The 144,179-nt window shown below is 42.2% G+C and overlaps 3 protein-coding genes across 8 annotated transcripts in view; all 3 read right to left on the bottom strand.

The window, feature by feature from the left end:
* The window catches only part of mbd3a (methyl-CpG binding domain protein 3a), a 22,863-nt gene extending 2,845 nt beyond the window's left edge, over positions 1-20,018 (bottom strand). Inside the window, exons 1-6 of one of the 4 annotated variants that reach the window (XM_060906284.1) lie at positions 19,748-20,018; positions 18,609-18,768; positions 5,626-5,763; positions 5,365-5,455; positions 4,563-4,755; positions 3,222-3,374 (exon numbers count right to left, since the gene is read on the bottom strand). In XM_060906284.1, the coding sequence (XP_060762267.1) occupies positions 3,227-3,374; positions 4,563-4,755; positions 5,365-5,455; positions 5,626-5,763; positions 18,609-18,768; positions 19,748-19,857 (840 nt within the window). In that variant the 5' untranslated portion in view covers positions 19,858-20,018 and the 3' untranslated portion in view covers positions 3,222-3,226. The remainder of the gene's footprint in view (positions 1-3,221; positions 3,375-4,562; positions 4,756-5,364; positions 5,456-5,625; positions 5,764-18,608; positions 18,769-19,747) is intronic. The other 3 variants (XM_060906286.1, XM_060906287.1, XM_060906288.1) reach the window with 3 other exon arrangements.
* Positions 20,019-39,477: 19,459 nt separating this feature from the next.
* LOC132871782 (cytochrome b-c1 complex subunit 10) lies at positions 39,478-49,062 on the bottom strand. The gene is made up of 3 exons (XM_060906282.1): positions 48,945-49,062; positions 44,456-44,591; positions 39,478-39,714 (listed from the first exon to the last, which is right to left on the bottom strand). The coding sequence occupies exons 1-2, from the start codon at positions 48,992-48,994 to the stop codon at positions 44,474-44,476; spliced, it is 168 nt and encodes a 55-aa protein (XP_060762265.1). The 5' UTR covers positions 48,995-49,062; the 3' UTR covers positions 39,478-39,714; positions 44,456-44,473.
* Positions 49,063-57,814: 8,752 nt separating this feature from the next.
* On the bottom strand, positions 57,815-125,886 carry tcf3a (transcription factor 3a). 3 transcript variants are annotated; one of them, XM_060906279.1, is made up of 19 exons: positions 125,338-125,886; positions 114,246-114,360; positions 114,085-114,139; positions 104,866-104,936; positions 102,781-102,856; positions 84,924-84,961; positions 84,687-84,810; positions 84,475-84,524; positions 81,113-81,212; positions 78,862-78,959; positions 78,544-78,658; positions 78,347-78,405; positions 78,116-78,194; positions 76,587-76,663; positions 76,164-76,446; positions 72,360-72,495; positions 71,628-71,866; positions 64,360-64,503; positions 57,815-60,600 (listed from the first exon to the last, which is right to left on the bottom strand). In XM_060906279.1, exons 2-18 carry the CDS (start codon positions 114,318-114,320, stop codon positions 64,367-64,369), a joined length of 1,812 nt encoding a protein of 603 aa, XP_060762262.1. In that variant the 5' UTR covers positions 114,321-114,360; positions 125,338-125,886; the 3' UTR covers positions 57,815-60,600; positions 64,360-64,366. The 3 variants fall into 3 exon arrangements, with proteins under 3 accessions (XP_060762262.1, XP_060762264.1, XP_060762263.1); XM_060906281.1 differs by lacking the exon at positions 71,628-71,866 and adding an exon at positions 64,877-65,106; XM_060906280.1 differs by having other exon boundaries at positions 76,164-76,443.
* Positions 125,887-144,179: the final 18,293 nt, after the last annotated feature.

The following is a 144,179-nucleotide window of genomic DNA, read 5'->3' as shown; positions in this document are numbered from 1 at the left end:
TCATCTATTAAACATTGATCCATACGACTTGACCGCACAAAGTTGGACTGCTGAACTCATACTTGGATATTACCAACTATCTTTTTTACAGTACAAGTCCATATACCTGTGAACAGTTCCAAAATTATAAATCCCTTGAAGTCCACAGATACTTCAATTAATACAATCCTGGATGCAGGATTTGTCTACGGTGGTGTTTACATTAGACCGTATCCGTCTCGTTTTCGTCGCGGATGCACTGTCCGTTCGCATTAAAACGCTGGGAAACGACTCCACAGGCGGAACAACTTGAATCCGCCAGGGCCCACGTATTCAACCCAGTTTGTATCTGATCCGGTGCTGTGTAAACATTGAGGAACGCGGAAACGCTGTGCTGAGCTCTAGCTGACGTCGTCATTGGACAACGTCACTGTGACATCCACCTTCCTGATTCGCTGGCGTTGGGATCACACACACAGCGGCTCAGTCCCGAATCACTGCTCGTGCGCTTCACTCGTGCGCTCTGTGAGCTGCGCAGGGCCGGAGTGCGCACCCTCCAGAGGGCACTCGCTGTTCAGGGCGGAGTGATTTGGAGCGTAGGAGGAAGCGCTGAGCCGCACTGAGGTTTATTTACACATTTCAACTTATTTACCTCCTTCAGGCGCTTAAACTCAGTGAGAACATGAACATCACAGCCAGGTGTGTTTATCTGCTGGAGAAGGTGTTCGCTTGCCATCCTTCCACTTGCAAGTGGCGAGTGACTTGCGCATGCCCGATATGCACTGGGAATCATGTGACGTGCCGTCTAATTAGTCATGTGATTAGCGTATCCGTGTATTGGCGTTGCTGTGTGCACGCGAATCGTTTTAAAAACGTTAATCTGATGATCCGCTGATACGGTCTAATGTAAACACCACCTACATTTTGACCGAAGGAGTGCAACAACAGTCCTTACAGCCAGCTTCCCTTTGCTGTTATCAAGGAAACTCGTGCTTAACTACAGAACAGAGGATGATTACACAATATTTTACAGTTTTAACAAGGCCAGATTAACCCATTACTGCTCCCCTGCCTGGGTCTTGTTTACTAGCATGGCTAATACAAAACAACGTATGGCTATAACGTTAACTGCATGAAATTGGATGTGCAAATCATTTTGAACTCCGAAACAGAAATATTACAACAAACAGGACAGATTCAAATGATTTCCTCCCTTTTGAGACCCACTTCCCAGTTTTTGGAGGACTTGAGCCCCAACAAACCAGTACTGGAGGGCAATGTCTTTTTAATCACTGTCCAATTATTTGTATTGTACGATTTAAACTTTGGTTATTAAATAGTGCCATTTTTGTTGAACTCAAAACATTCTCCATTCACCTTAACAGAAAGTGAGGTCACCTCATCAGTGCATCTTTTAATCACGGCGGGCAGCTAAAGCATTACTACTGTAGGATGGGAAAGGGGGTGGGGCTTCCAGAGCGTTCGTTAATATTGGAATATTCAAAACACCTGAGCAAATGTCAACTGGCTCTTTTTATAATGGGGGGGGAGGGGGGGGGGGGGACAGCTCCCTTTGCATACTTTAGCATACCCTGAATGTACTCCAGTGTTAAAATACAGAGCTCCTACACAAAACATGATCAGAACTGCCAGTTTTTACATCTCTTAAAAAAAATATACATTTTTTGGTATTTCCTATGTAAAAACACTCTGGTTTTATGCGAATGCCCTTATCTAGTTGTGGAGAATCCAAGCTGTTATGTACGGCTGTAATCCTAACTTAATTAACATCATAACATACTGCTGCTAACGTCAAAAAGAAATTATTACTTGGTTTGGCTACGAACACCAGTGTAACGTTGTCATTCAGACCATACAAGTACCAACAGCAGAATGAAACTGCGTCTCTCTAAAATATATGAGTGTGTTAAAGTGCATATCACGGGTAAATCCAGGAGTAAGATCAATGTAATTCTCCTATTTTAGTTTAAACTTTGGTCAAATATCTGTCACATGTTGCGCAATTTTTTTTTTATCTTGAGCAATACCAGAAAAATTCAGTTGAAATCAAGCCATTTGAGGCGAATTGGTCCGCCTCTGAAAAAACTTGGCATTTGGATTTCCCGGGAAACATTGATTTTCGTGACGTCGCGTGCGGGACGCCTCCTTCTGAATCCTACGTCAGCGCTGGTTTGTTTATGAGAAAACGACCTGGTGGTTTTCTGCAAATTTCTTCAACGTTATCACGTAATTATTAAAATGGTTAACAGATGTATCATAGGAGGGTGTAGCAACACCAATCTTGATGGGATTAGTACTCATCGTTTCCCAAAAGACCGGACAATGAGAGAGAAACGGGAGCGCTTGGTCTACCGAGACTGTGCAAAGCTCGCGCAGCCTGCTGGCGCTTCCACAGGTGACGTCACGAATCTGGCTCCAGACTCCCTTGGGATTTTTCCAGACGTGTTTTATTATTTTATTTTTTTCTGCTGTAGACAGATGGCCTTGTGCAAAATTACCCTTCTGGATGAGTGTGTAAAGGGACATTCTTTCATATAAAAAACCCCGAAATTGGTCCAGAATATGCATTTTAAATAATTGTGGGATTTAAGATACAAAACACTTCCTGCATGCTTTTTAGATGACGATATTAGTTCCAGTTGCACGGTTACATACTTTTCAAAGTCAAAGCATTTTCAGAGTATCCACGGCTTCAATCGTGTCTGAAAATAATACAGCATCCGCAGACAGTCAGTGCTCCCCATATCCCCCATGTGACTCCAGCGGAAACGACTGAGTCCTGGCTGTTTGTCTGAAGCAGTGAAAAGACGGCACTTGTATAAATCCACAAACTACTGACGTTAAGCAATAAGGCACTGCAATCAGAGAACTGGCCCATGTAGAGGCTGACATTTTTCTAGTTGGTTATGGGATTCCTATGAGATTCCCGCACGATGCGATTTAAGTCTACTATTCATTATCTGACTGGGATACGACAGGGGAAAAAAAAGTCAACAGGACAGAGTGGGATGGGAATCATAATAATTGGTCAGTTTTTATGTGTTATATTATATTACACTTCTAATATTAATAAATGGCAATTTATTTTGAATCTGGGATGGCATTTTTTTTTTTTTTAATTCTGTCATGGGATTGGCCAGGAAGTTTTTTTTTGTGGGACTGGGATGCAACAGGAGTGAAAAATCGACTCCTGTGTCACCCTCTCGGTCTATCGTTTTTACCGTGGCTACAGTGTCTCCATTTCATCGCTGCCGTTGGTCTCCTCCTTCACTGATTTTGTGTCGCTGGCGGTCTCTTCTACTTGAGCCAGCATGTCAGCCATGAGAGCATCCTCCAGCCTCTTCCTCACGTTGTACACGAGGTCCTCCTGCTTCCTGGAACAGAAACAGGGTGTTCCAACAGCTCAGATCACAACAGCAGGACACGAACAGCAGAAAATACCAATACTCTAGTGCACAATTCCTCTATCTGTGCCCGACATGGGCTAATCCAATGCAAATTCATACATAGGATCTACTACACTAATCATAGATTGTCAAAAATCTATCCCAATGTTGCAGACACTTGTAATAGATGCAACCAGTCCCCTGCTGATCTCATGCACATGTTTTGGTCATGTCCAAAACTGATAGACTTTTGGTCTAAAATATTTGATACCCTTCACACGGCCTACAATGTTGCGGCCGACCCCCATCCCCTCCCTGCCCTGCCCTTTTTGGTATTCCACACACCGATACTTTATCAGCTGAAGCACAACACAGTATGGCTTTCTGTACTCTACTGGCCAGGCGTTTAATTTTGCTTAACTGGAAACACACCTTACCCCTATCCTGTAGCTGACGGGTCACGGAAGTCCTGTTCAGCTTAAAAGTTGGAGAGGCTAAGGTTTTCTCTCAAAGGCTCTCTGAGGAACTTTGATAGAATCTGGAACCCTTGCTGTCCATTATATGCCTCGGTCACAACCGGCCGTACGTGCTCCTACGGCCAGTCTATGTGCAAAAAACGCGAGAAACGCACGGAGGGCGCGCGTGTGACGTGCTGATTTTCGAGCCGTAGACTGGCCACAGAGGTTCTTTGTCATGTCAAACAAACTCTACGGGCGCTTACGGTTTTTTTTCAGGTTGCAAGACAAACTTACGGCCAACGTGCGTCTTTCTCCATGAACAAAAAAAACGCAGTGATTTGGGAAACGCCAAAAATCGCACGGCTAAAAAAAAAAAAAAAAAAAATCGTACGTCCGGTTGTGACCTAGGCTATAGACTCACTAAATATTACACCTGAGGAGCCAGATATCGGAGTCCTTGAGCATTGCAACTTTTTTTTTTTTTAAATTTCCCGTTTGTGTGTTCTTGTTCTGTTTTTTTTTTTTTTGGGGGGGGGGGGGGGGGTCTGAAAAATGCAAAACTGACAATATGAGCATTCTGTGTTTCATGTGGGGATTTTTTCCCCGTTTTCAATCCGTATTGTTGATGCTCAATAAACATACTAGAAAAAAAAATACCAATACTCGTTCATGTACACGACTAATTCACATAACCAGAATAGTTTCTGTATTTGTGTACCTGATGTCCTCATCAGTCACCATGAAAGCTTTGCAGAGGGGTTGCGTGCTGTTGAGCCAGACTCCGGGGTTTTTTTCCACAGCAGCAGATAGCTGGCCCGTGATGGGGGCGCTGCTGGTGTGCAGGGCGCTGGCGATGGCAGAGAGGAGCGTTTTATCCGAGTAGCCTGGGCCGACCCCTACAGTGGAGGACACTTTCAGACATTACACAATTTAAAACCCGAAATACGCCACTTCTTTGCGGTCATTAAAATCCATTTAAATTACATTACACAGATGCTGTTTACTATTTTCCCATCTGGTATTTTTTTCCCCCTATTCAGATGAAATGAGTGTGTGGGTCGACATTTGGAGATCTGTTAAAAACTAGGATAAATAGCAATAGCATAACATAACTTTCAGAATGTATACAGGTCAGTGAGAGAGATTGGCCACAGCGAAAGAGATTGCGCATGCATGCAAATTCTATTTGCGTTGGATTTGTTTTAACTGGGGCGGATCTATAATTTAAGTGATTCGCAGCGAAGTCTGATTGTAATTTAAAATAAAGTGCCAGTCTGTGAGGTTTTGACACTCTGTCTTTTGCCAAACACAGACCTCCATCAGCAATAGTTTAAATTAGCTCAGTGATGTAATCGTAAAACCTGGTAACTGCCATGTTATTGCAGACTCCGGTGGTGTGTTTTAGTGATTGGGGCAAATTACACCCAAACTTTATCTGGCTCAAATTGACCCTGAGGACTGATATTTATTATTAAACCTCTGGTAGAACTAATCCGGACATTTTCCATGCAGTTCCTTACCTTGAAGGCCTTTGGGAAGATCCATAGTCTTCATCAACTCCTCGGCGATGTCATACACATTCAGTCCACTCAGCTTCTTCTCCCAGAAAAGCTGTACAGAGGCACAAACGTGTCCAAATCTTATGTAAATAAGGCTAAGCCAAAACCTGGCACAACGATGTGAGCTTATATTAGCATCATTCAGACACTGCTGCTTCTTTTTTCCCCCCCGTACTGAAGCAACTTCTGATATACAGCAAGTACTAATAGTTGTACGGTTACCTGTCTTGGCTGATCAACAGCTTTTTGTGGATCTGTCTTCACTTTGTTGTTTGGGTGGTTTGTGACTTTTGTAACAGGCTGCTTGAAGATGGATGCCGTCTGTCGCACCGGTAGAGAAGTGTTTAAATCAGGTTTACCCTAAAAAGAAGAAACATGAAAGAAAAAAATGATGATTTTTTTTGGCAAGTTTCAAAACTATCATGTAAAAATGGGTTGAGCTTATTTCCCGTATTCCTAACATAACCTAACTGCCATTCACTAATATCTCGGAAGCAGTTCTAGTACTACAAGCGAGACCGCGAGCTTTCACTGACAGCATTATATAACTCAGTGGTGGACAAACCAGCAGCCTGGACATCTGAGACGAGAAGATTTTTATTCATAGTTTCACTATGTACTAACAGACAGAGTAGGCTAGAGGTCACAAGCATTTTTCCCCCTTCCCTTAGGCAGCTGGGCCATAGAAGGTGCACGCTGCATGCTGCACGCTGCATGCTGCACGCGTGTAAAGAAAAGTGGACAAACGTAGCATGACTTGCTCTGGGCCATAGAACGGCGTTCACGTTGCATGCTGCATGCTGCACGCGTGAAGCGAGAAATGAACATGCACACTTTTTTCTAGGCGTGAAGATGGAAATTCCAGTCAATGCATGCACGACCCCAAGGTCACCGCCGCGCCAGCCAATCAGAACGGGTCTAGGGAGATAAAATGGACGACTACCGAGAAAAGTTGAAGTTTAATGGCCCAGGGTCCGGTTCTTCACGTGAACGTGTAGCGTGCAGCATGCAGCGTGAACCTTCTATGGCCCAGCTGCCTTATTCAACAACCAATACAATGCTCTCCACTTTTCAAAAATAAAAGGTGGTGGTGGGGGTTTGGCAGCCGCCTAGGCCCCCAACGGGGTCCAGGGGCGGAGCCCTGGTAGGGGGTCAGGGCGACGAATTCCCCCTGAAGCTGACGGACTTTGGGCTTTTTCTGACAGTGAAACTGGCCAATAAATGGATAGGAAATGCTAAATCATTTAAAGTGCTGATGACACGTTTTTGACATCTTTGGCGATGTTTTATAACATAAAAAGTAATTCCCGATGATCCATATATTAATTCACGAAGGCGCCTATTTTACAAGTTATGATGATAAACGCGGCTATTTGGGCAAATTTGATGGGGCTGCAGCACCCAGGAGACGAAAGAGGAGGAGGAGCTATATGACGTCAGCGAAAGAACCTTCCTCCTTACTTACCAGTTTGTTGTTGATGCGACAGGTGTTCAGTTTATCATTATTAGTATTTTTATTATACATTATTATACATATAGTTATTATGCCTTCGCGTTGTGTTGCCGGCTTTTGCTCCAAAACCCACAAGGATGGGGTAAGTTTATTCAAGTTTCCCAGAGATCCCAAGCTGCATGCGAAGTGGGTGAAGCAAGTCAGGCGCACTCGTGACAAGTGGGAGCCCTCACCAACATCCGTCCTGTGCTCTGAACACTTTGATTCGGATTGTTTTGACACCCTTCCCAGCTTAAAAGAATCTCTTGGGTGTTCAGTTCAGCACAAACGTGTGTTACTACCATCAGCAGTGCCTACACAGTGTTGCCAGATTGGGAGGTATCCCACCCAGTTGGGCGGTTTCAAGTGCATTTTGGTGGGTTTTGAACATATTCTGGGCTGGAAAACGTCAGCAGTATCTGTTGCCAGATACCGCTGAAGTTTTCCAGCCCAAAATATGTTCAAAACCCACAAAATGCACTTGAAACCGCCCAACTGGGCGGGAAACCTCCCAATCTGGCAACACTGCCAGTATTCCAGAGGGGGTCTACTAGTAGCTATGCCGGATCCAAAGACAGTCCTCCTGTCAGAACATGTGTTGTGAAACGACATAAGATAAAAGGTACGTAGAGCTATAGATTCTACATGATAATCATAAAGTCGGCGTGATATCAGTCATGTATTTGCTTGTGAAAGCTTGCGGCTTTCATGTAACTGCCGCCTAGCAACGAGAGGCAAAGGGTAGAGGGTAGGCTATCATAGATTCTATTCGGAGATCAACACAATTCTAGACTCCCAGAAGAGGAAGAGCTAGCACTAGAGAGTTCACCGGCGTTTTCATGCGCCATTTCCATTGAGTAGAACCAGAGTAGAACAGCCAGTGAACCGCAGCGTGTTCTTCCGCTGACGTCACAGCATGGCCGCGAGCCACGGACCCAGTTTTCTTGCACTGTGCAATTAAAAGTTGGATATTCGCGTAACAACAGCTTCTTTTCACGTAATTATAACAGAAATCTAACATGTTTGCCATGTTGTATAGTTTATTTAAGAAATTGCATAGAGTCATGTTCGTGTCATCAGCCCTTTCAATTAACACATTATCACATCTTTATTGCCAATGTGAGACTCATTTGACATTTCAGTTGAGACTGATATGCATCTCTGAATTAATTATATTTTTTTCTGTGTGTGAAAAATAAATGAACTTCCATGCATAAACAAAATACCCGATTACAATAAATGCATACTTTTTTTTTTTTTTTTACAATACACATAATTAAATCTTAACTGGGTGAAACCACTCCAATCAATGCACGAGCTGGTGCGAGTGCCCGAGACTGGCGCTACAAAGCCACCCCGGCCTCCGTAGTTTGGGTCCTTTGACCCAGGAACCCGGAAGTCCTACAGTAAACAACCACAGGGAAGCAACGGGAAAATGCAGCTCTCACCTACATAATCACAGATATGTAGGTGGTGTAGTGGTTAGCATGGTCGCCTCACAGCAAGAAGGTTCCGGGTTCGAACCCAGCGACCAGGGAGGGGCTTTCTGTGTGGAGTTTGCATGTTCTCCCCATGTCCGCGTGGGTTTCCTCCGGGTGCTCCATTTTTCTAGTCTGGCTAACGCGACTGCAAAGCTCTACGAGCTATTGGTCTGGCCAAGATATTAAGCCCAACTGTTTCGCAGAGCCCGTGGTTGACCCGCCTCCCTGAAATACCTCAGTTTGCTACTGGTCGAAGCCAGAAAAGGCTGTGACGAAGCTTAAACCAATCACATCACTCTTTCCTCTGACGTATGTGACGCGACGGGGCTAACTGGTAGATTAAACTCTTACCGAAGCCGGTCGGGAGCAAGGCGAAAACGTCCTTCCTTTCAATAAATACCTCCAGGGCTGCTCTTTGCTCCGTTTTCAATGAGAACTTGCTCCATGTTCGTAATGTTTCTAGTGAATGAAGCGCTTCCGGCATAGATTCTGTAAACAATCTACGGCTTCCGGTCGCAGTTCTACTACATCACTGCCTTGAACACGCCTCTACCCAGGGTCGTTGGAGATGCTCAAAGTTGATTGGTTCCCGATTTTTCGGGAGCTTGGAAGAGCTGTAGATAGCTTGCCTGGCCAGACTAAGCTCGCAACAGGCCCTCATGTTGCGTCACGCTTAGGATGGGCGGGCCCAGGCTACCGTTTTTCCCCCACAGTCCAAAGACATGCAGTTAAGTTAACATGGGGCGGCCTTGGGCTGAAGTGCCCTTGAGCAAGGTACCTGACCCCTGAGTAGTGTGGCTGCCCACTGCTCTGCGTGTGCGTTTTCACTGCTTCAAATGGGTTAAATGCAGAGGATGAATTTCACTGTGCTTAAAGTGTGCATGTGACAAAGGTTTCTTCTTAAAAGACCTGAACTTAACTAATGTGTGTGCGCGTACGCATACAATTACTGTAACTGTGTATGGTCAGAAAAGACGATAGATAAGCGTAACCGTTGCACAATAACACTATAAACACCCGCAAAGTTATTTAGCTGCTGGCTAGCTGCAGCTTGTAGCTTCCAGCGTTACTACGTGTCCGTATAGTGTAATGTGGTGCGGTGTAGCGTAACGCAGGGATAGACCTCAATCTGCACAGCTCTGTCTCACAATCTGTATGCAGCAAGCTGGATGGTTTTCTACTGCAATCGTGTGGCCACTTTAGGTAGCCCCGTATGCATTCGTTTAATGGCCTTCTGCGTGTTAAATAGTTACAAAATTATAATAAAGCGAATACTTTACGATTTATTTGGTGTATACTGATGAAGTTACGTTTTTGGGTTGTTGTTTTTTTTTTGGCCAAGGAAAGGGCGGCAGGCCAGAATTATAAAGTGGCGCACTGCTACGTTAAAGTGCGTATTACGGGTAAATTCAGGAGCAAGATCAATGTAATTCTCCTATTTTATATTAAACTTTGGTCAAATATCTGTAACATTCTGCATTCTCTACAATTTTTTTACCTTGCGCAATACCAGAAAAATTCAGTTGAAATCAAGCCATTTGAGGCGAATTGGTCCGCCTCTGAAAAAACTTGGCATTTGGATTTCCCGGCAAACGGTGATTTTCGTGACGTCGCGTGCGGGACGCCTCCTTCTGAATCCTACGTCAGCGCTGGTTTGTTTATGAGAAAACGACCTGGTGGTTTTCTGCAAATTTCTTCAACGTTATCGCGTAATTATTAAAATGGTTAACAGATGTATCGTAGGAGGGTGTAGCAACACCAATCTTGATGGGATTAGTGCTCATCGTTTCCCAAAAGACCGGACAATGAGAGAGAAATGGGAGCGCTTGGTCTACACAGGCTGTGCACCGAGACTGCGCAAAGCTCGCGCAGCCTGCTGGCGCTTCCGCAGGTTATGTCACGAATCTGGCTCCAGACTCCCTTGGGATTTTTCCAGACACAATTTGTTATTTTATTTTTTTCTGCTGTAGACAGATGGCCTTGTGCAAAATTACCCTTCTGGATGAGTGTGTAAAGGGACATACTTTCATATAACCCCCCCCCGAAATTGGTCCGGAATATGCACTTTAAAAGCGCCCGTGGAGAACACTGCAACAACACCTTCTTGCTATTGACTTCGCTGCTCCAGTTACAGGTATAAAATGACACTTGAAATGGTACTGCATCATTATTTCACAAATTTTGGTAGTTAACATTACCGAACAAGTGGTGAAATGAGGTATACTTTGAAATGCGCCTTTAAGAGTTCGCTCTTTCGCCTGGCCTTTAAGACAAAGCAGGCAGCTCACAGGTGTGACACAAGTCTAACAGTGAAGCGCGTGCTCTCTGATCAGTGCCCTGCCAAACTGCTTCCAGTTATCTAGCCAAGTTTGGGAAGACGCTCTGAATTCAGCAACTGCTCAACATACTAGTGACATGAGATTGCTAAAACTTGCTGAGAAATAAAACTCAGAGTGAGATATGGCAATATTTTGCTTTTTGGGCAAGTGATAGCGAAGAGGTGGAGTTCTCTTCTACACTTTTGTGCAAATGGTGCCTCAGGTCATGTGTGGCCGGAAGACACAATACATCTAACCTGATTAAATATTTGATGCACATACATCCTAATTTATACAAAGAACGCCAGGTACAGAAGAGGCGCATGACGATCACATAAATAAGACTGTCCAAATGATAGGTGCCAAACTTTGTCCATGGTTAGCGTTTTCACAATATTTCCCATCCTGAATCTAGCTAACAGACAATCCCACTTGTATCACAAGGTTAGCCGACCCAACGTTACACGCGACTAACTGGCTATAATGATCGCGCCAAGACTGCTGTTTATCTTCTTCGGCTACGTCCACGTTAATATGTTTTAGTTTTAAACCGCATCACTTTTGCTACATTCAGGGATGTGATTTGGGGCTGGTGAAACTATCTGAAAATTTTAGCCGGGGGTCTGGGGGCTGCAGGCCCCCAGCTGGTCCAGGGCAGCGCCCTGGTGGGGGGACAAGGGGGGGCGAAGCCCCCCGAAGCTCCTGGGTTCTGGGGTTTTCTAACTTAAAAATTGTACTAAAATGGCAAGCAAACACACAAGAAAAAACTTGTCATGATTAACAAATTCAAGCCAATTTAATGGTCAACATGCAACTCTGAGCCCCTGTAGTAAATTCAATGATTCTGAACTGACAAAAAGCCAAAACATGAAACCTAAAAATGTCATTCTAAATTAAATCATCTGCATTAGAATAAATAGAAAATTGTATAAGGAAAAACAAAATTTATATACTTTCAATTACTGTCGAAGTTGAACATACCTAAATGTGCCTTTTCAAACAAACATTATGCAACATAAGAATTCATCCACAAGTCTTCAGGAACTCTCAAAGAAAAAAGATGCTAGCATCCATGTCCAGTTCCAGCATATCAGTCACTTTTTTTCTGCAGTTTCTACTCTAGCAATGTCAACTTCATATACATAACTCTATAGTGTTCACTCACCAAAGGATAATCATAACTCCACAGTGTTCACTCACTTAAGGATATTCAAAACTACTCTGTTCACTCACTTAGGTTTCGTTTCTATCCCGGGCTCCAGCCCGACTTTGCACGCTCGTAGCTCGGGCAGGGGAGGTCCCAGAATCCCCAAACTTGACAGCCAGAGTCCTCTGCCCTCCCCCCAAAGAACCAGCGTGGGCAGGGCGCGCTAGCCCCGCGTCTCGGGACGTAATTCGCCCCGAGGCGAGCCGCAGCGCTCCGCTTAGGTTTCGTTTCTATCCCGGGCTCCAGCCCGACTTTGCACGCTCGTAGCTCGGGCAGGGGAGGTCCCAGCATCCCCAAACTTGACAGCCAGAGACCTCTGCCCTCTCCCCAAAGAACGAAATCGCTGAACAAATGTCTCACAGTCTTATGTCCAACATCTGTAGCAACCTCCTTCTCCAACCATTCCCAGCGGAACTTGTTTTTCACTATTCTGTCGATTTCTTTAACTCAATTTGCATCTTTACGCTCGATCACGGAGGCTGCCATCTTTCAACTCTTTGTTTGAAGCGAGCTTACGTACAGCTATCTAACAAGCACGTTCATTGGTTGTTACAGAGCGATGGGCCAATCACGTACCTTGTTTCATCTCAATGACGGAATTACTGAAAGTCGGAAGGAATAGGATATGAATGCAGATTTTTGAGCGAAAAATCGGAAAACATTTTTTTTTCAAATTTTGAGGTGAAAAAAGCGGAATTCCGTGAATTCGCGGAAAAATCACATCCCTGTACATTTAGGCCTGGCGTCCACACTACTCCAGAGTTTTCAAGTCCCTGTTGGAAATGCTGATGGTCTCGTTTTAGTTTGAAAACTCCAGGATAGTGTTTTAGACGTGACGGGTGAAAACAGACATTTGGAACCGATGACACGGACACCCATGTTCGCTTCCTGATTGGGTCTCAGTCACGAAGCATCTTTCCCTGACTTGTCACGCTCCAATCAAGTGACCCTTTCCTGGAAGAAAAGAAATGGCATCAGCTGTTTATACTGGCACACGCATGCCCAGTGTACGTGAATAGTCACGTGACGAGCGTTTTCAGGCGTGTTAGTATGGACAGAGGTAATTTCTGATACAGAGCTAAAATGCTCGTCTGAACGGAGATTGTTTTCGTTTTAAAACAAAAATGTTTTAGCCTTAGTTGACTTAGCAGTCTACTCCTTAATAAATTAACGAATGAAAGAATAACGAGGCGACAGAAATAACTTTAGATTAGATGTTTGTAAAATTAACCTACTTATAAATCCTTCTTTCTACACCAGTCACCCACAGACAGAGAGAAGCAGGAAGTTATGATTTGCACTCACTTAATGCAGTGTTTAAACAATACAACTTTTGATGTTTATTACTTGTCAGTTTGCATGAATATTTATTGACCGCATTGGTACCAAACTAGTACTGTTACCGCTCTACCATGACAGGTACCATACCGAACCAACCCTATTGTACAGAACCCTGAGCTAATGATTCGTCCAGCCCAATAACGTGAAGGCTGAGCACGTCAGAAAACTAGACACATCAAAGCAATGCTCTTTAGGAAGAGTGTTAAAGGAAAGGAAAGCTACGGTATAATACAGCATAAGTTCACAGTTCAAACTGTGACATTCTTCAGGAATCCTGTGGGATTCCCATGGGATGGGAGTCGATTTCACTTTATCAGGTTACTGGGACAGGACTAGCCTGGGAAATCCCATGCTGCTTTGCACAATCGTTCCGATCTGAAAAGACAGCATGGAAACTATGGTCTAAAGGCTCGCCTGAGTTAGGGAGCCAATCAGAGAGTGGGGAGGGGTGGAAAGACGGTGACGCGTACTACTCGACAAACGGAAGCTTGTAGTTTATTTGGGACTGTTTACGGATCACATTTAACATGGCGGCGAGCGATACGAACCAAACTTTCGATCAAGCTTTAGACACTGTTCTGAATAGTTTAGAGCGAAAGTTTGTTTTAAAAAAAGAACAGCGTTTGGCGTTACAGTCTATTTTTGTTTTGCCTTCTCTTTGGCCGAATCCCATTTCACCCCTTGGACCAACCCCTTAGCCCTTCCCCTCCATTTTGCGCGTTCACGTGAAGGGGTAGGGGTATCCCAATCCCAGTTAATGCGGAGGGGTAGGGGAAGGGGTAGGGCTTCTGTACCCCTCCAAACGGAGATTTTCCTGGAGCTGACTCCGAACGAAGGGGTTTGAGTGATTTCCCACAATGCCATGCGGATTTCAGCAAGATTTCATGCAGATTTCAGAAAGATGGCGGTTCCCGCGGCGAAAGATTGTCATAAATGTATTTTCTCCATTATTTACGTGTTTTAAGTTGTTATCCAGAGGAAACACGCCGCTTGATTCGCTTTCGAGTTGAGAATGAGCAGCGATTTCTGAAATCCAAGCTGCTGCTAAAAAGCTTTGGGAGTGAGTATTGTTTTCGGTTGCTTGACTGCGTACGTTTTGTTCTGTTATTCTCGCTTTTATTGTTTACATGAGTGTTCTGACACCTCATTCTGTCGGATGTGGTGCACGAAGCGCCAAAGATATCCCATTCAGTGGTGTTAGATCACACCCTGCCAGCAGAGATTTCTGGTTCTGGCTCTGACTGTAGCGGCTGGTCGCAGCCAATGACGCATTTGGTCGCGTTTTGCTAACGTAAACGCTGACGGAGGTACGCGATGACGTATGCGATCGTTGAAGGGCTATCCCAATACGTAAGGGTTGAATTTCAAGCCCTATCCCTTGTAGCTCAGTTTCAAGGGGAAGGGCCAAGGGGAAGGGGAAGAAATTAGAATTGGGATTGGGCCTTTCTCTTTCCTTCTCTTCTTCGCCTCTTCGTCGCTCTAACTACGTCACCGGGTACAACTGCCATGATTGGCCATGGGCTACGTATACGCCAAATGATAGACATTCGCAACGTCCAATAAACGGCCGTTGACAATCGTAAACCACACCCCCCCCCTACGAGAAATTCAAACCACACCTCCCCTACGAGAAATTCAATAGGCGGATTCCAGACCATATTTCACTTGTGATATGGTCTGGTGTTAACCAGACTAGGACAGGAAAAAAAAAATAATAATTTCAAGAGAGCGGGCAGGACAGGAATCATTACAATAGATCAGTGATTATATATAAACATACAGTTCCAATCAGAATAAGAGCTATTTTAAATATATGAATAAATGCCCCTAAAAAAAAAAAAAAAAAGCACAACACAGGAACAGGATGGGACACGAGTCATTCTTCCGGGATTGGGACAGAACAGGAATTATTATTATTTTAGCTCCATCATGGGATTGGGACGGGACAGGAGTGAAAATCCACTCCTGTGTCACCCTCTAGTTCAAACAGTATCGTCTCAAAGTATCAACTCCTTATTAGAAAGGTAAAATTTGTTTGCTTTGATTCTTAAAATGGCTCTCCATTAAAGGGGAACTGAAGTCATTTTTAAACTTGCTTTATTTCTTAATTAACGTGTTATTTAATTACGTTTCCGGTTTTATTAACCTTATATCGTGACTCGTATTGGCATATTATATTACACTTATCGGCCTTTTCGGTTTTTAGCCGTGTTGAATGTAGTTCGTTTGTCTGCAGCAGGCGTCGCTTATCCGCACGATCTTTACGAGACTTGTGCGAGACTTCAAACGTGAAGCGTCAGCGCCGCCATTTTGAAAACTGTTTACACAGAGGCAAGACCGCAATATCATTCCAATTTAGATTAATTTCGAGATTTGCCAGCTTCATCAGTGATGGAGTGTCAGTCCTGCGCGCTGTGGCACGTGCACTTGAAGACGCGCCTCGGGCTGCGCACGCACCGAGTGGACTCCAGCACACGCGCCGTGAACAAGGCACACCTGAGATCAATTAAGGAACTGTGTGTTTGCCTATTTAAGGATTGTGCTGATGCATTTGCATCGCAAAGCATTACGATACGCATGTACGCATTACCGAGCCTTTCTACCCGTTGTCTTGATTTCCTGTTTCACGATCCTTGTGCCTGTTTCTCGTTCGTCCTCGCTTAGCCTTTGATGTACTGTTTGCGCCTCGACCGACCCTTTTGCCTATATTCTCATTTTTGATCTAGCCTGCTGTTCTGGATTGTTTGCCTGTGTATATATATATTGTCTCACTGCATGTATATATTTTGCACTTTATTAAACTGTATACTTCTGCACATACATCCGTCTCCCTCACGTACGTGACATGGAGATTATTCCATACGACTTTGAACCAACGTGGAGCAGAAAAAAGTTGGAAAGACGACAGGATAAGGACGAGTCCGTCACGCTGGTATTTACGTCATTACTGTCGCACAATTCAAACGTGCCCGATCAGGCGGCTGGTAGGTTTTCAAAATAATACATACACGCATGTATTTTTGTGATAAATACATATTATACTGAACACATTTCCCACATAATCCTCACTAAGGTTTCAGACAGCACTAAAAAATGGTGTCTCCGCTATATCGTGAGTAGGGAGCGATTCCGGACACAGGGAAACTTCCGGCTCGATTACGTCAGCATTCGAAGGAGGGCGTGAGTGTCTTTTGACAACGTTAGCAGATGTTGGTCACTGATTTCCACTGTACGTTTTACTTCCGTCCTACGATGTCTCGCACAGGTCTCAACGAATCTCGTTTATGGCCATTGCTTTGACACATGGACTGATACATTACATAGCATATTTCAAAAACTCATAACTTGCTTAGCAGTGACAAAATAGCTATCAAAAATGCATTCCTACATTTTATAAAATGAGATAAAAATTTGCCTTCAGTCCCCTTTAATGTAAATACAACCAGTTCAAACTGACACTTTGACCCAGTTTGACACTGCTGTATTATCATCTTAAAGGAGCAGTCCACCGTACTTCCATAATGAAATATGCTCTTATCTGAATTGAGACAAGCTGCTCCGTACCTCTCCGAGCTTTGTGCGACCTCCCAGTCAGTCAGACGCGCTGTCACTCCTGTTAGCAATGTAGCTAGGCTCAGCATGGCCAATGGTATTTTTTGGGGCTGTAGTTAGATGCGACCAAACTCTTCCGCGTTTTTCCTGTTTACATAGGTTTATATGACCAGTGACATGAAACAAGTTCAGTTACACAAATTGAAACGTAGCGATTTTCTATGCTATGGAAAGTCCGCACTATAATGACAGGCGTACTAACACCTTCTGCGCGCTTTGGCAGTGCATTGATACGGAGCTCAGATATCAATGCGCTGCCGAAGCACGCAGAAGGTGTTAGTACGCCTGTCATTATAGTGCGGACTTTCCATAGCATAGAAAATCGCCACGTTTAAATTTTTTTTAACTGAACTTGTTTCATATCACTGGTCATATAAACCTATGTAAACAGGAAAAACGTGGAAGAGTTTGGTCGCATCTAACTACAGCCCCAAAAAATACCATTGGCCATGCTGAGCCTAGCTACATTGCTAACAGGAGTGACAGCGCGTCTGACTGACTGGGAGGTCGCGCAAAGCTCGGAGAGGTACGGAGCAGCTCGTCTCAATTCAGATAAGAGCATATTTCATTATGGAAGTACGGTGGACTGCTCCTTTAAATGTTTGAATTTGGGGCATTTCTTCAATGTGTAAGATTCTGCCTTGTGTTCAAACAAACAAACAAACAAACATTCTTCAAATAGCCAAATATCTCAGCGCCTATATTTTGAAATGCGTCATGCTGGGATCAGAATAAGCATAATTTTTTCTTTCATGATGGTCACCATGTTCAATTAAGCAACCATAGTGCCACAAATTCTTGCCGTGTCTTGGTTGGGAGACTGGACTGGCAACACCACAAATCTGACCCCACCCAATAACCATTTACATCCTTGCGCATCGTCAGAGAGGAGGGTCAAGAAATTGTCAAAATCATAGGTACAGAAAGAGCACATTGTAGGAATGGTCAAACTAGGCGAGAAAATACAAAACGATACGAACACTAAGCTCATGTTTACATTAGACCGAATCAGCGGATCATCAGATTAACGTTTTTAAAACAATTAGTGTGCACACAGCAACACCAATACACGATTTGCGTGCACACAGCAACACCAATACACGGATACACTCGGCTCCGCAGGCATCCTGCGCTCCAAATCACTCCGCCCTGAACAGCGAGTGCCCTCTGGAGGGTGCGCACTCCGGCCTTGCGCAGCTCACAGAGCACGCGAGTGAAGTGCACAAGCTGTGATTCGGGACTGAGCCGCTGTGTGTGTGATCCCAGCGCATATCACTTACCACTTGCAAGTGGAAGGATGGCAAGCCTAAAGACAATCATAACTACACAATGGGCAGTATTTGCATCAGTATTTGCAGTATTTTCATACTTTTATACTCTTTAATGAAAGGTGATACAAGGCGGAAGTCCGCGCCGTTTTTCAGCAGTCGCGTCACATGACCAACGCCAGCGAATCAGGAAGGTGGATGTCACAGTGACGTTGTCCAATGACGACGCCAGCTAGAGCTCAGCACAGCGTATCCGCGTATTCTCAATGTTTACACAGCACCGGAGCTGATACGATCTGGATTGAATACGTGGGCGCTGGCGGATTCCCGTTTCCCGGCGTTTTAATGTAAAAGGACAGTGCATCCGCGAAGAAAACGAGACAGATACGGTCTAATGTAAACTTGGCCTAACACTGCTAGACTTTTATTCAGGCTGTCGTTGTGCGTTGTTACATACAGAATAACCGGTGAGTCTCTGTGACCTACCTTGTTCTGGCTGCTGTGCTCATAGCGTAGGCGTTGTCTGTTCTTGTTCAGTTTACTCATGATCATTTTGCCAGTACGGAAGTCGAAAGAGCTCAGGTCCATGGAATTACCAAGATAACGGGCCAGTTGGGGCTTACTCCGAAATTTCTTTCCTGTGGGACTGTGCGTAGACAGAAAGACAGCAGGGTCAAAGAAATGCCATCGCTCCATAGTGTATGTGCCAGAACTAGAAGATGTAAGCTTTTTTTTGCTTTCTTTCTTAAGATAGAAAAGGAATGTAGTGATATTTGATAGAAATTTAAGAAGATAACAGCAAGCAAATTAGCTTTAAATGGACCTGAGGTAATTATCTAGACTAAAAAAAAAATGGAAAACTAAGCAGAGATTAAACTTTCTGTCCTTTCAAGGTCCTTTATTCTTTTACACTCGGTTTAGACCATTTTTTTAATAATCCAGTGCAATATATTATATTACATTATATATTATATATAATGCGCTGGAGTAAAAAAAAAACCTACAAATATTAGTAAACTTTTAAAGCCGAGTTTAATGCAGTGGGAAATTAATTCTACAATTTCTACTTTCGCATCTTCTTCCCATTTTGTTGACAGTGTGATGCTGCGACACTAGCCAGGTTATTCAGGTCAACTCAAAAACTTTAAAACTAGCTAAACCGATAGCAAATGTTTACAACTAGCCGGCTAAGTCGCTAAATTAAATCAGTAAAGTTGACTGAGAACTCGATTTAAATAGAACACGAACCAGTAAAGTTTTTAAAACAGCCGGTTTAAGGATAGCTAAAGGTTAGCTCGTGTTAAACACTGGGTAGTGCACCAGTTAGCCAAGTTAGCTTTAAAAAAAACAAACAAAAAAACCCCAAACAAACAAAAAACCCCACACAAGCTCGTGCATAGTAATAATAATAATAGTATAAGATAACACAAATTGAACAAAAGAGCATTATGTAACGTAGTTTTACTCTCTGGAATTATCTGTATAAATATAACTGTGAGGTATATCTTATTATTTTTCTTTTTCGAAATGCTGCCATCCCCATAGCTAGCAACGTTGTCCAGCTAAGCTAACTATGCTATGCTAAGCTAAGCTTTTATCTCCACTGGCTAATCCAGTAACAGTACCTAAAATAATAGACATCGCTTTTCCCCGCGGACAAGCCCGACTTTCTGGTCACTTCTTCCCTTTTCCAACCATTTGGGAGAGCCGAGCACTCCCACCTTTTCCTCTCCATGCTTCCCAGCGGAGTTGGGCTTGTGGAACTGGACCGAAAATAAATTTGGGATATGATGTTGGTTGAATTATCCCTTCTTTAGATCACACGCGCCGCTCTTCTCACCTTCTGACCCCCCACCCGCTCTTCACACTAAGCTCCGAACGCCCGGAGTCGACTCCGAGTTCACTGATTCGATACCTGAGAATGGAACAGCCACGAGTGAGTCGGCTCATGGGAGTCGACTCTATGAACACTGTCTGCTTCTTGTTTTGAAACAACACAGTAGATAGAATAGAATAGAATAGAATAGAATAGAATAGAATGCCTTTATTGTCACTATACACATGTACAATGAGATTAAAACATCTCCAATAACAGTGCAAACAGCATGTAGAGAGAGAGAGAGGAAGAGGAAGGGGAAAAAAAAGGGGGGGGGTGTAAGGTGCACAGTCTGAGGTGTATGTGTTGTGTTACACATTATGGAGTGAGGTACTGCACATATAAAGTATTTCACAGAGACAGTCACATTAGAAGATAAAATATTACACATTATGAAGTATTGCAAGGTAAGGTAAGGTGCACAGACTTGAGGTGTATGTGCTGTGTGTAAGGTGCACAGTCCTGAGGTGTATGTGCTGTGTGTAAGGTGCACAGTCCTGAGGTGTATGTGTTGTGTGTAAGGTGCACAGTCCTGAGGTGTATGTGCTGTGTGTAAGGTGCACAGTCCTGAGGTGTATGTGTTGTGTGTAAGGTGCACAGTCCTGAGGTGTATGTGCTGTGTGTAAGGTGCACAGTCCTGAGGTGTATGTGTTGTGTGTAAGGTGCACAGTCCTGAGGTGTGTGTGCTGTGTGTAAGGTGCACAGTCCTGAGGTGTGTGTGTTGTGTGTAAGGTGCACAGTCCTGAGGTGTGTGTGTTGTGTGTAAGGTGCACAGTCCTGAGGTGTGTGTGTTGTGTGTAAGGTGCACAGTCCTGAGCTGTGTGTGTTGTGTGTAAGGTGCACAGTCCTGAGGTGTGTGTGTTGTGTGTAAGGTGCACAGTCCTGAGGTGTGTGTGCTGTGTGTAAGGTGCACAGTCCTGAGGTGTATTTGCTGTATGTAAGGTGCATAGTCCTGAGGTGTGTGTGTTGTGCGTAAGGTGCACAGTCCTGAGGTGTGTGTGTAAGGTGCACAGTCTTGAGGTGTCTGTGTTGTGTGTAAGGTGCACAGTCCTGAGGTGTGTGTGTAAGGTGCACAGTCCTGAGGTGTATGTGTTGTGTGTAAGGTGCACAGTCCCGAGGTGTGTGTGTTGTGTGTAAGGTGCACAGTCCTGAGGTGTGTGTGCTGTGTGTAAGGTGCACAGTCCTGAGGTGTATGTGCTGTGTGTAAGGTGCACAGTCCCGAGGTGTGTGTGTTGTGTGTAAGGTGCACAGTCCCGAGGTGTGTGTGTTGTGTGTAAGGTGCACAGTCCTGAGGTGTGTGTGTTGTGTGTAAGGTGCACAGTCCTGAGGTGAATATGTTGCGTTTCACATTATGGAGTGTGGTATTGCACATTATAAAAGTATTGCATAGAGAGTCACCTTATAAAGTACTGCACATTATAAAATAGTAAAATAGTAAAATAAATAGACTATAAAGTCAGAGCATATCCGAGTTCAGGGCGGTTATGGCTTTTGGAAGGAAGCTGTTTTTTAATCGATTTGTCTTTGTCCTGATGCACCTGTAGCGCCTCCACTACCGTTCAAAAGTTTGGGGTTACCCAGACAATTTTGTGTTTTCCATGAAAAGTCACACTTTTATTTACCACCATAAGTTGTAAAATGAATAGAAAATATAGTCGAGACATTTTTCTGGCCATTTTGAGCATTTAATCGACCCCACAAATGTGATGCTCCAGAAACTCAATCTGCTCAAAGGAAGGTCAGTTTTATAGCTTCTCTAAAGAGCTCAACTGTTTTCAGCTGTGCTAACATGATTGTACAAGGGTTTTCTAATCATCCATTAGCCTTCTGAGGCAATGAGCAAACACATTGTACCATTAGAACACTGGAGTGAGAGTTGCTGGAAATGGGCCTCTATACACCTATGGAGATATTGCACCAAAAACCAGACATTTAGTAGAATTTAGCTAGAATAGTCATTTACCACATTAGCAATGTATAGAGTGGATTTCTGATTAGTTTAAAGTGATCTTCATTGAAAAGAAGATATATAAATAAGGAATAAGAAAATTTCAAAGTGACCCCAAACTTTTGAACGGTAGTGTAGATAGATAGATGAAGTTATGGGAAAGGGTATTGGAGGTGAGATTGAGAACAGAGGTAGCAATCTGTGAACAGCAGTAGGGGTTTATGCCAAGGAAGAGCACGTCAGATGCAATTTTTACTTGAAGAATGTTAATGGGAAGGCCAGAGAAAGCTACATTGTGTGTTTGTAGACCTGGAGAAGGCATACGATAGAGTGCCGAGAGAGGAGTTATGGTATTGTATGGGAACAGTGAAACAGCAGTGAGGTGTGCGGTTGGAACGACTAAATGGTTCAAGGTGAAGGTGGGACTCCATCAAGGATCTGCTTTGAGTCTTTTTTTGCTTGCCATAGTGATGGATAGGGGCGTCATGGTGGTGTAGTGGTTAGTGCTGTCACCTCACAGCAAGAAGATCCGGGTTCGAGCCCCGTGGCCGGCGAGGGCCTTTCTGTGCGGAGTTTGCATGTTCTCCCCGTGTCCGCGTGGGTTTCCTCCGGGTGCTCCGGTTTCCCCCACAGTCCAAAGGCATGTAGGTTAGGTTAACTGGTGACTCTAAATTGACCGTAGGTGTGAATGTGAGTGTGAATGGTTGTCTGTGTCTATGTGTCAGCCCTGTGATGACCTGGCGACTTGTCCAGGGTGTACCCCGCCTTTCGCCCGTAGTCAGCTGGGATAGGCTCCAGCTTGCCTGCGACCCTGTAGAACAGGATAAAGCGGCTAGAGATGATGAGATGAGATAGTAATGGATAGCTTGACGGATGAAGTGAGGCAAGAGTCGCCATGGAACATGATGTTTGCGGATGATATTGTGATATGTGGTGAAAGTAGAAAAGAGGTTGAGTTGGGTTTGGAGAGATGGAGGTATGCATTGGAACGAAGAGGAATGAAGGTGAGCAGGAGCAAAACAGAATACATGTGCATCAATGAGAACGGGGATGAGAGTGTAGTGAAGATGCAAGGAGTAGACGTAAAGAAAGTTGGTGAATTCAAGTACCCGGGGTCAACTGTGCAGGAAAATGGGGGCTGCGATAGTGAGCAGTTGGAGAAGGATTTCGGGAGTCAGTTGTGATCGGAAAGTCCCAGCAAAAGTGAAAGGTAAGATGTATAAGACAGTAGGGAGACCAGCTGTGATGTATGGATTGGAGACCGTACCCTTAACGAAGAGACAGGAGGCAAAGTTGGAGGTGGCGGAGTTGAGGATGTTAAGGTTTGTGATGGGAGTGACGAGGTTGGACAGGATAAGGAATGAGCACGTCAGAGGGACAGCACATGTGGAGAGCTTGGGAATTAAGCTAAGAGAGATGAGACTGAGATGGTCTGGGCGCATCCTGAGAAGAGATGCAGAGCATGTTGGAAGGAGAATGTTGAGGATGGAGCTGCAAGGCACACAAAAACAAGGAAGGCCAAAGAGGAGATACATGGATGTGGTGAGAGAGGACATGAATGTGGCAGGTGTGGTAGAGAAGGATGCGGAAGACAGGGAGCAATGGAGACGAAAGATCCGCTGTGGCGACCCCTAATCAGGAGCAGCCAAAAGAAGACGACGACAGTAGATAGATAGATGCAGTGCCTTTAGCGTAAATGAGTGCACCCCCTTTGAAAAGTAACATTTTAAACAATATCTCAATGAACACAAACAATTTCCAAAATGTTGACAAGACAAAGTTTAATATAACATCTGTTTAACTTATAACGTGAAAGTAAGGTTAATAATATAACTTAGATTACACATTTTTTCAGTTTTACTCAAATTAGGGTGGTGCAAAAATGAGTACACCCCACAACAAAAACTACTTCATCTAGTACTTTGTATGGCCTCCATGATTTTTAATGACAGCACCAAGTCTTCTAGGCATGGAATGAACAAGTTGGCGACATTTTGCAACATCAATCTTTTTCTATTCTTCAACAATGACCTCTTTTAGTGACTGGATGCTGGATGGAGAGTGATGCTCAACTTGTCTCTTCAGAATTTCCCAAAGAAAATAATTTCTTTACACCACAAAGGTGAAGGCTACAAGAAGATCAGCAAAGCTTTACTTATCAGTCAGAATACTGTAGCAAAAGTGGGACAAAAATTTAAGAAAGATGGAACTGCAACCATCTCACAGAGACGTCCAGGTTGTCCACGGAAGTTAACACCTCGACAGGAGCGCCTTCTGATGAGAAGCGTTGAAGAAAATCGGCATGCAAGTTCACTGCAGTTATCTAAAGAAGTAGAAAGCCAAACCGGGGTGACTATTTCCTGTGACACAATACGGCGTACACTGCAGAGGAATGGCATGCATGGACGCCGTCCACGAAAGAAGCCTCTCCTAAAGCCCAGGCACAAAAAAGCCCGCCTAGAGTTTGTCAGGGCCCATGCTGACAAAGATGAAGACTACTGGGACTCTATACTCTGGAGTGATGAGACCAAGATAAATGTTTTTGGAACTGATGTCAAAAAATGATCTGGAAAAACTGATACATGCCTTCATCTCTAGTAGGGTTGATTACTGCAATGGCCTTTTCACAGGCCTGCCAAAAAAGACCATCAAACGACTTCAGCTGGTGCAAAATGCAGCGGCTAGGGTTCTCACACGAACAAAAAGAACAGAGCACATTACTCCAATTCTAAGGTCCCTTCACTAGCTTCCAGTAAGCTACAGAATTGACTTTAAAGCATTGCTGCTGGTGTACAAATCTCTAAATGGTACAGGGCCCAATTACCTCTCTGATATGTTGCAGCGGCCTAACCCAATCAGATCTACCAGATCGCAGCAGAAAAATTTACTATTAAAACCTGTTGTTAAAACAAAGTGTGGTGAAGCAGCTTTTAGCTACTATGCAGTCCAGCTATGGAACCAACTGCCAGAGGACATTAAAAATGCTCCTGCTGTTGGCAGCTTCAAATCTAGGTTAAAGACCAAGCTGTTTTCAGATGCTTTCTGTTAAATAATTAATATTGTCTTCTTTACATATTTTATAATCTGTACTTTTACAGTTTCTGCATGTTTCAAATTTTACTTAACTTTTATTCTATTTTATTCTGCTGTTTTTTTTCTCCCCCTATTTGAACTTCTACTTCATTTTATTATTTTATTTCTACTATTGTTTAATTCTTATATTTTTTCCCATTTATTTTATGTAATTTTATTCTCTATTGTTTACTGTTTTGCTTTTACTTCTGTAAAGCACATTGAACTGCCACTGTGTATGAAATGTGCTATATAAATAAACTTGCCTTGCCTTGCTGGCTTCAAAACTGTATGGCGTCGCAAAGGTGAGGAATACAAAGAAAAATGCATGGTGCCTACAGTGAAACATGGTGGTGGCAGTGTCCTTATGTGGGGCTGCATGAGTGCTGCTGGTGTCGGGGAGCTGCATTTCATTGATGGCGTCATGAATTCACAGATGTATTGCTCTATACTGAAAGAGAAGATGCTACCATCACTCCGTGCCCTTGGTCGTCGTGCACTTTTCCAACATGATAGTGATCCTAAACACACATCGAAGGCCACTGTTGGATTTCTGAAGAAGAACAGGGTGAAAGTGATTCAGTGGTCAAGTACGTCTCCTGATCTGAACCCAATCGAACACCTATGGGGAATTCTGAAGAGACAAGTTGAGCATCGCTCTCCATCCAGTCACTAAAAGAGGTCATTGTTGAAGAATGGAAAAAGATTGATGTTGCAAAATGTCGCCAACTTGTTCATTCCATGCCTAGAAGACTTGGTGCCGTCATTAAAAATCATGGAGGCCATACAAAGTACTAGATGTAGTAGTTTTTGTTGTGGGGTGTACTCATTTTTGCACCACCCTAATTTGAGTAAAAGTGACAAAAATGTGTAATCGAAGTTAAAATGCTAACCGTTAGCACCCAACTAGCTGCTATTTTAGAACATCGAGTGATCAAATGGTAATGTGTAACCCATGTGTGTGTTATATGAGTTCGTGGTGCATCCATCCATCCGTGGTAGCCACAACATTACAGCCACTTAGGCTGTCTAAATTTGGTGACGTTATTGACCAAAAGCGCTGCAACATGAATATCTCCACCTTTGATTCCATCCAGACAGTCAAGTATTTCTTGAAGTCGAGAAGTACAGTTGCCACAGAATTGTTCAGAAGGGAAGATGTGAAGATGGGCCCAGTAGATAAGAGAATGTGTAGGAGTATGAGGGCTGCAGGAAGGAAGGACAAGGAAGAGAGAGAGGGGAAGATGTTGGCAAAACGGAGGAGGCTGAGTGATTTTGGTTGCAGCACATCTTGCAGAAGTGCCTAGGCATCTAAAGTAACAGCTCAAGCTGACGAAAAACAAGAAAGACTGAGACATGCAGCCAAGCAAAAGAATGCTGCCAGACGCAAGGCACTACACAAACTTCAGAAAGTGGCAAAGAAAAGGAAGAAAAAGGAGTAAAGATGGACTGACTTTGGGGTGGGGAACTGAAGATGGATTGGGAACTGAATTAATAAATAATAGTAATTAATAAATGTTCTGTTTTGTTGAAACTGTTGTCTGACTGATATTTTGTGTGTGTGGTGGGGGGTCTGCGTCGCTGCGCTACCTCACTCTTTTTTGACCATGGTTGTGTTTGCATCCCTGTATAACATCTGTTTAACTTATAACGTGAAAGCAAAGTTAATAATATAACTAAGCCAGACAGCCACAAGCTTTAATAAGACCAATTCTTGCACATATAGAACGGTATTACGGCACTTAAATATTATCTAGGAACAAAAAAGAATAGTGGCGGCACAGTGGTGTAGTGGTTAGCGCTGTCGCCTCACAGCAAGAAGGTCCTGGGTTCGAGCCCCGGGGCCGGCGAGGGCCTTTCTGTGTGAAGTTTGCATGTTCTCCCCGTGTCCGCGTGGGTTTCCTCCGGGTGCTCCAGTTTCCCCCACAGTCCAAAGACATGCAGGTTAGGTTAACTGGTGACTCTAAATTGACCGTAGGTGTGAATGTGAGTGTGAATGGTTGTCTGTGTCTATGTGTCAGCCCTGTGATGACCTGGCAACTTGTCCAGGGTGTACCCCGCCTTTCGCCCGTAGTCAGCTGGGATAGGCTCCAGCTTGCCTGCGACCCTGTAGAAGGATAAAGCGGCTACAGATAATGAGATGAGATGAGATGAAAAAACAGTAGTCATTAACCCATGTAGACACTACGTTGAGAACATATACAGTCATCATGCAACTCCTCAAATAACATTACGTTTTTCAGGCGTTTTTTACCCCAAGGATAGGTCATGGCTAATATGGTTAGATGAAGGAGGCTAGGTTACGAGAGACAAATTCAATTCAATTCAATTCTATAGAGTGCTCCGAGATGATGCTAAAAATAGTAACACTGCGGTCTGCGCGGCCATCTTGGAAGTCACTCGCTCCAGAGCGCTCATGGAGTACACATTCACCGATTCGTTTCCGCGTTAGAGGGCTTAGAAGCTTGGATTTTTTAAGAATTTAGACATCTGAAGTGATGGAGCACTACTGTGAAAGTTTGGATAAGCAGGCACGGGAGCGTTATGCTGAGAAGGTACGTTTCATTGGGAATGTAGAGCCGTACACTGTTAGTGAGAAGGAATGGAAAGCTGACCCCAGCTTGTTGCCGCATGTGACATACATCGATCTTGTGAACTATCTAGTGTTTCACCCAAGTCCATTTTGTGAACTAAAGCATGTGTACATAAACATCACTAGGCCTAGATCTTAAATGCCATTTGATGCAACAATGCACTGCAGTAGACATAAGCTACCTAATGTGACAAATATATCCATTAATCATTGCTGAAAGTACATAGAAAAGATAATACAACCCCGATTCCAAAAAAGTTGGGACAAAGTACAAATTGTAAATAAAAACGAAATGCAATAATTTACAAATCTCAAAAACTGATATTGTATTCACAGTAGAACATAGACAACATATCAAATGTCGAAAGTGAGACATTTTGAAATTTCATGCCAAATATTGGCTCATTTGAAATTTCATGACAGCAACACATCTCAAAAAAGTTGGGACAGGGGCAATAAGAGGCTGGAAAAGTTAAAGGTACAAAAAAGGAACAGCTGGAGGACCAAATTGCAACTCATTAGGTCAATTGGCAATAGGTCATTAACATGACTGGGTATAAAAAGAGCATCTTGGAGTGGCAGCGGCTCTCAGAAGTAAAGATGGGAAGAGGATCACCAATCCCCCTAATTCTGCGCCGACAAATAGTGGAGCAATATCAGAAAGGAGTTCGACAGTGTAAAATTCCAAAGAGTTTGAACATATCATCATCTACAGTGCATAATATCATCAAAAGATTCAGAGAATCTGGAAGAATCTCTGTGCGTAAGGGTCAAGGCCGGAAAACCATACTGGGTGCCTGTGATCTTCGGGCCCTTAGACGGCACTCCATCACATACAGGCATGCTTCTGTACTGGAAATCACAAAATGGGCTCAGGAATATTTCCAGAGAACATTATCTATGAACACAATTCACCGTGCCATCTGCTGTTGCCAGCTAAAACTCTATAGTTCAAAGAAGAAGCTGTATCTAAACATGATCCAGAAGCGCAGACATATTCTCTGGGCCAAGGCTCAGTTAAAATGGACTATGGCAAAGTGGAAAACTGTTCTGTGGTCAGACGAATCAAAATCTGAAGTTCTTTATGGAAATCAGGGACGCCGTGTCATTTGGACTAAAGAGGAGAAGGACGACCCAAGTTGTTATCAGCACTCAGTTCAGAAGCCTGCATCTCTGATGGTATGGGGTTGCATTAGTGCATGTGGCATGGGCAGCTTACACATCTGGAAAGACACCATCAATGCTGAAAGGTATATCCAGGTTCTAGAGCAATATATGCTCCCATCCAGATGACGTCTCTTTCAGGGAAGACCTTGCATTTTCTAACATGACAATGCCAAACCACATACTGCATCAATTACAGCATCATGGCTGCGTAGAAGAAGGGTCCGGGTACTGAACTGGCCAGCCTGCAGTCCAGATCTTTCACCCATAGAAAACATTTGGTGCATCATAAAACGGAAGATACAACAAAAAATACCTAAGACAGTTGAACAACTAGAATCCTACATTAGACAAGAATGGGTTAACATTCCTATCCCTAAACTTGAGCAACTTGTCTCCTCAGTTCCCAGACGTTTACAGACTGTTGTAAAGAGAAAAGGGGATGTCTCACAGTGGTAAACATGGTCTTGTCCCAACTTTTTTGAGATGTGTTGTTGTCATGAAATTTAAAATCACCTAATTTTTCTCTTTAAATGATACATTTTCTCAGTTTAAACATTTGATATGTCATCTATGTTCTATTCTGAATAAAATATGGAATTTTGAAACTTCCACATAATTGCATTCCGTTTTTATTTACAATTTGTACTTTGTCCCAACTTTTTTGGAATCGGGGTTGTAGTTTGTATCACATTTATTTTAGTAACTATGAAATTCAAGACAATTTAACCTACCTGTCACAAAGTGATCAGAACAAATCCGGATACAGTCAAGTTGTCCAAAATTTGATCGGTTGATGGCAGCCAGCCACTGTCGTCTCCTCTGCTCGCTTTTCTCCTGTGCTGCAATTCCCTGGTTAGTCACGACTTTAGGGAGTCTGTAGAAGCTTTTGCCACCCTTTTCCCGCCGGCTACTACAGCCAACAATGACACACGTATTCGGCATTGTCACCCCTTTTTGCTTCGCTGAACAACAACAATGCACTGACACAGCGACCTTTGACTTCCAATATGGCCGCCGCTGGGTTCGCGCTGACCTCGAAGCACTCTATTCTGTTTATTCGCCAGACACATGTCCAAATCCACACAAAACAGTACAAATACACATCAAAACAAACCAGGGCAGTCAGACAAAAATGACACAAAAAAGAACAAAATAAAAATTAAAATATATACAAACATTTTGTCCAGTGCGCTCTCAACCTGGATTTATACCTTATGCTACTCACAGTTGGATTTGAGAGTGCCACCATGATGTTGTTGGAAGAATCATCCAGGCGTTGTGTAAACTTATACATTAAGTTTCTTAAAAGTGCATGAAGTGTACTAACTCCTACAGATACAAACATCTGGCTAGCACTCCCTCCTCTGGGAACCTTAAGTAAAATTCTTAAGGCATCATTGTATGCTACTTGTAATTTTTGCATACTGGACTTTTTATAAGAAGACCAGAGGTGTGCAGTGTAGAGTGGTGTGCAGTACGCCTTGAACAGAGCCACTTTGACTTGAGTGGAGCAAAATGTAAATTTACGGGCTATAGTGTTTGCCTGTGCATATAACTTACAACACTGTCTATATATGTCATCATCATTCATATCATCTGTAATACAGTGACCTAGATGTTTTATTTTAGACAAAGTTAATATATATATTAGTGCTGTCAAGCGATTAAAATATTTAATCGCGATTAATGTCGCGACTGTCATAGTTAACTCGCGATTAATCGCAATTTAATCGCACATTTTTGTCACATGAAAAACCATTGTAATTCTCTTATCAGCATAAAAAAGTGAATGGGCTTGCTTTGTACCAATGTTATTTTTATTGCAAAGCATAACACGTCTTGACACAGCCACTGCAACGTGAAACCTAAGCCGAGCACCGGTGCTAGTAAAAGAACCATGAGTGAAGTGAGTTAGTCTACAACTCACAGTGACGGTAGGCTTGACATGCTTGATTATAATATAAAGTACACTATTATATTAACTTTAAGTTGTTCGTTGATAAATATTGAATTGAATCTGATCTTTACTGTTTCAGCTCACTTAACACATTTTGTACTTTTACACTTTCTGCCTGTTGATGCGTCGCGCTGTCCAATCAGAGGCGGCCAAATTTGCATATTACAGGAAGGATTTCTGGGATAGCATTGAGTTTACAGTTCAGAGGGATCTGGCTTCTTTAGACGCTGTCTTCTTAAAACTGAATAAATATTTAAAAAGAGCCAAATGAGCCAGTCTTTTGAACGGCTCTTTTCAAAGAACGGATCACAAAGATGCGGATCCCATCAAAGAGCCATAAATCCCATCTCTACTAGCGCGCCCTGCCCGCGCTGGTTCTTTGGGGGGGGAGGAGGGCAGAGGACTCTGGCTGTGCGGGGCATTACAGTCTAGCTGCTATCGGTTTTCTGTTCCAAGTTCCTGGCAGTTTCAAAAGCTTATGAAAAACCTACATCATGTCACAGAGCGTTAATCTCGCGATAAAAAAATTATCGCCGTTAAAATTGAGTCAAGTTAACGCGTTAATAATGCGACATTTTTGACAGCACTAATATATATATATATATATATATATATATATATATATATATATATATATGCACAATTATTTTAACACTTAAGCTTTGATTGTAGACGAGTGAATGACTTCCACTTCAACGCTGATCGTTTACTCCCAGTCACCGAGGCTCCAAAGAAATACACACTAGTAGATGAAATTCAGCAAGTTGATAAATGAACACACCTATCTGAGGAAAAGCCCGGGAGTCACGTTCCTTAGCAACCAGATTGCCCAGCCATTGGTTCCATCCACTGACAGTGTAGCAGCTAGCAGTTTGTAACGGAACGCTGTTGAATATTATAATATAGACTGGTACCAAAATTCAAAAAAGTGCTTATTTAAGGAGTTAAAGGCATTTTTGAGACAAAGTCGGCACACAGTCTTATTTTGTCAATTTGGGTGTGCCGAATTCAAATCTGCAATATGCCGAGCTCTATCTGACCTCTGTTGACCTCTAGAGGTCATTGAACTTTGGGCCTGTAAACGTCTCAGCTGAACCCAGTTTCTCAGCTTTCTAAGGAATGAAATGTACTAAAATGATTAATGAAGTTAGCAAATGGCCTTGTTTGTTAAATGTTTGGGTGCTGAATTCATTTTTCATTTGTAAAACGACATATGACCTCTGATAACCTCAAGGTCATTAAACTTGGCCTATAGGCCTATGCATTTAACGGCATTTTTAAACTGACTTTACTCCCCCAAAAAGAATATGAACAGACAAAAACAAATAGAAAGGAACAAATACAACATTAAATACCAGTCCATGTACATGTGACTTGCTTTTCACAATGAGAATGCCTCGGCGATCACCTTACATAACATTGCATTACATTTAGCGGTTATTGTTTATACAAAGCTACTGAAAAAAGGACAGATTCAGCAGCATACAAAATGTGGGGGTATACAGGGTATACAGGTTAATCAGGGTTAGTATATATGAGAGTTTTTTTCTTTGTTGTTTATGTTTTGTAAAGGCTTTACCCCGTTTAAAGGTCCCATGGCATGAAATTTTCACTTTCTGAGGTTTTTTAACGTTAAAATGAGTTCCTCTGACCTTCTTAAGTCACCCCAGTGGCTAGAAATTTCATAATGTGTAAACCAAACTATGCCCAACATTTAAGAATGGCGCGTCAAAACGGCGCGTTGATAAACTCTTCCCTTGCCTACGTCAGCAAGGGAGATGATCCCCACGGCCCCCCTCTGGATTCCCACCCACTATATGGATTGCCCGCCCAGCTCAAAAGTTGCCACCAAACATGGAAGTTGCGCTGTACATGGATGTGACAACACAGAAAGGAGTCTGTTTTTACTGCCGACGGGAGAGCCCCTGAAGACGCAGTGGCTTAATTTTATTTACTCCAATAATACGCCGTCGAGTCTACCTAAGACGGTGTATGTTTGTCGGAAGCATTTTCCTGATGAATGTTTCCACAACTTGGGACAGTACAGGGCAGGTTTTGCACATCAACTGTCACTGAAGCCTGGGTCCGTACCAAGCATCCCTGCCGCATCAGCAACAAACACCGAACAAGTAAGTGTATAACTGTTAAGTCGTTTTGCCGTGTTTTAAAATCGGTGCGTTAGCCTTGCAATGGCTACATTAGCTGTGCAGCTAACCGCTTCCTGCAGTTAGCCAGGTACTCTGCACTACAAAACCAAAAAGCATGCAGCATGCTCTGTTATAATAGCCAATCAAAACAGTTTTTACAAAGACACCCACATTCTTTTTTTTAAGTCACTCGTTCATTTTATTTGTTTGTTTGTTCAATAAAAACCCAAACATTTGTTGAATTTATTTTATTTCCTCGCGTCGCACCTTAATGACGTCAGCGCGCGGTATTTTTCCCTTCGCGGTTTGTTCCTTCTCTCTCGCCATAGTAAGACACCCACATCCGCTTGTTCTGACCCGCTGGAGGTAGCGTCACAGTGCTGTTAGCCAATCAGAGGTAACACGTTTACATGTCATGAATATTAATGATAAGACCCGCCCCCACCCTCTACCCTTCCCCGCCTCCTGCTTCTCATTAGCAAAACGACGCACTGGGAAAAGCGCTGAAATGGGGCTTTCTCCCAGGAGGCTATATCTACGTGCCGAGGGTTCATTTCGAGAAAGGCTGCGGATATAACATCCGGAAACCTCCACGAGCCCGTTTAAAGCATCAACAAACCACCATGCCATGGGACCTTTAAAACAAAACAAAACACAAACAACAAAGAAAAAAACTCTCATATATACTAACCCTGATTAACCTGTATACCCTGTATGCCCCCACATTTTGTATGCTGCTGAATCTGTCCTTTTTTCAGTAGCTTTGTATAAACAATAACCGCTAAATGTAATGCAATGTTATGTAAGGTGATCGCCGAGGCATTCTCATTGTGAAAAGTAAGTCACATGTACATGGACTGGCATTTAATGTTGTATTTGTTCCTTTCTATTTGTTTTTTGTCTGTTCATATTCTTTTTGGGGGAGTAAAGTCAGTTTAAAAATGCCGTTAAATGCATAGGCCTATAGGCCAAGTTTAATGACCTTGAGGTTATCAAAGGTCATATGTCGTTTTACAAATGAAAAATGAATTCAGCACCCAAACATTTAACAAACAAGGCCATTTGCTAACTTCATTAATCATTTTAGTACATTTCATTCCTTAGAAAGCTGAGAAACTGGGTCCACTGAGACGTTTACAGGCCCAAAGTTCAATGACCTCTAGAGGTCAACAGAGGTCAGATAGAGCTCAGCATATTGCAGATTTGAATTTGGCACACCCAAATTGACAAAATAAGACTGTTTGCTGACTTTGTCTCAAAAATGCCTTTGGGTGTCACAATTCTGGATTTTGGTACCAGTCTAATAGCAGCCAGCAGCTACACTGTCAATCTTACTATCTCTGCTGTCAATGGTTCCATATATCCACCAGGGGGAACCAAACGTTGTATGGTCTGCACAGTACTCGGGTCTATCATTACTACCAGAGTGGATTACCGGAGAGCACCAACCAAAAAAAAACCTCTTCGGATCTGCACGAATTACACAAGTCGCCCAAAATGCCGGGGAAAAAGCGGAATGCGCCGAAAAGCGCGCCGTTTGTAAATTGTGTTCATTGAGATATTGTTTAAAATGTTACTTTTCAAAGGGGGTGTACTCATTTACGCTGAGCACTGTATGTAATAGTGTGATAGTATATGATATATAACATTTAGTGTATGTATAATATATAAGTAGGTGCATTATAACAGTATATAATAGGGTAAAGGGTGGCACGGTGGTGTAGTGGTTAGCGCTGTCGCCTCACAGCAAGAAGGTTCTGGGTTTGAGCCCCGGGTCCGGCGAGGGCCTTTCTGTGTGGAGTTTGCATGTTCTCCCCGTGTCCGCGTGGGTTTCCTCCGGGTGCTCCGGTTTCCCCCACAGTCCAAAGACATGCAGGTTAGGTTAACTGGTGACTCTAAAATTGACCGTAGGTGTGAATGTGGGTGTGAATGGTTGTCTGTGTCTATGTGTCAGCCCTGTGATGACCTGGCGACTTGTCCAGGGTGTACCCTGCCTTTCGCCCGTAGTCAGCTGGGATAGGCTCCAGCTTGCCTGCAACCCTGTAGAAGGATAAAGCGGCTAGAGATAATGAGATGAGATAATAGGGTAAAGTACAAGACACCAGCTTATCTACAAATATCTGTATACAGGCCCGCCGACGGGGGGGGGACAAACGGGTATGTTGTCCCGGGCCCAGGAATGGGGGGGCCAGAACTGGGCTCTCATGAAGTTGCGATTATCTTATTTCATTTCAAAATGTGTTGATTTGGGGGAGAAATGTGCTATATTTGCATTCAATAAATGATTTCTAGATCTTTTGCCTTTACTGTCTTTGAAAAAGGCGTCAAGAACCCCCTACCACCCCAGTGCAAAAATTTTTTGGTCTGACTCTTTCAGCCCATCCCTTCTGTGTGTGTGTGAGAGAGCGAGCAGCCCCTCCCCCAACCCGCACGCTGCAAGCAGAGTGTCACAGGATTTTCTCAGTGCGCTCCCTCCAAACAACGGGGATTTACACGAAAACAGAAGGAGATATTCACAAATTTCTTTCACAGTGAGCGCCACAAGGCTCTCCTGAACACACTGATGTAATTTTTTTTGTCTGGAGTGTAAAAAAAATGAGGTCACTAGAGCGAGTTAAAAACGAGTGACTTTTCTGCCAAGTTTATAATGGCAGTCTATGGGGCTGGGCGCCTGTTCTCTCCTCACTTTCAGGCTTCTCATTCAAAAACTGCAAGCCCTATCGTGTAGGTAGACACATTGTGTGAATCAGGACAAGTGTGGCTACTACTTTTGAGAAAATTATGTGTGTGGAGTGAAAATTGGGGCTGAAAACACAGTTTAAATGAGAAAGTTTGAGCTATTTTTCCAAGCTCTCTACACTCTAACTTAATGAGCTCCACTGGCGTGTAACGCAATAGACACCCATTATAAAGGCTGACTTTCTCAGGCTTTATAAGGGGGAGGAGGGGTGGAGACGCGGGGGGGGAGCATGGCGAGGGCGGCGTGTTTCTTTTCAAAATATGGCTTGCGGGAACCGTTATTCCAAAATCTCATACCCCACCTTTAAGGGGAAAAAAACGACATCGTTCGATCATAGCGCTTCGACAATCAGCGTGCGTGCCATTTGCCAACATGCACAAGTCAGGAGCACAGAAAAGAAAAGAAAAGAAAAGAAAAGAAAAGAAAAGAGAAAAAGAGAGGAAGAAACCAAGAGACTCAGGGGCTCACTGCATAAATATTTTAAAAAAGATTCGGATGATGCAGCAGGTACTAGCAAAGGCAGTGGGGCAGCTGAGGCAGGTAAGACACAGCCAACTTTTTCCAGCCCCGTAAAGTAACCCCAACCAAGGCACGCGCGGCACACAATTCATGTTACAAACGAGGGGAGAGCAAGTCACACTGAACACCATATCAAACGCACAGGGCATTGAATCATTTCATAACCACAACAGCTTAATAACATTGTGTTTCATATATCTGATTGAAGCTAAGAATATTCACATTAGCCCGCAATCATATCCCGCCGTTTCTCGAGCGGTGTGTTCTTCTCTGCTTTTCACACTGGACAGTACGCACGCACAGTATACTATGTTCACCCCCAGCCCTGCCCGAAATCCCCCGTCCATCGCTGCTCCTTCAAGAGCACCCCAATCGCGCGAGTAGAGACTGGGATAAGAGAGGTGTGTGTGTGTGTGTGTGTGTGTCGGGGGGGGGGGGCCCATTCAGAGCATTTTGTCCCGGGCCCAGCCAAAGCTGTCAGCAGCCCTGTCTGTATATACTCATCTATGCATATAATGTACATCTATGTAAGAAGCAGAGAAGTGCAATGGACATGAAAAGAGCAGTGTAACAAGGTTCCTACACTAAGAATCATTTGAAAATTAATGACATTTAATGACATTTTTACACTCATTTTAATGACTTTTTAATGACAATTCTATATGAATGCTATGCTAAGTTATATTCCAATGGACCAGTACATGATGAATTTAACAGTAAATAAAGCAAAGCACAAGACATGTTGTACAATGTGAAAAAAATCTTTATTGATTTTTTTAGAATTCTTTTTTTTTCCAAGAACTGTTCAAATCCCTGAAGGATTTTGTCTTTTCGTCCAACTCTTTTTTGGTTTCGATAAGTTCCTCCTTTTTAGACTTTCTTTTCGATCCAAGTGCGTTGGCCTGAGCAACTTTCTCTGCCATTTTCTCTTTGGATTTGGCATTTTCCACCTCTTCAGAAAGATGATCTGCATTTGTTTCAAGAGTGTCAATGACGGACTCCAGTGTTTTGCATTTTTTTCTTAACGTATCTAATTCATCTTCCATGTCTTTTCTTTTTCTTTTCTTCACTCAATTTTTTTCTTTGATTTTCTTCAAGGTAACTCCTGTATCTCATTCTGGCAGCTGAGGCTGACTTCAACATATCCTTTGTGATCGGTACCTGAAGTGGCCTCCCATAATCCTGAATAGCATCATACACTATGCGCTGTGCCACTACTGTGTCCTGATGTTGGTTATCCTGCAGTACCTCTTTGTTAACAGAGAAACCTCTTTCAACGCATTTTTTCCCCATGTTTCCCAACAAACGTGTTTTTTTACACACACGGCAGTAGAAAGCGTATTTATCTGCATTTACCGGCGTGACCCACGCTTTGAATGGTTCGTCTTCCACCCAACCTTCGTTGAATACGCACTTCCGTGCCGGTGGCATTGTTATCGCGTGTTTACTGTGATACGGGTGAATGATTAACTATAATAGCGCCATTTATCAAACACGAGGTGAAATAGGACGATTGCGCATCATCTTCTGCGCATATTGAGATATTGAGAAATTCCGCTCTGTGATAGCCGCTCCTATTTTAAAGATTTGGCCAACTACGTAATTAATGACTTTTAATACGAAATTGTGGATTTTAATGACTTTTAATGACCTTAAAAAGAGAAAATTGGAATTAATGACTTTTAATGACGCGCGGGAACCTTGTGTAACTAGTCCCGAGTACAGCAGAGTCACAGAGTCTTATTTTTGCTGAGCCGGGATGAGTTGAACAGTCTAACGGCCTGAGGGACAAAAGACTTCCTGAATCTGTCCGTGGTGCAGGGCAGGGACAACAGTCTGCCACTGAACGGGCTCCTCTGCCCGATGATGGCGTCGTGTAGAGGGTGGTGAACGTTGTCCGTGATTAAGAGCAGTTTGCTCAGGGCCCTTCGCTCTGCCACTGATGTAAGGGACTCCAGCTCAGTTCCCAGCACAGAGCCAGCTTTCCTCACCAGCCTGTCGAGCCGTCCAGCGTCTCTCTTCTTAATGCTGCCTCCCCAACACAGAAGAGGACACTGGCTACCACAGACTGGAGTTGTTTTATCTTTGAGCTATTCAAGGGCAGTTATTTCAATGGTGTGAAATCATGAAAAGAAAGGAATAAGCTGTTAAACTATACTAAAAAACAAAGCAAAGCCCCTGTATGTGAGAACATACTTGGGAGTAAACTTGATTTTTTTTTTTTTCCTGGTCAAGGTTCAGGTGGATCCAGAGCCTATGCTGGGATCAGTAAGCACAAGGCAAGAAGACACCCAGGATGGGGCACCGGTACATTGCAGTCCACAATATATTTGCACATCCACAACACCAGAGAATCCTGAAGGAATCTCATATGGACATGAAAGACTCCACTAAAACAGTAACCTGAGCTCGGGATCAAACTAGAGACCCTAGTGATGCGAGACAGCAACGCTATACAATCCCTCCTCATCTCATCTCATTATCTCTAGCCGCTTTATCCTGTTCTACAGGGTCGCAGGCAAGCTGGAGCCTATCCCAGCTGACTACGGGCGAAAGGCGGGGTACACCCTGGACAAGTCGCCAGGTCATCACAGGGCTGACACATAGACAACCATTCACACTCACATTCACACCTACGGTCAATTTAGAGTCACCAGTTAACCTAACCTGCATGTCTTTGGACTGTGGGGGAAACCGGAGCACCCGGAGGAAACCCACGCGGACACGGGGAGAACATGCAAACTCCACACAGAAAGGCCCTCGCCGGCCACGGGGCTCGAACTCGGACCTTCTTGCTGTGAGGCGACAGCGCTAACCACTACACCACCGTGCCGCCCGCGATATATACACACACCTGTCCAAATCTATTTAAAAGTTACAGAATAAATCTATGGAAGTGTGTGACTTTGACATGACGCAGGCTGTTTTCATATATATTTAATGCACCCGTGACATAAAGCAAACATCAGCAGAAGAATATTTTCGTTCTGCTATAAAACCACTAGATATAATCATCCACTCCTCACCATAAACTTTATAGAACAGACTTTGTTCATGTTTATTGACAAGCAGAGTCAGTAAACCCATGTTAATTTGTCTCACGTATTAGTAAACATTAATACTCCTTTAAAAATCCAGAGGAGTTTTATGTGGAATAATAATAAATTTGTTCCACAATTGTAATTCAACACCATGGACCGTTTTATTCAGGGGAAAAAAAAAAAAAATTTTTATATATATATATATATATATATATATATATCACTCTGTAGAAAGAAAAACAAACAATGTAGTAAGTTGGTTGGTGGTGTAATACATGTTGAGTCAGAATTCAAATTTATATGACAAGAACTGGTTTATTTTACATTTACAACCAAAGTAATTTGAAAATGACAAAAGAAATAGGAAGACGGACTGGCCCAGAAATAAAACATCCATTCGCGTTGTTAAACACAAGACAGACAGCGATGAGCCCGTTGCATGCAGCAGAGCTACGGCCGTGAATCTTCAGTTATCGCCGGGTTGGATGGGACATCCGTCTCAAATCTTTCGCTCAGCAGCAGAACGTTGGACCTGCACACAAATTTGCATCAAAGTGTCAGTTTCCTTCGGGAACCATAAGTCTGTTCTTGATTACTGGAGTGAGGCTCATTTGAGATCAGACTGCTGCATCATTTAAATGTACTGTCTGATGTTTGAGCCCTTTTTTCATGAACATCTGATTCATATTTCGTTCAGCACACAACCATGTCGATACTTTGGAGACTGAAGTGAAGCCTGGAGCATCGAGTCTGCGGGTTTGGTTTGTTCTTACAAGGAAGCTGTGGTGATGGTGAACAACAAAACCACATGTTTAAAGCTACTGGTTACCTTTAACATCTCGCAGCGCTGCTGAATTCTCGATTCTGATTAGTCAGAAAGTGTTGAATTTTCTACAAGAGCAGCTCCGACACTCATTCTGGCTGCAATTCAAAATCGCAGGTTTACGTTAAAAGCACTTCTTGTTCTAATAGCAACTGCTGAGTCTCAGGCACTTGCAATGCAGATGCTGCACATAGCCTAAGCAGAGGCTTCAAAGATTGGGAGAATAGCAGGGTACAAATAATTTACAGCAGGGTGCAAAATGGTAAAATGTCTGTCAGCGGCAGACATAATGCACACAAAGCGTGCAGGGAGATTACATATACACACATACATACATATATATACACACACATATATACACACACACATATATACATATATATATATATATATATATATATATATATATATACACACACATATATATATACATATATGTGTGTGTATATATATATATATATATACACACACATATATATATACATATATGTGTGTGTATATATATATATATATATATATATATATATATATATATATATATATATACACATACATATATGTGTGTATATATATATATATATATATATATATATATATATATATATATATATAGAGAGAGAGAGAGAGAGAGAGAGAGAGAGAGAGAGAGAGAGATGCAAGTACAAATTTTTCATGGGGTGGGATGGTTTGGAACAGGCCATCTAAAATTGGGATAACATTTACCCGGGACGGGTATTTGATGCGGGTCGTCTAGCTTAAGCTTGATTAGCGTTGTTACACACGCCAGTGTTTCCCACAGAAATTTTGGAGACTATGGGGGCAGCCCATGGGGGAGGTGCGGGGGTTGTTTAAAATTGAGTGATATGTTAAATATTAAGTTATTACTGAAAAACTACTGATTAAAAAACAGACACTGAGAAATGGTCCTATAAACAACTTTACCAATATAAAAGATTACCAGGACTACAAAAATGCAGAAAAATAGGCTTTACTTATCCAAATGCTCCTGTTGGTTCAAAAGTTAAAGTGCAGAGAACCTCACAGCACAACATGAAGTTACCTTAAAATATAATATAAATGCCTCAGCTTTCATGTAAGAAAAAAACTATTAATAAGTACTGTGTGCAGGCAGTCTCTCCTGAAGACTAAATTAAACAATAATTATAAACTAATAAAATAAATGGCTCAGGCTTCATAGAAGAAAAAAAAAACAATTTGAACAGAATTTCACAGTATGATGCTGAAGCTGCCTAAACAATGGAAAATAAAATACCATTTTGGCAAAAACGTTGGCATCCATTAATTTCTTGTATTAAGTAAAAAAAATATGTTGCCAGATACTGCTGACGTTTTACAGCCCAAAATATGTTCAAAACCTGCCAAAATGCACTTAAAACCGCCCAGATTGGGCGGGAAACCTCCTAATCTGGCAACACAGGCGGCAGTAATGGCTGCACTCGTGTCGAGGATGTAAACACAGTTGACGCGGCAACGGACATACATGACATAGTGGATGTAATTTACGTTCACAACTTTTTTTGCTGTCAGAAATATTTAATATTAAATTTTGTGACTTGACTGACAATAGCCGGCGGCATAACAAGCCAAAGCCGGCAATTTGCCGCCGGTGACCGGCTACTTTTGAGACCGCTGCCTAAGAATAAAAAACAGCCACTGCTATGAAGTTTTCTCTGAGGAAATGATTAACATTTGTAGAAGGAGTCTCCAGTGTCCGCACCTTGAACCAGGCAGGGTTCAATCCGCTCTGTTTTCCACTACCAGAAAAATCACGTTGCTTGTCTCAATTTCTCAGTAACAAGCTGCATTTTCTCTTATTAACTTGTTTCTGGGATGTTCCCCAAACTTGTACGTGACTATAAATGTATAAAAAGTATGACTTCTTGTTCTTTAGTAAGTAAAAAGAAGAATAAAACACTTTGGGACATGCTGTAATAGGAAAATTAACACCACCCTACTGTTGGTTATTTTCCTAACAGCATACCCTGAATTTTTTTTTTTTATTCCTTACGTTACATTTCTGAAGCATGAAATAAATGATTAGAAATAGTTTAGCCCTTGCTGCATTAAAGTGCATATCCTGGACCAATTTCGTTTTTTTTTTTTTAATTATGAAAGCAAGTCCCTTTACACACTCATCCAGAAGGGTAATTTTGCACAAGGCCATCTGTCTACAGCAGAAAAAGATAAAACAACAAAACGCGTCTGGAAAAATCCCAAGGGAGTCTGGAGCCAGACTCGTGAAGCACCAGCAGGCTGCGAGAGCTTGTACGGTTTCAGTGCACAGCCTGTGTAGACCAAGTTTAGTAGCTAGCGATTTTGCATTGAAATACGGAATTGTCACCTGAGCGCAATGTTACTTCACCTTTGGATGAAGAATATATTGAGATGTCAGAATTGGGGCTTCATCTGTTTGGATTTGATGATTCTTCAAGTAGTGAAGACGACCGAGACAACACCAGGGATGTAAATAGTAGTTTTCTCATAAACAAACCAGCGGTGACATAGGATTCAGAGGGAGGCGTCCCACACGTGACGTCACGAAAATCAATGTTTGCCAAGAAATCCAAATGCCAAGTTTTTTCAGAGGCGGACCAATTCGCCTCAAATGGCTTGATTTCAACTGAATTTTTCTGGTATTGCGCAAGATAAAAAAAATTGCACAAAATGTGACAGATATTTGACCAAAGTTTAATATAAAATAGAACTACATTGATCTTGCTCCTGAATTTACCCGTGATATGCACTTTAAAGGAAAAGGCAACTTTTGTACAAAACCAGGTGTGTAATAGGAGAAAAACATGTACGTAATCAATTCCGTTAATTATTTCCGTTATATATCGAACATGAAAAAATATTTTTAACTTTGAAATCATGAATTGACACAGAGGAGTCGAAGTTGGAGGAGGCAGCCATTTTGAGATTGTGGGCAACTATAAACCAATCAGAATCTTTCGTTAATGCGCCTCCCTCTGATCTGTGACGTCACTGAGCCCATGAAAACAGTGTTTACAAACAGATCTGTGTTAGGAGTCCCGGCGGGTGGCTTGTATTCGATTCGTTTATATCCCGACCTTGTCAGCTGTCAGATTTATGTTCATGGACCCGGTAAGCTGGTAAATATTTATTTTTTTTCCTTTAGCAAATTCTAACAGAAAACGAGAGCGCCCGAAAGGGAAAACCGAGCCGAGCCGCTTCACGCATGCGCAGTAGGCTTGGTAGGACAAATCCAAATAGGAGTCATTCAGGATTCAGCCATGTTTTTGCTCCGTGTTTCTACTCAACCAAAGTTATACAGTATTATGAGCTTTAAGTTGCATAAATAAAACCATTTGGTGAAACTTTGAAGAAGCGATTGTACTGGTTTTTTACCTTATTACCATGAAGCACCGAAGAGTTCTTTTCAGTGGTGGGCTGCATGACGTCACGCAGTAGATCAATATGGCGGAACGCATCTTCGCTGAGCTCAGCGCAAGCCCATATTATTAAAAGTTACTGTTATGTGGTCTGTTCTTTCTCTATAAATTCCATGATCGATTACTTTATATATTTATCTATCTATCTATTTGTGGTGATTTTGTACAAAAGTTGCCTTTTCCTTTAACTGTCAGGACAGAGTAGTTCAGGACTCGGTAGATGACGAGCTGATCTGCTGAACACCAGGTGGCAGTAATGTCCACCATGTTAAAGACTCAAGCCATAAATCCTTCGTCCTTACACTACATGCATCGGTATCAATATTTTGATGCAGTAGATCTGATTCAAACCAGCAGGCACGGCACAAAATCTTGGGAGTCAGGTTGTATTCTTCCACTCCAACCTCAGCAAACCATATCTTCATGGATCTCGCACTGTCTCATGATGGAACAAGTTTGAGCCTCTGAGCTCCAGTGAACAGAAACGCTAATTCTACAGGATGCAATGACATTCGATATGACCGTGTGCTTCCAACTTTGCAGCAACAGTTTAGAGAACCACAACATCTCTGTGTCGCCGTCAGGTGTCCATAAACTTTGGGCCATATAGTGCAGGTCACAGTTTGTGCAATAATGCAAATGTGCATCTTGTAAAATATACTACGAGTTCATCTGTATGGTAAATAAACATTAACACTAAATCAACAGCAAGGCTGAGATCTCTGGAAGGCGATCCACTGGAAAACATCAGCACACCAGTTGTAGGGTATCCAAATGAATCCTCCGTGCTCTGAACATTAAAGTAACGTTTTAGACCCGTGTAGCGTTTTTTTAAAATACTAAAATTCTGAATGTAATGCAACAGTTAACGCCGGTGTTATTTCTCAAATGTAGGCGTGATGAGCACACGCCTTAACCTTGATCTGATTTCATGGAGATTGCTCCTTCACTGACATGACGCAGAGCACATGAAAGTCACTCGGAACTTTTATCCTGAAGTAACACACGACACTTACCCAGACATTTGCACACATCTAGTCCTTCTTGAACTTGCCGTTGATATAGGGCACATAGTCCAGGATCAGTCTCCAGTCTGTAAAGTGAATGACTGCAATGCCTCCAACGCTTCCCCATACAGCCAGCGTGGGAGCCCTGGGACGCAGTAAAGCACGTGAACAAAAATAACTCGACTGAAAACAAGCAGCCAATCCAATCAGATGAGACTTTTGATTAACAGGATTAAAACACACACCTTGGCCTCTCCTTTATTTTGATTGCCAAAACTTCCTCTTGGTTCTAAATGCTGGCATTCTTGGATAAGTTTCAAATGCAATCATTTCTTTTACTCGACCAAGATTAAAATCAAGAAAAAAAAAAAAGTTAATTGCAATAACTGATAACATAACAGCAAGAATGCACATGACTTCACCCTAGGTGGAAGTAACACAGCTCGAATGCCACAAAAACACGAAAAATTAGATCTAAAATGTGAAAGAGCTGTTGTGTAATTGACTGCACAAAAAGATAACAAAAAAAAAAACCCCAGCTCTCTCTTATAGGCTGCTGAAAGATCAAGAAAAGCAAACGGAAAAAGGAAAAATGTTCATAAAAGTTGAAGAAAAGATCCACTTTATTTTTAATCAAAGGAATACATTTTAGTTAATAGGCTATTATTCAGGGGGCTGCAAAAGTAGGAATACAGTAATGAAAAACAAAACGTTTGCACAAAACGTTAGTATTAAATGAAACCTAGCACCACTATTATAATACTGGAATAATTCTTACTGTATACCTACTTTTGCAGCCCTCTGTATTTTACTCCAACCTTTTTAAAAAAAAGGGGGGGGGGGATTATTGTTGGTTATTAAGAAAATAACAAAAGGGGTTTTTTTTAGCAAAAGGAATATTTTAGTTGATGAACAGAAAAATAAAATGTTGGATTTTTTGGTAAAGTTTGTTTTTTTTCCCCAAAAAATAACATGAGGAAATCAAATCCTTACCCAATATTGTGAATTGAGTGAATTGTGACGCACCTAAAACCACCGAAACCCAATTTAAGGTCTTATTTAATTTACCAGGTGTGTTTAAGGTCTGTGGCATCCAAGTACGCATCGCCTCATTCCATCCTGAATTCCTAAATAATCAGCAAAGCTGATTTCCTACAGTGGAAAATCTCCTCACGTTTTATAGTCAAAGAAAAACAATTTTAATCAAAACCTCACCAGATAGCAAGATTTCAGACAAAACCGTTATGTGCGAGACAGATATTGGAGGGAGTGTTAGATGAGACACAGACATTCTTACAGTAATCTACCAAGTCATGTGAAACATCAGGCAAGTTGTATCTTTAGCTCATGTGCCTGATCTGCAGCAGGAACCAAGTCAAAGCCAGGGCAGGATTATTTAAAAAAAAAAAAAAAAAAGCAATCTAATGCAGATATAATCCATTTCAGAAGGAAAGCCCACTAGGTGACAATCATTCTGTATCATTTGGGTCAAATGTTGTGCACAAGTCTAGGCACCTTTTTTTTTTTTAATAAATACATACTGTTATTGATTACTTTAGGACTTCTACATTGTCAAGTCAATATAAAAACACTTCAGATATACAAATTAGTCCTCCAGCACAAAATTAAATGTTACAGAAAAATAATTGTATGTCAGTAAAGAAAGCAAGGTGCTCAGTAAAACTTACCAGCTAAGTCCCTTATAACAAATTGTACAAGATATTATTTTCTTTATTATAATACACAGGGCCAAATTACTCAATTCTGATTGGTCAATCAAGGAGGGCTTTTTTTCCTTAACACGGGGCGCATTTCTGAAATGCTATTGGCTAGTTCATTGCTTGGTTACAGTTATAAAAATTAACAAATTGTGTCAACAAAATGGCTTTTGTAAAGAAGTTCCAATAAAATTTTGTAAGCCACTTTCAAAATCCTCGTGTCGTGTCGCCGTGTCATGATGAAAGACGCTTTAGAAACGGATTCAAACGTGCAAGATAGTCTTGCGCCCTGATTGGCAAAATGTTGCGAACTTGAATGGCTTCCGAAGTATGAATTTGGCCCTATATATTACAAACAAGTAATCGTATGGTCTCATCTCATTATCTCTAGCCGCTTTATCCTGTTCTACAGGGTCGCAGGCAAGCTGGAGCCTATCCCAGCTGACTATGGGCGAAAGGCGGGGTACACCCTGGACAAGTCGCCAGGTCATCACAGGGCTGACACATAGACACAGACAACCATTCACACCTACGCTCAATTTAGAGTCACCAGTTAACCTAACTTGCATGTCTTTGGACTGTGGGGGAAACCGGAGCACCCGGAGGAAACCCACGCGGACACGGGGAGAACATGCAAACTCCGCACAGAAAGGCCCTCGCCGGCCACGGGACTCGAACCCGGACCTTCTTGCTGTGAGGCGACAGCACTAACCACTACACCACCGTGCCGCCCTAAGTGAAAGTTTACAAGTGAAATTATAAACATTCTTCTAAAGCATCACTTGTGTTATTTTCTGTGGGTCTCTGTACAGTATGTATACAATATTCAGGCATGAGATTTTTCAGCTAAAAATCTGATTTAAGACTTCCCTTTCATCGTTATTCTATTAAAATTCAAGACGAGTATTATTTCAGATTTTTCACTCGGAGCTCTCTCATGCCTGATACATGAATCCCATAACCTATAGTAACTGATAGAACAATATCAACAATTCAAAAACTCTAAATTGTATAAATTTCAAATGGTTTGCAATTAATTGGGATCCACTGTTTTTATCATTTCAACCGCGCATCATAGCCTGGTCCAATTGAAAATGTCTTTCACGCACTTTTCTCCCCCATGAGAATTTTGAAAAGTTGGCAAGTATGCATCATGTTTTCTTTTTTTAATCTGAAAAGTGATCTCTTGTGCAATATGCTGCTTTCTTTACTGACTGACAACCATTTTTCCGTAACATTTAATTCTGTGCTAGTAGAAGAGTAATATTTGGAAATCTGAAATGTTTAACTCTAATTTAGGTGTATAAAAACAACAACAAAAAAAGCTTGTACTCAAAATTGAAGATTTGTGCATAAATCCAGGCTGGACAAACTTGATCAGGCGGGCCGGCTCTGTGGTCGGCATGAAGCTGGACTCTCTGGTGACGGTGGCAGAGAAGAGGTCTATGGACAAACTATTGAACATCATGGACGATGCCAGTCACCCTCTGCACACCGTCATCAGCAACCAGAGGAGCCTGTTCAGTGACAGAATACTCCTTCCCAAGTGCAGGACGAACAGACTCAAAAACTCCTTTGTCCCTCACGCCATCAGTCTATACAACTCCTCTCTAGGGGGGAGGAGGGGTAACAGGAGGACAGAGGACAAGAAGGAGCAGTAGCCTAGCCTAACAATAAGCAATACCGGACAATGTGCAATATAACGTGCAATATCTTTCCTGCTCCCCCACACACACTTCCCCTAACCCCACTTCTACCCCATATCTTATTCTTTTATATTTGTATATGTAAATACTTTATTTTATCTAGAGGGTGGCACGGTGGTGTAGTGGTTAGCGCTGTCGCCTCACAGCAAGAAGGTCCGGGTTCGAGCCCCGTGGCCGACGAGGGCCTTTCTGTGCGGAGTTTGCATGTTCTCCCCGTGTCCGCGTGGGTTTCCTCCGGGCGCTCCGGTTTCCCCCACAGTCCAAAGACATGCAGGTTAGGTTAACTGGTGACTCTAAATTGACCGTAGGTGTGAATGTGAGTGTGAATGGTTGTCTGTGTCTATGTGTCAGCCCTGTGATGACCTGGCGACTTGTCCAGGGTGTACCCCGCCTTTCGCCCGTAGTCAGCTGGGATAGGCTCCAGCTTGCCTGCGACCCTGTAGAACAGGATAAAACGACTAGAGATAATGAGATGAGATGCTGCTGGAATCTTAATTTCCCTGAGAGAACCCTCCCAAAGAGATCAATAAAGTTTTATCTAATCTAATCCTGCACATGCAGGAAGGTGTAACCATAAGTGCTCTACTGATTTCATAGCATTTCACAGATTAAGTTGATCTACAGTAGTACCTCAGAGACCTGCATGGCTTTTATAAATGGATTAGATTAACTTTATTTATCCCAAGCTGGAAAATATATGTTACAGCAACAAGTTATCAGATATGAATTAAAAAAGTTAATAGAAATCAAATTATAACTAATAAAATGTATCTGGACACCTGCATTAATTAGTGGGATGTCCTGATATCCTGTGGGCGAGCCTATGAAACCAGTATTATCCTTTAAAATACATGTTTTTACTTATCACCTGTCAAATTGAGTAAGGCTGCTGAAATGAGAGGAAAAATGTTAAATTGTAGAGTACATGGACACACCAGAACCTCACTGTCCTTCCTGACTGACCGAAATACGCTAGTTAGCAACAAGCTAGGTCAACAAGGACACAACCGTCTCACTGCTCATCCTCAAAAATAATCCGAAATAAAGTCAGAAACACAAGCTGAAACTACTTACCACGCCTTTCCTATGGAGATATATTTCTGCCCTATTAATTTAGCAAGCATTTCTGGAGTCTCTGGTCTTCACAACCTGACAGAAAAAGACATTCGGTTTAGCGGAAACAATATGGCGTCTGATGGTGACGACTAAATAAATGCGACCGTGACCGGAAGTTAACTGGTGACGCTATCTGGCCGCCATCTTACCACTCACATCGCGTGTATTTGGTTTGTGTGTTAAACCATCGTGGTGTAGTGGTTAGCACTGTCGCCTCACAGCAAGAAAGTCCTGGGTTCGAGCCCATTGGCTGACAGGGGCCTTTCTGTGTGGAGTCTACCTGGGCTTCCTCTGGTTTCTTCCGCCATCCAAAGTTTAATTGGTGGCTCCAATAAGTGACTTGTCCAGGGTGTACCCTGCTTCTCACCCATAGTCAGCTGGGATAGGCTCCAGCTTGCTTGTAACCCTGCACAGAATAGTCCAGTATCATCACCCTCAGCACAGGCTGTGTCCTGAGCCCTCTGCTGTTCACTCTGATGACATGCCAGCACAGTTTGCGGACGACACAACAGTAGGGTGACCAGATTTCCCTAGTCTGAAACCGGGACACTTTTGCGCGTGACCATGCTCGTGCACGCACACCTTTTTTTTTATGTAAACGTGACACTCAGAGAGGTGCTCTTATCATTTTGTTGAAGCTCACATTTATCAACATCTCACATGAAATAAAACAAACAGGCATTTTGTTATCTAGTAGCATAGTGGTATACAGATCAGTTAAATTATGGTCAGACAACAGATTTTGCAATGGCTGAGAATAGGCCAGGCACATTGTATGTCCATAGGCCAAATTTAAACTGATTTATTTCACCTGTTTGTGAGAACACCAAGAAGAATGCATATGCACATGTAGGCTATATCTCTAAAATTGTATGCACTATAGCATGAACTTAAAAAGTAGATATGTGACCTCAACATAGCCTAGGTCAGAATCAACCTTACTAACCATTCCCCACAACTGAATGAATAAAGCAAGATGATGTGTACAAAAGTGAACACTTTGATGGAAGGTGCAGCAACAAGCTGTTCAACACAGCAATATGGCCAAACTGTCAGAATGGTATGTTAAACAGAAACAAAAAAGAGACAAGTGATTTGAGAATATACACTCAAACAAAACAGCAATAAAGGAGGAGAGGGGCGACAGCCCGAGGAAAGCCCCCACAGGAGCGCACAGCATTTGCAACATAGGCTACCCAACTCAGTACAAAAACAAAACACAGGAACAAAGCTAAGGCGACTGTCAATCCACCCACCCTAAACAAAATGCATTAGCCTACGTATATTTACAAGAAGAGTGATCCGTTTTAATGTGATCCTGTATATCGGCGTTACCACCATGGGCTACGGAGAAGGAACACTTACAGTGTGTGCAGTAGGCTTCGTGCACATTGTTCTGCACCTCTCGGAGGAAGGGGTAGGTGCCCTGTAAATCTTTGGAAAAGGTACATTTTCTTTTCGGCATAATTGCTGCAGCATTACTGCTGCTAGCTGCTAGACAAAGAACATTCGCGCCAGTTAATGTTTATTTTATTGTTGCATGGCAACACGTTCTGTTGTCTGGAATAATGTGGCTAAATAAACACCCATGCCACAGGGCCAGGGGGCAGTAACCAGGAAAGTTTGCGATTCCTGTCAATTCATCAAAATAGTAAATGCAGACATTTCTCCGCTAATGATTCCCACGCTGCTCAGTCGCAAACGTCGCGAGTGGGGAAAACCGGGACGTATCCGTGTCCCGACAGACTTTTGTCGGGACTCGGGACACACAACCCCAAATCGGGACTGTCCCGGTAAAACCGGGACGTCTGGTCACCCTACACAACAGGGACGATAACGACCTGGCCTATAGAAAGGAGGAGGAGCAGTTGGTGGGCTGGTGCAGGTAAAACAACCTGATCCTGAACGTGGACAAAACTAAAAAGATCATTGTTGACTTCAGGAAAAACCAACCCAGCCACGCTCAACTTCTCCTCAACAACACCAAGTTCCTGGGGGTGCACATGACAGACAACTTCATCTGGTCTGTGAACATCGTGTCACTGGTCAAGAAGGCACAGCGACATCTGCACTTCCTGCGTAGGATGAGAAGAGCCCACCTGCCCCTGCCCATCCTCACTACATTCTACAGTAGCACCATAGAGAGCATTCTAACCAGCTGCATCTCTGTGTGGTCTGGAGGCTGCAGTGCCTCTGACTGGAAGACTGTGAGGAGAGCAGAGAAAATCATTGGGACTTCTATTCCCTCCATTCAGGACATTGCACCAAGGCATTGCATGTCTCGAGCCAGAAACATCATCAGTGACCCCTCACACCCTCACTATGGACTGTTCTTCCCTCTGGCCTCTGGAAAGAGGTGCAGGACCACCAGGTTCTGTAACAGCTTTTTCCCCCAGGCCACCAGACTGTTGAACTCCAAACCCAAAACTTCTATTTATAAATTGAACATTCCAAATTCCACAGGTCACTTTATACTATTGCACTTTATAATATTTCTGCTGCTGCATAATTTAATACTCTTCATATTTATCTCTGTGCTGAGCCAATTTGCAACAAAATTTCGTTTGGTGTACGCTTGTTGCATACTGAATGACAAAGGTTGTCTAATTCTGTCTAAGTCTAATAAGATGGATGGACCATTGTATCTGATCAAATTTGCCCCAAGAAAAGTATCTCCTGACCTCCTCTTATTTTCTCACCTTTACCCCCATTCCTTACATATCTTTACAGCGCTCCCCTTCACTGTTATTTATTTTTTTCTTTTCCAGTTCAGTCTCTGATCGTTTTTGAACGGCTCCTTTACTACTATAATTATTTCAACTGAGATGTCACTTTTTAAGTGAAAAGGTTAAGGAAATTGAATAATTTCTATTCTAGGTAGATGAAGCTGTCAGCGTCTATTGGAGAGACAGACGCCTGATTAAGTCATTGTATATGGGCCAAACAGCAACAGTGCGAACTGACCATGGAACGGCAGGGCCACGTACCATCGGAAGAGGAGTAAGACAAGGCTGTCTGCTCTCACCCTTACTCTTTAACATCTATGCAGAGGCTATGATAGAGGCGGCAATGGAAGATCTTGATCTCTAATCTCATCTCATTATCTCTAGCCGCTTTATCCTGTTCTACAGGGTCGCAGACAAGCTGGAGCCTATCCCAGCTGACTACGGGCGAAAGGCGGGGTACACCCTGGACAAGTCGCCAGGTCATCACAGGGCTGACACATAGACACAGACAACCATTCACACTCTCATTCACACCTACGGTCAATTTAGAGTCACCAGTTAACCTAACCTGCATGTCTTTGGACTGTGGGGGAAACCGGAGCACCCGGAGGAAACCCACGCGGACACAGGGAGAACATGCAAACTCCACACAGAAAGGCCCTCGCCGGCCACGGGGCTCGAACCCGGACCTTCTTGCTGTGAGGCAACAGCACTAACCACTACACCACCGTGCCGCCCCGAAGATCTTGATGTAGGAGTTAAAGTTGGAGGACACTTGATCCAAGCTGTTAGATTTGCCAATGATAGCAAGGTCAGAAGAAGGTCTGCAGACCATTATGACAAGACTGAATGAAGTGGTTGTGAGATATAAAATGAAGATAAACCAGAAAAAGACCAAAGTAATGAACCAAGACAGACTCCATATTGCCATCAATGGAGCTGAATTGGAACAAGTCTACTAATTTAAGTACCTTGGAAGCCTAATAACAGACGATGGAAAAGGTGAAAAAGAAATAAGAACAAGAATTGCCATGGCAAAAGATGCTTTCAACAAACAAAAAATGTTGCTTATTAAAGGACTGAACAGGAGATTGAAGAAGAAACTAGTCAAGAGTCTGGTTTGGGGTGTGCTCCTGTATGGCTCAGAAACTTTGACAATGAAGAAGACTGACGTGAAGAGACTGGAAAGTTGTGAGATGTGGTTTTGGAGACGTATGGAGAAGATCAGTTGGACAGAGAAGATCAGTAATGAAGAGGACGCTAATGAATACCATCTGGAAGAGAAAAGCAAAATGGATTGGACATGTTATGAGAGGAGAAGGGTTGTTAATTGATGTGATTGAAGGTAAAATGGAGGGGAAGTGACCAAGAGGGAAAAGAAGAAGAATCATGATGCTGGATGATATTAGGAAAGGGAGGAGCTTCCACTCAGTAAAGAGGATGGCCCAGAATAGGCAACAATGGCGACTATACTCATGTACAGGACCTGCCAAAGGGCAGACCACTTGAGAGACAGAAGCTGTCAGCAGCTGAAAGGCAATGACAATACAGGGCATGGCGAGATGCCGACCTTGTAAGAAGGGCAGAAAAATTTACAAAAGGACAGAAATAGGTGGCACAAGAGGAAAAATGCAGGGCAAACAAGCAAAGTCACTGATCTGGATGAAAGAGAGAAAAGGTACAAGCGTAGGTATTGGAGAGAGGCACAGCAGAAGTACAGAGCAAGAGGGCAGCAACTTATGGAGATGACGCCACCAGAAATGCCAAAGCGACTCCCTGTAGTTCCATCAACAATGAGGCTCCATCAGATGATCACTCTTACTCCAGGAAAGGTCATCTATGAGAAATGGAACGAGTTAAAGAACGTCCTCACAGATCGCGAGATATACCTCAGTACCCGTATAAGAATCCTAACAGCGTGTGTCTGATCCCGCTTATTATACAGTGTCCAAGCATGGGAGCTGACCACTGTGGAACTTAACAAGATCAATGTGGTCTGGAACAACTTCTTAAGGAAAATGATCTCCGGAGGATTTGCACGGAGGAATGCACCACCATCAAGACAACGGAGAAATGGAGCTGATCCAGAAATTCCAGTGGATGGAGAACCTGATTGGGCATACAGGATATCCAATACTAGACTACATGAGATTTACCAAGCACAACCATTATATCAGATTTTTGCCGCATACAACATTTAAAGTATATTGCACATGTCTGCTGCACGAATAATGATTCCATCCAAAAGCAATTGTTATTTGACAAGAGACAGCAGTGGCATAAGCTTGAGGAGACCCTGTCCATGGACAGGTCACAAGTACCACGTAGCATGATGCACAAAGAGGACTTCACGCGCCTGTTGGGTAACATTTTTCCAGCACCCAAGCGGGCGCACCCCAAGGCCAATCACGTGCCATGAGGGAAAAACTGATGATGATGATGACTACAGAGACATCAGTTGTCTCTGCTCAACCAAGCAGATTCTGGAGTGTGGATGTCATAACACACGTTTGAATTTGAAATGGAACCCACCCTTTCTGCCACTGCTGAATCAGATGCTCAGCCCATTCTTTCTGACACCACTACAGATCAACAAGCACAGACAACTGAAGAAATAAATTGGGAAAACAAAGATATCATTGGGGGCGGCACGGTGGTGTAGTGGTTAGCGCTGTTGCCTCACAGCAAGAAGGTTCGGGTTCGAGCCCCTTGGCTGGCGAGGGCCTTTCTGTGTGGAGTTTGCATGTTCTCCCCGTGTCCGCGTGGGTTTCCTCCGGGTGCTCCGGTTTCCCCCACAGTCCAAAGACATGCAGGTTAGGTTAACTGGTGACTCTAAATTGACCGTAGGTGTGTGTGAGAATGGTTGTCTGTGTCTATGTGTCGGCCCTGTGATGACCTGGCGACTTGTCCAGGGTGTACCCCGCCTTTCGCCTGTAGTCAGCTGGGATAGGCTCCAGCTTGCCTGCGACCCTGTAGAACAGGATAAAGCGGCTAGAGATGAGAAGATATAATTGGACAGTGGTGTGTCATCAAATACAATGATGAGATTTATCCAGGGACAATTGTTGAGGTCAGTGAGACACATGCAAAGGTCGCATGCATGGATAAAGAGGGGCCAGATCGCTTCTATTGGCCATCGCATGAGGATATGCTGTGGTATCTTTTTGATGGGGCGGCATGGTGGTGAGCGCTGTCGCCTCACAGCAAGAAGGTCCTGGGTTCGATCCCCGTGGCCGGCGAGGGCCTTTCTGTGTGGAGTTTGCATGTTCTCCCCGTGTCTGCGTGGGTTTCCTCCGGGTGCTCCAGTTTCCCCCACAGTCCAAAGACATGCAGGTTAGGTTAACTGGTGACTCTAAATTGACCGTAGGTGTGAATGGTTGTCTGTGTCTATGTGTCAGCCCTGTGATGAACTGACGACTTGTCCAGGGTGTACCCCGCCTTTCGCCCGTAGTCAGCTGGGATAGGCTCCAGCTTGCTTGCGACCCTGTAGAACAGGATAAAGCGGCTAGAGATGATGAGATGAGATGGTTAAAACCTCTTATGAAAGTGAAAGGAGTTGGTCAAAATCCCTGCAGGAGAAGACTGGAGTGGGATTTAAAAAAAAAAAAAAAAAAAATCAGTCCCACGGCACACCTCTCTATACCATCCATCGATGTTTGTTCACAATCTGTCCAGTCACTTTGTTTTTATTTCACCAACTCAATTTTTTCCATTTCTACTTTCTTTTTTAAATCAAGTAAACTTACAGCACCCTCCACAATTATTGGCACCCCTGGTTAAGACTTGTTAAAAGCCTTAAAATAAATTCAATTTTTAGTGCAGAAGCATAATCTCACACTGAAAGTTGGAGAAAAATTTAACCCTTAACTCAAGTGAATTAAAAAAAAAATCCCTAAGAAATAATTATTTTTCATAAAATCACCTGTTCCACAACTATTGGCACCCATAATTCCTAGAAAATAAATGTAATTCAAGCATTTGTCATTTCTACTGTAGTTTATAAAGTTGATCAGAGTATCTAGGAACCTTTAATTAGTAATTCATCACATCCTGTTTCCCTGGGGTATAAATATGATGTGACACAGAGGCCTATTTCTCTTATCCACTCTTCAACACGGGAAAGACAAGAGAACACACCATTCAAGTAAGGCAGATGTGTCGACCTTCATAAGTCAGGCAATGGCTACAAGAAAATAGCCACTCGCCTACACCTGCCCATATCTACAGTCAGAGGAATCATCAAGAAGTTTAAAACAACTGGAACAGTGGCAAACAAGCCTGGATGAGGATGCAAGCTTATCTTGCCACCACGCACAGTGAGGATGATAAGAGAAGTAAAAAGTTCTCCAAAGCTCACTGTTAGAGAATTGCATCAAAGAGTAGCATCTTGGGGTCACAAAGTCTCCATAACAACCATCAGGCGCTATCTACATGCCAACAAGCTGTTTGGGAGGCATGCAAGGAAAAAGCCTTTTCTCACTTACAAGCATAAACCTAAACGTCTGGAGTTCGCTAAGCGGTACTGGGACTTCAACTGGGACCGTGTGCTTTGGTCAGATGAGACCAAGATAGAGCTTTTTGGCAACAAACACTAATACATCACAAAAGATGAGTATGCGGAAAAGCACCTCATGCCCACTGTGCAGTATGGGGGAGGATCGGTGATGCTGTGGGCCTGTTTCTCTTCCAAAGGCCCCGGGAACCTTGTTAGGGTGCATGGTATCATGAACTCTTTGAAATACCAGGACATTTTAAATCAAAATCTGGTGGCCTCTGCCCGAAAGCTAAAGATGGGTTGTCACTGGGTCTTTCAGCAAGATAATGACCCTAAACATGTGGCCAAATCTACACCAGACACAAAATCAAGCTCCTCCCATGGCCATCTCAGTCCCCAGACCTCAACCCAATTGAAAACCTGTGGGGTGAGCTGAAGAGGAGAATGCATAGGAGAGGATCCAGGACTCTGGACGATTTAGAGAGATTGTGCAAAGAGGAATGGTCGAATATCCCTCTCTCTGTATTCTTCCATCTTGTGAAATGTTATAGGAGAATATTAAGTGCTGTCTTGTTGGCAAAAGGGAGTTGTACAAAGTATTAACATCAGGGGTGCCAATAATTGTTGCACACATGATTTCATGTAAAAGAATTATTTCTTAATGTGGGATTTTTTTTCCCACTGAATAAATGCACTTTAATTAAAGGTTGGATTTTTCTCTTTTTTTGCATTGCTGTCCTATATTATTTAAAAAAAAAAAAAGAATCTATTAGAAGCCTAAGAACATATCTTAACGAAGGGTGCCAATAATTGTGGAGGGCACTGTATTTGAATGAACATGATTTTAAAATCTGAGAGACAAGATCAGTGTGGTCTTCTTGGAGCTACCATATGAAATCTGTGACTTATTTGCTCTAATCAGACCAAAGTATCAGGGTTCAGACAGATGGTACTATCCACTGGTGAAGCACAACAGCCAGGCCATGAATGTTTTCCATCACACTGGATAGATTAGGGACGGCACGATGGTGTAGTGGTTAGCGCTGTCGCCTCACAGCAAGAAGGTCCTGGGTTTGAGCCCCGTGGCCGGCGAGGGCCTTTCTGTGCGGAGTTTGCATGTTCTCCCCGTGGGTTTCCTCCGGGTGCTCCGGTTTCCCCCACAGTCCAAAGACATGCAGGTTAGGTTAACTGGTGACTCTAAATTGACCGTAGGTGTGAATGTGAGTGTGAATGGTTGTCTGTGTCTATGTGTCAGCCCTGCGATGACCCGGCGACTTGTCCAGGGTGTACCCCGCCTTTCGCCCGTAGTCAGCTGGGATAGGCTCCAGCTTGCCTGCGACCCTGTAGAACAGGATAAAGCGGCTACAGATAATGGATGGATGGATCTTAAAACTTGTCGAATAACAGAATTGGTTGAATGAAAGATGTATACTGCTTTTCATTTGCCAGTTATAACAAATCTTGAGGTTATGCATAATCCTCTGATGGATTGCAACATTAACGACAGGGTAGGATTTAGTGATGAATAAACCCTCTCTTGCAGTGTGGTGTTCTTTATTTGGATATATAATTAATAATAAAAAAGACAGACATGGAAAATGTATAACTTCTGTTATTAAAAATGGCACATTTATTGCTACTTTATATACATAACAGTTCTGAATAGCTACTTTATATAAAAAATAGGAAAGTGGAGGCACTTTGGGGACTTGAGTAAACCTCCCCAATGGTGTGGGTCAACAGATTCTGCAGATGAATATGCCAAGAGACTGAGAGACACGTCTCAGCTAAACAAAAACCAAATCATAAAGTGAGCACTTAATATTGAAAAAGGAACTCCCACTCAGAGCCAGGTTTATCTTTAAAAAAAAAAAAAAAAAAATGCTGACTTTAGCACTCAAAGATGCTGATACATCAACCATAAAATCAATCAGAATTTGAGGAATGGACGTTTTAAGATTTCAGTTTGCTTCAGTGCAGCCTGACAAAAAACCGCCTCAATTTGAGGCAGCAAGTCAATTTAAGAGAGAGGAGCACTAAAGTTACTCTCCAAACCAAAACGTGGTTTCAAGGTGGGCTGAAAAAGTAAAGAACATTCTGTTTAAAAAAAAAAAAGCCACAAGTAAAGCTGTCATTTGTGCATTTTGTAAATAATACAAAATAGCCAGTTTCGTGTCTGTTCCACACGTTCGTATCAAGAATAAGCACGTCACCATGGTCAATGTTTCTAACGTATCTGAGATAAATACATATACTGAGCAAAACAAAAAACAAACAAACAAACAAAAAAACATACAAAAGCTTTATAAATCAAAATCAGGACAGAGGTCACTGAGCACATACAAACTAAACAGGGATCACATTTACAAAGAAAGTACTTTATGTGCTCGGCAGAGCAAAAGTTCATTTAAGATCCACTAAAAATCCTCCTACCCCTGTCTTCATGTGAATTTTATAAAACATTCCATTACAGCCAGCAAAACATGGGGAATTGCAATTAAAACCTGATTTCAGGATTGAACTGAAAACAGCGTGCAGGCACTAGTACGGTATCGCTTCCCCGCTACGACCCCGCGGAGAATGAAGAAGGCCACCCTAAAATCGCTCTTACACCGTTTCCTCCGTCAAAATTCAGAGCATCGCGATATGCAGACCAACACAATTCCGGTTCTGGTTTTCAGAGATGATTTTGTACTGACTGAATGAGAACACTGATTAAATTCAGCTGTTGAAACGAGCCTTGGTGTCAGCTTTTATGGAAAAAGATTTTAGAATGGTGGTGCAACCACAATACTATGATCGCCGAGAGGGCAATGAAGTGACATTGCAGTGATTCAAACCCTCTAAACAAATGGAGCAACGAGGACAGGGAATACACAATATCTCAAAAGAACAGGCATTCCTAACCTTGTCTTTTTTTTTTTCTTTAAATAAAGAAAGAATGCTGGTTACAACTCTACGCCGCTCTGTTAAAATACAAAATTGCAAAAGAAATACGAAACAATTACATTTTGTTCCTGGCATCCTTGAACGCAAAGTTCTTTCGCATATTGAAAAACATTAAAAAGCAAAAAAAAAAAAATTGTATTTTATAAAAAAAAAAAAAAAAAAAGTTTACATGACGATCATAAAATATCCCAAGTAAATTGTTCAAATGATCCATTTTCTTCCATTTCTAAAGATATCCAGATTTGGCAGCAGATGCAGTTGACACTCATGAGTCAGCAAATGCACAAATACCCCTGACTTAATTTTAGCACTAAATCACTGGCCAAAAACGAGCAGATCTGTGAAATCAACATGATTTTGCTGTACTTTTAAGAACAGGCTACATCCACCATTCAAATCAGGACAATTTATAAATCATACATGGTGTCCATGTCAAAAGTGTTTCCTTACACTTTTTTTTTTTTAAGAACAGCAGGAAGAAGGATCCGGGACCAAAGACGTGACATGACGGCACAGTACTGAAAAACGAGGAGCTTGAAAGGATGTCGAGCTGTTAATTGCTCAGAACAGTCAAGAGAACACTTTGTTCCTCTTAAAAATAAATCAAACCAAACTGATAGTCCAGTAAGTAATCATGAAGTGTTGATTCCATGGCTGTGGAGACAGACGTAGAGGTGAATGGGTTCCAGTCAGACAGGTACACGAGCTCAGACACTCAACGTTAATGCAGAAGAGGAGCTGAATTTGAGCGCTGATGTGTTCGTCACTGCGGTTGTTCTTTTTTCGTTTTCACCATCATGTATGGTGGTACAAAAGAAAGCCCAGAGGGTTAGATTTCTGTTCCCTAATTTGAGCCCTTGACTGCCCACGAAGTGTGTGCGTGCACATTGTACTAGTACAAAGCACAATCCGATCATCAAATTATCCGATTTCTAATGGTGGAGCCAACATACTGTTAGACTTGACAAGCATGTGTGTGTTTTTTTTTTTTCCTCCTTATCTACACAGATAAGACCGTTCTGAAGTCTTGGGAATGGTTGTCTATATTTCGATAGGGAATTAACTCCTGGTGAAAAAAACAAACAAACAAACACCTCCATACTCTCATTGCTCCCGTAATATGTAAGCAAGAGGTGTCTATTTATATATATATATATTTTTTAAAAGCGCAGAGATTCTTGTTCGTTGTGCTCAGAGTTCCTCCGTCTCTCAGCAGTGTTCTTTTGGGTGCTCCAATGGTCCATAACATCTGTGTGTACATTTGTGTGTGTGTGTGCTGTGTCCAAGTGTGTCAGCTTTCAATAAAGTATGTGTGTGTCTGCACAAGTATGTGTCCATAAGATCAAACGATTCTGATGCACAGTCATGGGGAGCGTATTCACACACACTGAGACGGTAAATAGGAGAATAAGGCCACATCTGAAAGTACTCTTTAGGACAGAATCTGGAGAAGAAAAAAAGAACATAATTAATGAAAGGAAGTGGTGGTTATACAGTAATATTCTATCCACATTCACTGGATATGAGCAATCGTGCGTGCTGATTGGCTATTCTACTACTAGGCTATCAGCTCATGTACCGCGAGCCGAGAAAAACAAAATGGTGGAGCGTGTTGCTGAACCAACCAAGGATGAAATAAAAACTACTCGAAAATAAAACCCACGAAAAAATACAAAAAAAAAGCAACAACATATAGAATAAAAGTATCTGATGGGAAGAACATATCTTTTTATTTCTCTCTCTCATATATATATATATATATATATATATATATATATATATATATATATATATATATATAAAATCTCATCTCATTATCTGTAGCCGCTTTATCCTGTTCTACAGGGTCGCAGGCAAGCTGGAGCCTATCCCAGCTGACTACGGGCGAAAGGCGGGGTACACCCTGGACAAGTCGCCAGGTCATCACAGGGCTGACACATAGACACAGACAACCATTCACACCTACGGTCAATTTAGAGTCACCAGTTAACCTAACCTGCATGTCTTTGGACTGTGGGGGAAACCGGAGCACCCGGAGGAAACCCACGCGGACACGGGGAGAACATGCAAACTCCACACAGAAAGGCCCTCGCCGGCCACGGGGCTCGAACCCGGACCTTCTTGCTGTGAGGCAACAGCGCTAACCACTACACCACCGTGCCGCCCTATATTTTATATATATACATATATATATATACATATATATATACATATATATATACATATATATATATATATATATATATATATATACACATACATACAGTGGGGCAAAAAAGTATTTAGTCAGCCACCAATTGTGCAAGTTCTCCCACTTAAAAGGATGAGAGAGGCCTGTAATTTTCATCATAGGTACACTTCAACTATGAGAGACAGAATGGGGGGAAAGAATCCAGGAAATCACATTGTAAGATTTTTAATGAATTAATTGGTAAATTCCTCGGTAAAATAAGTATTTGGTCACCTACAAACAAGCAAGATTTCTGGCTCTCACAGACCTGTAACAACTTCTTTAAGAGGCTCCTCTGTCCTCCACTCGTTACCTGTATTAAAGGCACCTGTTTGAACTCGTTATCAGTATAAAAGACACCTGTCCACAACCTCAAACAGTCACACTCCAAACTCCACTATGGCCAAGACCAAAGAGCTGTCAAAGGACACCAGAAACAAAATTGTAGACCTGCACCAGGCTGGGAAGACTGAATCTGCAATAGGTAAGCAGCTTGGTGTGAAGAAATCAACTGTGGGAGCAATTATTAGAAAATGGAAGACATACAAGACCACTGATGATCTCCCTCGATCTGGGGCTCCACGCAAGATCTCATCCCGTGGGGTCAAAATGATCACAAGAACGGTGAGCAAAAATCCCAGAACCACACGGGGGGACCTAGTGAATGACCTGCAGAGAGCTGGGACCAAAGTAACAAAGGCTACCATCAGTAACACACTACGCCGCCAGGGACTCAAATCCTGCAGTGCCAGACGTGTCCCCCTGCTTAAGCCAGTACATGTCCAGGCCCGTCTGAAGTTTGCTAGAGAGCATTTGGATGATCCAGAAGAGGATTGGGAGAATGTCATAGAACTTTTTGGTAAAAACTCAACTTGTCGTGTTTGGAGGAGAAAGAATGCTGAGTTGCATCCAAAGAACGCCATACCTACTGTGAAGCATGGGGGTGGAAACATCAAGCTTTGGGGCTGTTTTTCTGCAAAGGGACCAGGACGACTGATCCGTGTAAAGGAAAGAATGAATGGGGCCATGTATCGTGAGATTTTGAGTGAAAACCTCCTTCCATCAGCAAGGGCATTGAAGATGAAACGTGGCTGGGTCTTTCAGCATGACAATGATCCCAGACACACCGCCCGGGCAATGAAGGAGTGGCTTCGTAAGAAGCATTTCAAGGTCCTGGAGTGGCCTAGCCAGTCTCCAGATCTCAACCTCATAGAAAATCTTTGGAGGGAGTTGAAAGTCTGTGTTGCCCAGCGACAGCCCCAAAACATCACTGCTCTAGAGGAGATCTGCATGGAGGAATGGGCCAAAATACCAGCAACAGTGTGTGAAAACCTTGTGAAGACTTACAGAAAACGTTTGACGTCTGTCATTGCCAACAAAGGGTATATAACAAAGTATTGAGATGAACTTTTGTTATTGACCAAATACTTATTTTCCACCATAATTTGCAAATAAATTCTTTAAAAATCAGACAATGTGATTTTCTGGATTTTTTTTTCTCATTCTGTCTCTCATAGTTGAAGTGTACCTATGATGAAAATTACAGGCCTCTATCATCTTTTTAAGTGGGAGAACTTGCACAATTGGTGACTGACTAAATACTTTTTTGCCCCACTGTATATATATACACATACATATATATATACACATACATATATATACACATACATATATATACACATACATATATATATATACACATACATACATATATATATATACACATACATACATATATATATATATACACATACATACATATATATATATACACATACATACATATATATATATATACACATACATATATATATATATATATATATATATAATTAGTATTCAAGGCCAAGGTCACGGTATTTCACCAAACGGGCCGACCTTAAGCTGGTAAATAATATATTTATTTTTTTCTTTACCAAATTCTAACAGAAAACGAGAGCGCCCGAAAGGGAAAATTGAGGCGAGCTGCCATTTTGAATCCTCATTCACGGCTGTAATGCAAATGGCTTCCTCCTCGGTATACAAATGCACTTCCATGGCAGGGGGGAAAAAACAAAAAAAACCACTACATTTTGCCACCTATGTAGTCCCTGAGTCATTCAGGATTCAGCCATGTTTTTGCTCAGCGTTAGCACCAGTTACAGGTTTTTAGCTTTCTCCTGAAATGTTTTCTTTTATTTCTTCATCAGGGTAGTAAAACTCTTTCGCTGTGAAGACTGTCGTTATCGCTATCCATGCTGTAAAATTAAATGTTATTCTCCTGAGAAATGCGAAATGTTGACCAAAAAAAAAAAAAAAAAAGCTTTGTTGTGAACGAGCGAGTTGCCAGAGGTCCATAACCGGGGTCCATACCATAGGATACAGACCTGCTCGCCAGCCAATCAGAGCGCAGGATTTGGACCGCGAAAAAAAACCAACCATTTTTTCACAAATTGCTCCTGTCATTTCACCGGTTTGTTTACATTCTAAGCGGAAGTTATTGATTTTGTCAGACGTTTTATCGAATTTGCAAAAAATAAACAATACTCAGTTTCTCAAAATCCAGTGAATGTGAATAGAATAAATCAGTTATTCCACTCAATCTCGTCGTACATGGCTTACAGCCAACTCGGTGCTACGTGCCTTGTCGGCTATCGGCTCATGTACAACTGGATTTCGTGGAATAATTTAAAATGTTTAAAGTTCATGCATTCAAGAGCAGGGTTCCCATTCTTTTTGTTACATGCACAGTGAACATCCGTCTCAATATCCCTGTAGCTTGCATCCAAACCGGACCCAGACAGACAGTGACGTTTACTACTTCGCTAATCTTAATGTCTAAGCGAGATGTAAAATGCTCCAAAATCGACACTTGGCGGCTTAAACGTTTTATCCATTTTCTCATTTAACAGATCTGTCCGTTACTGGAAAACCACCAAGTTTTCAGAGGATCAGTACGAACCTGAGAATCCTCATCATAAATGCAGTACTTACATAAATATTACATATGAGTGTGCCCATCACTGCCCAGCCCAGGGTGGCCTCCTCCCAGCTGCATCTGAGGATCTCCCCCAACGCCGGTCACCTTTTCCTCCTCTCTCCTCTTCAGACATGCCGCCTTTGGGTTGAGGTTACGCTCTGTAGAGAGTTGGGACATACGAACAAATCAGCAAATGACAGCCGTGGCGTTACAATTCATACACTTCAGCAGTGGAGATAAGGAGAGACGCCAAGTTGGAGGAAGTTACACAGCAACACGGTTAATGCAGGCAATGGCTGGTCAAGGACGGAGAAACAGAAGCGACTTAAGAAAAGACTAGGATGAGAAATGGCAGTGGCAGTGAGGCGGAGAGACAGAGAGAAGGTCAAGGGCAGGTTCAAGCAGAGCAAACAAGCTTCCAATGGCAGCAAATGACTTTAGACCATCTTTGTATGGAAGGCATTTCTCCCCAACCCCCATTCTCCACATGAGGCACAGGAGCGAGGGATTAGCGTGGAGGTGGAGCCCTACCTCGCACCTGCCTCTCGAGGCTTAGGATGACCTGCACGGCCTGCTGCAGGATGATCAGTTTGGTCTGTGCCTTGTCACTCTTCAGGTGCAGCTGGCACATGCGCCCGAGCTCCCGGAAGGCCTCGTTGATGTCGCGCACTCGAACTCGCTCGCGAGCGTTGTTGGCCAGGCGCCGCTCCCGGTCACGCTGCTCCTTCTCCTCCACTGTCAAGCACTCCTCTGACACACTGCTGCCGAGGGCAACCCAGGTCTTATTAATCACTCTGTTAGGCAATCAACTTCCTAATGAATTGATTACAGCTTAACGAACTCACAAGACACTGAAGTGTTTAGGTGTGTTAAAACCTACCACCTACTAAATGAAGAAAAAAGAAGAAAAAAAAAATCCCTTTTGTGTTCTTAGTCAGCCTTGACAGCAATATGTTTTGGGTTAAATTTTAACTATACAACTGACAGGATGAAGTTTGAGTCCTGTGGTTGGAGGAGATCGATGGCGGAGCGGAGAGAAAGAGCAGCTTGGATGAACAAGAGGTGGCCACATGCTTCAGCTCTGATGTCTCCTTCTTGCCATGACAAACAGTCAAAGCATCAGGAAGCCAAGATCTGACCATGAACTTACATGGATGTGAACTTCACATAATGAATATATGCAATGAACGCTCAGCACCTGCCACACGATACTGGAGTGGATCTGATTTCAGTGCAAAAATTGCCAGTGGAGAATGAGGACTTATTGTGGGGGCTGCCATGGAGCAAAGGGTGACCGTGAATTTAAAAAAAAAAAAAAAAGGGAGGGAGAGCACGTTGCACCTTCTGCCAAGTACTGTATAGACAAAAAGAGACAGCCACTGTGAAAGCTACGAAGGACAAACAGAAGAAAAAGATCTGCTTGACGTCTCATCTTAAACCCATCCCTTCGCACAGAGATGCGTTTATTTGTGATGAGATCAAACTCCCTGCTGCAATCTGTAAAAACTGGGAGATGAGGAGAGAAGCATGAAGAGAGATGATAAAACAAACAGACAACCTGGCAAAAAAAAAAAGGGGGGGGGGGGGGGGGGTTAAACATCGCAGATTAGAACATGCGGAAAAAAAAGCTGCAAACACAACAGTTACAGCAGCATGTTAATACAACTGCAAGTGGAAGCGGGACAAAAATTAAATAAAATAAGGACAGTTGTTAATAAATGAGTATCTGTATGCTGCAAGGTCAGTCCATCTGCACTGCCCGAGTATAGACCCCTTTCACTGACGTCACCCGAAACCGCAAGTAAACAGACCCTGTGCCATTTTGGAAGACCAACAAACTCGTGATAACGGCAGCGGTATGTGAACCCACGAGAATAAAGTGGAGTGGCAAACGACTTAAATCTGAGCTGTTTTATTTATGATTTATTGGTCCAACAGTAGACTTGAAAGAAACCTGTGTGAGACTTGGCAAAAACCTGTGGATATAATGGATAAGTCGGTGCATGATCTGCGGACACTTTGAGGTAAGCAAACGCAAGAAATTCAGATTTAAAACATGCTAAACTGGCCCCAAGTTGATAACTGTATGAGGAGCAAGCCTCCCAGACTTCTACAATTTAATAATAATAATAATAATTTAGGATGGTTTGGGGCTTGCTCTCCCTCCTATTATATAAATAAAACATAGTTGTTGTGTAGGCATATATCATAAATACATATGTATAATTTGGATAAATTAACCTAAATTATGGATACCTTAATAGTAACAAAAAGTATTAATTTTTCAACTGAAAAGATATATTATTAAAAGATAAATATCAACAAGATTACCTTGGCCATAACTATGTGTAGATTATTCTTAATAACAGCTGTAATATCACGAACCAAGCCACTAACAACATAATTGTAAGCCTGTAGCCCTTTGTAGGCTTTCAAGTCATCAGCAGTGTAGGCACTGGGTGTAAACAACAAATAGTTTACAATGTCTGGGTAGCAAACAGATGGCAGAATTGGTGTCCGGTCCTCCTTATGTATCTGACACGGAGAAATAATATAAATCGTGCTGCCTACCAGATTACAGTTGTCTGTTTTATTGCATCAGTACTAGTATCATTTACTATACTCATCAGTCATAGATTAGTCCAGTACAACATGACCAGCTTGCTTTTTTCCCATTTGACTGTCGCAAGTTTTTTCAGGCTGGTACAGTCAAAAATTGAAAAAAGTTTTGGCCTACTAAACTAGTCATCGATTCTACTAGTGTATTAATTGGAGTCGACATGAAAACGTTAGGTAAAAACTAGTACTAAACTAGTACAATCTCTTCTTCAAAGTTTCACCAAATGGTTTTATTTATGCAATTTAAAGCTCATAATACTGTATAACTTTGGTCAAGTAAAAGCACGGAGCAAAAACATGGCTGAATCCTGAATGACTCCTATTTGTTTAAATAGGGGACTACATAGGCGGCAAAATGTAGTTTCTTTTTCCCTGCCATGGAAGCGCACTTGTATACCGAGGAGGAAAGCAATTTGCATTACAGCCGTGAGGCGGCTCGGCTCGGTTTTCCCTTTCGGGCGCTCTCGTTTTCTGTTAGAATTTGGTAAAGAAAAAAAATATATTATTTACCAACTTACCGGGTCCATTAACATAAATCTGACAGCTGACCAGGTCGGGATATAAACGCACTTTTGCGTTAAACTGTGTGCTTGGATTCACATAATTTTTTCTGAGTCTTATCATATGGGTCAAACCCATCAATCACAGCCAGTTTCTCCACATACCGTGCCCTTTCTACAGCTGGTAATGTACTCACATAACCCGAATTATCATCCATCGTGTCACTTTACTCTCGCTCGTACTTTGTTTTATATTGTGAGTGCATGTACTTGGTCTTCCAAAATGGCGCCTAACAAAATCTCGCGGCGCGGTGACGTCATGTGAAAGGGGTCTATACAGTGTACAAGGAGGAGCAAGACTAAGGCACTATAAAACCAACTGTTTTACTGGAAAAGCCTAGTAGGAGTGAGGAGTTTAGACATGAAGACGTCTTTATAGGGTTATTAAAGCGCTTAAGACAAAAAAAGTTGATGTAGAAAACCCAAAAGATGGCCACTTCAGCATAGGATTTGTGATTTCCGGTTTTGATTCAAGAATGCAACGCGCTATTTCACCAATATATCTGGGTGAACGGTGACGACCAGAACCAGAATTGATAATAGTGAAACAATGATTAGCTTAAAGTGCATATCACGGGTAAATTCAGGAGCAAGATCAATGTAATTCTCCTATTTTATATTAAAAACTTTGGTCAAATATATGTAACATTCTGCATTCTCTGCAATGTTTTTACGTTGCGCAATACCAGAAAAATTCAGTTGAAATCAAGCCATTTGAGGCGAATTGGTCCGACTCTGAAAAAACTTGGCATTTGGGTTTCCCGGCAAACATTGATTTTCGTGAAGTCGCGTGCGGGACGCCTCCTTCTGAAATCCTACGTCAGCGCTGGTTTGTTTATGAGAAAACGACCTGGTGGTTTTCTGCAAATTTCTTCAACGTTATCACGTAATTATTAAAATGGTTAACAGATGTATCGTAGGAGGGTGTAGCAACACCAGTCTTGATGGGATTAGTGCTCATCGTTTCCCAAAAGACCGGACAATGAGAGAGAAATGGGAGCGCTTTGTCTACATAGGCTGTGCACTGAAACCGTGCAAAGCTCGCGCAGCCTGCTGGCGCTTCCGCAGGTAACGTCACGAATCTGGCTCCAGACTCCCTTGGGATTTTTCCAGATGCGTTTTGTTATTTTTTTCTGCTGTAGACAGATGGCCTTGTGCAAAATTACCCTTCTGGATGAGTGTGTAAAGGGACATACTTTCATATAACCCCCGCCCCCCCCGAAATTGGTCCAGAATATGCCCTTTAATATATTTTGGTATTCAACACACGCAGAAACAAAATATCCTCCCCACTTCCATAAAGACAGGCACCACAGTATAATAACGTTTACCACATTTTATCTTGAAGATGAAAAAGCTGCATGAGCCACCACGAAAAAAAAACAACAACCCTGCAATGTTAATAGTCACAGTTTAGAATTGTGCCGAGTTTAAGGTAAAAACTTTTTTTTTTTAAACTACATTTTATATGCATCATAAAGTTTTGGTTAATTAAGTTTGCACAAACATTATCATAAGAGTCCTTTACTCTGACGTCTAGTTCTCATCTCAGCAGCGAACTCTAGGAGGTATTTACACACACACACACACGTTTGATCAAAGTGGAAAACAACCCATTTTACAATGTACTGTAAGTTACACAGTATTTTTGTACAAAATCTGCCTTGCAGAAGGCTGACGTTTATAAAATCGATGAATGGGTTACAGGTTTAAAAAAATAAAATAAAATCATTAACTACTCATCTTATATTTAAGGATTCACATTCTGGTCGGTCATGCCCAATTTCCAAATTAATATTTAGTGCAAACATCAGGTTATTAGTGTTTCTCAATGTTAATGCTGAGTGTGATTAGGCACTACACTTTATTGATTTGGCTTTTGGGTGACAATTACTTGCTAATTAAAAACGAATTGGAAATTATGCTAAACAGACATCCCATACAGGGGTTCATAGCCATTTAGAGCATCGTTAAATATTCTGCATGCAGCACTTTCATGCTGCACATGCAATCTTCAATTGTAACATTAATAACATATCTAATCAGCACAGATTTTTAGTTTAGATATGCAACCAGCACTGCTGCGACTGAAAACCTACGGGGAAACCTGCAGAACACAATAACATATATGCTAAACCTGTAAGAAAGAGAATATGCTGACTGAACACAGATACAGACAGCGGGTAAGAGGGAACGTGATAAAACTAGCTAGCTTCGGAATGTGTGAGAGAGTGAGTGAAGAGCAAAACGAACACGGGATTAACTGAACAGGCAAAAAAAAAAAAAAAGGACAGGGACAGAGCCATGCACAAGTACAAACATATAAACATGTACTACAGAAAGCACTATGCCATTCTCATCAGCTACCAGTCCCACATAGACAAAGGTAAAGCAGGCTTGTGTAGTTCTGTACATTAAGAGACCGATGCGTTTGTTAATGATGGGCACAAAGTAGTCAATTAATCGAATGTTTATTACATAAATACCTAATTTGTAAGACATCTAAGGGTGTATTCAGACCAGGATAGTTCGATAGTTCACTTGCTTTGGTCCGAACCAAATGTTTTTTTTATTTTTTCATTTTGGTGCGGTTCGCTTTCACGCTGTACATTTTAGTAAGCGGACCAAAATCTGTCAACAAATCCACGCGCCCGGAGGTCGTTCAGCTATTGGTCAGAGACGACACGCGCACAAAGCGTTAAGTTCAAAAGTAGTCATGGAGGCTTTCCGTGCTGTTATTTTTTTTAACGTCATCAAAGCTATATGTTTTTTCCAGTTTTTACTGTTTTCACAATTGTGCGATTACTATGCTGTTGTACAAGTAATTTATCAACGACGACAAAGGGCAAGGCGGCTACGGAGGATAGCGCTGATGAGCGCACATCATGTTGTGACAGTTCTGGCTCTTCACGCAATAGATGAATTTCTTTTTTGCGTCGCTAGTACCGCCACTTTTTGAAAGAAATGTCCCTGACTTTAATGTAGGTCTGACGGAGTTTCTTCACTTTTAGCCGACATTGTTCTGGGGAGCGCGTGAACCCCTTCTCCTTCATTTTCTCACTGAATACAGCAAACACGTCGGCATTTTTTTGTGTTCTCTCCAAAAGCTCAGATATGTGGACATCTGCCCATATATCCACAAGGGTACGCGTTTCTTCCTCGGCCCACGTTTGCCCCCTACTCATTTTTTGTACTCGCCTACCACTGGTGACTGAACGACCCTTGACAACTGAAACAGTGTTTGCACTTTGCGGTGGAGTGTCAAGACTCTGTTTCCCATAATGCTCGACAAACGACGGAAGCTCCCGAGGTACAAAAAAGCAAAACTGTCGGATTAGGTCCGGTCTGCTTTCACACCTCCAAAAGATCCGCACCAGGGTTCCTTTGGTCCGGACCGAGTCCAACCTTGCAGCTCGGTCTCGGTCCGCTTGTTTGGTCCGGACCAGAGTTCGGTGGTTTGTATTCAGACCAACCCAAAAGGTCCGGACCAAGGGAAATTTGGTTCGTTTGGTCCGGACCAAACAACGTAGGTGTGAATACGCCCTAAAGCTAAAAATACGGGCTGACTTTGATAGGCTGTGATGGAAGAAAGGTGTACAGCTGGAGCCTTCATGCTTCAACGAGATCCTAAGGAGTAAGAGACATAGCGAGATTTCCGATAACGGCACTTTTGTGAAATTGACGGTGCGGATTCATTTTGGTCGAAATAAAAAGGGTCACTGCTACAATAAAACAGGAAGAAAAAAAAACCCCTACAGATTATTAAATCATTAATACAGATTCCATTAATATCCTTACAGATTCAAATACATTGATTAAAATGGCTGCTTAGTTGGTGCTCACTAATTGTTTAAATTCCTACAATTATTTAATCGTTTCTGGTACACGGTTTTGACTACACAACTACTTGACATGCCCATCATTAAAGTTTTATATAAAATGTTTGTACACCATATTCTGTCTTTGTCAGCTGTCTACTCCATGACCATAAAACAAGCCAGCTTATTTGTCTTTAAGCAGGACTGCTAGCCCACCCCACAGCCACATCTCCACTGTGTGAGATCAGGTCTCGTTTTTCCGAGAGGGAGGCGAGGCCCACTGACCTCGCACTTGCTGCTCCAGGCTGAGAATAACACTAACGGCCTGGTGCAGGATCAGCAGTTTGGTCTGCGGTTTCTCATTGTTCAGATGGAGCTGGCACATGCGACCGAGCTCCTTGAAGGCCTCGTTGATGTCACGCACACGTAAACGCTCTCGTGCGTTATTGGCCACGCGCCGTTCTTTCTCCCGCTCCGCCTTCATCTCCGCTGGCAAGTCCTCGTCGTCCTCATCATTGTCATGACTTTACAGATTGATTGCAGCAGAGAAGTGGGGACAGAGGGGGTGGAAAGGGGGTTATAGACATAACAAATAGTAAGCTTGTTACAGAATTAGGAGCAGTTACGCTGACGCCGATGGGGGTGGGCGAGTGTGCATATGGTTGTGTCTCAATTCTCTGGTCAAGTGTTTGCAAACACAGTATGTGTGGCTGCTGTATGGTATAAAGCTGTGTGTGTGTGTGTGTGTGAGAGAGATAAGGATGAGAATAAACTTTTTTTTTTTAAACTTCCTGTGCATATTGCCTACTGTCAAGCAAGCAGCTAAATATAACGCGCACACCATCTCATTTGTGTCGAGTTTGGTGTCTGAGTCAGGTGTGTTTTGTGTGGCCTCGTCAGAGCTTCAACAGAGTCTCTTCCCTGCTGGTTAATATAACAGATTTAAAAAGATTCAACGAGCTGTGTCCATTATCAAAACCCAACATTAACATGCTATTGTGTCATGGGGCCAGGTACCTCGTCCGTGTGCGGTTCATTTTGCTGTCTTTCTTCTCGTCCTCGGACTTGTCTATAACAGAGCAGTTCTCGTCATCCTCCTTATCCTCCCTCTTTATATCTGTGCTGGAGGTGCGAGGCAGACTTCCAGGCAAACCTTGAGACACCACAAGAAGTAAGGAGGAGGAGGATGAGTGTTCTACATTACCGAGTACTGAACTCTTCAAGCGAGCAATACAGTCAAACAGACAATAGTTTTATATACAACACCCATTCATGAAAATGCAATCTCTGTTTAAAGCCTATACGCAGAGCCATGGCCTCACTTTCATTTAGAAATGCCTTGAGACCTCAAGAATGGCACAGGAATAGTTTTAAGCGTTAACAATAAATCTAATTTAGTCATTTTTACAATTAAAGTGATTCATATTAGGTAGCGGTCTGAGTGAATGATGTTGACGTCCGTAACGTCACAGCAGGAAGTCTATCGGTCTCATCGCCATTTCCGCTATACTAAAACACAGAGCTGACTGCAACTCCGATCCAACGTTTTGAGCTAATTTATTGCCATGCCATGTAGATGTGCCAGCAACACAACACAAGATGGATTTATGTTGCATTCGTGGCCCAAGAATGTTCAAACTGCAAAGATTTGGACGCGTTTTGCGAGAAGTTCACGGGCACATTGGGTGCCTATGAAGTGGTCTCTCGTCTGCTCTGGACATTTTACTGAAGACTCGTACGAGACTTCTGATCTGTTGAGCAGTGTTGGCTATAAGCCCGTATTGAAAAAGAGGGTGCAGTACCAACAATTAAAGGAAAAGAAAACTACAAGAAAAGGAAAGCAAGTTTAGTTGCACCAGTTCTTCCAGCGTGTGAGACGAGGGTTGTTGGTAAAACCCAGGACAGAACGGGACGGGACATATCGCCCCGGCAGTGACCTCCCCGCAGTTGTTGCTAAAACCAGTGACGTTCCGCGCCATCCTGGGTTTTAGTAATTGCCTGAGCTGAGCAGTAATGGCGGAGTACTCAGTATGGAGAAAATGGAGAATGAGTGGAGCAGCCGTCTGATTTGTCTCAGCAGCAATAGCTCACCCTTACATGGAAGAAGCAAATGAACGGAGAACAGAATGAACTGAAAGTCAGATTGTTTAAAAAAAAATCGTCCTTCAAGAAGCGAGAACACAGACGGGTAAGCTCAGACTCTCATTTGGATAATTTAAAAAAAAAAAAAAAACCTCGTTTACCTGCATTTAGATTAATACATGTAACTTGTATTGTGTGTTTAAGTTACCGGTATAAGATTATTTAATCTGCTTGAGAATGTGATCGTCTCAGTTCATCTGATTATTTAATTAGCCTTTTACGTTTTATCAGTGAAAATGCATGCATGTACATGTATGTTGCATAAGTTATAACTAGGGATGGCGAAAACTAAAAAAAAACTTGACCGACCACCGAGCCTCATTAGCCGGTTAAAGTCGGTTAACCTATGAGTTTAAAATTCTAGAATTGGAATTATTAGAATCTGTTCTAAATCTAACCGCGAGCATCTGCACATTCAGTCCCAGTCGCTACCCTCCACTCACATTACCTTTTCTACAGCGCGAAACATTTAGTCAAATGCAGCACTGATGTCGAGGGGTTTGTCTTGGAGCGGAGGACAAATGGCTCCAGCTTAGCCCATGTTTACATTAGACCGTATCAGCGGATCATCAGATTAACATTTTTAAAACAATTAGTGTGCACACAGCAACACCAATACACGATTTGCGTGCACACAGCAATACCAATACACGGATACGCTCGGCTCCGCAGGCATCCTGCGCTCCAAATCACTCCGCCCTGAACAGCGAGTGCCCTCTGGAGGGTGCACACGCCGGCCTTACGCAGCTCACAGAGCGCGCGAGTGAAGTGAACAAGCTGTGATTCGGGACTGAGCCGCTGTGTGTGTGATCCCAGCGCATATCACTTACCACTTGCAAGTGGAAGGATGGCAAGCCTAAAGACAATCATAACTACACAATGGGCAGTATTTGCATCAGTATTTGCAGTATTTTCATACTTTTATACTCTTTAATGAAAGGTGATAGAAGGCGGAAGTCCGCGCCGTTTTTCAGCAGTCGCGTCACATGACCAACGCCAGCGAATCAGGAAGGTGGATGTCACAGTGACGTTGTCCAGTGAGACGCCGGCTAGAGCTCAGCACAGCGTATCCGCGTATTCTGAATGTTTACACAGCACCGGAGCTGACACGATCTGGATTGAATACGTGAACGCTGGCGGATTCCCGTTTCCCGGCGTTTCCAGGTGGTTTAATGTAAACAGACAGTGCATCCGCGAAGAAAATGAGACCGATACGGTCTAATGTAAACGTAGCCTTAGAGACAGTTTCAGTTGGCCATGATGGTGTTGAAAATAAAGTCAAGTGCTAGAAGTAGTATATAACATTCAGTGATGGGAATAACGGCGTTAAAATAAAGGCTGTTATGACGCCGGGTAATCTAATTAATTAGCTACAATTGTTATAACGCCGTTACCAATATCAACATGCCATTACTGCATGGTATTGAAGTTGCTCTGAAGCCGTCACCGACATAAAAGCTGTGTTTGTCACTCCCCCTCCAGACACCGCTGTCATTTCATTCTCTCCCCTTCCCTCCAAAAGTCGGCATCTGCGCCTTTAGTTTGTGTGGAGAGATATGATCTGCAATAACATGCATTGTTGGCTACAGACCGAAACATACTTTCAGAATGCACTGGCCAAGGCAGGACTAAACTCAATGTGCCTTCTAATAATAATTAAAAAAAAAAAAAAACAGAATAGTAATTTGTAAGCTAAAAAGTCTAGCCTGATACTTTTTGAGACTTTTCTTTTGCCGAGTGGCAGCTGTCTTCAACTGGGGCGGGACATGAATGAATGGGTGTTTCTGATTTGTCAGCTGTCGTCCTTACACCGCATGGCATGCCCCAAGCGTTTACAACACAGAATTCCAGGTTCTCCGCTCCAAAATCGGCAGCTTCAAAATGATTGATTTTTTTTTTTTTTAACCGACAACCAAAAAAAAAATTTAACCGGTTGACATTGACTCGGTCAACCATCGGTCAAATGGTCATCGGTTAACATCCCTAGTTATAACACCTATCCTGTTTTAATGAGAGTCAACCCACAATCAATGAAGTCAAATCAGTCTTAGTTGAGCAAGCTGGTAACGGGATTTCTTACTTTCACCATAAATTTTTATTTATATGACTTTGGTCTATAGCTGTAAAAGGCCTCGGCCTTAAAACCGGTTCCCGCTGTGACGTCACGCACTCAGGGCTGGCTGGCTGGCTCAGCGGGGCAGCTCGAATGCCAACTTTGCGGTCGATTTTAACTCTCAAAAATATATTTTTTTTAAATTCTCATTTATGCAGCATACAAGAGTCAAAGATGGAGATACTATCCACTCAGAAATGTATTTACAAATAAAGGCTCTGCGTATCTGCTTTAACGATGGTTGGCTTGATGCTAGTTCTAAACATGTCGATAAAAACCACAATTCAGCAGGAGTTATCTTGAAGTGGTTTGTGTTCGCACACATTTCACATAACACTTATTACTTAATAGACAGAACGGTGAAAACTTAGTATTTACACCATAACTGTACTGACATCAATAATAAGGCATCTTTAAATGTAACTACACAATTTTTTTTAAATCAATAAACGATACGCATGTGTTTGGGTTGCATTCCGTAGAGTTCTGGTTCCCAGCTTCACGGTTCCCATTAGAAAAGGACCCATGAACAATTATTTTTTGTGTTACATGAGCATGTGACTTACTGGAGAAGCCCTCTGGCTGTGAGCTGGTGGGGGCTTGCGTGGTTGTGTGCTGCACGTGTAACAGGGCACTGGTGGGCGTCAGACCAGCCGACTCCTCGTGATGGTTGGGCACCATGCCAGGCACTCTGCTGGGCAGGGAGAAGCTCTGACTGAGGGAGTTCAGACCTGCAGCTCCTCCTGCAGCGCTCAGCAGGGAATGCATGTCTGCACTCAACCCTGAACCGACCGCATGGTTCCGCAACACATGCAAGGCTTCACCCAGGCAGTCCTCCATCTTATTCTGCTGTGAAATTGTACCATACAGAGCACAGCACAGATGCACACATTATTAAGAGTTCACTGAAATCTCAGGGGGGAATCCTTCAACCTAAGATAGATGAAATCTACACTCGGCAAACTCATGCATTATTGTTTAAAGAGTACCAGCGCTTGCAGTCCTCCCTCAAAGCTGGGCGATTGTGCAGACTGAGTCGATCCTCTGGGCCACTGGGAAGCAGAGACTGCAGAAGAAGGAAAAAGGAAAGCAAAAAAATTTTTTTAAGTATCTTGTGGCTACATTTTTAGCATCCTGTCTAACATCACCAAGGCAGAGTGATTCTATATTGTTTTCTATAGACGCAGTGACACCAACAACTGCAACTTGTTTACATCAAAGCCTTCATTTTATTTCGGCAGAGAAAACTTCATTCAGAAAAAACATGCTGGGATGATAAATTATTTATCCATCTAAAGTCCTTCCCGCACCTGGGCGGCACTAATCTCCATAGCCCTTGGCCTCTCGCCTATACAGCTATGGTTACAGTGGGGGGCTAGTCCTCTGGTAACCATGAGAGTTTGACTCCCCACTCACATCTGTATTGCAGCGTGCCTTGCCAGACGGCAGTAGGTGCCATTTTTATGATGGTCTTTGGTATGACCCGGCCACGAGTAGAGCTCGCGCTCTCCCAATCGAGAGGCAGACACGCTAACCACTAGGCCAACTCGCGGTATTTATCCATGCTCGAAGTTTATTACCTTGAACCCTTATTTGATAGGGAAAAACAAATGTTTTTCTATTTAGAAAAACAAGGGTTTCAGAAATCCATTTTGGATATATGTCTAAAGGGGTGTTCACATGGCAACTTTTACTCCGGTGTAGCACCGGGGCTGCCCCGGTAGAGCGTTCACACGGTACAAAGTTATAGCGGTGTAGCCCCTGAAAGCTGCTTAAACCGGTGCAAATCTAACCCTGCTCGGGAGGTGGTTTAAGAAATTTACTCCGGAGTAAATGCTAGTTTGCGGGGCAGCACCGATATAAAATGGGACATCTGAACGCTACAGGGGTAGACTCGCTACGCGTGAGGAGAGCTGATTACATACGGGCATTGCATAATTTGCATCCTGGTATTTTGCGCTTCCAAAATGGCGAATATCAACAACAGAACTGCGTGTCTTCCAGTGTTGCCAGATTGGGCGGTTTTAAGTGCATTTTGGCGGATTTGAACATATTTTGGGCTGGAAAACGTCAGCAGTATCTGGCAACACTGGTGTCTTCATCCATGTTGTTTTCCCGGCGCTTGGTGATGCCATGACAACCGGGAAAAGGAAGTATATTTTCACGCATGCGCATATTTCATTTCCGCATTATTACTATCGTATAGCACGGTCGCAAAAACTGCCGTGTGAACGCAAGTGGGGCTGCACCGGTGCTAACACGCTTCTCTCTAGTAAGCAGGTTTGTGACGTGAGAACGCTCCACAAAATTTACACCGGTGTAAGATATATCGCAACAAAATACATCGGTGCAGCATTGATGCAAATATGTGCCGTGTGAACACCGCTTAATAATTCAGACTGTACTGCATTCGCTTTTGGAAAAACTGAATGGAATTACAATTCTTAACCAACAGATGGCACTACAGGATTTGTACCAGATAAAGCACATCGCTTCAGGCATACAGATGTACACAAACCTGCCATGTTCTGAGGAGAGCCCACCGGAGTAGGTGGAGCGGAGGAGAAGTTGCTCCCGTTGTTGTCTGCAGGGTAAATCTAATCAACACAAAAGAAAGTGCCGCATTTAAAGCTCATAAGAGCAAACAGTAAATGTATTTTATTCCACCTTAATCACTGAGCTCAACTGAGGTTCAGTAAAGAGCCTTTTTGGGGCGATTCTGGATCAAATCCAGGCTAATGTAACTCACTGAAGCAAGGGCTTTTCCAATTTCATCTCCTGAGCTTCCTGCTGCATTGCCTCTATTGCCTGAGAGGACAGAGAGGAAAACAGAGCTCGAGCATGCTCACATGACGGATAGTGAGCTTTCCTGAACTGGAAAGCTAGAAAGAACATGACGTGCGACTGATCGCTGGTGTGTGAATGGAAGACTACAGGGTTTCTTACCCATGATGCTGTCTGTTCCATTGATGGGGGGTGTGTATGCAGACTGGAAGCCACCATTCACCTCGCTGCCATGGTGAGGGTAGGACGGAGGGGACAGGGGCAAGGGCTGTCTCTTCTGTAGAAAGGAGAGGAAAAATGAGCTACAGACTGTCTGTATAGCGAGCGACAGACAATTAATTTGAGGAGTCAGGCATGGAACATGGGCTTACATTTCTCATAACTGATACTGAAACATTAAAATAATCAGGGCCTGTATTTACAAAATTATTAAAGCATGCAGTCCACACTGATGGAAATACAGAAGTGTGTACAGCTCACCAGGCGATCCTGAGGGTTAATGGCAGCAAATGGAGCGGACTGGCCAAGGTGGGGCATGGACGAATAACCCGACTGAGCCCAGGGGTCCTGCAGACCGTCTATTAAAACGCAAGATAATAGTCTGGTCACTTATTTCGAATAACAGTAGCCACTACTTTGTAAGAATTCATAAGGACGCATGAAAGAAGCTCCTCAAACTTCACTGAAAACATGTTCGAAAGATGAGACGCTCCACTGAGCACCTTATAAAGGAGCTGGTATCGTTGACTTGCAAGTGACGTCAAAGCAAAATAGAAACCTGGATGTCGGCCATGTTGGTGGAGATACAAATGCGGGGTCAAGCGACATTCCAGACAAAACGGTCACGTGTGCGCAAATCTCTTTGTTTTTCCACTGCTTTAAGCGTTCTTTTAGCTATGCCATACCTTTGTGCTGTACGTGGCTGTGGTCACAACAGTACTCGTGACCGTGGAATTTTTTAGAATTCCGTCCGTGATTCGGAAAAAGGGCGAGGAAACTCTGAGGCTTAGTACGGAGAGGAGATGAGCACGGCTCGCGTTTGCAGTAATCGCTTCATCTCAGGTGAGATTCAAAAGTTTTTTCGATAATATCGTAGAAGAATTTTATTTCGTGTTGCTAGAATTTTGCTATAAAACAAATATCTTGTCATGGTTCACTCGGTCGTTGTTATAATTTTAACACGTGTATTACCATTCCGCTTCCAGGAGCGCCAGCAAAATTATACGATAGAAACAATCCAGAGTGGGCACCCACTCAGAAAACGGGCTATGTTTCATCCAAGGTCGGACTTGATTCTTCGGCAGCCAAACCAGACAGAACGTGATATATCTGGGTACTCGATGGGCAGTAGAAGCGTCTTATCTTCAGAAAAGCCTGACTTTTTAAAATAACACGGGTCAAAACCACACATGTCTATCTTCTCTTTGTATCGAACCTTCACTCGACCGTTCAAATCGTGGTACTGAGAAAATCAGCATTGCTTACAGACATGCTTTCAGCGGCTGCCAGCCTAATTGCTTTGTATATCCACCATCATGGCAGACGCTCATGACGCAGCACGTTTTGATCACATGGTTGCAAGTCATCTATAGATAGGAGTCTACTCTAGGTGCTGAGAATCTGAATGTTATGGCCCTTTTCCACTACCCTTTTTCAGCTCACTTCAGCCCGACACGGCTCGCGTTTCGACTACCTCAGAGCAGCACGACTCGGCTCGCTTCAGCCCTACTGAGCACCCAAAACTCGCACGGTTTTGGAGTGGGGCTGAAGTGAGCCAAACCAAGCCGAGTGGGGCTAGGGGAGTGACGAGACACTCCCCTGTGCACTGATTGGTGAGGAGGAGTGTCCTCACATGCCCACACACGCCCCGCGAGCACGCTGGGATCTGTAAACCCGGAAGAAGAATTGCAAATTACGAGAATTTCTGAAGCCTTATGCGCCTCGCCTCATCTATACGCTCTTGCCAGTATCTGTTGGCGTTGTTGGTGACAACAAGCCACAGCACCAAGACCAGCAACACTAACGACTCCATGTTTATTGTTTACTATCCGGGTCGTGAGACTACCGCTTAAAAGGTCACTGATGTCACTGTTTGCGCTGCTTAACGACATCACGTGACGTCCACCCACTTTCGCTAACTCCACCCAATGTGTCCACCCACTTCCAGCCAGCACGGTTCAGCGCGGTTGTAGTCGAAATGCAACTCCAACAGCCCCACTCAGCTCCACTCAGCCCAACTCAGCACGGCACGGCTCAGCCCGACTCGGCCGCGTTGGTAGTGGAAAAGCGGCATTACTGTTACCGAAAAACTTTGTGTAAGCAATGAATGGAAAGCCCAGAAGATCTAGCAATTATATAATAAATAGCTAATGGCTGACATATGACATTGCGGACTGTCTGTAAAACTAAATCAAAAAATGTGAAATACACAGCAATTAAAAAACAAATAAATACAAATAAATTAAAAAAAAAAAGAAGCCTTTTTTTTATACCATCACCAACTTATGGTCCCAATAATCTAATGCAAGACTGTTGAATACAAGATGAGTCAATCCTGAGGTTGAAATGCTTCCCTCCACTGGAATGCAGTGTGTTCAGCCACACACTCTTGCTACCATTTCAAATTTTAGTACAGTATATACTGTTTTAGGTTTAGTGAAGCATTTCTGTCCCTTCCCCCCCCCCCAAACATTTCCAAGCGATATTGCTCTTCAGTGAACACGTCACACACCTTGCATGTAGAAGGTGCCAGGGTAGACGCTGCCGGTTTTCGTAGCCGGGAAACCTGCATTATCCTGGTTGTAGTCGTCACTGGGAGCTGCCGGATAAACCTGAAAAACACAAGAGGAATCATCACAGGATGAGTTTTATTACAGCCATGGGCATTTGAGAACAGACCTCAAATCCATGTGGATCTGGATATCTGCACACTTATGTAATGAGGAGAAAAAACACCTGCCACAAACGTTGTGTCATGGTACAGATCTGTTGGGACAGTGATCTGGGAATCTGTATGTGAATCAGGAAACATTCGCCACAGAACACAGAACACATGCTGTCCCAAGAGAAGCATCCCAAATAGCTGCGTGGGCTACCACAGACACTCCTTCAGAGAGAAACATGCTTGCTCGCACACCCCTTAAAGAGATCTGAGTGGGCTGAACAGTATACAGGAAGCAATGTATAGTCTTCAATCACATCTGGCAATCGCAAGACAGCCATCATGCACAGATGTGCTGAACGCAGCAATGAAACAGGAGGTTATGATTATTAGACGCAAAAACACCATAGAGTTGTTTATATTTGGCACAGGTAGGGATCCTGGCCGATTTAATTGGTTCCATGGATTCCAGGGTTTTGGTGTAAATGAAGAACTCAAGCTCTGAAGACTGACGATCCAGGGCTTTGAGGGTTACTTGTGTAATTTGATTAAACAGTATGATGTGCAGAGAGATGGGAAATAGAAAAAGAGGGAGAAGGTGTGGGAGAGAAAGAGACAGAGTGAGAGTGTGTGTGTGAGAGAGAGAGAGACAGAGAGAGCTGCATTCCCAATTACAGAGCCATCTGCCCATTCCTGGAGGCCAGCCAACACCACAGGCAGCTGGGAGAAAGGGAGGGAGGGAGAGGAATGAGTGAAGATAGAAAGAGAGCAAGAAGGCAAAAGTGAATGTGGGGGAAGGGGGGGAGAGGAGCAGTCGAAATGGGCAAAAAAAAAAAAACACACTGGAGAGAGATGGGGACAAGAGGAGGAGTTTTAAAAAAAGTAAAGAGGGAGGGAGCAGAACAGAGGTTAAAAATAAAAATGGGACGGAACGAGAGAAAAGGACATCACAAAGGAACCCATGTTTTGTGGGTTAAAAGGGTTGTGACTAAATGAGGTGCTGACCATACTCCGTGCATTCTGACATCTGTTCGTAATTGTTCAAAGCCAGAATCAAACAAAGTCAGTGTTCAGTTAAATGGTGGCTTAGCTACACAGGAAGCGCCAGTTCTCCAGAGCAGAACTAAAAGACCAGGTATTAGAACATGACTCGCAATCCGCGATGAGACGTAATGGACCAGGCAAGAGCTGACTTAAAGCTGCGAGAACAATATCTATCCATCTATATATATATATATATATATATATATATCTATATCTATCTATCTATCTATCTATCTATCTATCTATCTATATATATATATATATATATATATATATATATATATATATATATATATATATATATATATATGGGCTGTAACGATATGTGTATCGAAATCGCGATACACAGAGCCACGATCCGTATCGCGATACAAGAAGGCAGAATCGCGGTACACCCTTTCAAACTTCTCCTCAGCCCAAAAACAGAGGCGCTTCCAAACTTCAATTTATGAATACTTCACTTTTTATTTAAATTACATTTTAAACTTACTTACAGTACTTTTATTTTTTATATCCATTAGTAAGTCGTTTTTTCGCCGACCTGCGACAATCTTCTGCGAGTCACGCAACGTCCACACTCGCCACTGGCAGAGCATTCATTTCTTTTAAGCGGTCGTCATTCTGGTTGCGACGCAGGGAGCGAATCTGTAAACAAGCAGCTCATTGGCTGGCTAGGTGTGCCACAAGCCAATCACAATCACTTGACCGGAAAGGCATGCAGTGTTGCCAGATTGGGCAGGTTTAGGTGCTTTTTGGCTGGTTTTGAACATATTTTGGGGTGGAAAACAGCAATATCTGGCAACACTAAAGGCATGTCTGCTTGGGCGGAAGCCTTCTGCGGCAGTTACAGTTTGACACGCGAGCAATGTTTCACCATAAAAATTCCATAATTTCCATCTGTTTTCCGCGATCACAGAAAATCATTGGCCCTATGAGAGTGAGACAGTGAGAGAGCCCCCCCCCCAAAAAAAATCTTAACGGATTTACACGATTTGGAAAAATGACTTTCAGAACCGAAAAAAACAGAGCTTCCGGCTCAACAGTATTATTTTGAGAAATAAAACAATCTTTGGATATACATTTGTTCATTTTTGCATACATATTACTCATTCTCTGCAGTGGTCTGAATTATGTGTTATTAAATAGTTAATGTAAGTAAGTAAATGTTAATAAGTCAAATTTACTACTTTAAAAAAAACATTTTAAAAAAAATCGTGGGCGTATCGAATCGTGGGTCAAAAATCGCGATACGAATCGAAAGTTGGGTGTATCGTTACAGCCCTAATATATATATATATATATATATATATATATATATATATATATATATAATTATTTTTTTTTTCAAAATGTTTAGATTTCCAAAAGCAAAAAATAAATATTTAAACACTGCCTGTAGCGTATTACAAACCACATGGTTTTCTTCCATTTTATTTGTCAGTTAACAATATGCAATGGGAAAGGTCTGAATAAAAACATCCTATGCAGCGAGTGTGCATCATGAACAAGAAATAACTTGGGATTTTGCCTAATTAGCTAAATACCAGCAACAAGGTAACATTTTGGATACGTTTTTCTTCATTTATGCATAGTGAAGTATAACAGAATGATAACTGTGCTTCTTGGAGCATGAAAATACATCTGACCTTTTGAAAAACACGTCTATTGCTAGTGATTTGTCTTATGACGTATAAAAATTATTGCCTTATTAATGTCTACATCATAAAAGATTTTATGTAACTGAAATCTGAATACAACTTTGAAGAGTGCTTCAGCCCTACTGTGCATTGTTAGTGTGTTTTTTTCAGAGAGGTGGGGTGGGTTTATTATTTTAACAAAAATACACATGCATGAATGCTTAACAGCAAATTGCATGAGTAAGCATGACCCTAAAAATAGGAAGAGCTGCTTATAGCTGAAGAGTTAACGCTCACATTCATATGTGGATTTATTTAAGCGAGGTTAAAAACTCCTGTGTGAATGCCTGGGCATGAATGTGTGTAAATATATAAATATATAAAATGTGTGTGTGTGTAGTCTGATGCATTATTGTTTAAAAAAAGGTCTAAACTCAACCTCAGTGCTGAAACAGAGCTATGGTTATTTAACGAGGTCACAAGCATGTAAAAAAATTCAGACGCCCACAGGCCACAGATGACTGCGCTTACCGAGGATGGGAGACCAGGTGGTACTTTCCTGATCTTCTTCGGCGGGGTATCTGAACGGGGAAAGAAAGAGAGGAGAGGAAAAAATAAAAAAGCCACAGTCACGAATGTTTATGAGACAAAGCAAAGCCAGCTGAACAGTGTTGGGTTTTCTGCAGTGTTTTAGATCTGAGCAGGGGGTATCCAGAGCGCCCCACACTCACTGGCTGTCTTACCGAGCACTCCGTCCAGAGGCCTCCTACGATTAGCCGGGTAAGATTCATAGAACGGCGACGTGGCTTTTCCACCAGAGGGGGACAGGCCATCAGGGCTGGACATGGACATGTCCCCTTGCAGGAACTAGAGAGGAAAAAAGGAAGTTGTTGTTGATAAAATTTAAACCAACAGCACAAAAAAGGTTTAACAGGATTCAAGCAAACATGAAAACACTAATTCTATTACAAAGATGATACCTGTGTGCCAAAGGAGTAAGGTCCTCTGTCCGATTTACCTGCAATGCAGAGCGCATACCGTTATATTAATGGCATATCTGAAGTATCTTCGTATCTCTTCATAGCCCAACTGACTGACAAATAAAAACCATAGATCGATAGAGACACAGGGCGAGAGACTACCTAAAAGTGGCGCTCCTGATGAGTATATGAGTAAAATATTTGCAAAAATCAATCTGAATAGAATAATATTATCGCAGATGCACCATCAATTTGTGTAGTGTCGTGTATTTTGCATCAATAAATTGCTGCATCGTCTTGCGACAGTGATACCAATTATGAGATGTACATTACAGTTACAAATACATATGTATTACTTTCTTTGACACAGCATGCCATGCACCAGAAACACCACCACGACATTTATTATGGTGCGACTCTGCTGGGTGCCTGGTGGACAGCAGTGAACCAGCGCTTTCACTATATAGTTACAATCCAATATCAAACTTGATCTGTCAAACAGTTTTCTGGTTACATCTTTCACGTCTACGTGAATTTGAGCTCGGAGTGCGCAGCTACAGATTGCAAAGTACAGGCATGCCATTAGGACTAATTACCATGGGCCTGTTCCTGCTTAGAGCTCAATCACAGCGCACACGTATAAGGATTCTCAGTAACACAATGACTTTGCAGAAACCTTGCATTTTGTATCGCTTTTCTGGTTTTGATCCCGTTTGCGTTTTTGGACTTTGAGTATTGTATATCCTGTCTGTGCCTCACTCAACCACTGCCTGTTTTTCAACTCTGCCTTTGTCTACATTTTGGATCTGTTTGCGAGCATGCGTCCAAGAAAAACTCTTCCTGTGATTACATCTGTCTGTCTATCACCTTTACATGACCAATTGTCAATTATCCAACAAGCTAGTGGGCTAAGAAAACCGTTTTAACTAGTTTTTATATGAAACTGTTGTGAATATTTTCTGCAAAATGTGTCTGTAAATAATCCCACATTATTTTTCAAAAGCAAATTAAAAATAAGTGCTAGATAAAAACCCATCTCTTTTATGTAAATAAAAGATACAAATTTCGTTGACCGGTGTTTAAGAGATGTCGAGTTGCACTTACGGTTGGGTTACCTGTAGTGGTACACGTTTGTAAGTACATTTGTTCATACAGACATATACCGTAGGTCAAAGCCATCAAAAAATCAGGTCAATGCATTATCATATTCTCTTAAGTATATATTCGGCTCTGCTATAAATATAAAATTCAGCTTACTCTCAAATAAGATGAAAATCTGTTCAATATTCATAGGATGGAATAATAAGGATCTTTCCATGATCCCACACATTCAGATCATGCTTAAAGATAAATAAACAAACAAACAAACAAACAAACAAACAAAGCAAGCAAGCAAGCTGGGGTGGGACGGGCAACCGAGATGTGGAATAATGTAGAGGACGAATTCTTTTGCGTTCTATTTAATAAAGGCATTTGGAAGCTTGGGATATTGGGAGCTTCTTGCTCTTTTGGTAAAATTAATGCTAAATGCCACTTCTCACAAAAGCATAAATTTGGTTTAATAAATAGAGATTTAACAAAATACTGTATTTTATGGTGCATATACAAACAGACACACGCCAGACACAAACGCCTGGTTTATTTCTACCAGAAATGAAGCAACTACACAAATAAAAGTCTGTCAATTTTAAACACAATCCAAACAAATCCTTTGCATACATTAAATATCAAAGCAAAAGCATCCTACAATAGTGTGTTCTGAATAGTGAGACGGTGCTGGATGAAGGGCTACTCTCTCCGTGTTTGGCTGGCCTCCATCTGGCTCAGCTGGGCTGCCAGAGTGGATGAGGTGCACTGTTTACGGCCTCAGCCTGCGCTCCAAACAACAAACTGACCCATTATAAATGCTCCAGCGCTAATTACATCCCCCCCCGCTACCAGTGTTCGTAAGAGGCAGCCGTCTCCCCCTGTTTAAGTCCCAGTGGAGAGGGCTGCACTCCAGTGGACTTAACCCCACTCCCGACACTCATCCCTACACCCCCAAAGTGGGGTTTAACCGAGGGAATTCCAGCAAGACCACTTCCAGAGTGGGGCTTCCAATAACAGTTAAGGGTCATGCGTGTGTTTAACCGTATAAACATTATTAAAGCACACTTACAACACAGTGGTGATAAATTCTCAAATCCGATTGGTTAGAAACCGGAATCCAAATCCCAGGTTTATTATTAATGCACTCGTTCGAATATGTTGTTTCTATAGTAACAACTTATGTGGACAATCGACATAATCCAAGTCTAGTAACAAATACATCCTATATAAATCACTGAGGTGAAACTTTCTGTTCGGAGAAGGAGTCTCCAGTGTCGGTGCTTTCTGACACCATCAGAAACATGAAAAGCTGTTTGTTTGGGGGTTTTTTCCCCCGTCTTATTCACTTCAAGAGAGGCTGGTGAGCTAACGATCGTTTATAGCTACTATAACATAACCCATAACAGGAAGTAACTTGTACCTCTGACGTTCCACAACAATACATGCAACTATAAACATTTACAAAAATATGATGTACCATTCCTTACTAAATTAAAAAAAACTGTAATCATTAGCAAACTGCAGCAACAGAAGAGGAATAAAACACTTCAGGACATGCTGTTATAGGAAAATGATCATTGGCTTGCATCACACCACCATGTCATTAATTACTTTCCTACAACTGCATACTCAGTCATATTTTATTCCCTACATAGCAAACAACACAGTAATAAGCATCTCTTTACATTCTGAATTTCTCCCGTTTGTGGATTACTGCATGTATGAATGGCATTAGTAGAATTTTGCACGACACCTAAAACTAATGATTCAGCCAATTCACAATTTGATTTTCCCACAATATTGAAACAAAAAATTAAATGAACATTATTATAAAAAAGCAACATTTATTTTCCTATTCTTTACCAACTTATATTTATTCCGTTCAATTAAAATAAATTCTTAATAACCAACAATTATTTACCCACGCTAATAAAAAGTTGGAGTAAAATATAACAGCCTATTAACGAAAACATTCCTTTTATTAAAAATGGAAAAAAGTTGGACTTCCGGTGGAGCGAGCACCTAAGATGGTACTCGACAGACCCGGGAGGGCCCAGGCTATATGGCAGCTACCCTGGACCCACCACAGACGGATACTGCAGCTGAGCTAAGGAGCATTAAAACGCTGCTACAAGGCATCTCATCCGGTATGAGCGAATTAAAAACAGGGATGGATGCAGTTCAAACAGCTGTGGAGAAACTGGGAATTCGAGTGGCTGAAGCTGAGACTCGTATTTCGGCCCTTGAAGATCAAGGCCAAAACCTGAGTGTCGCGGTGGACACTGCTACCAAAACAATCGCCCAACTTCAGGAGGAAAGAACATACTTAGAAGACGCCGGCCGCCGTAATAATGTCCGTATAGTTGGAATAGTGGAGAGCGCCGAAGGAGGAGACGTGCAAAAGTTCGTGCGGACATTTTTGGAGGAAACATTGAATATCGAAATGGGTCCGGACTTCGAGATTGAGCGCACCCACAGAGCAGGTCAGCAGGGCAACAGAGACCTAGTCTGGCTAACGCGACTTCAAAGCTCTGCGAGCATTTGGTCTGGCCAAGCTATTAAGCCAAACCGTTTCCCAGAGCCCATGGTTGACCCGCCTCCCTGAAATGCCTCAGTTTGCTACTGGTCGAAGCCAGAAAAGGCTGTGACGAAGCTTAAACCAATCACATCACTCTTTCCTCTGACGTATGCGACGCGACGGGGCTAACTGGTAGATTAAACTCTTACCGAAGCCGGTCGGGAGCAAGGCGAAAAACATCCTTCCTTTCAATAAATACCTCCAGGGCTGCTCTTTGCTCCGTTTTCAATGAGAACTTCCCGTTGAATGCTTTCAATACAGCATCTACCGCTGTGTCAAAGGCTTGCTGCTGCTCCATGTTCGTGATGTGAATGAAGCGCTTCCGGCATAGATTCTGTAAACAATCTATGGCTTCCGGTCGCAGTTCTACTACGTCAGTGCCTTGAACACGCCTCTACCCAGGGCCGTTGGAGATGCTCAAAGTTGATTGGTTCCCGATTTTTCGGGAGCTTGGAAATGCTGTAGATAGCCTGCCTGGCCAGACTAAGCTCGGAACAGGCCCTCGTGTTGCGTCACGCTTAGGATGGGCGGGCCCAGGCTATATGGCAACTACCCTGGACCCACCACAGACAGATACTGCAGCTGAGCTAAGGAGCATTAAAACGCTGCTACAAGGCATCTCATCCGGTATGAGCGAATTAAAAACAGGGATGGATGAAGTTCAAACAGCTGTGGAGAAACTGGGAATTCGAGTGGCTGAAGCTGAGACTCGTATTTCGGCCCTTGAAGATCAAGGCCAAAGCCTGAGTGTCGCAGTGGACACGGCTACCAAAACAATCGCCCAACTTCAGGAGGAAATAACATACTTAGAAGACGCCGGCCGCCGTAATAATGTCCGTATAGTTGGAGTAGTGGAGAGCGCCGAATGAGGAGACGTGCAAAAGTTCGTGCGGGCATTTTTGGAGGAAACATTGGATATCGAAATGGGTCCGGACTTCGAGATTGAGTGCGCCCACAGAGCAGGTCAGCAGGGCAACAGAGACTGGAAGAAGCAGAGAAGAGAGCCAGAGAAGCAGTGCTAAGGGCAGCCCGGGAGAAGGAGCAGGTGGAATGGAGAGGCAAGCGGGTATCCTTTTTCCAGGATCTTTCACAGGATATTATTCAGAGGCACAAAAAGTTTGATGGAGTAAAGAGGCAGCTGCAGGAGAAGGGGCTTCGGTACACCACGTTATACCCGGCCGTGCCGAGAGTTGTGGCGGATAATATTCGGCATACCTTCGCTTCTCCGGAGGAGGTGAGAAGCTTCATTTCTAAGCGAGCCTCATGAAGATCCCAACGCGACATGGAGGATATTGTTGAGCCGTTTTTAGGCTCCGTTTAGAGGACACGAATTCCTGTTCTTTATAAGATTTAGGTGGTGGACTCATTTCATTTGGTTGCTTGTATAAAATACACACCTAGTTAAGTTCTGTATATGATAATAGGTGTGTGTATTTGATAGGGATGGAGGAGGAGGGGAGGTGTTCGGTGGGTCAGGACTCTGAGTTTCACGGACGTACTAGTCTGTTGTTTTGGTTTAAGGGATTATGGAGAACCATTCTGTTTTCTTGAGGTTCTCACATGTGTGTCTTAGTTTCTGTGTGTGTGTTTTTTTTTTCCATATGTGCACGTTTCTTAGACAGGGAGACATTAAATTCAGGTCGGTTCTCACATTACCACCCTCACTGATATGCATCTCAGAGCTTGATGAGGTGGTCGAGGGTAAAATAGTAGAAGTGTTATGTTAATATGGCAGACATGCTTAAGTTACTATCATGGAATATTAAAGGTGCGGATCTTGCTATTAAGAGGAAGAAACTTCTATATCTAAAACAAAAGAAGGTAGACATCTGCTTTTTGCAGGAGACTCATTTAAATAATGAAGAGTCAACTAATACCCCTTTTCCACCAAATCAGTTCCAGGGCTGGTTCGGGCAGGGCCAGTACTGGTGCTGGTTCACAACTCGTTCAACTTGCGAGCCAGCTGAGAACCAGTTTGCTTTTCCATAGCTCGCGGTGCTAAGCGGAGCCACGTCATTATGTCGCTGTATACGTCAGTTACGTCGTTTTATACGTCATTACGTCGCTGTATACATCAGTTACGTCGCTACGTTTGCATAAACCTTGGCGCAAATATCGACGCAAAAACAACACGGAAGAAGCAGCAGCGGCAACAACAACAATAATAATGGATGACTTCGCATTTGTACAGCTGCTGCTACTCGTCGCTTAAAAATGGCGATCTTTCGCGGTCTTGTTATTGTTGTTGGTCTTAACAACTCTGCCCCCCCGCTGACGTAAGCAGTTCTTTCCTCTGGCCCAGCAGAGAGTTGGTGCTAGCCTGGAACCAGTTTTTCTGGCCCCAGAGCCAGTTCTTTGTCAGTGGAAACAGAAAACCCGGTTCCAAACTAAGCACTGGCCCCGAACCAGCCCTGGAACTGCTTTGGTGGAAAAGGGGCATGAGTTACAAAGGGATTGGGTGGGTAAAATATTTTATAGTGCCTACTCATCTTGCCAGCGGGGTGTATGTATATTGTTCCGTAAAAATCTAAACATTACTATCCACAAGCAACTCTCGGACAGGGACGGCAGGTGGGTGGCTATCAGTGTAGATCTGTTTGGCAGTAGATGCTCTCTTATTAATATCTATGCACCAAATATAGATTTTCCAATTTTTTTTGCTGATATATGCAATGTTGTGAAACAAACGGGGAATACTTATGTTATTATTGGGGGGGATTTCAATCAGGTTAGAGACCTGACTCTAGATAAGTCAAAAGTGGCTAATACAAGATTAGTATATAAATCTCAAATAGCTATTGATGTTTTAGAAGAGGAGATGGGTCTAGTCGATATTTGGAGGATTTTACACCCCCAGGATAGGGAGTACACCTTCTACTCTAACCCACATGCTTCATATTCGCGTATAAACTATTTTCTAATATCTAAACAATTAGTGAGTACAACTGTTACTGCTTCAATTGGTAATATTGTATTGTCAGATCACACCCCAGTTGAAGTGATGTTAGGTTCAGGGTCCTTATCTGAAACCCCTAGAAGCCGTTGGAGACTCAACACCTCACTGCTCCGAAATGAAAAATCCTGTAACTTTATTAGAAAGGAAATTATTGAGTATTGGGAATTTAATGAAGGGTCAAACTTCTAACCCAGGTCTAGAATGGGATGCATTTAAAGCCTGCCTGAGGGGTCGCTTAATACAACACTGTTCCTATTTGAAAAAAACAATTTGCTATACAATTACTTGAATTGGAGAAAGGAATTAAAAGATTTTTTTTTTTAGATTTTTTTTGGGGCTTTTTCACCTTTATTGGACAGGACAGTGTAGAGACAGGAAATGAGTGGGAGAGAGAGACGGGGAGGGATCAGGAAATGACCTCGGGTCCGAATCGAACCCGGGTCCCCGGATTTATGGTATGGCGCCTTATCCACCTGAGCCACGACGCCCCCAAATTAAAAGATCTTGAAAAAAAAAAAATATGCGTCCCAGTTAGATCCAGCAGCATTTACACAATTAAAGAAGATGAAACTGGAACTAAACTCTATCCTACAGAAGAAGGCAGAGGATGCATTGTTTCAGTGTAGACAGAGGCACTAAGAGCAAGGGGAAGCGGCAGGGAGATTTCTGGCCCAGAGAGTAAAACAGCAGTACAGTCGTACTTTAATAACTTCTGTGGAGAATGAAAAGGGGACCTTAGTAACTGACAGCAGGGAGATTAACGAAACATTTAGGGTATTTTACCAAAAACTGTATTCGTCACAGGGCACAGTAGACCAGGATGATATAAGGGGTGTTCACACGGCAACGTTTACTCCGGTGTAGCACCGGGGCTGCCCCGGTAAAGCGTTCACACGGTACAAAGTTATAGCGGTGTAGCCCCTGAAAGCTGCTTAAACCGGTGCAAATCTAACCCTGCTCGGGAGGTGGTTTAAGAAATTTACTCCGGAGTAAATGCTAGTTTGCGGGGCAGCACCGATATAAAAATGGGACGTCTGAACGCTACAGGGGTAGACTCGCTACGCGTGAGGAGAGTTGATTACATACGGGCACTGCATAATTTGCATCCTGGTATTCTGCGCTTCCAAAATGGTGAATACCAACAACAACAGAACTGTGTGTCTTCCAGTGTTGCCAGATTGGGCAGTTTTAAGTGCATTTTGGCGGATCTGAACATATTTTGGGCTGGAAAACGTCAGCAATATCTGGCAACACTGGTGTCTTCATGTTTTCCCGGCGCTGGGTGATGCCATGACAACCGGGAAAAGGAAGTACATTTTCATGCATGCGCATATTTCATTTCCGCATTATTACTATCGGAAATGATAGTAATAATGATAGGAAATGATAGTAATAAAAGGAAATGATATCAAAACTTTATTACTATCAAAGGAAATGATAGTAATAAAGTTTTTGCTACTATTGCACGGTCGCAGAAACTGCCGTGTGACCGCAAGTGGGGCTGCACCGGTGCTAACACGCTTCTCTCTAGTAAGCAGGGTTGTGACGTGTGAACGTTGCGCAAAATTTACACCGGTGTAAGATATATCGCAACAAAATACATCGGTGCAGCATCGATGCAAATATGTGCCGTGTGAACACCTTAATAGACAAGTTCTTATTACAGGTGCATCTGCCGACCTTGTCCAAGGAAAAACAAAAAGAAATAGGGGGAGATATTACATTAGAAGAGGTTCAGCAAGCCATAAGAAAAATGAGCTCTGGGGATGATGGGCTACTGACAGGTGACCTCCGGTGTGCCTCAGGGCAGCCTGGTCAGTCCTGTGCTTTTCACTATTTTTATCAACGATCTTCCCGAGGTCGTGGATAAAGAAACTGGAGTCGCTCTATATGCAGACGACACAAAATTTTCTTCGCACTATCCTGACATCCCGAAGACAGCGAGCAATTACAGCGCGATCTAGCCAATGCCGAGGGGTGGAGTTGTGAATCGAACATGCAGTATAATGCCAACAAGTACAAAATATTGACCATCACGCAGAAAAAAAAAATCCAATCATTCACGACTACCACCTGGGCAGCACGTGCCTTCAACGAGTTGACGAAGAAAAAGACCTGGGCGTGGTTATTTCAAGTAATTTAAAATGGGATTCGCACGTCTGCTCAATAGTCAACAAGGCTAACCGGATGCTTGGCTTTCTGAAAAGATCCTGTCCCTTGCTGACAGAAATTCAAGTGAGGAGGACTTTATATTTGTCGTTCGTCAAGTCACTGTTAGCCCAGGAGTAATAGGGTTATACCCGGAACAAATTAGTAACAAGCTAAAAATTTCAGAATATGTTCAGAATACCTTTAGGAATAACATACTAAAAGTCCCCGGAAATCCCCCTTGTGCTCTCTGAGAAATTCAAGATGGCGTCCAAAATGGCCGCCAAATGGAGATCTGCCCATATCTCAGGCCCAAAACAAAATATTAATGCAATTAAAAGGCCAGAATATATGTTTTGTAGGGTAGGAGAGTAAATTCCAACATGTGTGTATTAATTACATTGTGTATTAACATTATATAATAACAATGTACACATTATTATAACAGTATATTTGTGTATAATGTGTTCGCTTGCCATGTCTGGTTAGATTGTCATATTTTTGGCACTTCACCAGTTCACATTTATGAATGTGCACAGTACTATGAATGTGTGTAGGTTTCATCCAGTCCGATCCTTGAATCAAGTATCAATCTTGAAACGCCCTGGCCCATAAATTCACATCCAAGAAGAAATAACAATGACCGTTATGACAAAATAATCGTTATGGTATCATGAAGATATCTCGTATGTTTTTGAAATGGCTTCAGTTCTTCATGTTTAGGACTAATAATTACAGACTTATAATTGTAAATCTATACATGTGCTATTTAACGTACACTACCGATTATAGAGTGTGGATCCATTGGTTACTCGTTCACTCCGTATCATCCTATTCTGTTCACAAAACAACAAACACAATTACTAGGGGTTGGAGCACTTATTTTCATTAATATTAATTAAAGTATTAAAGGTGGTGTAAAATGAAAAATGGCATGTTAAAAGGTCATGCTGAGTTCAGTCATTTTTAAAAGGTCATGCTGAGTTGAGTCATTTTTTGTCCGAACACACTGGCATTGCTAGTAGTAAAGACTGGCGCTAGAAACTCAAAGATTAATTTTTTTCCACCCTTAAACAAGCTTGAATAAATTCCCTACTTCATTGATGGTACAACAAAGGTCCAAGCATTACAACTGAGGCACTGAGAAGTGTTTAAGTCTACTCATTGTTTATAAGCAAGAGCTTTTATTGAGGCAGACCTTTTTGTCATGAAAGTCGCTGAAATGTTGAAGAAACAGCTTGCCATTGTAGTTTTAGAAGATAGAGTTCTCAAATTTAATTTCCCTTTAATATTTTATCAAAGCTTAAAGATGCACTAAATATTAAGGAAATTGATGTCTAATTGTTGTCTTACATTATGTTCATGTATGTAGGTAGCCTACTAAGCTAATCTGTCAATCATGTCAACCATCAAATTCCATGTAATTTCCACATTAATGACCTTGTAATCTTGGTTAATTTTAATTTTAACAGTGTGACAATGGTGAATTTGCATTGCTTGTATGAGAGAACATATAATTTAACATTTTAATTGCATTTATATTATGTTTTACCCCTGAGATATTGAAAAATCTCCAATCGGCGGCCATTTTGGACGCCATCTTGAATTTCTCAGAGAGCACAAGGTGGATTCCCGAGGACTTTTAGTACGTTATTCCTAAGGGTATTCTGAACATATTCTGAAAAATTCAGCTTGTTACTAATTTGTTCCGGGCTGGACTCAATTTTGAGCTAATGCTCTTGGGCTATGTTACGCGTCTGAAGTATGGTCCCCTGCTAGTGTCACCCTTAGAAGCCTGTTATGCCGCTTTTCCACTACAAACGCGGCTGAGTCGTGCCGTGCCGAGTCGAGCTGAGCGGGGCTGTTGGAGTTGCATTTCGACTCCAACCGCGCTGAACCGTGCTGGCTGGAAGTGGGTGGACACATTGGGTGGAGTTAGCGAAAGTGGGTGGACGTCAGGTGATGTCGTTAAGCAGCGCAAACAGTGACATCAGTGACAGTGGCGGAACAAGTCAGAGCCGGGCCGGAGGCGGGGCAAATGACCGGGCCCTTTATTAAAGCTTATCATAACATCATTTTAGGCTACAAAATGTCCGCAATTGCGGTGTTTACCAATTTCAACACTACCGGGTGCAACTATGTTATTTAGTACATCAAGTCCTTCAAACGAACATGTAACTCAGAAACAAAAAACATTAGGATACTGTACATGGCTCATAATAAAACATCAATAGCCTATACTGCGCACATTATTTGAAGGGCATACGAATGAGCGCTCAGAGGTTGCAACGGTGACAGGAAGAGTCAGAAATAAAAGGAGGGCGGTGCAAACCTCACTGAATGCACTGTTTTTACCAATTTCAACACTACGGGGTGCAACTATGTTATTTTGTACATTAAGTCCTTCAAACGAACATGTAACTCAGAAACAAAAAAACATTAGGCGACATACTGTACATGGCTCATAATAAAACATCAATAGCCTACTGCGCGCATTATTTGAAGGGCATACGACGAGCCTTGCGCTCCGCGAACTCGTCCACGATGCTCTGTATGTCACTGATTCAGTGAGCTTTTAAGCGGTAGTCTCACGACCCGGAGAGTAAACAATAAACATGGAGGACATGGAGTCGTTAGTGTTGCTGGTCTTGGTGCTGTGGCTTGTTGTCACCGACAACGCCAACAGATACTGGCAAGAGCGTATAGATGAGGCGAGGCGCATAAGGCTTCAGAAATTCTCGTAATTCGTAATTCTTCTTCCGGGTTTGCGGTGTTTACAGATCCCAGCGCGCTCGCGGGGCGTGTGTGGGCATGTGAGGACACTCCTCCTCACCAATCAGTGCACAGGGGAGTGTCTGCTCACACCCCCAACCTCACTCGGCACGGCTGGGCTCGCTTCAGCCCCACTCCAAAACGGTGCGAGTTTTAGGGGCTAAGCAGGGCTGAAGCGAGCTGAGTCGTGCTGGTTTTTGGTAGTCGAAACGCGAGCCGTGTCGGGCTGAAGCGAGCTGAAGTGAGCTGAAAAAGGGTAGTGGAAAAGGGCCATTAGAGAGAGTTCAACGACGTGCAACGCGCTGGATACTACAACAGCGTATTGGGGATGCTACTTACTCAGACAGACTCCGAAGCCTGCACTTGCTTCCTCTGACTTATGATAGGGAGACTAGAGACTTAGTCTTTGTATATAAATGCACTAATGGCCAAACAGATTTGAACATAAACCTCTACGTGTCTTTTGTAACTCATGACCGGTCTAGGGCCCAAAACCCAAAATTAATTTTAAAACCTACTCACTGCAGAACTTCAACTTATCAGGCCTCATTCTTCAATAGGATTGTTAAACCATGGAACTATGGATGTAAATATTTTTCCCCAGATAAATTCCGTAGCCTCTCTGTTTTCAAATCATCCCTGTTAGAGCTGTACTTTGAATTACTGACCTCCACCTACAATACAGACTTTTCATGTACTTGGTCTGTGTACCGTGACTGTGGTTGCCACAGATCAATTTAGTCCAATTTTAATTGTATGATTTTTCTCTTTTATACCTTCGGGGAAACGCCTTGCATGGGTCGCCCGTTCGCGTTCTCCCCTTTGGGCTGACTTACTTTATTATGTTTATTTTTTTTATGTTTATTTCTTTTTTATGTTTATTTTGTAACAGTCCAATAAAGTTGGTAAAATTAAAAAAATAAAATTTTTAAAGAATTTGTGGACCTGATAGCACCAAGGTTAGTGATAGTATTCAGGGATGCAATTGAAAGGGGCAAGATGCCAGAAAGCATGCAATCGGCAGTAACTACTCTGATACATAAAAAAAAAGGTAAAAATGCGCAGCAACGTGGAAGCTACCGCCCAGTGTCTCTAATAAATGTAGATGCTAAAATATTGGCCAAGATACTACAGTAGCTATGAGACTGGAGGCACACATGCCTAGTCTTATACATCCAGGCCAAGTTGGTTTTATTCGAAGAAGGTCCTCAGCGGATAATGTTCGTAGGTTACTTCATTTAATTTGGCAAGTAAGGAATAGCCTTGATCCTGTGGTTACTTTCTCTCTCGACGCTGAGAAAGCGTTTGATAGAGTGGAGTGGAAATACTTGTTCAGGACGCTATCTAGGTTCGGATTAGGCTCCTCATTTATAAAATGGGTTGGACTTCTATATTGTAACCCCAAGGCCTCAGTGTTAACAAATGGAAGGGTATCCCCACATTTCCCTCTGCACTGGGGTACAAGACAGGGCTGCCCCCTGAGCCCCCTAATTTTTGCATTGGCATTAGCACCCTTAGCAGCTGCCATCAGGAATAACACAAATATCAAGGGTATCCAAGCGGGAAAGATGGAACACAAATTACTTTTGTATGCGGATGATATTTTGTTACAGACCCCAAATCCAGAAACAGCTGTCCCTCAAATTTTGTCTTTGATTGATACTTTCTCCCATATCTCAGGTTACAAAATAAATTGGGGAAAAATCAGAGGCAATGGCTCGGTCTAGGTTATGCCCACCTAGTATTAGACAGAACTGGCAGTTTAAATGGCTCCCTTCGGGTTTAGTGTATCTAGGGATAAAGCTTACACCAGGTTTAAAAGACATAATGACTGAGAACATTCTCCCCCTACTTCTGAAAACCGCGAGCACTCTACAAAACTGGGCTAAAATAGGGTTATCTTTGCTGGGAAAAATAAATATTCTTAAAATGATGGTTGTTCCACAACTGAACTATATCATATACTTATTAACCATGAGCTTCCCTCCCCTACTATTTAAAAGAGTTGATGCTGCGGTAGCTACCTTTTTGTGGGGAGGTAAAAGACCCCGTTTAAATAGAATTAAAATGTATGCTGCAAAGGAGGATGGAGGCCTCAACCTGCCAAGAGTGGACTGGTACCACTATGCCTTTTCTCTTAATCAATTGGCCAAAATAAATATTGCAGAGGGCCAAGTTCCGGGTTGGGTCTCGATTGAAAAAGAACTTACTGAACCAATCCCATTATTGGCTTTTATTTCATAAAATGGGGGAGAAATTCCAGCTCGGAATCCATTATTGTTTGCAAGAGAAACCTGGCAAGCATCACATCGTCTTATTGGTCTTAACCTGTTTTTTTACGAGAAGGTCATCTTTATAGCATAAACTACTGAAAGTGGGTTTAAAAAAAAAAAAAAAAACCTCTTTACTGGAAATCATGGGCTGAAGCAGGGATTACTTTTATTGGAGATGTTTTCAAGGGTGATAATTTTATGGGTTTTGAACAAATGGTAACTAAATATAGAATCCCTAGACAAGACTTTTGGAAATATTTGCAATTAAGAAGCTGTAATGTCTGCTCAAAGGAAACTCCCCCCTATAGACCCCTTTCACATGGCGTCACCGCGCCGCGAGATTTTGTTAGGCGCCATATTGGAAGACCAAGTACATGCACTCACAATACAAAAAGTACGAGCGAGAGTAAAGTGACACAATGGATAATTCTGGTTATGTGAGTACATTACCAGCTGCAGAAAGGGCACGGTATGTGGAGAAACTGGCTGTGATTGATGGGTTTGACCCATATGATAAGACTCGCGGCAAGGGAGAATGGAAACATAAGGAGGACCTGACACCAATTCTGCCATCTGTTTGCTACCCAGACATTGTAAACTATTTGTTGTTTACACCCAGTGCCTACACTCAGTGTTCGAACTATGCTGATATTTTCGGGGGGCCCCTTTTTTTCCCCTTGGGGGGGTGCTTGCGCTTGTCTCGGAGCGCGGATCTCCAAACACATAAGAAGCCTATCTTACGCACATATCACGCGGACTCCACACCTCCACACACGCATCGCGTCTGAAGTCATAACTCATCAGGGGAAATCGTGTCCGCATTGGCATGTTCAAAAAACAACCTCGCGTCAACAATGATACCACACGCAAGAAAAAAAAAAAAAAACAGTCAGGCTACTCAACAACCAACCTGGTAGCAGCGAGCAAGCCCCAAACCATCCTAAATTATTATTATTATTAAATTGTAGAAGTCTGGGAGGCTTGCTCCTCATACAGTTATCAACTTGGGGCCGCTTTAGCATGTTTTAAATCTGAATTTCTTGCGTTTGCTTACCTCAAAGTGTCCACAGATCATGCACAGACTTATCCATTATATCCACAGTTTTTTGCCAAGTCTCACACGGGTTTCTTTCAAGTCTACTGTTGGGCCAATAAATCATAAATAAAACAGCTCAGATTTGTTTAAGTCGTTTGCCACTCCACTTTATTCTCGTGGGTTCACATACCGCTGCCGTTATTTCCCCCTAATCACGAGTTTGTTGGTCTTCCAAAATGGCGCAGGGTCTGTTTACTTCCGGTTTCGGGTGACGTCAGTGAAGGGGGTCTATTGACTCAAACAGAGCTACAAAGACTAGTACAGGGAGAGCAGGGGACGAGAGGTGGGGCATCTAGATATTATAGTCTTATGAGGCAATCTCACCCACCTAAACTAGAGGGTCTCAAGAGAGCATGGGAGGCAGATTTACAGGGCGAGATAATTCTGGAGAAATGGAAGGAAATAATCGGATCCTGGTATAAGACATCTAGAGAGGTGCAGACCCGCTTGATTACGTATAAAATCATACATAGGATGTATTGGACTCCTTGTAAGATGGCAAGATTAAAGCTCTGTGAATCCGAGATATGCTGGAGATGTGAGAGGAGTAGAGGAACACTTTTACACATGCTGTATGAATGTGAAATGACACAAAACCTATGGGAAAGAATAATATTATTCATCAACAAAGTACTCTGGACAGATTTATCTCGGCGCCCCTCTTTATGTATTCTGGGCATAATAACAGAGGGAGTAGAGTTATTATCCCAGCAAATTCAGTAGTGTAGGGTGGCCCTTACTACGGGATGTAGGATTGTTCTCAGACACTGGAAGTCAAAAAGTGTTATCCCATTTAATGAATGGATGGGAGAAATGACCAAAACAGCCAGCTATGAACAACTGATTTTTAGGCTGAACAATAGGGAGGAGGTATTTATGAAAATATGGGGTCCATACATGAATTTCATACTAGGTAGTTGATTGGAGTAGCTATACTGATGGATTTTCATGTAAACAATAAGCCATGTCTGGATTGTGACACAAGTCTGATATATGGTGGGGTGGAGTCTGTGAGAGAGATGTTGGTCATGCGAATGTAGTGTGAATCTTGTGCATGTAGATATATGTAATTATTTCTATTTATTTTTATGTCCATATTAATTTAATTTGTGCAAGTGTCTCTGTATGAGTAATGTTTTCCTTTTTTTTTCCTTTCTCTTTTCCTTCTTCCTCCTTTGGGGGGGGGGGGGGGGGGGGGGTCCCACATGTCAGGAATTATGTTATTCTGTTCTTGTTGTTGTTCAGGTTCGTGTATGTTGATTCTTACGTTGCATTGTTGAAAAGCAATAAAAAGTGAGTTACAAAAAAAAAGGAAAAAGTTGACAAATAGGCCTTTTTTTAAGTACATTTCTGCTGCCTCCATTTGCTTCTCTTTTCTTTCAATTTAAAGTCTGTTTATAAAAAAAAAAAAAAAAAAAAAAAAAAAAAAAAAGAGCGCTCCGACTTCTTGTTAAATCTATTTGTACAGTCAATCAATCACACAACAGCCCTTTCCCATTTTAGATCTTTTTTTGTGTGTGTTCTCACAGCATTAGAGCTGTGTTACTTCCACCCAGAGTGAATCCATGCACATTCCCGCTATTGTACGTTAGTATAAATACGGAGGCGATTATAGGAAATCGTGCACGCTGATTGGTTGAGAGATTCGGGTTATTTCTCGACAGTCACCTCCAGCGACTCGGGAAAATGGCAGCCAATCGCGTCGTCACTGTGAGTGAGGAAGAAGTACAGATTATGAAAGAAAATGTTATTCTTAAACGCACTAAAGATGCTATGATGTTTGGTCTAAAACTATTCAAAGGTAAGGTGGAATTGTGATTTATTTCAAAACACAGTATTTTATGTGACTCTGCATAGATAAGTGACAAGTTTACGCCGTGCTGTTATTACATTTGCATGCCACTTTTGAAGTCTGAAATAAATTAATATGATTTTTAAAAAACCTTTTTAAATAAATCACCTGTGTATTTATACTCAAACAATTATCCGCCCCAGACTCGGTGAATATCAGTTAATAATAATCTCCACTTCCTCTCGGTCATTATTAACTGATATTCACCTCACCTTCGGAGAATAATTGTTAATTATTGCTTTTTTAAAAAATAAAAATTCAGCTAGGAAAAACTAAGATTGCACGGCCTGAAAATTACAGCAATTCATTTTTTTTTCCCCAGATTCAAATCATCATAGATTTGTATCACGATTTATCTTCGCATGATATATTGTTCCATGCCTATCTAAAACAGTTCTTAAAAAGATGAACTGTGAGCTACTGCTTACTTACTTATCCCCCCGCTCTTGCCTACATCAGAACACAAGCAATCGAAGGAATACGACACTTATAATGAATGTTGACTTCAACAAATAATGAACCCTGAAACAAGTAAGTAAAGAGCAGTGTCTCTCCCCAGGGATTTCAAACAGCATCCTAGTAAACTGTCATTTTGAAATAGCATTTTGCTTAGCGTCAAAATCCACCCTGTGTATTTTGTAAATACATTCAGCCGGTAAACAGGAAGTTGATGTGCGACAGACCTGAAAACGGTATATCTGGTATAGAATCCCAAGCTGAAGCTCGGGACCAAATATCAAGCAGTTGTGATTTGTAGTTGCTGAGAAAAGTGTTATGAAAGTTTTGTAAATCCACGCTATATGTTGTAAATACATTTCAGTCGGTAAACAGGAAGTCAATGTGCGACAGACCTGAAAACGGTATAAACAGTATAGAACCCCAAGCTGAAGTCTGGTACCAAGTGGCTATAATTTGTGGTGGCTGAGAAAAAGGGTGTTTCAGACAGACGGAGATACGGACGGACAGAGGTAAACCAGCATATAATAATAAACAGTTGCAGGTGCTTAAAATTAGTTTGCTTGAAATTGCATCTTTTTTTATAGAATAAGCAACATGGCAAAAGTATATATATATATTTGATGAGAAGACATACCTCCAATTCCTGAGCTGTACATTGATGAAGGCGATATGCTTTCATGCTCATTGTAGTGGCCCACATTGTCAAATGCCTACAGACAGACACACAAAATAAGCATTAATACCACAACTAAGAGCAAATGATCACATTCCCTGCTGCAAGGCCTCCACCAAGGACACTCCAGAACACCATCATTACCCTGCGCTCCATGCAAGATAAAGCTTGCGTGCTTGAACAAGGAAGCCACTATTCATTTCTGTATTTATAGAGAAATTATTTGTTGTGTATACGTTACTTTTATAAAGTTTGCCTGATGATCAGGACACAAATTAATCAGCAGTATTTATTTACTGACTGTCCCGACCCCTGATGTCGGCGGTCTACTGCATCCAAGTGATCGCTTCATCTTATCTGCCCATTATCAGATCAATGTCACTCGCTGGCTGACCAGCTGACCTACTAACACCTCACCTACATGTAAAACACGCCGGAGGATCGCTAATTGTTACTCCAGTACGTTAGCAGCTGTCCGTGCGTATTTATGGAATGGAGTGGCTAAAGGGCTTTGCTTGTTTGTTTGTTTTTTTAAAAGTGTCTCTGATCCACGTCTGATCCTTAATTTAATCAGTGGTTGTGTCTTGAGCTCCTGTCTGGTGACCTGAGGATGCACAGACCTAAGCATAAGCTGTGTGTGTGGGGAAACGTTAATGGAACGGTCAGGTTGCTATTTTTCTTAAAGTGCCATTCCACCATTGGATGTATTCTTTGGCATAAAATACAATATATTTTATGACAACATGACTAGACAGAGAAATCTTTTAGCTTCAAAATATGATATCTCATCTCATTATCTCTAGCCGCTTTATCCTGTTCTACAGGGTCGCAGGCAAGCTGGAGCCTATCCCAGCTGACTACGGGCGAAAGGCGGGGTACACCCTGGACAAGTCGCCAGGTCATCGCAGGGCTGACACATAGACACAGACAACCATTCACACTCACATTCACACCTACGGTCAATTTAGAGTCACCAGTTAACCTAACCTGCATGTCTTTGGACTGTGGGGGAAACCGGAGCACCCGGAGGAAACCCACGCGGACACGGGGAGAACATGCAAACTCCGCACAGAAAGGCCCTCGCCGGCCACGGGGCTCGAACCCGGACCTTCTTGCTGTGAGGCGACAGCGCTAACCACTACACCACCGTGCCGCCCTCAAAATGATATATCAAACATAATTTTTTGACAACGACAAGTATATTAATTTTGCGACCAAAGTCATCTACCCTTTTAATTTCCGCGCGGTAGTGAAACGTGATGTCATCGGCAGGTTCCCCTTCTTGTGTACCACGTGTCGGTCTATTTTTAGACCAGGAAACCCCCAAAGTGAGAGAGTCATTTCTCCTCGTATATGGGGGCCAAAAAAATTGCGAAAAATTTTGAGTTAATCTTTCATTTAGCTAGATTTATTGGTATTTTTATCGTGTTCTATCCGCCATTGCTGATAATATGTGCCACGTCACACGGTACACAAGAAGGAGAACCTGCCGATGACATCACGCGCGGAAATTAAAAGGGTAGGTGACTTTGGTCGCAAAATTAATATACTTGTCGTTGTCAAAAAATTGTGTTTGATATATCATTTTGAAGCTAAAAGATTTCTCTATCTAGTGATACCATTTATATATGTTGTCAAAATATATTGTATTTTATGCCAAAGAATACATCCAATGGTGGAATGGCACTTTAAGTTGCAAATGGTTCATTCAAAAAAAAAAAAAGAAGAAAAAAAAGACCATCATTACTGAAGCTTAGTATTTAAGATAAATTCTGAAATTGTGTTGGCAATTTGTCACAGACTGAACTCACTATGAAATTTGCTGTCTTTTTTGTTTCACTTGCAAAAGCTCTATATTCCACACGGTCATTATGAAAAAAAGTCAGCGATCAGCATCAAAAGCAAACAAACCATCCAGCTCTGTTTCTCACACCTAATGGGCTGTAACGCAGACAGAGTCTGTTTTGCTTGTAAAAGCAGCTCTGTCTCAGCATGCTCCATGCTTTATGTACTCACTCGCAGCCATGGGGTTCTGTTAGTTCTTACCCGTGAACTGAAGGATGGACTGTTCTGCTCTGCTGAGCTCCAGGAGACCGATCCACTCCGATCTTCCAAACCTGCAACACAAGCACAATGTCCCTGCTTCTTATACACAACCTGTCATAGCGCCTATAAAGTGAATTATAATTAAGCATTATTAGTATTTATCAACACAGACTGTTTAGCGTAGTACAGTCTGCTTCCTGGCCTGATAAGGTGCCGACGCAGAGAAAGTAACAGCTTAGCAAGTCGTTCCAGAAAACTGCTATTAATAAAAGCCGTGAAATCAGAACAAAATAAAAATACCCACGGCTTGCACAGCATAAACGATGAGGAGAATCATAGAATTATTTCTGGACTGGCCCACACCAACCTACCATTTATTAAAAATGGATTTTGGGTAATCCATCCATTTGAAGCGGATTAATTTAATTCTGATGCTTTTCCATGCTGAATAAAAGTAGAACAAATTAAAAAAAAAAAAAAAAAAAATTGTGGCGATGCTGTATGTTACACCTCGGGCTGTCACCTCATTAGTACTTCATGCTTGTTAGTTTATACACCGCTATTTGTCTGTAAGTGTATAGTCCTTACGGGGGGCACGTCCAGGCCAGAACCAGATTACTCATCACACTATAGGTACTAGAGTCTTATCTGGGAATCCTAAAAGTGCGAAGAGCCTGACAAGTTTATTTTATGAAAAGAAAAGGGCACAATACAGAACACCTGCTGTGCCGACTCGCTTTAAATCAATAAATCTACCATTTTCAATGTTCCACCGTCAACTTAAAATCTATTTCAAATACACAAATCAGTAGTGGCATCGAAAGAATTTGAGATCTATGGAGCAGAAATTTCCAGAATCCCCCACCTCGCACACACACAGCTCCCTCACTTTAATGCTGGCGACGATCTCTGGGGAGAAAAGCCTTAATTGTGAACTCATTTGCATAAGTGTGCATATTAATGAACTCCAGACTTATGAATATTCATATTTTTTGTTGTCTAATTAAAATCCAAGGGAGGGAGGGAGAGGAGGGAATCATGACAGCGTCGGCAGCGGAGCAGAACCGGAGCAAAACGCAAGGCCGGTGCCATTGCCGTGACAACCGTAATCTGCCGCCGGCGTTCTGGGGCGATTTGGAGTGGAGAGACGTGGGCTCTTGTCAGAAAATTCAATCAACAAACACATTCTCACACCCCTTCGTCTTAAATTGGTGCACTCTGAAAATGTGGCGCTATCTGACTCCCCTGTCAAATGTGCGCACACATCATCAACGGAGCAGAACCGAAAAAAAAAAAAAACAGGAAAGAACAATCCGAGTGTGTTAAACGGCGATCTGTTTCTCTACGCCACACTACCTGCTTTTAAACAATACCCCTGGAAATCTCATTAAGGGCCGTTTATTTACCTACGCGCTTCAACAATACAGGGGCTTCCTGCAAGCTCGGAACATTTCACCAGCATTGCTCAAAAGAATATTTAAGGATGCTGGGGTGCAGGGAGCAGGCTATTTACAGCTATTCATGAAGTGAGAGCAGGCGAGAGAGCGAATGAACGAACAAGACAGCTAATACTGTGGAATGTGAGAGGCAACAGGAGGGCGATGATACATGGGGGTGTATGAGAGAAACTCTTGAAAATAGCTTTAATTCATATTCATAAGCATGCTGAACATTCACTCTTATTAACACAGAGGATGATTAATAGAAGACGAGGAGGGGGAAAAAAAAAAAAAAAAGTGTAAAAACTACCCTGCTCTAGTGCACAGTCCACAGCAGAAAACTTCAGTCTTTAGGGGGGAGAGAAAAAAAAAAAAAAAGGCTGCGCCCCAAAGTTACGAGCCATTCCCCCCAGCACCTGAATAAACAAAACTTCACTCTGAAGGCTCAATAAAAAAAAAAAAAAAAGGCACTTTTCCACTGGTGGTTAGAACCAAATGGCTGCAGCTGATCCTGTCGGTATGAGTGCAGGGTCGCATGAGAGACCTGCACGGTGAAATTATGACTTTATATCGTCCTAAACATTCGCAGTTCCATGTGGATGTGTACACGTGTGTACATGCGCCTGTTCATCCATCATCCCTTTCCTTTCTTTTTTTTACGAGCTGCTTAGTCATTAGCGTCTGGACAGCCGATGTGCTATTCACTGGCTCGGAGAGCTCTCGCACACTACCTGTTTGTGCAGACACAGTGATTACAGAGGACAATAGAGACACAAGCTGCCAGTCGTGAAACCTTAGTTCTATGCCGCTCTCTGCCCTGCAGGCACGACTGAGACACCGTGTGTGTGTGTGCGCGCACACGGTACAGCTCAGAGGGTGAGTCAAGACCGACACATCCACACAGCTCATTAGTGAGATGGTGGCACACACTAAGCACGCTAAAAAGAGTGAGCTATAATTACGAGGAAAAATGTTGGAATGGGTCTAGTCACCCCTGAGTCATAGGCTATGAGTGTAACTTATCTCACACACACACACACACACACACACACACACAGGACTAAAACCACAAAGCCACAGGACATACACGTTTATGAATAATACCAAAACAGATGTTTTATCAGATCACATCATACATACATCCAACAGCTTAGAGATGCAGAGAATAATAATAATAAAAGAAACTTGACTGCAAGTACTTCCTTTGTACACTAAAAACAATCACTTTTAATAGTTTTTATAGTTAATTACTTGTTACAAGTCTTATACAATGTCTAATCCTTCTAGGATAAAGGCTCCAATATCATACAGCACACTTTACTTTCACTCTTTTTTTTTTTTTCAATTAATAAATCTTTTTAATTATAGGTCATTCATTTGACATGTACAGGGGTTGCTTTTTTTTTTTCTTAGTCACTGAATCTTATGTAATCGATACAAGACAAACAGACAAAGCCATTATCCCTGTTCCCAGGACATGCAGATTAAGTGTCCATCAGTTGTTGTTTTTTTTTTTTAATTTGTCATTATCCCATCCTCAAGTAATAGGTTCAGAAGGCTGCTGATACAGTGATTACCTGCTTTTGTCTCATCTTCCCTTGACAACGAAGCAAAGAAAAGAAAAACCCTACTGACTTCCTGAAACAAGTTTCTATCTGATACGTGTTTAAAGAGAAAGCGCATCATGGTGGCATGATGGTTCTCAACGTTGTAACTAGAGCGTGTTTCCACGTCCCGCGGCAGCACAGACAGACACGTTTGAGTTTATGAGACACTTGCACAGACGACAAACTTTCCAAAACCAGAGGCACACAAAGCAGCAGAAAAATCATACCAAGCAGGACATGGGCTGGATATGTTGGGGGGGAGAGGGAGAAGAAGAGAGGGAAAAAAAAAAAGACTTGCTGCCATTCCGTCAAAGGCACAAACATGAAGCATTACTGAGAACAAGAGGACGACTACAGTTACACCGAGTGGTCCCATCCTCGGTAACCTGAAGCCACACTCATTTCCTTTAAATGTAAATTAACCAGCCAAGTAGCTCAGCAAACATCAATGTTAACTACTACTTTTCGAGCAGGTAATTAGGTTTGTAAGTACGCACACTGGAGCTTTCACTGACGTCCACCTCTGCACTACGGTGCTCCCTATGCATTGAGTATGTATAGTACACAAGAAGCTACTTGGGATTTGGGACCTTAGGTAGACTTGGGGTGAGTGTCCATATAGTTTTGGGTTGTTTTTTTTTTTTTTACTGAGCACCAACATCTCCCCTCCATTTATTCTCGATGAGGAGTGTGGGCATGCAACTGCCCCGTGAAACAGTGCTGCACCTAGCGCTTTTTTTTTTTGTGTCCCCACAGTGGTTAAAGGTGATGTCAAACTATTGTCATAGAAACCAACACAATGTGAAAGCATTTTTTTTTTTGACAAAGTGCTGGAATTTTTTTTCTGCCAGAAAAAAAAAATTTAATAATAAATAATAATCACATGCCCTAAGAACTCTAGACGAATCAGTGCCAAGAAACATTACGAACTTTCACACATTTTGATGAAACAATATTTCCTTTCTTGCCAATGAAAATAAAATTTGTACCTTCTGTATTATTGTAGGCTTATTAATATTTAAATGCAACATACTATTTGTTTTTTTTTTATTATTATTAAAATCTGAGCACTTAAAATTTCTAAAACATAATAAACAGATTTTAAAAATCCCCTACATCTTCACGCTTCCTTTCTCGCTCGGAGGCCCATGGCTGCCTTCAGGAATGGAAAGTTGTGCTTCATGCAAACCTCAGTGTTACTCTGTGCCTTTCAGCGGAGTTTTGCAGTTATATATATATCCCGGTTATTCTCACTTTCACATACTCAGTAAATGAAACTCTCTGGGCAGCAACACCTCAGGGAATCAATTCTTCCTCATGCAGGCTGAGCTCATCGCACAACCGCAGCTGATACACGGCTAATGAACGCCCGTCAGGGAGCCTACATTCATAAGCGGCAGCAGCTAACCTCAGAAACAGGGTGTTAAGTTTAAACAGTGATTCTGCATTTCTAAATGACTGTGTGAAAACGGTCTGTGTTGGTATTGCTTTCAGAAAGTCGATGCTGAATCATCATCATCCTCCTCATCATCGGTGAAGGACAGAAGCGAGGTGTGGAACAGAGAAATTAGCGAAAGAGGATGGAGCGCGGCAGACGCTGAAGGCTGTGAATGCATGCAGGAAAATTTTACCCAAATTAAACCAATTCACTGCTTTCCTTCAAGTCAAAATGACACTGATTCAAAAACATCTCGGTGACCAAAATAACACGCTAGTTCACAGAGCAACATTGCAGTTCTCAGTGATTCATGCTTCTTATGGCTGCTTGGAGTTGTAGCTTCAGTAAGAGAGCCTATGTACAGTGGTGCTTGAAAGTTTGTGAACCCTTTAGAATTTTCTACATTTCTGCATAAATATGACCTAAAACATCAGATTTTCACACAATTCCTTAAAGTAGATAAAGAGAACCCAGTTAAACAAATGAGACAAAAATACTATACTTGGTCATTTATTTATTGAGGAAAATGATCCAATATTACACATCTGTGAGTGGCAAAAGTATGTGAACCTTTGCTTTCAGTATCTGGTGTGACCCCTTTGTGCAGCAATAACTGCAACTAAACATTTCCGGTAACTGTTGATCAGTCCTGCACACTGGCTTGGAGGAATTTTAGTCCCTTCCGCCGTACAGAACAGCTTCAACTCTGGGATGTTGGTGGGTTTCCTCACATGAACTGCTCGCTTCAGGTCCTTCCACAACATTTCCATTGGATTAAGGTCAGGACTTTGACTTGGCCATTCCAAAACATTAACTTTATTCTTCTTTAACCATTCTTTGGTAGAACGACTTGTGTGCTTAGGGTCGTTGTCTTGCTGCATGACCCACCTTCTCTTGAGATTCAGTTCATGGACAGATGTCCTGACATTTTCCTTTAGAATTCACTGGTATAATTCAGAATTCACCGTTCGATCGATGATGGGCAAAACAGCCCCAAACCATGACACTACCACCACCATGTTTCACAGATGGGATAAGGTTCTTATAATGGAATGCAGTGTTTTCCTTTCTCCAAACATAATGCTTCTTATTTAAACCAAAAAGTTCTATTTTGGTCTCATCTGTCCACAAAACATTTTTCCAATAGCCTTCTGGCTTGTCCACGTGATCTTTAGCAAACTGCAGACGAGCAGCAATGTTCTTTTTGGAGAGCAGTGGCTTTCTCCTTGCAACCCATTGTTGTTGTTCAGTGTTCTCCTGATGGTGGACTCATGAACATTAGCCAATGTGAGAGAGGCCTTCAGTTGCTTAGAAGTTACCCTGGGGTCCTTTGTGACCTCGCCAACTATTACACGCCTTGCTCTTGGAGTGATCTTTGTTGGTCGACCACTCCTGGGGAGGGTAACAATGGTCTTGAATTTCCTCCATTTGTACACAATCTGTCTGACTGTGGATTGATGGAGTCCAAACTCTTTAGAGACGGTTTTGTAACCTTTTCCAGCCTGATGAGCATCAACAACGCTTTTTCTGAGGTCCTCAGAAATCTCCTTTGTTCGTGCCATGATACACTTCCACAAACATGTGTTGTGAAGATCAGACTTTGATAGAGCCCTGTTCTTTAAATAAAACAGGGTGTCCACTCACACCTGATTGTCATCCCATTGATTGAAAACACCTGACTCTAATTTCACCTTCAAATTAACTGCTAATCCGAGAGGTTCACATACTTTTGCCACCCACAGATATGTAATATTGGATCATTTTCCTCAATAAATAAATGACCAAGTGTAATATTTTTGTCTCATTTGTTTAACTGGGTTCTCTTTATCTACTTTTAGGACTTGTATGAAAATCTGATGTTGTTTTAGGTCATATTTATGCAGAAACATAGAAAATTCTAAAGGGTTCACAAACTTTCAAGCACCACTGTACATCTGGAGGAGGTCATTGTGCATGTCTTCAGGCAACGCTGGTGGTTTAGTGGGTGTTAAAGCCTGTGAAAGTCCATGACCTTCACATGTGTCTAAAGTATGCACACTAAAGCAGTTAAATGTCAATTAAGTGTAACTGGCTGACACATTGTCATAACACTGACCTACATCAGTGTGTATGTGGTGGGTGTGTGTGTAGAGGAGCACAGATATATTGTGTGCGCGCGCGCGTGTGTGTATATTCACAGAAATGTGACTGTAGAGATTTTCAGAGGTGTACTTGTGTACAGATGCATGTGTGTAGTTTGAAATGTGTGTTGCACTTTTTTGTAGGTAGAGAGGGATGTGAGGGTGTGTGTGTAATATCCTATTTATTATTATTATTATTATTATAATATGGACATGAGTGTTTTACTGGGAAATACACAACTCGTGTTTTTCATACAAACTGCATCTGGGACATTGAGTAACATTTTTCAACATCTTCACTTGTCAGGAAATCAGTGAATCGTTTTGATAAATCGGGTACTTCGTTTGTGAAAAGAACAATCACACGTTGGCTTGAAGATATGAAGTTTATCTTCTTGTGCTGAAAAACTTGTATTTTTCATATGAAATAAATCCCAGATCTGAGTGACACATTTAACAGTTATTCCACTAAATCGAGTCGTACATGAGCCGATAGCTGATGAGGTGCGTAGCGCCGAGTCGGCTATAACCCATGTACGACTCGATCTCATGGAATAACTGTTTTATTCTATCCAGTCACTGGATTTTCAGAAACAGCATTTTTATTTTTTTGCAAATTCTATAAAGAAAAACTTTACACGAAACATCTGACAAAATAATTTCCGCTTAGAATGTAAACAAACCGGCAAAATGACAGGAGCAATTTGTGAAAAATGCGATAATTCTTGAAAAATAAAAAAAAAAGACATGTTCTTACCATCAAATACTTTTTCTCCATACTTTATTGCTGTTTTTTGTGTGTGTGTGTGTGTGGGGGGGGGGGGGGGGGGGGGGGGTTGTTTTTGCGTAGTTTTTATTTCGTCCTTGGTTGGTTCAGCAACCTGTTCCACCATTTTGTTTCTCTCTCCTCAGGGTATATGAGCTGATAGCGTAGTAGTAGAGTAGCCAATCAGAGTGCACGATTGCTCATATCCAGTGAATGTCGATAGAATTATTATTTTTATCCTATTAACAGTTTTTGACTGGATGCACGCTGTCAAAATGGCAAACCGGTTCAAAATTAAAATTTTGATTAACTTGCGTGGTTTTTTTTTGTGTGGATGTGTCTATATAATATAAAGAACATTACACTGTGATGCAAAGATATAAAGTTTATCTTCTCGTGTTGAAAAATATTTCACTCGTGATGTATACATTCACCACTCGAAGATAAACTTCATATCTGCGCACCACCATGTAACATCCTCTTTCTCTCCCCCATCTAGCTATTATTTTTTCACGCACACACAGGTGTGCATATGCCCCGGTGTCTATGTACAGGTATGTGTGTATTTGTATTAGTCGAGGCATGCATGTATAGCTATAGGAGTGTGAATGCATGTCAGCATTCAGCCCTGTGTGTGTGTACAGGTAGGTGTGTGCATGTGTGTAAGCCTTCAGGCATTTGTATGTATGTGCATTCCACACTCTGGGGGACCAAAACTCCAGAGCATTCCCCGATTGATTCTGCCTTTGACCGATTCAACATGTCCATGCCGTTCACAGACACACACATCGACTGCTTGTTTGTCTAAGAAATCTGTAAAACCGCCAGCGGCGTATAAACGTACACGCTGTACGTACCAAAACAGCCAGAAGTACATGTACTCCTGTCTTGCTCTTCTTCAGTTCCAGAAGAGTGCTTTTGTCCTCCAGCCTGCGAGCACTACATCTCACAATACAGAAACCAAACGCTTGGACAATGTGAGTAACCATCACCTCTTACAGTGCGTAATTTCAACAGGAGTGTGTCTCTTTGCCCTGATCTTATTTCAAACAGGGACTTGTAAGCTAATATCAGTCTTTGTACAGGAAAGAGAGCTAGCCTCCAGTGAACCACTCTGTTATATTGTGCACTACAGGTGATTAGTTACCAAAGGGGAAAGCTCCTCTCGCCTGAATACCAGAGAGTAATTAACAACAGCATTAAAGATTCACCCTGGAGAGAAAGCACGTGAAAAGAGGGGGTAGGGAGTGCTGAGAGAGGGAGAGGGGCTGGGGTGAACAGTGATGAGAAAGGTTTGGCTTGTATATTTATTTGTTTTAACTGTTTGTTGTTGTTGTCTGTGGGGAAGGATGTTCTGTTGGTTCTCATAATAAACCCATGTTTCAAATAATAATAAAAGATAGACGGAAGAATGCACGACTACAGTCGGATCAAAAAGCCCGCGCTCTGAAACGATAAACACGCTAATTGCTTACAAGAAAAAACAAAAATCACACTAGTTTGTCAAAACAGCTGAATATTGGCGAAAATATTTGCGTTATTTCAAAAAGCAGATGCTTGCACCAATACCATTTTTGTTGCCTTTTTAAACCTGCGTTTTGATTCCAGGCCCAAGTCATGAAAATGTGGCGCGAATCATTACAAGATGTTGGTTAACGCAGTATTAGGAGCACATGTGCCACCATTTGAACAAAACATTTGACACGACAACAGTTTTAGTGAAGAAAGCAAGTGTTGTATGAGAATTCTCATGTTTAAAATAAATAAATAAATAAATAAATCTCTTTTTTAGTAAGGAGCAGCATGAGCTGAGTGAAACGTTGTGGCCTACCTGAGCCTCTAAACTTACCGCCGGCCTGAGCGTTGGATCTGTTTTTCCCATTTGTCCCTGGAAGAGGAAACATCTACAGGAGAGAAACAAGCACGTTTTACACCAAGAGAAGGACAAAGTGTAAAACCATGTGAGGGTGAGAAGTTCTCACCGAGTGAGTGGCAAAAATCTGCACTTACAGCGCTGAAGTCAAGAAGATCGTTGAGTTCCTTGTCCGTTGCTGTAATGCTCATTCTAATGCCGGTATCGCTCATTCTTTCTCAGTCCTCACACATAGACTGCGACTTTACAACCCTGCGGGAGGGAAGACGAGACAATGAGCTTTCAAAAACATCTTAAACTCCACTCGATGGCCAACTGTCCGTTAAGTACTATGATGTACAAGAATGCTGATCTGGAATCAGTGCATCATGTTTCTAGATGCAACTATTAATTAAAAAAAAAAAAAAAAGTTGGGGGTTGACGATTCATTAGTTAGCTCACCAGAGAAGCAAGATGTTCAGTTCTGTATTTTGGTTGCCCAGAAATTTAATTAAATTGAACTTGCCTAAAAACGTGAAGGATAAAGCCAAATTAAAAAAAAGTGTTTCCGGTAACCCGACCGATCGAGAATTTCCGCGTCGAAATTGCCGACCGTAATGTTTTTATTACAAATTTCCCTCTATATTTTAGTGTAAGCGGCGTTAGTTTGTCATAATTTTTTGTTTCAACGCATTCAAGTTGTGAAAGAAATGATAAAAAGTAAAATGTTTCGCCACTTCTATCAGCCCTCCTGCATAAACTGAGCCGAGCCGCCATTTTGAATCCTCATTCAAGGCTGTAATGCAAATTGCTTCCTTTTCAGTATACAAGTGCACTTCCATGGCAGGGAAAAACACTACATTTTGCGGCCTATGTAGTCCCCTATTTATACAAATAGGAGTCATTCAGGATTCAGCCATGTTTTTGCTCGACCCAAGTTCTACAGTAGGCTAGGCGAGGCCGTCTGCTTTTAATGGAAGTAGCCTAGCCTAGGACGTTATTTTCACGTTATTTCTTGATAAGGTGTTTTCACGTTATTACATGAAAATATCATGAAATATCGCTTCCGTAGATCATAACTCGAACTCTCGTGATATTTTTTTTTATTCGTTTAAAGATTTAAAACACTTATTTTATTATGATGTGTGGTATAAAGGATTCTGTGCCAAAATACTATTTTGTAAGATGTTTACTTGTGTTCATTTTTTCGAACAAAATAAAAAAAAATTAAGGCAAAAAAAAAAAAACACTTTCCTACCTACCGACCTTATTTTAGTATTTCATGTTACCGGAAACACACTTTTTTTTTTTTTGGGCCTAATGTCATGAAAATGCAGAGGACCAGTTTATCACCAACCTACTGAATCTACTTATGCCGCTTTTCCACTACAAACGCGGCTGAGCCGTGCCGTGCTGAGACAGGCTGAGTCGAGCTGAGTGGGGCTGTTGGAGTTGCATTTCGACTACAACCGCGCTGAACCGTGCTGGCTGGAAGTGGGTGGACACATTGGGTGGAGTTAGCGAAAGGGGGTGGACGTCACGTGATGTCGTTAAGCAGCGCAAACAGTGACATCAGTGAGCTTTTAAGCGGTAGTCTCACGACCCGAATAGTAAACAATAAACATGGACATGGAGTCGTTAGTGTTGCTGGTCTTGGTTCTGTGGCTTGTTGTCACCGACAACGCCAACAGATACTGGCAAGAGCGTATAGATGAGGCGAGGCGCATAAGGCTTCAGAAATTCTCGTAATTCGTAATTATTATTCTTCCGAGTTTACGGTGTTTACAGATCCCAGCGTGCTCGCGGGGCGTGTGTGGGCATGTGAGGACACGCCTCCTCACCAATCAGTTCACAGGGGAGTGTCTGCTCACGCCCCCAGCCTCACTTGGCACGGTTTGGCTCGCTTCAGCCCCACTCCAAAACGGTGCGAGTTTTAGGGGCTAAGCAGGGCTGAAGCGAGCTGAGTCGTGCTGTTTTTTGGTAGTCGAAACGCGAGCCGTGTCGGGCTGAAGTGAGCTGAAGCGAGCTGAAAAAGGGTAGTGGAAAAGGGCCATTATACACTAGGCAATCTGGGAAGAAGTCGAAGACGACCAAAAAAAAAAAATCCCCACACACATCACAACCAGACTGTGCACATACCCTGCCCACGCTCATTATGTGACCTCTAATCTGATCCAAGCCTAAGCACTCAACATTACGCATGTCATTAAAGCTCAGACTTTAATATAATTCTTCCATTTCATTTCCTTATCTGCAGAAAGGGAAAAACATTATATCACTGCAGAAAGTGTCCGGTCTTGATGGGGTTTCCCCACTTTTATATTTAGCGAATACAAATCACACAATCAAAAGTAATCTGTTCATATAGCTTGTTCAGTTCTTGGTCATAAAGGTTTCTTTAAAAACTCGTCTAAACAATGCCAAAAGAGCCAGTCACAGATTTTGTGACTACGGAACAGACAAGAAGAGCAGCTTGTTATTTAATCACGAGGACTAAAAAGTGTTTGCTCCCAAGTGGCGAAACACCAAAGTGCTCAGGCCATCCTTAAAAAAAAAAAATCCGTTTCCTGTCCACCGGATGAGCAAAAAAATTCAGTTGGGAGGGAGGGATTTTTTTTTTTAATATATGGATGGATAAGAAATCGCAATGCTGTGTTTGCTTTTTCTTTCAGTACTTTATTACAAAAGCAGACACATTTAATAAAATGACAGTTTAATCAACTGAAACTTGCACAAAAACTTTAAGTTAGCATTTTAAATGCTGACTGCAACATTTGCAAAACTTTTACAAAGGTACTTAAAATGTCCGACACGCGGACTTTTTGTAGTTCTAAATCGAGCGTTAGGCCTAGTTCGGATGAAATTACACTATTAAAATGATCAATGAATGATTTGTTTTTCTGAATCTTTACTATTTTGTTGTTCGCTAGAATACCATTTTGCGATTTCACACTTAAGCAAATGTTTGAAAACTCCGGATCTCCTTCCTTCATGGTGGCTGCCATTTTTTTGTGCCGCACAGCGCATGCGCAGAGCTGATTCAGTTCTATATTCTGCGCGGAATGCAGGGCTTTCCACAAGTGCCGGCCGCCGGCCATACAGCCGACTACACAATCAAGTCCAGCCGGCTACTTTAATGACTTATTTTTGTAGCCCACAGGCTCTAAATATTAATTTTCGATTTTAATAAAATTAAATGTTTATCTAACGGACTGACAATGACGTCAAACTGAACCGCACTCATTTAAGTTGTGATTCGTGCTGTTTGTACCGATAATAACCACAAATTCCCCGCAGACTTCGTTGATCAAGGGAGAGTAACTCAGCCGCGCCCCCGACATGCGGTGTGTGCGCGCGTGCGCACTCGGTGGAAGCAGTAGTGTGTCGGGGCCGTCGGAGGGAACAGAAGCAGAGATGACGCTTATTTTGTCTCCGGTAAACCAGTCTTCTCTCGTTCAATTACGTGCTGGCATCAAAATACACCGCTGGTTGTAAATGAAACCAAACTGAGTGGTTGGAGTGTATTTTCATACACAAATGGAGAAATGTTCGCTGAGTGTTTAATCGTGTAGCCGCCACTGCAGACCGTTGTCGTTGTTAATTCACAGCATGCTCAGCTGCGTGAATGTGTCATGCACCGAAAATAAGAGATTTACAAGCCAGGAACGCCTCATGATGCAATACGCAAGAAAAGATAGAAGATTTACTGCCATTTTACTTTGTATTTGAGTAAAGTGAATAAATAAATGATCTGTGGAAAATACATTTAATCCTGGGAACTGCGTGCACAGGAGTTTATTTTGTGTTTACTCCCCCCCGGCTGGCTACTTATTTGTCATGGCTGGCTAGTATGAGCCTTAGTGGAAAGCGCTGGGAATGCGCAAATGTCAAGTTCGATTTTAGATTTACGAACCTGAAAAAGATGTCGAAAAACCGCCGTTAAAAAAAAAAAAATTTCAACCGCACAAACGGCACTCACCCGGCCAGTGGACTGGAAACAGAACATTTTGTAATAATGGCCTCAGGAAAGTCGTGCTAGTTCGAATCCTGATAATGCCGGGAGCCCGAGAGGGCAAAAAACATCCCTGTGCTCAATCACTGTGGCATACTGTCAATTACAGTGAATCTAGCCAATCACGGGTGCCTCCGAGCTCATAAATACGGACGTGGGCGGATAGCCCACTGTCACAGGATAGGTTCTTCCGAGTGTGTTACGCCGCCCCATAACATTGCATAAGCAGCAGTTTGAAAAGATGCAGTTGTCTGGTGTAACATGCCTCCTAAACTGGGGAGAGAAGTCGGGAGAAAATTGGGGAAACTAGTGCAGTTTGGTTATTACACTAGTAATTACCTTTTTTTTTTAAAGATTTTTTTTGGGGGGGGCTTTTTCCACCTTTATTGGATAGCACAGTGTAGAGACAGGAAATGAGTAGGAGAGAGACGGGGAGGGATCGGGAAATTACCTCGGGCCGGAATCGAACCCGGGTCCCCGGATTTATGGTATGGCGCCTTATCCACCTGAGCCACGACGCCCCTGTAATTACCTTTTTCAAATTTAGGACAAACGAAAATATTTGACCCACATTAAATTTTACAATCTGCAGCCACAGTGAACCGATGGCAATTCCAACCAAATTTCAGGGAGGAAAAAAAAAAACCCACACCACACCTAAACCTACTAAAGACCTGAAGACCGTTAAAATTTATAGACTAAAATACCAATTCCCTTCTGAGCAGAAATGAAACAGGAGTAAGTTGACAACCCAGTCAAATCGACATGCCACCAATAAAACGAGCAACACAATGAATCATCATCAACTCTCAAAGCCTGAGGATTTACACAAAACTCAACACTGCGTCATAAGAGAAATCCAGACACACCACGTGAAGTAGAGAAGTCGACGTGTGATGATATTCAGATCTGTAATCAGAGATTGAGAAATGCACACTTGGCAGATGTGAAGTGGTCAAGGATGATTTAACATGGCACAGTAGTGAGGTGATCTGAGAGCATTTCATCTTCCACATCACAGAAAAGCTTCAGACTGGTCTTTCCCACAGTGCACCACATCACAGCATGCAGCTCTTGGTTAACCAGACACAAGCACCAGAAGCGGGTCTTCGGTCCAGAAGCCGAGACCAACAGACTGCACCTGTACGCGACACGTATTTAAACGCCGAGTTGTGAGATTTAGTGCTTCAGCTGAAACCGTGACACACCATGCAAACGTTTAGCTAATCACCTGCTCTCCTTTTTCTCCAACAGATTTTTGGGTCAATATCCAGTTTATGGAATTGAAAAATAAAAGGAAGAAATGTTTAAGATGGCAAAATATTTCAACAGCAAGCACAATACAGGATTATAATAAGCATATTCTTACGCTATCCGCGTACATCGCGACAAATTTTGTACAACGTAAAAACAATCCAGACTATAAACTTTAGACTGAAGCACATTGTGTCCTGTCCAATACAGCAGATGTTAAAGCGTTAAGGCTACAAAATAGAGGCCATGAGAGACTTTAATCTGCTCTCTGACTAACTCACGGAGACGCTTCAGCCATCATCCCTCACTAAACGCGGATTAAAAACGCACTGAACCTCACCGGATGTGCAGCTTCTGCTCCGTCATTGCTCTGGGAAAAAATAAAAATAAAAAGGGGACAGGAAACAGTGATCAAGTCTCTTTCCTTGGATTTCCTTGAAATGTGTACAAGCAAACAAATCGGGTCTCCGTCTAACTTCCCGTTCTATTAGGCATGACCAAAACGATTCGCACTTGCACTGATGGAGAAGAGAAGCTGCTCCAGCACATGCACCATACAAACCAATTAGAGCATTATGAATGCAGCACTGGCTAAATGGCCAGTGATTATCATCGCATAATTGCTTAATAGATTTTTTTTTTCTCCTCAGAGCACTGTTAGATAGGTTAGAGTATACCCTGTCCACACTAGGGATTTTGTACTGATACGAAACTACTTTCGTACCGCAACACCTGTCCACACTAGTAACTATACCGGTACTGTAGCAGTATAACTGTATCGGTACGAAACCCACAAATGTATGGGTTTCGTACCGGTACAGTATCGGTACTGTAGCGCTTCGCTGTAGTGTGGACAGATGAAGCGGCTCTGTATCGATACAAATATAATGCGCATGCGCAAAGTCACACACCTCAATCAATGTCTTCGCTGAATAAATAGTGAAGAACGGAGATTCGTTTGTTTCTTTCTCGACTGCCTCGCGCGTTTTATACGATTCAACTGAATAAATGACCACCAGAAATACAGACTGTACATTGACAACAAAAAGCACACACACGTTGTTTCATCCGTACGGAAGCCGAGAGAGGCCCTTCATATAATCCTTTTTTTTTTATTCACCTTGTTATCCTGAGATAACGACATAATTCAAGATCTCGAGAAAACAAAACCGTTATTTCGAGATCTCGAGAAAACAAAACAATTATTTCATGATCTCGAGTAAACAGCTGAGAAATGGTTCATTCAGGTGCGCCAAGAGACTTGTGATATGCTGACTTTGGAGCTATTTCTCATTCTGTATAGACGCAACTTTGGTCATTAGAATGTCTGGAATAATCAATCACCTAATAAGGCAATATTTTGATCAGGGGTTGACACAGGGAGAGATTGCATTAAGTCTTTTAATAAGGGATCATTTCAAAATTAGTCCGCGGCACCTCTGCAGAAGACTGGCCCGGCTTCGTCTCTACCGACGGAGATACAGCGATCCAGCTGAGATCATGAAATAATTGCTTTGTTTTCTCGAGATCACGGAATAACGGATGCCATATATTCTCGGAAGGAAGTTACTCGGTAACCACGGAAACATCTCGCGCACGCGCATTTCAACTACCGTGAAAGAAAACCGCAAACATTTCTCGCTAGTGTGGACAGATGCACCAAACTGTACCGGTATACTTTGTATCGATACAGTTATACCACTTTCGTACCGGTATAAGTGTGAACACAGCAGTAGTTAAACCATCATCTTTGGAGACAGACAGACAGACAGACAGGCCGACCGACCAAGTTTAGTTTTCAAGTTCTAATATTAGGATAATGGTATCGCTTGGGGCTGTGTTTTCTAAAATCCTGCTTTTTGTAGTTTCTTTACAGGACTTCGCTGATCGAATAGCACTAAAAGTCTCGAACCTTTTTCCAACAACAAAAGAAAATCCTGAGGAAACTGATACAGACTGTGTACACTGAACAAAACAACCAACAGCCTTAATTTTTTCAGTCAATTCTACCAAGTCTCTTTGCTGACATACGTGTATAAGCAAACGTTTCTTCATGTACAGGAGCCAAAAGAACTGAACAAACGGTTTCAAGTTAAGTGAATCTGCGGATGGTGAACAGAAGCCACTCCATCACTTGCAGCATTATAAATACAGACTTTCCTGGCTAAATGGCCACTGATTATCATAGCAAGATGACTCAGACTATTTTCTATTGACTATTCTTCCTTAATATTTTGCCAACCCATGACTAATCTGTTAAAATAACAAGCACTTAAAAAAAAAAATGCATCATCTAACAAACAAGTCATCTGTCACTTTCCACTAGAGCTGTATCATATCATTACATCACAATACCATAACACTGATATTACAATAAATCAAATCTCAAAATGCCTTGCTGTTTTTTTTGTTTGTTTTAAACACTGACTCAACTGGTGCTCACAGGATGTTAAACTTTTTTTTTTTTTGTTCCCAAAAAGTGAATGGAAATTCTTTTGAATGTGGGACGACTATTTTAGCAGACACTCACATATTAGGGAAGGTGTCTTCCAGGACCATAATATTATGATAAGATTACAAATTATTTTACAGCGAAATCTCATAGTTTATAAGGAAGCTGGGGTCAATGTGCAGAGTCAGCTCTGATACGTCAGTCCTGGAGCGGTTTAGTGTTAAAAGGCCTTGCTCAAGGGTCTGAAGGTGGCAGCTCGAAACCGTGACTTACTGATCAGGAACCCTGAGCCTTTAACCACCGAGACACAAGCCGTTTCCATTTACTTGCTTAATGTGCAATTTGTACTTGCAAAAAAGTAACGAAAACGCAAGAATTTCAAAAACTCAAATATCAAGAAAAAGTTTACACATTCACATGAGGAGCTTCGTCAGACAATTCGACAAAGCGATATTTCGCAAAATTTAAATGGAAACGTTTTCTGCATTTAAGTCATGTGACTAGGAACAAAACCAATGAAAATCACCACACCAACACTTATCAGGTCTTGCATAGCCATCACCAAGTTGAACTGGAATGAATATTATGAGAGGAGAAAACCCAGCTTTAATTCCCTAACATCACTCAATGCACAACATCACAGACGATTCTCAATTGTGCTTTATCGACATTTAAGATAAATAAGCCGCAACGGAAACTGCAATGGAAACCCACTTGCTGCTAACTCGTGACCATATAATGTCAACTCTGTGATGAACGGTTACATCATATTTTACCTGAACATAGCAAATATTGTTAGCGCTTTCTTTCATCATGCTCATCAACTTTTAGGGTGCCTGCAATGTTTATTACACAGTCTGAACTGAACCTTGATACATTTTGATGCGGTTCATTTGTGCAGGTCAGAAAAAAAATAAAAAGCCAATAGCACTTGAGTGAAGACCAAAACAACCAGTCCAAGACTGTCTGAGCTGAGGTGGTCTCAGATCCGTTCCAGTGAGCTTTTACTGCGACAAGAAACAGTTTGCTGATTTTTAAGGATTTTTTTCTCTCTTTTTTAAAAAAACTTTGTTTTTTCTGCAATATGTGCAGTGAAGCCACACCAAATAGCAAACAAAGTGAAAGTACCAATTTCACAGATTCAGCCGAGGCAGGCTGACTAATAGGTGTGAAAGCTCCCACGGAAATTTGACAAGTACCTAATTAGATGTTAAAATACAAGCTTTATTCACAAAATATAGCTTTATCCCCCCACTTATTTTAATATGTTATATAAAAGTAGCATTAAACATTTATTTAATAAATAAACAAACTCACTCTTGCACACAATGAGCAAGGACTCTTAGCAAACCTAAATCTATTGAGATCCATTGGTTTATTATAATATAGTAGATTTAGAAGAGGGTTTTTATATATTATATTTATTTTATTTACCAGCTTAAGGTTGGTCCGTATTGTGAAATACCGTGACTGAGGTCTTTCAAGGCCGAGGTCACAGTATTTCACGATATGGACCGACCATAAGCTGGTAAATAATATATATATTTTTTTCCTTTACCAAATTCTAACAGAAAATGAAAGGGAAAACCCGAAAGGGAAACCATATTTAGAACAAACCTGCAACTCGGCTTTTTCCTGAAATGTTTTCTTTTATTTCGTCTTCATCAGGGTAGTAAAACTCACTTTCGCTGTGATGTTATTTACCAGCTTAAGGTTGGTCTGTATCGTGAAATACCGTGACCGAGGTCTTGAAAATACTGACCAAGGTCATGGTATTTCACGATACGGACCAACCTTAAGCTGGTAAATAATATATTTATTTTTTCCTTTACCAAAATCTAACAGAAAATGAGAGCGCCCGAAAGGGAAACCATATTTAGAACAAACCTGCTACTCGGCTTTCTCCTGAAATGTTTTCTTTTATTTCGTCTTCATCAGGGTAGTAAAACTTGCGTTCGCTGTAAAACTACTGAGAAATGCGAAAATAAATGCTGACAAAAAATTACTCCTATGTTTGTTGTTATGAACGACCGAGTCGCCAAAGGTCCTTAACCGGGGTCTGGATCGTAGGACTGTTCACGAACCAATCAGGGCGCAGGATTTGATGGAAACCGGACTGCGAAAAAGATGCGTTATTACAGGAGTTATTTATCACGTGCGCAAATCTGCAGTGTTGATTTCAAAGCGCGAGCCGTACGGATATTCACAACCACGTGCAGTGACGAGCTGTCGATCAAACCCCTGAGCTGCTCCATCATTACTATTCACTTTAATGTTTTTATCTCAACGAAGACTAATTCTCCTGCTCCTGACAGAGACTGAAATCCAGAGAAGGTTTCTAATACACTCTCATAAGGAAGATTAACACACGGCCTCAGTGAGCCAGACACAGAAAGACCTAGAGAGGGGGGAGTGGAGGGAAAAAAAAAAAAAAAAGGGGGATTGTGTTTCTTCATCCTCTCAGAAAGTGACCCCAAAGTCGCCATGAAGAGTCTCGTCAGCCTGCGTTTCACACCCATTTCCACCTCCTTCTATTACTATTTCTTTCTCCTCCTCTTTTCTAGCTGGCTGTGGACACAAATAAATCCTTATCGATCTGAGGTGGAAACTCGTTATCTCTTCACCCCCATCGCCGTCAAATCGATTCTGTAGAACGATAAGATATCGCGGGATTTAACGGAAACGGTTCGCAGGGAAGCAGAAGAAGAAGAAGGAGGAGCAGGAGGGGGGAGAAACGGGCCTCAAACTCCGCACCACACAAAGGAAGGAGGCGAAAAGTTTCCAAAGCGCTTTTGAAATATGTTTAATTTCTGCTCCTAAGAAGAAGGGGAAAAAAAGCTGCAAGAAGCAGCTCATCGTCATGCTGGGCTACAAAAGTTAGCTAAAAGCCACGAATACAGACAGTTTAAAAAGTTATTTCAGATTAAAACCTGAATAAACAAAACAAAACAAAAAGTGCGCTATTGAACGCTGCTTTAGAACACTGTTATGCATGGTCCGGGTGCGCGAGCCCACTATGTAATAGTATTCCAGCACAGTGCGCGTTCAATAGCCTTAAAATTTCATGTCAAACAACAACAAAATATATATATATGCATGTATGTTAGTCATCCTGGTCTTAAAAAAAAAGTTCATTCTGCGATTTTATTTATATTTATTTTATTAATTTTTTTGGGTGCGCTTGAAAATCCAAAACTAGCTTTATGACATCAGGTTTATAAATATGTTCAAAAATAACTTTTATACTTGACGTTAGGGAACAAAGAAGTTGTTTCCTTCGTTCGTTCGGTCACTCTCTCTCTCTTTCTCTCTCACACACACACACACACACCAGTAAAGCTCATAAGTGGAACACAGACCCCACACAAAAAAAAAAACCTCAGGACCTGCTTTATCACAAAAAAAGTTGCTATGCTAGTTAGCTACACGGCCAAATTTGTTGATAACTCTGCAAAATAAAGTTCAAAACATACACAAAGCAAGGCAAAAGCGGTCATTCAACCTACAGAGGGAAATTTTCGTAAATATTTACCTTTTGTCCGCTCAAGTGTTCGGCATCCAAATGGAGTGCTTTCAGGAGAGAGAGAGAGAGAGAGAGAGAGGAGAGAGAGAAAACAAAGTTGGGGGACAAAATCCCCCTTCCCGTCTTTCAGGCCAAGCAAACCGCCAAATAATTGAGTTTCTACACTCCTGGGTATTGTATCCAAGCTAACCTGAACTCAAATGTACAAATTACTCAAACATGAACTCTACCCAAGTTCTAAGACTACAGTTTTCTTCTGGTCACTGCAGTGCTAACCGTTTCATCTTCCGAGTAGACATTTTAGCCTCCTCCACATTGTCATCCCCAACACTGTATCACTCCGCGGAAAACGAGGACGTTACAGCGGTGTCCGATTTCAAACGCCCAAAAAACGACCAAAGCACCACGTATCACGACGGCACGACAGAATAATACGCAACGACACGACTTATCGAGATATAACGGCAAAATTTAATCGTGTACCTTCGCAACTTTGAAGGTGAAATCGCAAAATTCTGTCGTACTACTACCTCAGGACTATCCTAACGCGCGGAGTGAGACGACAGAAAATGAAGAGTGGAGTAGGACACAGGGAGATAGAGCGATAAACCAAAGAGCGTTGACCAATAGGGCTCGTCGATGTTTTTGATTGACACTTGTAGAAGCGTATAGAAATCGTTGTGAGCCAATAGCCCAACCCCTTTTCCTTGCACACCCTACCCCGGGTTTGAAGAATGGCAACAGGAAGCCAAGGAAAAAGTGCTTTAATATTCTGTCTAACATACCACAAAAACATTTAACTTTTGGTGTTTCTTACCTCACCGGAGTAAAAATTCACTTTGAAATGGAGGTTGGTTTTGTTTGACTCCCCTCAAAAAAAAAAAGTTAGAATTACCACATAACTAGATAGTCTCTGTTATAGGAATCCCAGAGCCAACAAACAAACAGATTCCATCTCATCTCATCTCATCTCATTATCTCTAGCCGCTTTATCCTGTTCTACAGGGTCGCAGGCAAGCTGGAGCCTATCCCAGCTGACTACGGGTGAAAGGCGGGGTACACCCTGGACAAGTCGCCAGGTCATCACAGGGCTGACACATAGACACAGACAACCATTCACACTCACATTCACACCTACGCTCAATTTAGAGTCACCAGTTAACCTAACCTGCATGTCTTTGGACTGTGGGGGAAACCGGAGCACCCGGAGGAAACCCACGCGGACACGGGGAGAACATGCAAACTCCACACAGAAAGGCCCTCGTTGGCGACAGGGCTCGAACCCGGACCTTCTTGCTGTGAGGCGACAGCGCTAACCACTACACCACCGTGCCGCCCCAAACAGATTACAATTATTTTTAATTTGCAAAACCGAATCGGGGCGGCACGGTGGTGTAGTGGTTAGCTCTGTCGCCTCACAGCAAGAAGGTCTGGGTTCGAGCCCCGTGGCCGGCGAGGGCCTTTCTGTGCAGAGTTTGCATGTTCTCCCCGTGTCTACGTGGGGTTTCCTCTGGGTGCTCCGGTTTCCCCTACAGTCCAAAGACATGCAGGTTAGGTTAACTGGTGACTCTAAATTGACCGTAGGTGTGAATGGTTGTCTGTGTCTATGTGTCAGCCCTGTGATGACCTGGCGACTTGTCCAGGGTGTACCCCGCCTTTCACCCGTAGTCAGCTGGGATAGGCTCCAGCTTGCTTGCGACCCTGTAGAACAGGATAAAGTGGCTAGAGATAATGAGATGAGACATTGTCTGTCAAGCCACATTTTTCCCTTTAGTTCTGTTTTTACCTGATTTGGGAAGTGATATTTGTGGATGGAACAGTACAGTTTCAGAAAAATTGTTTGCTCCGGTGAAGTGAAAAAGACTGAAAGAACTTAAAATGTCATGTGTGTGCATTAATGCATCTTTGTTATTGATGCAAAACAGTTGATACAGCCACACGAAACCTTTCAGACCTTTAAGAAAGAAAGAAAGCACAACTTTACTCATCACAGACTTGTGAAATTTCCTCTCTGCATTTAACCCATCTGGGGCGGCACGGTGGTGTAGTCGTTAGCGCTGTCGCCTCACAGCAAGAAGGTCCTGGGTTCGAGCCCCGAGGCCGGCGAGGGCCTTTCTGTGTGGAGTTTGCATGTTCTCCCCGTGTCCGCGTGGGTTTCCTCCGGGTGCTCCGGTTTCCCCCACAGTCCAAAGACATGCAGGTTAGGTTAACTGGTGACTCTAAATTGAGCGTAGGTGTGAATGTGAGTGTGAATGGTTCTGTGTCTATGTGTCAGCCCTGTGATGACCTGGCGACTTGTCCAGGGTGTACCCCGCCTTTCGCCCGTAGTCAGCTGGGATAGGCTCCAGCTTGCCTGCGACCCTGTAGAAGGATAAAGCGGCTAGAGATAATGAGACATTTAACCCATCTGAAGCAGTGAACACACACATGAGCAATGAGCACACACACACACACACACACACATACATACCCAGAGCAGTGGGCAGCCATGCTAACAGCGCCCGGGGAGCAGCCGGGAGCCAGGTGCCTCGCCCAAGGGCGCCCCAGCCCAAGGCCGTCCCATATCAACCTAACCGCATATCTTTGAACTGTGGGGGAAACCGGAGCACACGGAGGAAACCCACGCAGACACAGGGAGAACAGGCAAACTCCACACAGAAAGGCCCTCGCCGGCCTCGAACCCAGAACCTTCTTGCTGTGAGGCGACCGTGCTAACCACTTACACCACCGTGCCACCCAATTACAAAAATGTTATTACAAATCCAGCTGCACTGACCCGATATTAAAGCCTTGCAATAATTAGTTAGTCACATAGCTCCCACTTTATAGTCATAAACACTTTTCTTGGTGTTAAACAATTCTGGAACATCCTCCACCCATGACAGATACCACAACACCTAACACCTTTACGAAGCGGAGTTCCAACAAGCAAGCTGCTACTTAACTAGGAGTAGAACAGGCCAAATGGCCTGCGCTGTGAAATGTAAAAAGAGGAGGAAGCACAAACATTTGGCATATGACGGTAAAAACACAAGTTACCTAAGCTGACAAATAAGAGCTCTGTAATTGGTGTTTTATGAGGTTGCTGTGGTTTTAAGGGTGCAAGGCTGAAAAATGGTATTTACCCTGATGACTCAAGTCTGTAATACGACCTAGCCTCAGGTACTGGGCCTGAATTTGTTTATCAAGATGATAGATTCCTATAAATGAGAGCCTGAGGGAGAGAAAAACAACCCTGACATATTTAAGCTACGCCCACAGCGAGCCTAATACTTACAGTGGTGCTTGAAAGTTTGTGAACCCTTTAGAATTTTCTATATTTCTGCATAAATATGACCTAAAACATCATCAGATTTTCACACAAGTCCTAAAAGTAGATAAAGAGAACCCAGTTAAACAAATGAGACAAAAATATTATACTTGGTCATTTATTTATTGAGGAAAATGATCCAATATTACATATCTGTGAGTGGCAAAAGTATGTGAACCTTTGCTTTCAGTATCTGGTGTGACCCCCTTGTGCAGCAATAACTGCAGCTAAACGTTTCCGGTAACTGTTGATCAGTCCTGCAAACCGGCTTGGAGGAATTTTAGCCCATTCCTCCGTACAGAACAGCTTCAACTCTAGGATGTTGGGTTTCCTCACATGAACTGCTCACTTCAGGTCCTTCCACAACATTTCGATTGGATTATAAGGTAAGGACTTTGACTTGGCCATTCCAAAACATGAACTTTATTCTTCTTTAACCATTCTTTGGTAGAACGACTTGTGTGCTTAGGGTCGTTGTCTTGCTGCATGACCCACCTTCTCTTGAGATTCAGTTCATGGACAGATGTCCTGACATTTTCCTTTAGAATTCACTGGTATAATTCAGAATTCATTGCTCCATCAATGATGGCAAGCCGTCCTGACCCAGATGCAGCAAAACAGGCCCAAACCATGATATTACCACCACCATGTTTCACAGATGGGATAAGGTTCTTATGCTGGAATGCAGTGTTTTCCTTTCTCCAAACATAATGCTTCTCATTGAAACAAAAAAAGTTCTATTTTGGTCTCATCCATCCACAAAACATTTTTCCAATAGCCTTCTGGCTTGTCCACATGATCTTTAGCAAACTGCAGACGAGCAGCAATGTTCTTTTTGGAGAGCAGTGGCTTTCTCCTTGCAACCCTGCCATGCACACCATTGTTGTTCAGTGTTCTCTTGATGGTGGACTCATGAACATTAACATTAGCCAATGTGAGACAGGCCTTCAGTTGCTTAGAAGTTACCCTGGGGTCCTTTGTGACCTCGCCGACTATTACACGCCTTGCTCTTGGTGTGATCTTTGTTGGTCGGCCACTCCTAGGGAGGGTAACAATGGTCTTGAATTTCCTCCATTTGTACACAATCTGTCTGACTGTGGATTGGTGGAGTCCAAACTCTTTAGAGATGGTTTTGTAACCTTTTCCAGCCTGATGAGCATCAACAACGCTTTTTCTGAGGTCCTCAGAAATCTCCTTTGTTCATGCCATGACACACTTCCACAAACATGTGTTGTGAAGACTTTGATAGATCCCTGTTCTTTAAATAAAACAGGGTGCCCACTCACACCTGATTGTCATCCCATTGATTGAAAACACCTGACTCTAATTTCACCTTCAAATGCTAATCCTAGAGGTTCACATACTTTTGCCACTCACAGATATGTAATATTGGATCATTTTCCTCAATTAATAAATGACGAAGTATAATATTTTTGTCTCATTTGTTTAACTGGGTTCTCTTTAACGACTTTTAGGACTTGTGTGAAAATCTGATGAAGTTTTAGGTCATATTTATGCAGAAATATAGAAAATTCTCAAGGGTCTCACAAACATTCAAGCACCACTGTAGGAATTTCTGTTTTACGTCACAAACATTTTTAAGGTATCACATCCCTGCAAGCTGACAAAAAAACAAGCACAAGTATGTTGTATCATTCTAAACACAGATTCACTGAGAAACATGAAACCAAATACATTTGGCTGGATTGTGACTCACATCGACTTGAGAGATTGGGAATGAGTAGAACTCTAGATGACAACCGGTTGTAGATTGTGGGGCAGGGGAGAAGTCACCCACAACAACATGCCAGCATAGTACTAATCCATTACCAAGATAAAAGGAAGAGGAAAAAGGAGAAAGTCAATCAAGGAAAACCAAAATGAATGGGACTGAATGGTTTCTGCGAGTTTTTCTGGTGTAACCAAGACTAATTACAATGCTGGTAATTTAGACTATCATTAGTAGGTCACTTTCCTCTAACAAGCCCAATTTTTCTTCTTTCGTCATAGTAACTTAACATAAAAGCAACTATAAACCAAATGGCTTTGTGATGCATTTGTTTGTCCTGATCTCAGGGTTGGCATTTATTTTATGACTCATTAAACCTTCAAAGCTACAAATGGAAGATTGGAAGTAGGCATGTGGACATGTGCTTGTGTATATAATACAAAATAATAGCCACTTAATATAATAGCCACCAATTTATTCAGGTTACTAAGTAGGGAAGTGGTGAATCAACAGGTTAACCCTCTGGGTTATTGGTTGGGGCTTTGATCCCATGCTACCACTTTAGGTCCCTTGAGCAAGGCCCTTAACCCTATAAGCTCAATCTATCCATGTTGATTCCACATGGATATGGGGAAAGAGATGTAAAAGATTCTGGTTACTTTGACCAAAACAATTGTAAATGGAAATCCATACTTGAGACACATTTTCTACATCCAGTGTTTATGCTTCATTCATTCACTTATTTATCTTCAGTAAATTTATTGTAGTCAGGGTTGAGTTGGATCCAGAGCCTATCCCATAAAAAATGAACACAAAGCAGGATTATAGCTTGGATTGGATCATAGGGCACCGTGCACATACACATTCACACACTCATTCACATTTAAAGGCAATTAAAACACACACACACACACACACACACACACACACACACACACACACAGCCATTTAAACTACCTACAATTGCTGGACCAGTGGTGCCTCAATGGTGAGGGCACAAGCTGCCACTGTTGGGCTTTTAACCCTCTCTGCTCCAGGGGTGCCGTATCATGTCTGGTCTTGCGCTCCGGCCCTAGCTTCCTATAAAAAAAAATGTCAGTGTATTGCTGTGTACTCATCTTCTTCTGGCATGTTTCTGGAAGGTAGGAAGAAACCAGAGAACCCAGAGGAAACCCACATGGACACAGGGAGAATATCCAAAGAAACTACTCATTGCAAAGTGATCTGTGCTTAAGATTGAACTAGGGACCCTGGAGTTGTAAACTGATGACAATACCAGTTGCATGACTGTTCTGATATATATATATATATATACACACACACACATACAACCGTTCAAAAGTTTGGGGTCACTTTGAAATTTCCTTATTTTTGAAAGAAAAGCACTGTTCTTTTCAATGAAGATCACTTTAAACTAATCAGAAATCCACTCTATACATTGCTAATGTGGTAAATGACTATTCCAGCTGCAAATGTCTGGTTTTTGGTGCAATATCTCCATAGGTGTATAGAGGCCCATTTCCAGCAACTCTCACTCCAGTGTTCTAATGGTACAATGTGTTTGCTCATTGCCTCAGAAGGCTAATGGATGATTAGAAAACCCTTGTACAATCATGTTAGCACAGCTGAAAACAGTTGAGCTCTTTAGAGAAGCTATAAAACTGACCTTCCTTTGAGCAGATTGAGTTTCTGGAGCATCACATTTGTGGGGTCGATTAAATGCTCAAAATGGCCAGAAAAATGTCTTGACTATATTTTCGATTCATTTTACAACTTATGGTGGTAAATAAAAGTGTGACTTTTCATGGAAAACACAAAATTGTCTGGGTGACCCCAAACTTTTGAATGGTATAAGTTTGTGGGATTGAAACTGAAGAATATGACAATAAATTCCTCCATCTGTGGATAGATTGCCAAGAAATGGACAGCAATGCTCATTCGGGGTCAGGAACTGTTTTTTTTTTTCAGTGACAGTATTGGACAGAGCCTAGCCTAGCTCAGCCAGGAAAGCTACCAAAGCCTCTGGTAATTGGTAGAGTGGTGTACTATGAGCTTAGCTTACTGCCTCACTAATGCTTGGAAGTAAAAGTAGAAGCATCTGTGTCTGACATGAAGTGATTTCAGTGCAGGGGTTGGAGAGCTTCAGACTGGATTAGCTAACTGAAAGCATCCACCAGGGCCGCTGCAACCATGGTAACCACCAGCCCTCATGGCTGGCACGCACGCTAAATGAGGAACATTACAATAGATGAGTGCAAATAATACACAATGCATAAAGAGCAGAGCTTCACAGGGCACCTTAAGGTTAACACACTTACCTTGTCCATGCTGTTCAAATGGCTTTAGCTGTAGCACACTTTGAAAAGAAAATGTAACTTTCCAGAAGGAGAAAAGCCAAGACTTGTTTAATCACAGTAGCATGACTTAATGAAATTGCATGTAATCAGGTTCTCTTGACTTCTTGTACTTTCTGTAGTGAATAAACAAAAAGAAGTAGCCATAAATAGCCAAACATCAGGCTTTGGAGGGATGTGTTTCAAAAGTGAACCATTTTGTACTTCCATGAAGGAGGAATGCTACTTTTGCAACAGTACTACATGCTCTTCCATTCTGACCAGTCCTTTCATCACAGACATGACAACAATGGTAGAAGGAAGTTGTCTTGAGCTTGGGCACGGTCAGTGGCATTAGGATTAGACCTATTTTATCAAACTAGGGGAGGTCAAGTCAAGTAAGTTATGCCTTATTGCTCATTCCTCATATCAGAAGTGTAATATTAGAGTGAAATATAGTTCTTCCAAAATTTCCGGTACTACATTTAACAAGAAGCTGTTAAAGACGAAAGACATGAGAACAATTAATAGTGGCAGAGACAATGCAAAGTCAATTAACATAATAATTAAGGACTAACACATGACACTGTGTGCTGTTGTAGGAAAATAATCTACTATGGGGTGTTGTGAACCTTGCAAAATTGATTATTTACCAATACCAGCATGTCCCAAAGTGTTTTGTCTTATACGACAGCAATTTGTGGATGACTACTTTTTATTCATTTGTAGTTACACTTAATGTTCCTGTTATTTCTTGTTATAACAGCTATGAGCAGTTAACAGTCTCTCTCTCTCTCTCTCTCTCTCTCAGTTAAGTAAGGGATATTATTCTATCCACATTCACTGAATATGAGCAATTGTGCACTCTGATTGGCTATGCTACAACTAGGATATCAGCTCATATACTGTGATGAGAGAAAAACAATACGGCGGCGCGTGTTGCTGAACCAACTGAGGACGAAATAAAAACTCTACTCAAAAACAAAACCCCCCAAAATACAAAAAAGCAACAAAATATGGAATAAAAGTATTTGATGGTAAGAACCAGGGCAGGAATTTCACGAGAGCCATGGCCCTCGTGCCCTCTCAATTTGGCCTTGTGCCCTTGGAAAAAAATATCTGCCGTAAGGCCACAGTGGCCTTGATGCCCTGCGGTTTTGTCGTCTGCCTTGTGACTGCCAATAGGCTTTAACATCACCTGCGTCTATTGAGAAAAAAAATACGCCTTTTGATGACATTCTGGATTCTTACTGGGCAACTCATCAGTGGTGGATCGGACTTGAGCCTGGCATGAACCGCTCCGACGTGCTATAATGACACCAATCTATCACCAGCCAACCAGGAGACTTAATCAAACGCATCTCCCACCCACTTGTGTCCACGTCTGAGACGAATTTTCACAGAAGGAGGGAAGAAGTTGACTGAGGTAAGACTGTGATAAATTAACGAATTAATAAGATAGGAATTTCAACATATAGGGCTTAAGTTTGTTACCGTTAAATAAGCATTGCTTGTACGGTAACGTTATGTCGTTACAACATTGACCCACTTTTAATGTGCCGAGTACCGACTGTAGCCGGTAACGAATGCTAATTAGCTTGAATCTTTTTGCTGTTTAACTGAAGTGTAACTGCTGCCATCTTGACGAGATCACCATCGCAAGAGATTTTCTCTCATTGTTTTTGGCGTCATTACAACATTAACATTTACTTTTATTCATTTTCATATACATTCTACTATATGTTCCATTTACAGTCAAACATTTTGATGTACTCCAGGCTCAATTTTGATTAATCAAAAATCTGCGTAGTAGTACAGTCTGAAGATGCCCTTGCACATTCGGTGTCAATTGAACAAAAATTATGGGAGGATATAGGTTTAATAAGTTTTACAATTTTTGAAGTGAGTGATGGATTGACAAGTTTAGATGTGTTCAATATTTTCTAATCTTCAGACATAATAGTGTAGATGTTTCTTCACCTGCTTGATAATTTCAACTGAGACTCCAATCTTCCTCTGAAGAGTCATTAGTCCTTAAATTAAATTCATTATAGACATGAACTTAAACTCATCGTTTTATTTTATGGCCTTGGTGCCCTGGCTTTTGGCCTTCGTGCCCTCAAAAATTGACAGCACAAAAGGCCAAGTGGCCTTGCCCCTAAAATGATGAAATTCCAGGCCTGGTAAGAATGCATCTTTTTTTATTTTTCAAGAATTATTATTATTAAGGCATTTTTCACAAATTGCAACTGTCAATTTGCAGGTTTGTTTACATTCTAAGTAGAAATGATTTTGTATAAAGTGTTTATTTATCAAATTTGCAAAAAATAAAAATAAAAATGCTCTTTCTCAAAATCCAATGAATGTGGATAGAATGAAACAGTCATTCCACTCAATCTCATCGTACATGGCTTATAGCCAATTCGGTACTACACGCCTTGTTGGCTATCAGCTCATGTATGACTCAGTTTCAGGGAATAACTTAAATGTACAGCGAGTTGGTCATTATTGCGAAATACACCCCAACATGATGACGCAGTCTTGAATCACCCAAAAGAGGTTCATTTCATAATAATGACCAGTTCACTACACATTATCCTGCTTATTACATGGCCATAGCTACTTAATAAATAAATCAATAATTTGACAAAAATAATTTGATGCAAAAATGATTTTCTTGATTTAAAATTGATTTAATTGCTTCCGACAATGAGGTGGTCAATAGCAATGGTCTGTTATACATGGCAATGGTTATACATAAATAACAGATCATAGAATGCCATAATTGCCCAAGCAGAATCAAGTATTCAACAAAGCAGTGGAATAATAAGGCAGAACCTACAGTTTGTCATGTTACAAAGAAACAGAAAAATTCTCTGTCCTAGAGACGTTCCCATGTCGGAAAAGTTACAGTTTTAACTCTGACTGTTGCCAAACACTGACACTTCCATAAAGGTTAGGCTAAATAAACATCTCCTCACAGGAAACTTCACGATATCACATTTTTTTTTGAGGCAAACAAGTCCCTGTGTAATTTTTCTCTCTAGAACTGTTGTCTGAGCTTTGCTGTCAGACAATTATTCAACACTTTCTGACCAATCAGAATCAGTGCTGCAGTATAAACAGACAATAAACTATATAAAGAAATCACGATGCACTAAACACTCTGGCATGTCAAGTACTAATGTTATTACTGTTATTACTGTTTTATTGTTAACACTGCCTGGTATTTTTGTGGAACGGGGACAATGTCTTTCTTGTAAAGGGACAGACTGCTGTGAAGATTCTGAAGTGAAATTAAAGGGTCATCAGGCAGGCCTGTTTGCGAGTCTGATGGGCCTGTGGGAAGTAAGTGTTTATAAATCTGGTGCACAGATGCTCTGTTGTCTTTTTCCAGATGGGAGGAGTGTACAGAGTCTATGAGAGGTGTGAAAAGGATCCTTCCTTCAACAGGAAATTTTACGACTTTACCAGAAACCACCGTTGTTTATTGTTTATCATATTGCTTACTCAATACTATAAGCTATATGGCAAATCTATTACCACTCCTGATGCTGATACTGATGTCAGGTGTACCTGTCCAATACATTACAGGTATCCCAGTCTAAATTAAGGATCACCGCTTCTCAACCTTTTGAAACCAGAACTTTATTATTATTATTCTCCTGCCAATTCCTTTAGCCTAACACAAGCTTTCCATAAGATAAACATTTTTTCCAATTATTGCAACTATCATCCACAAATTTTTGGGTCATGGTTGGTGTCAAGACCACTTCACGGCATCTCCAAGACTTGCAGCTTTGCTTTGTTTCATATCAGAAAGATCAGAGTTTATCTTTTGGAAAACATGATACAGCTTCTTGTCTAGGTACTGGCCATCTCTGTTGACTGGCCTACCGTCCACCAATGATCCAAAGTAGGACTATGTGTCTGGTCTTCAATCAATGCAAATGTGTACTTCTTACTCCATTGGCAAGTTGATGCTTTGCGTTGATGCTTGCCTATAGAGTAACCCAGTTGATCCTAACCCTAGTCCTAGAATACCTACGTAAGCCCTGCCTACTATATTTTTTAAGTTTTATCACCTCTGGTCAGCTAATGACCAGGCTCTTCCAGGCCATTGGAGTAACCAGTAGGACTTTTTCTACCTACATGGAGTCACTTGTCAGAAGTAATCCATCCTGATTGATCCCCATCCTTGATGACTTCTCCTCTTACTGTATCCTTGTCTACAATTGAATGGCACCAGGTGATCACACCACTGCCTTGCCATTAATTCATTATTTTTCAGTAACTGCTTTATGCTGATCAGGGTGGTGGTGAATATGGAATGGTGGCCTATCCCAAGAACAATGGGATTTGAGGCAGGAATATGTCCCCAGTGGGATGCCAGTCAATTGCAGACAGGGATAAGAGGGGAAGTCATCAAGGATGGGGGTCAGTCAGGATGGATTACTTCTGACAAGTGACTCCATGTAGGTAGAAAAGGTTCTACTGGTTATTCCAGTGGCCTGGAAGAGCCTGGTCTTTAGCTGATCGGATGTGATAAAAAATACAGTTGGTAGGGCAGGGGTATTATAAGGGTAGGGTTAGGATCAACTGGGATACTCTATAGGCAAGCATCAAGGACCAGGCTCTTCCGGGCCACTGGAGTAACCAGTAGGACCTTTTCTACCTACATGGAGTCACTTGTCAGAAGTAATCTGTCCTGATTGACCCCCATCCTTGAGGTCTTCCTCCCTTATCCTTGTCTGCAATTGAATGGCACCAGGTGATCACACCACTGCCTTGCCATTAATTCATTATTTTTCAGTAACTGCTTTATACTGATCAGGGTGATGAATCTGAAGCCTATCCCAAAAGCAGTGAGATTTGAGACAGGAATATGTCCCCAGTGGGATGCCAGTCAGTTGCAGACAAGGATAAGAGGGGAAGTCATCAAGGATGGGGGTCAATCAGGATGGATTACTTATGACAAGTGACTCCATGTTGATAGAAAAGGTTCTACTGGTTACTCCAGTGGCTTGGAAGAGCCTGATCATTAGCTGATTGGATGTGATTAAATAAATAAATAAATAAATAAATAAATATAATATAATAGGCAGGGCAGGGGCATTCCAGGACTAGGGTTAGGATCAACTGGGTTACTCTATTGACAAGCATCAAGGACCAGGCTCGTCCAGGCCACTGGAGTAACCAGTAGGACCTTTTCTACCTACATGGAGTCACTTGTCAGAAGTAATCTGTCCTGATTGACCCCCATCCTTGATGTCTTCCTCCCTTATCCTTGTCTGCAATTGAATGGCACCAGGTGATCACACCACTGCCTTGCCATTAATTCATTATTTTTCAGTAACTGCTTTATACTGATCAGGGTGGTGGTGAATCTGGAATGGTGGCCTATCACAAGAACGGTGGGATTTGAGGCAGGAATATATGTCCCCAGTGGGATGCCAATCAATTGCAGGGCACTATTCACTCACTATACACTTATTCAAACCAAGGACAATTTGGCATAGCTTATCCACTTACTGGCATGTAATTGAGATGTGGGAGGAAACTGGCAAACCTGAAGGAAAGCCACAGAGACAACATGCAAAACTCTACACAGAGTCAAGATCAGGATCAAACCAGGGACCCTGGAACTGTAAGGCAGCAAAGTTACTCGCTACTCCACCATGCTGCCCTCACTGAGTGGTGCTGGTTCTAAAATCAGACTCACTCTTGGGTGCATGATGGTAGAATGAACTGCCAAAACGTGTTTGCTCTTCAGCGTCCCTTGTGTTCAGCGGGTCCACCTTCTGTTCTTCCGATGGGTATCTTGCATTTGCTTGGATTCGGATCATAGATGCTTAGTGCTGCAACCCTTAAAAATGGAATTTCCTTGGAATTCCACACTTGCAACTCATTGTGCATTGCTACAGCTTATAAACAAATTCAAACCCTAATCTGACAAGTTGGTGATATCCCATCCCCCTGCAAATTGGTTCATGTGTGGTCGATTGATATGCACAGAATGATGATGCCGTGCACCTGTTTGTAGCAAAATACACCTTCAGCTGAGAAATTGGCAGTCGCACCATGGGTTAGTGGTTTACAGTTCTCATGAAAAGTCATGCCGGGGATAGCGCTACACACAACACACAGATACACATGAAGCCCACCACATATGCAGCTTCAAAGATTTTTTTCCCCCGCTCTCACACATGCACCATTTCCTTTGAGCTGTGCAACCCATTTGCTAACTCATCATTTCAAGTAAAACATCTGAATGCAGTTTGATGGGAGGCTTACAATCGTCTGCATTATCTTTCATTCAGTTCAGGACTTTTGTAGAATGTTGTAGATTTATAGGTGTAAGACAGTAGCATGACTTGTGCGATCTTGGGGAGGACCTGAAAAAAAAAATAAAAACCTCTACACAGGGTTTAGGTCTTGCTTTTGGGGAGCCCCTCTCTGAACGCCCACGCTCATACTATGGGACACACAATACACACTTCCTGCAAGCATACACCAACAAGCTGAACACTGTGCTACTGTGCTGCACTGCGGTCACAGGGGTGCAGGTGAATAGAGGAAGTGTGTATATGTGAAGCAAAGAGAACTCTCACACACTCCAGATTTGCCTCCATAAAGAAAGTAGAGAGACAGCATGGGTTTTATCTGGTGTAAAAGTGGTTGGAAAACACTGTTCAGTGATCACTAAAGAGTTAAGCTGTTCTCATATAGGATCTCATCCTAGTGCTACTCTCTCAAATATGGAGAACTGGATTGTTCCAAACATACAGGAACCCATCTGGTAACCCATTTCACCATAAATCTCAAGTTTCACACAGTTACACTTTATGTAATGAATGGAAGAAGAACATAAACATGAGACTGTTAGTGCTGAAACTGTGGTGCACAGATGCACGTCAGGAGGTTTATGATCAGAAGAACATGGGTGTGTGAGAGTGAATCGGGTACCGAGGGAGCACTAAACAGCAATAACAGCTCTGTTGTGTGTGCACGAAAAGTCAGAGCTTGCCAAAAAGGACAACATGACATCATTTGAGCTTCGCAACACATATGCTGCCATTGTTCAAGTCATGCCGAGACACCTAACCCCGATCCGTCGCTTGCATTCTCCACAGGGGGTCAGATGGCAACTCCCAGCAACATGCCAACTTGTGCCAAAAAAACCACACACACATGCACACACACACACACGTTTGTCATACTATCCTTTGTGAGGGCCTTTAATTGACATAATTATTAATATCGCTAATTAAAGCTATGCCTATACCTAAAGCTAACCCTTCAATCACCAAAAGGAAACCAAAAGGTAAGCATTTTTGATAGAAATGCTGTGGTTTGTGTAGAAAAAAGGCAGTTTTCCTTGCACGGACCAGCCAAAGGTCAAAACGGTCAGATATTCTGATTCTTTTAGGGACATTTTGTTCTCATCAAGATACAAAAACATGCCCACACACACAGACAGACAGACAGACAGACACACACAGACACACATGTCTGAGACTATGGGAAAATATTTATGAAGTACCTCTCAGCCACACCCTCTCCATACAGCCCAGAAACTGTCACCATAATTTGCAGCTGAAGACGACATCGTGCTCTAGGCGTTAAATTATAGTCTGCATGATTCAGTGTGTCCTATGTCTTGTAGCACACAAGCTTAACCATGTTCTCTCCCTTATAGAGGACAAATCAACTATTTATCAGTGGCCACAGTGAAACGGTTGTTCACCCCAATTCCGTCTTTCTTTTGGGGAGAGCCAGTACGTCAAGTTCATTGCGCTTTCTCTCCGCCGTCATCCTTTCTCTCATCAACCCATCCCCCTTTCTTGCGGATTAGAATTCATTAGCAATCAAAGAGCCTCTGTAGAACTCCCGCTCTTAATTACCCACTCATTTGCATTTGTGCATATTAATGACTGCAGACTTTGCCGCAGTGAGGCAGAGGGCTTAAAGCCACCTCGCCGTCTATGTGTGCGTGCGTCTGTGTGTCTGTGCGTCTCTGTGTGCGTTCAAGACGGCCGCAGGGCAAAATCCACACAATCACTCCGACATGCAGCCAGCCTTCATTAAAGCAACCAAAGTGTGGATATGGTGAGATTTTAGAGGCTGTGCACAAGAGAACATCAGACTAAAGCAATTCAGGGGTGTTTCATTAAACCCGGTGGCTTCAGTGAGAAAGCACAGTGTTAAAATCGCAACTCAACAAAAGGACACAGTAATAGTGTAATAATGCTAATAATAATGGAATCATACGTAAAGAATAATAGTAAATAACTTGATGTATCATGGATAAAATATATATTAAAATGAAAAACTAAAGTAAACAAAAGGTAAACACGTAAAATGCACACAGTATGTAAACAATACTTCAGTAGTTATTAAAAAAAAAAAAAAAAAGACCCTGCAGTATTTTGAAGGAAATGCCCCACATTTCTATCACTCTGATGTCAAGTAAATCTGACCCATTTCATATTCCTGAAAATTACAGTGAACATTTTGACATTTTGAGCTATGCTACTTACTCTATGAAGCAGGACACTACAGGTAGAAACGACAGTTTTGATCATGTCAGTCTTTTTTTTCCCTCAGATTTTTGGACAAATTGCATCAGTACCATGTCGTCTTTTATACTGTAGTAAGAAAAATACATGACCACCATATTCATAGCCAAAACAAAGGTTTAAGCTCCACCCACCTGGTGCAATCATATTTCCTTGAAAAGCTTGTTTCTTGATATACGTGTCAGTCACTTTACATGTCATTAATGATATACACTCACCGGCCACTTTATTAGGAACACCCAGACGTCCACCTGCTGTTTTATGCAGTTCTGTAATCAGCCGATCCCTTGACAGCAGCACAATGCATAAAATCATCCAGATACAAATCAAAAGTTTCAGTTAATGTTCACTTCAAACATCAGAATGGGAAAAACCGCGATCTCAAAGTGTGACGTTCACTGTGGCATGGGTGTTGGTTTGAGCCAGATGGACTGCTTTGAGTTTTTCAGAAACTGCTGATCTCCTGGGGTTTTCACACACAACCGTCTCTAGAATTTAGACAGAATGGTGCGAAAAACAAAAAACATCGAGTGAGTGAGCGACAGTTCTGCACTGTAAAAAATGTAACTTGCAAAATTGAGTGAAAAAAGGATTCTAAGTTGAATGAACAAATTTCCCTTTTAATTGATTAAGTAACTTAAAAAAAAATTAGTTGAGACGCCTTTCCACAAGTTCATAGGATTTGGAAAATTAAGTTAAGTGAACTTATATATTCAAGTGCTGATTGACGCCCCTTAACCAATGCCACTGCGCATGCGCACTTCACAAGTTCGAAAGTTTCAACGGTCGGGTGGAGTGAGAAGTCCGTGGAAACTGACACGAGACGTTGTATAGGAGTCAAGACTAAGCTTTCCTCAACAGAGGCCAGGGAATTCCCTCCTTGTATGTCGGTATTTGTTTCTGTTTGTGTAATAATAGGCAAAGTGAAGTAGAACTTAAGTGTTGAGAGGTTTGTGTTAACTAAAAAATGTAATGCACACAATCATTGTAAAAAAAAAAAAAGTCAAGCCAACTTAAAAATGTAACGCAACCTGCTGCCAAAGGATTTTGAGTAAACTCAACTTAGAACCATGATGTGCCAACTTGCTCTTCTAAGTTAATTGGCATTATTATTTCAATTTACATTTAGGTCTGGGCGGCACGGTGGTGTAGTGGTTAGCGCTGTCGCCTCACAGCAAGAAGGTCCTGGGTTCGAGCCCCGTGGCCGGCGAGGGCCTTTCTGTGTGGAGTTTGCATGTTCTCCCCGTGTCCGCGTGGGTTTCCTCCGGGTGCTCCGGTTTCCCCCACAGTCCAAAGACATGCAGGTTAGGTTAACTGGTGGCTCTAAATTGACCGTAGGTGTGAATGTGAGTGTGAATGGTTGTCTGTGTCTATGTGTCGGCCCTGTGATGACCTGGCGACTTGTCCAGGGTGTACCCCGCCTTTCGCCCATAGTCAGCTGGGATAGGCTCCAGCTTGCCTGCGACCCTGTAGAAGGATAAAGCGGCTAGAGATAATGAGATGAGATGAGATTTAGGTCCATAAATATTTGGACAGAGACAACATTTTTCTAATTTTGGTTTTGTACATAACCACAATGAATTTTGAACAAAACAATTCAGATGCAGTTGAAGTTCAGACTTTCAGCTTTAATTCAGTGGGTTGAACAAAATGATTGCATAAAAATGTGAGGAACTAAAGCATTTTTTAAACACAATCCCTTCATTTCAGGGGCTCAAAAGTAATTGGACAAATTAAATAATTGTAAATAAAATGTTCATTTCTAATACTTGGTTGAAAACCCTTTGTTGGCAATGACTGCCTGAAGTCTTGAACTCATGGACATCACCAGACGCTGTGTTTCCTCCTTTTTAATGCTCTGCCAGGCCATTACTACAGCGGTTTTCAGTTGCTGTCTGTTTGTGGGCCTTTCTGTCTGAAGTTTAGTCTTTAACAAGTGAAATGCATGCTCAATTGGGCTGAGATCAGGTGACTGACTTGGCCATTCAAGAATATTCCACTTCTTCGCTTTAATAAACTCCTGGGTTGCTTTGGCTTTATGTTTTGGGTCATTGTCCATCTGTATTATGAAATGCCGACCAATCAGTTTGGCTGCATTTGGCTGGATTTGAGCACACAGTATGTCTCTGAATACCTCAGAATTCATCCGGTTGCTTCTGTCCTGTGTCACATCATCAATAAACACTAGTGACCCAGTGCCACTAGCAGCCATTCATGCCCAAGCCATCACACTGCCTCCGCTGTGTTTTACAGATGATGTGGTATGCTTTGGATCATGAGCTGTACCACGCCTTCACCATACTTTTTTCTTTCCATCATTCTGGTAGAGGTTGATCTTGGTTTCCTCTGTCCAAAGAATGTTCTTCCAGAACTGTGCTGGCTTTTTTAGATGTTTTTTTAGCAAAGTCCAATCTAGCCTTTTTATTCTTGAGGCTTATGAGTGGCTTGCACCGTGCAGTGAACCCTCTGTATTTACTTTCATGCAGTCTTCTCTTTATGGTAGATTTGGATATTGATACGCCTACCTCCTGGAGAGTGTTGTTCACTTGGTTGGCTGTTGTGAAGGGGTTTCTCTTCACCATGGAAATTATTCTGCGATCCTCCACCACTGTTGTCTTCTGTGGGCATCCAGGTCTTTTTGCATTGATGAGTTCACCAGTGCTTGCTTTCTTTCTCAGGATGTACCAAACTGTAGATTTTGCCACTCCTAATATTGTAGCAATTTCTCGGATGGGTTTTTTCTGTTTTCGCAGCTTAAGGATGGCTTGTTTCACCTGCATGGAGAGCTCCTTTGACCGCATGTTTTCTTCACAGCAAAATCTTCCAAATGCAAGCACCACACCTCAAATCAACTCCAGGCCTTTTATCTGCTTAATTGAGAATGACATAATGAAGGAATT

The sequence above is a fragment of the Neoarius graeffei genome, chromosome 23, assembly GCF_027579695.1.
Source record: "Neoarius graeffei isolate fNeoGra1 chromosome 23, fNeoGra1.pri, whole genome shotgun sequence".
Classification (NCBI taxonomy): domain Eukaryota; kingdom Metazoa; phylum Chordata; class Actinopteri; order Siluriformes; family Ariidae; genus Neoarius; species Neoarius graeffei.
Note: the sequence above shows the minus strand (reverse complement) of the source record. Positions and strands in the feature narration are given on the sequence as shown.

Excerpts from the sequence above, each read along its gene's own strand:
- tcf3a (XM_060906279.1), bottom strand. The coding sequence starts at position 114,320 with ATGAGCGATACCGGCATTAGAATGAGCATTACAGCAACGGACAAGGAA. Across the intron at positions 84,525-84,686 it reads GCCTCTGGACGGAGTGCTCG|ATACCCCGCCGAAGAAGATC; the intron begins GTAAGACAGCCA and ends TTCCCCGTTCAG. Across the intron at positions 64,504-71,627 it reads CCTGGAGCAGCAAGTGCGAG|AGCGTAACCTCAACCCAAAG; the intron begins GTCAGTGGGCCT and ends AACTCTCTACAG.
- LOC132871782 (XM_060906282.1), bottom strand. The coding sequence starts at position 48,994 with ATGCTTGCTAAATTAATAGGGCAGAAATATATCTCCATAGGAAAGGCG. Across the intron at positions 44,592-48,944 it reads ATCTCCATAGGAAAGGCGTG|GGCTCCCACGCTGGCTGTAT; the intron begins GTAAGTAGTTTC and ends ACTGCGTCCCAG.